Source organism: Mytilus galloprovincialis, chromosome 3 (assembly GCF_965363235.1).
Source record: "Mytilus galloprovincialis chromosome 3, xbMytGall1.hap1.1, whole genome shotgun sequence".
In the NCBI taxonomy this organism is placed as follows: domain Eukaryota; kingdom Metazoa; phylum Mollusca; class Bivalvia; order Mytilida; family Mytilidae; genus Mytilus; species Mytilus galloprovincialis.
This window is the reverse complement of record NC_134840.1, coordinates 30,400,959-30,542,137: the sequence shown is the minus strand read 5'-3', so window position 1 is coordinate 30,542,137 and position 141,179 is coordinate 30,400,959. Positions and strand designations below refer to the sequence as shown.

The 141,179-nt window shown below is 31.8% G+C and overlaps 4 protein-coding genes across 15 annotated transcripts; all 4 read left to right on the top strand.

Moving 5' to 3' along the window:
- The first annotated feature begins 690 nt into the window (after positions 1–690).
- Positions 691–23,766, top strand: LOC143067679 (uncharacterized). 3 transcript variants are annotated; one of them, XM_076241127.1, is made up of 3 exons: positions 691–706; positions 13,423–13,588; positions 20,306–23,766. In XM_076241127.1, the coding sequence occupies exon 3, from the start codon at positions 20,357–20,359 to the stop codon at positions 22,763–22,765; it is 2,409 nt and encodes an 802-aa protein (XP_076097242.1). In that variant the 5' UTR covers positions 691–706; positions 13,423–13,588; positions 20,306–20,356; the 3' UTR covers positions 22,766–23,766. The 3 variants fall into 3 exon arrangements, with proteins under 3 accessions (XP_076097242.1, XP_076097243.1, XP_076097244.1); XM_076241128.1 differs by lacking the exons at positions 691–706; positions 13,423–13,588 and adding an exon at positions 14,488–14,641; XM_076241129.1 differs by lacking the exons at positions 691–706; positions 13,423–13,588 and adding an exon at positions 18,795–18,915.
- A 10,315-nt stretch (positions 23,767–34,081) lies between these two features.
- LOC143067678 (uncharacterized) lies at positions 34,082–49,922 on the top strand. Its single transcript, XM_076241126.1, has 3 exons — positions 34,082–34,213; positions 47,529–47,597; positions 48,885–49,922. The coding sequence occupies exons 2-3, from the start codon at positions 47,534–47,536 to the stop codon at positions 49,772–49,774; spliced, it is 954 nt and encodes a 317-aa protein (XP_076097241.1). The 5' UTR covers positions 34,082–34,213; positions 47,529–47,533; the 3' UTR covers positions 49,775–49,922.
- An 11,235-nt stretch (positions 49,923–61,157) lies between these two features.
- Positions 61,158–85,494, top strand: LOC143067677 (cullin-3-A-like). Its single transcript, XM_076241125.1, has 20 exons — positions 61,158–61,414; positions 62,358–62,555; positions 62,876–62,989; positions 63,564–63,724; positions 64,259–64,373; positions 65,135–65,266; positions 65,458–65,505; positions 66,112–66,160; positions 66,766–66,914; positions 67,524–67,700; positions 69,608–69,778; positions 71,283–71,390; positions 72,640–72,764; positions 74,419–74,632; positions 76,932–77,049; positions 77,269–77,337; positions 81,196–81,271; positions 81,782–81,851; positions 82,062–82,168; positions 82,935–85,494. Exons 1-20 carry the CDS (start codon positions 61,361–61,363, stop codon positions 82,957–82,959), a joined length of 2,280 nt encoding a protein of 759 aa, XP_076097240.1. The 5' UTR covers positions 61,158–61,360; the 3' UTR covers positions 82,960–85,494.
- Positions 85,495–89,068: 3,574 nt separating this feature from the next.
- LOC143067675 (DISP complex protein LRCH3-like) lies at positions 89,069–135,006 on the top strand. 10 transcript variants are annotated; one of them, XM_076241116.1, is made up of 20 exons: positions 89,069–89,263; positions 97,693–97,837; positions 108,203–108,332; positions 109,696–109,801; positions 110,767–110,903; positions 111,641–111,771; positions 112,829–112,955; positions 114,465–115,268; positions 116,555–116,757; positions 118,489–118,638; positions 119,828–119,869; positions 120,757–120,840; positions 122,214–122,351; positions 123,397–123,712; positions 124,648–124,746; positions 125,788–125,854; positions 126,539–126,660; positions 127,080–127,217; positions 127,925–128,002; positions 133,281–135,006. In XM_076241116.1, exons 1-20 carry the CDS (start codon positions 89,095–89,097, stop codon positions 133,395–133,397), a joined length of 3,303 nt encoding a protein of 1,100 aa, XP_076097231.1. In that variant the 5' UTR covers positions 89,069–89,094; the 3' UTR covers positions 133,398–135,006. The 10 variants fall into 10 exon arrangements, with proteins under 10 accessions (XP_076097231.1, XP_076097229.1, XP_076097239.1 ...); XM_076241114.1 differs by lacking the exon at positions 133,281–135,006 and adding an exon at positions 129,201–132,322; XM_076241124.1 differs by lacking the exons at positions 114,465–115,268; positions 133,281–135,006 and adding an exon at positions 129,201–132,322.
- Positions 135,007–141,179: the final 6,173 nt, after the last annotated feature.

Below are 141,179 nucleotides of genomic sequence, written 5' to 3'. Positions count from 1 at the left end.
AGACAGAGTTGTGTTTCTTTACTTACCAAATTGCTATTAGCGTTCAGAACTCTAATACAATGTCAATGTTTATTTTCAACTGTTTCGAGCTCTTAATTTTTAACCACACGAAAAATATACCACTGGAGAATAAATCACATTAGTGGAATAATTACATAATATTCAGTACAAAACTTGAAAAAAAAAAATAATTAAGGATTGAAAAAAAAGTGTCAATATATTTGTATGTAAAGAAAGTATTCTGTACGTCAAGAATATACCAGTTTGCAAAACCAACCAATTGGATTTGTTGTTTATTTGTTCTCGTCCTGAAAATGAATAAAATATTTGAGTAAAGAACAAGTCATTATTCCTTGTTTAACTTGTGTTAAAATTTTGAGAATTTATGAAATGGGTTACAATCGGCGAAAAGCACCATAAAAGTCGGTTAGTGGATGTTTTATGACTATTTTAAATTTTCAACACAAGCAATAAACAAAACTATTTGAATAAATCTTATATAATATAGAAAGGTTATGCTCGGCTAGTTTGATTTGTGTTGCTCTTCAATTTCGACTGGTGCCGCACAGAATAACAGCCGTCAAATTTTCGTCGTGTCGACGTTCGGCAATTTCCAACGTCATAAGCATATCTATGTGACATGCACACGTCACATACATCATTAGATACAGCAACAGCCGGACGGTGGTATACCATTAGTCTTAGGGTAAGATAAACAAATAAATCGAGCAAGGTGCAAACAAAGAAAGAGAGAGAGCAAGTCATTTTTCTCAATACTTTTTTATTTATTTTTTTAACGAATAGTTTATATGTGAATTTAAGAAGAAAGTCAATAAAAAGCTAATTTAAGTACACATGCATGCTTTAGGTTCTTAATTGCGGGGTGTCATTAAAATTTTAAATATCTTTTGTATGTTTATTTACACTTGTCTCTAAGGTGACAACTTATGTTACGGTGCTTTCAAACATTAATATATGTTTATCAAATATTTACTTTTATGATATTTGATCATAAAAGTATGATGTTTAACGTACAAATAAAACTGTTCGTGTATACCGCTTTCAAGTAAAGAATAAGGACACATATAGGTATTATTTCAGAGAATAATAGAACTATTGTTTGTATCAACAATGACATTTTTGTTAATAAATTGGGTTATTCATATATTTTATTTTTATCGACTGACTCATCTTCCTCAATTTAAACAACAGAACAAAATCCTGAACTTGAAAGGATAGTCAGTGAAACTTGCAATGTAATGTATTTAATCCGCAATGCACTTGACCTGATATAGGGATTACTGACTATTTGGATGGGTACCCTGTGTTGTGGACCTAATTTAGGTCCCAATGTATAGTCATATTGCTAAACTGGTCCGCCGTTCTATCTATAGCTTCGCACCGTCAGTGTAGCGATAAGTGAACACAACAGGGGTCCAGTTTATCATATTGCCTCCCTCGCTAAAACTGACCCGCAAAGATTAACTTCTTAAATATATAGAGATATACAGGATAATTTCGAATTGCAAATTTAATTGAAACAATAAAATATTCTTTTATTTCTCAAACATTTATTGAAGTGGTGAAACCAGAGTTTCTCCTCACGAAAATTATTACGATTCTATTATAAAGGGATATACGAGTTTTTGTTGCAGACATTAACTCTTGTCCTGAATACGACATGAAATACTTGCCACTTGTCAATCAATCATTTATTGAAGTCTTCATATTTACATTTAGAAGTTTATAGATCAGTTTTTGTGTTGAATTGCTATTTTATTGACGTATGAACAACATATCCTTTTACTCACATCAAATATTCATATGCATTTAATATATAATTGATTTTTATTTTCAATTATTATTTACCAATTGTTATGTGAAATTTCTAAAGCTAAATGAAAGTTTCCTGTTTTACAATTATATTGATTCCGTCTAGTTTTTACTCAAATTATCAATTAACTAGATTGATCCGTGAACTGCGGAATATAGTGTAATTTCCATAAACTGTAAAACATTTCCTTTTATGCGCTTTGATAACGCGGCTAATTAGTAACACAGGTTTTTGCTTTACGACATTTTTACTGTTAGTTTATGTCTTGAAGAATCAATGAATCCGACTACAGTCAAATAAGGATGTCAATTATTTTGATTATCTCTGATGTCATTTCATGTTGTTAGGTACTGGTATATGAAATTATTTACGATATCCATTTAATTTCAGCTATAAATTGTTTCCGGTATAGCGTCTTATTGGAAACTCCTTTGTGGTGGGTTATATCCAAAACATATAAAACTCCTACCGGGGTAACAAATTGTCCTTAACAATGGAATACGTATGATGTGTAAAGGGATGAGCTTTGCAACAAAATCTGATATACTGTCACTCATCAAAATACACTCAGTCGTGCTCCATTCGGTATTGCATTTGATTGATTGTTGTATCATTAACGTCCAGTGGCAAACATTTCATGCATATCAGGACGAGAACAATTTCAAATTCAATGCAATATGTGGTGTTTGTAAAGTGTGTCAAACAAAATTTGGACTTAAACTTCGACTGCCACTGAACAATAAAGATATGATGGCTCTGGAGAAATTGTTTACCTGGCAAGGCTATCTACAGACTTCAGTGGCGGATCCAGAAATTTTCATAAGTGGGGGCCCACTGACTGACCTAAGAGGGGGCCCGCTCCAGTCACGCTTCAGTGATTCCCTATATAAGCAACCAAAATTTTTTCTAAAAAGGGGGGCCCCCTGGCCCCCCCCCCCTAAATCTGCCTCTGGACTTCCAAAGTGAGGGGTTATTGCAAGGGTCCGTTCTCTTACACGTCTTAAATATGGAAATTGGATAAAATGCCCCTATTCGAACAGGACACGGTTGCGTATTCATACCTCCAGCACAGTCACGTTATTTATTCATTGAATCCTTACAAATGCTTGACATTATTCAGTATTTTTTACAAATCCCGTTGTCTGTCACATGTTTAATAACATGTATGTTTATCAGTTTATATGAATTTGATTACAATATAGATACCTTTATGATATGATCTACAATTATTCGTTTGTTTATATAACCTTTAAGACGGTGGTTTCTTCTTTGGTGTATTTTTTTTTAAATCATCTAAACAGACGTGTTATAACAATAGCTTTTATTAAAACATTCACATCAGGATTGTCAGTTTAGATTAATATCGTGTAGATTTTATTCAGATATTTAAAAATTACATATTCTTTCACAAGTTTTAATTTTATGTCTTAAACCTTTTGAATGGTAAGAGGGCACAGGTTATAGACATTACAATTAATTAAAAACAATTTGTTTTTCTCACGGTTGCCAAATATATTTACGATGGAATACATGTAGATCAGTTTTAGATATTGACATTGGAACTAATTTAAGTCCCTTTTTCTGAATCCATATATAGATTGAACTAACTTCAAAATTATTTTGTCATAGTTCACATGTATAAGGTTAACCAAACATGCATAACTGTCTGGCCTGTATTATTATTACTAGCAAAAAAGTGTTGAAACTCTAAGGTCAAACCACATTTCAAGACAAGTTAACATAAGTAGAAGCAGTTTGTAATTGGGTGTCCAAACATGAGAAATCTCAAATGACACATGAGTGGCGGACACGTCCGCTTTATAATGGACAGATAGACTAAACAAAATTAACAAAGTCAATGTCAAGACCTAACTATTCTATGTAAAAAAAAATATCAACGGAAAACAATTATGTCCGACAACAAGACAACCACTGGATGCTATGATTATTGTGTTAGATCGGCATATAAAAAAAAAACGATTAATTAAGTACCGGTCTTTGTAAAAATCATGCAGAAGGTGATTCATGGCATGTCACAGAAGTAATTTTTTTTGCCCTATATCATAAGAACTTTGGTAGATGGTCAAAATTCTGTCTTTATTTTCCCTGTATTATGCCCGTTGCCATGGTAACCATCAAATCAACATTTTGCCTGAATATGTGAAAAAAGACCCTTTTTGAAAATATAAAATAAGGGAATTTAAAGTCCCATAGAAATAAAGTTAATCAATACAAAGGATATGTATATTTACAGTATTGACAAACAAAACCCCAAACTATATAAAAACGTTAAAATTGTGAATTTACTAAATAGTTTGTTTCCATAGCAACCATTTAAAAATGTGTTAAAATTCGAAAATGAAAAATTTCAAAAACTTTAAAATTTTAAATCTGTTTATCTCCCAAGACCAACAATACCATGACATGTCATTGACAAATTTTGAAAGACCACATTCTATATATTCATAAAATAAAAAGAAAGTCGTGTGTTTTTTTTTCTTTAAAAAAAAAAATTTAGTCAAAAATTGTCAATTTTCACCAAAATTCAGATTAGCAATCAGATGAATAATCAAAAATTTTGAACTTAAAAAGCTAAAACATTCCATTTATATGTGCAATTCTGACACACATTTGTTAATTTTAAAGGAGAATATATGATAAATGAAGATATACTTGTACAAAATGAAAAATCATCACTCTGGGTATGGTGCACCCCCCTTTTTTTTCGATTTTTTTTTTTTTTTTTTTCAAAATTATAAAATTTGTTGAAAGAAATGTGGTATCTCATTGTGTTTACTTGTGAACTAAGTATTTTAAGAATTTAAGCATAACACAACTTCTAAAGTTGAGGGCAGCATATGTACCCCTTCCCTTCAATCTTATATGTAAGATTTCTCAGAAGTTTAAAAAAAAAATGGTAATACGCATAACCCGTTGTCGTGTCTAAGACTGATGCTGTCAGTGAAAAAGAATAAAGTTGAATCCAAAACTTAATTACTAGTAAGTCTATGTTTAAAGATAAGAGGATGTGTTGTAATTGTGAATGAGACAATTAACTCTCAACCAGAGAGAGCAAAGACATAGAAATAAACAACCACAGATCACCGTATATCCTTCAACAATGAGCATAACATGATTATCTATAAAACAAATCTTAATGAACATTTAAAAAAAAATAGCTCAGGATACTTTCTCTTTCAAAATGGCTATAAAGAAGTTACAGTAACAATTTAATGCAACTCATTGTTGGTTTTTGAAACAGATTGATGCTTTAAAAACTTTAACCCTAGACTAAGATCTGCTAAACAAGAAGACTCACCCTGAAATGTCTGGTTGGTTTTATTTATAATTGAATTACTTTTGAAACTCTGTAAGTGTTATGTAAAGATTTTAATACAAGTATCATATTAACTTAACATTATCAATGTTCTAAGAAAATGAGGTCAGGGTAAGATGAACTATGTCAGACAGACGAAAAAAAGAGAACGGAAACGGAAAATTCAGCATTTTTTTCATTTTTAAAGGGGCATAACTTATTGACAGTACCTGTTACACCAATAACATTCTAACTGTTCTGAATTTTATGGAAATAAGAATTGTGTATAAGTTTCAAAACATTTGGTTGTGGCAAACTTAAGTTAGAGAACGGAAACAAAAAAGTCAGCATTTTTTTTCCATTTGTATAAGGGTATAACTCTGGAACGGACGTACTTACAGACAAGGGTACAACTTAATGCCCCCTTTGCTACAGTGGGGGCATACAAATTCTACATGTTCTATCTGAGGAAATATATACCAACGATCTACAATAATTGTGCAAGAATTTGTCAATGTTTCTATTGTATATGGTGGAAAAGGACAGCTTGTCTATTATTTTTTTTAAAACCTAACTGAATTATTATTTGTATACCGCAGAATAATCGCGTTTTTTAGCTCACCTGGCCCGAAGGGCCAAGTGAGCTTTTCCCATCACTTGGCGTCCGTCGTCCGTCGTCCGTCGTCCGTCGTCCGTCGTCCGTCGTCCGTCGTCGTCGTCGTCGTCGTCGTCCGTCGTCGTTAACTTTTACAAAAATCTTCTTCTCTGAAACTACTGGGCCAAATTAATCCAAACTTGGCCACAATCATCATTAGGGTATCTAGTTTAAAAAATGTGTGGCATGACCCGGCCAACCAACCAAGATGGCCGCCATGGCTAAAAATAGAACATAGGGGTAAAATGCAGATTTTGGCTTATAACTCAAAAACCAAAGCATTTAGAGCAAATCTGACTGAGTAAAATTGTTTATCAGGTCAAGATCTTTCTGCCCTCAAATTTTCAGATGAATCCGACAACCCGTTGTTGGGTTGCTGCCCCTGAATTGGTAATTTTAGGGAATTTTTGCTGTTTTTGGTTATTATCTTGAATATTATTATAGATAGAGATAAACTGTAAACAGCAATAATGTTCAGCAAAGTCAGATTTACAAATAAGTCAACATGACCAAAATGGTCAGTTGACCCCTTTAGGAGTTATTGACCTTTATAGTCAATTTTTAACCATTTTTCGTAAATCTTAGAAATCTTTTACAAAAATCTTCTCCTCTGAAACTACTGTTCCAAATTAATCCAAACTTGGCCATAGTCATCTTTGGGGTATTCAGTTTAAAAAATGTGTGGCGTGACCCAGCCAACCAACCAAGATGGCCGCCATGGCTAAAAATAGAACATAGGGGTAAAATGCAGTTTTTGGCTTATAACTCAAAAACCAAAGCATTTAGAGCAAATCTGACGGGTTAAAAGTGTTTATCAGGTCAAGATCTATCTGTCCTGAAATTTTCAGATGAATCGGACAACCTGTTGTTGGGTTGCTGCCCCTGAATTGGTATTTTTAAGGAAATTTTGCTGTTTATGGTTATTATCTTGAATATTATTATAGATAGAGATAAACTGTAAACAGCAATAATGTTCAGCAAAGTAAGATTTACAAATACGTCAATGCAAAGGAAATGATTAGCTGACCCCTTTAGGAGTTATTGCCCTTTATAGTCAAATTTTAACCATTTTTTCGTAAATCTTATTAATCTTTTACAAAAATCTTCTCCTCTGAAACTACTGAGCCAAATTATACCAAACTTGGCCAGAATTGTCATTGGGGTATCTAGTTTAAAAAATGTGTGGCGTGACCCGGCCAACCAACCAAGATGGCCGCCATGGCTAAAAATAGAACATAGGGGTAAAATGCAGTTTTTGGCTTATAACTCAAAAACCAAAGCACTTAGAGCAAATCTGACTGGGTAAAATTGTTTATCAGGTCAACATCTTTCTGCCCTCAAATTTTCAGATGAATCGGACAACCGGTTGTTTGGTTGCTGCCCCTGAATTGGTAATTTTAGGGAATTATTGCTGTTTTTAGTTATTATCTTGAATATTATTATAGATAGAGATAAACTGTAAACAGCAATAATGTTCAGCAAAGTTAGATTTACAAATAAGTCAACATGACCAAAATAGTCAATTGACCCCTTAAGGAGTTATTGCCCTTTATAGTTAATTTTTAGCATTTTTCATAAATTTTTGTAAATTTTTAGAAAATATTTTCCACTGTAAAGTGGGCCAAGTTCATTATAGATGAAGATAATTGTAGCAACAAGAATGTTCACTAAAGTAAGATCTACAAACACATCACCATCACCAAAACACAATTATGTCATGAATTTATCTGTGTCCATTGTTTAATATGCACATAGACCAAGGTGAGCGACACAGGCTCTTGAGAGCCTCTAGTTTATGGTTCTCAAAAATATTATCCTTGTGGCCCTGAGGAAAATTTGCTGGTCCGAACTATTGTATACTGTTTTGATTCTCAAACCTTTATGACAACCATGTGCAATGGCCATTCTTGAATTTTGCCTAATTTAATCAATTGTTATATTTACATATTTTTATGACCCCGCAGTGGCGGAGGGGGCATTAAGGTTAACCCTTGTCCGTCCGTCAGTATGTCCCAACGTTGGTTTCTGTTCTCTATCTTTAGTTTGCCTCAACCAAATGTTATGAAACCTAATCACATTGCTTATTACCATAAAACAAGACTAAGTTTGGTGGTGTCACTTAAACCGTCCATGAGTTATGCCCCTTTACAAATAGAAATATTGCTGAATTTCCGTTTCTGTTCTCTAACTTTAGTTTGTCTTTACCAGATGTTATTAAAATTATACACAATGCTTAAAACCACCAAATGCAGATCAACTTTGAATTTTGGTGGTGTAACTTTCACTGTTCTATGCAATGCCTCTTTATAGAGGGAAAAAGTTGCTGAATTTTTTGTTTTGTATTTCTTTCTTTAGTTTGCCTCAACCAAATGTTACGAAACTTTTACACAATTCTTATCACCATAAAAGTTAGTACACAATTGGTAAGTGTCTTCAGTCATGTCCGTTTATGACTTTTATGATATGGAAGCGGGAGCATCATCTGTGTCCAATGGACACATTCCGCATTTATTTCAAATCTTTTAGATAAGTTAGATTATTATATATTAGAATAAAAAGAAAGGTTCTGTAGTTCTTCTTCAATTTCAATTTTAGCACAGTTAAATCGACATAGTGACAAATAAGTGTTTGCATAAAGGTTTCGATACATATCGATTTACATGGGAGTTAATAGTAACAGCCATTATGTGTACATAATCTGACTCTGTGCAATAGTATACTAGTCCACAAAAGAAACGATGCAAGGCAATGTATTTTCCATAGATAACGAAATTGGAAACACTGTACCAAGATTAAAACTGTCCCATTTGTCTAATCTTTACAGAGTGCTATCTTATCAAAACCACTGATTTAAGACAAAAAAAAAATTTTTATTTTTTTATTTTTGTTATATCAAAAATAGTATTTTTATAAATAAACCAGATGCTCCGCAGGGCGCAGCTTTATACGACCGCAGAGGTATTGCACAATACTTAACATAATAATTTTGGACCCCGATTTGGACCAACTTGAAAACTGGGCCCATAATCAAAAATCTATGACCATGTTTAGATTCAGCATATCAAAGAACCCCAAGAATTCTTTTTTTGTTAAAATCAAGCTAAGTTTAATTTTGGACCCTTTTGATCTTAATGTAGACCAATTTGAAAACAGGACCAAAATTAAGAATCTGAATACACGGTTAGATTTGGCATATCAAAGAACCCCAATAATTAATTTTTTGATGAAATCAAACAAAGTTTAATTTTGGACCCTTTTGGCCCCTAATTCGTTGGGACCAAAACTCCCAAAATCAATCCAAACCTTTCTTTTGTGGTTATAAACCTTGTGTTAAAATTTCAGATTTCTAATAACTTATGCTTAAGTTATTATGCAAAAACCAAGAAAAATGCTTATTTGGGACCTGTTTTTGGCCCCTAATTCCTAAACTGTTGGGACTAAAACTCCCAAAATCAATCCCAACCTTCCTGTTGTGGTCATAGAGACCTTATGTTAAAATTTTATAGATTTCTTTTTACTTATACTAAAGTTATTGTGCGAAAACCAAGAAAAATGCTTATTTGGGCCCTTTTTTGCCCCTAATTCCTAAACTGTTGGGACCAAAACACCAAGAATCAATGTCAACCTTTCTTTTATGGTCATAAACCATGTGTTTAAATTTCATAGATTTCAATTTACTTTTACTAAAGTTAGAGTGCGAAAACCAAATGTCTTCGGACGACGACGACACCAACGTGATACCAATATGCGACCAAAAAATTTTCAATTAATCAAAATCGAAATTAGAACTTAATTTTTTTCGTTTAAACATGGTCTGCTTAAAATTTTGATTGCCATCCGTCCTTGTGTCCATCTGGCTGTCCTTGCAGCGCTCGCACATGTACAAATTATGTCAGATTTTTAAGAAACTAATACTTTAGGTTATTATAAGCAATATCTCGAACAAGTTAGATATTGGTGGTCAATCGACTTTAATAAAAACATTTATAACCCTTGAAAATAATAAATTTATGGAAAATAGCCCCTTTAACGCTCCCACAGGTACAATTCTTGCCAGATTTTTAATAAAACTTATACACTAGATTAATATCAACAATATCTCGGATGAGTTCTATAATCATGGACAATTGACTTTTTTAAAAGAGTTATGACCCTTAAAAATATTAAAATTTATGGAAAGTTGCCTTGTTAGCGCTCTCGATGGTACAAATTTTTTATTTTTTTATTTTCAGTTTATTTCTGATAGAACGGACGTAGTTTTTTTAGGTCACCGTTTCAAAGGAACTGTGAATTTTGCCATCACTTTGCTTCCGTTGTCGTCTGTCCGGTGTAAAATATTTGAAACATTTCCACTGAAACTACTTAACCAATTCCAGTAAAACTTATAAACTGAATGATCCTTAGGATATCTAGAATTAAGTTTGTGTTCTATTTTCTATTTTGTAAAAAAACATGGCCGCCATGGGTAAAATAAGAACATAGGGGTAAAATGCAGTGTGTAGCTCATATCTCAAACACTAAAGCCTTTTAAGAGCAAATTTTCAGATGAATCTAACAACCCATTGTTGGGTTGCTGCCACTTAATTGTTAATTGTACGGAAATTTTGCAGTTTTGGTTATTATCTTGAATATTATTAATGACAAAGATAAACTGTAAACAGCACAACTTTCAGCAAAGTAGGATCTACAAATAAGTTTATATGACCAGAATTGTCAATTGAATCCGTATGGAGTTATAGCCCTTTAAAGAAATTTTTCACAATTTGTTCATCTAGTTTGCTTCCTTTAAAAAAAAAAATCTTCTTTTGATATTGAATATGCTTAATCAATTTCAGCCCAACTTGGGAGTTATAATCTTGTATAAATTTAGTTTTTTATTTCCTTGTACTTCAAGAAACTTAGCCACTATGGCTAAAATGGAACATAGGGGTAAAATTCATTTTTTGCTTTTGAAGAAAAAATGACAGATACAAAGAACATTTAAATGGAATTGTTAAGCCACTCATTGATATATATTGAAGGGACAAATAATCATTGATGCAAGATTTAACCAAAAATTACAGGTGATCGATTCAGGTTATTTAGAGTCAATTTTAAAGACCATGAAATAGAATCTAAAGATTTTAAATTTCTGTTTGGGTTGTTCTCTCTTTGACACATTCCCCATTTCTAAAAAAAAATCTAATATATAAAAATGGTGTAGGGGGTTCTATTATTGCACTCACCCTTTGAAGAAATATCATGTTTTAATGCTCAAAATGTTCACAATTGAATTCCATCTTTTAAATTTATTAATAATTTTTTGAATTTTGAAAAAAAAGGGGGGGGGCACCATGCCCAGAAAGAAAAAATGTCCTTCTCTACAAAAATATCTCTATCAATCATATTTTCTCATTTATAATTACCAAATTTGTGTCAGGAATGCACGCATAAATGGAATGTTTTAGCTTTTTAAGTTCAAAATGTTTCAGTATTCATCTGTTTGGTAATCTGAATTTTGGTGAAAATTGACAATTTTTGACTAAAATTATTTTTTTAAAGAAAAAAAAAACACACGACTTTCTTTTTATTTTCTGAATATATAGAATGTGGTCTTTCAAAATTTGTCAATGACATGTCATGGTATTGTTGGTCTTGGGAGATGAACAGATTTAAAATTTTAAAGTTTTTGAAATTTTTCATTTTCGAATTTTAACACATTTTTAAATGGTTGCTATGGAAACAAACCATTTAGTAAATTCAAAATTTTAACGTTTTTGTATAGTTTGGGGTTGTGTTTGTCAATACTGTAAATATACATATTGTTTGTATTGATTAACTTTATTTCTGTGGTTCTTTAAAATCCATTATATTTCAATTTTCAAAGGCTACTTATGGACGTATTTAGGCAAAATTTTGTAAGGATGGTTTCCATGGCAACCAAAGTTGAAAAGAAAAAATTAATACAGAAAACTTATTTTCATACCATACCTTCATCATAAACAAAATATAAAGACATTTGAAGAGGGGTCATGAATCGCCCATCAACAGGAACCTGCATGATTCTTACAAAGACCGGTACTAATCACAAATTATAGTCTGAACTAAATGATGTATCCAAAATAATACTGCAAAGGCATTAAATGCCACACATGTGCACGTGTGGAAAACGCATGTGATACACATGATTCGCGCATGTAATCATGCGTTTCACATTTTGGTTTCTTGCGTATTAAAACACGCATGTGATGCACTTGTGACACATGTGTGGTATTTTTGCGCTAGTATTATAATTATTTCAAAGTGCACCAATTTAACGTTGAAATCAAATAATTTCAAAACGCTTTTCCTTTTCTCCCATCCAACTTTGAGTTTTTTGTAAGTGGTTGCGGGTGCCTACTAATCATGCCGACAGTAAAATTAAACACCATATACAAATGTTTTAAAATCCTTGAATTAAATTTTAGCCGTGGCAGCATTCGATAAAAAAAATCGCTATCCAAAACGCCTACAGCCGTATATTAAAGGGTTAAGGGAGGGGATAACGTGAGCCGTGAGACAATAAAAGTCTAAAATGTCAGACAAAATCCTGGTCAAAAGTGAAACGGACTACTGGTTGATCCGTCGTTGCTTGCTTTTAAGACAACTAGTATAAAAATTAAAAAAAAGCATGCGCATTTACAATGATAACAGTTTACAGTAAATAAAACAGGTTTTTGTGCTGTATGATTGGTCGTTCCGGATGTAGGAAGAACATTTGACTGGCACTTGAAATAAGGATAGGGACAAAATATTTAGGTTGCAACAGGCTACTTTTAGGATATACTCAGAAAGTTGTATGAATCCATAACGTCCAACAAGCCAAGTACTCTCCTTACGCGTGACATCTTATTTGACGTTTCCTCCCCAATCAGACGTGTCTGCATTTTTACATCTCACAAACGGATGGATGCTCTATACTGTAGCAAGGGTTTTAGTTACGGGGGTAAGTCCAAGAAAGACTATATGTTTGGACTTTTATAGGCGAATATACAGTATGGATTTTTTACATTTTTGAAGGCCTCAGTATAATAGCTTACAACCACTTCATTTAAACTTTGGCAGATAGTTGTATCATTGGCAATCATACCCCATCTCCTAATGTTTATATATTTGTATACTCCAATATACCATTTAAGTAAAAAAAAAAAAGACGAACAGCCAAGCAGCAGTTTATTTATAGTTAAAAGACAATCACATATCAGCACAAAAATAGCAGACTATCGCATGTTTTTGAGTGCTTTACAAAATGTAATAATGAATGTGATGTTTATTTCCTTATCGGCTAATTTCAAACTAACTATGTGACATGCAGCCACAGGTCGGTATAAAAATCATTCAATTACACTTTCATTTTATTTTTTAATTTCAGTCTGATTTATTTAAATATTTTGAGGAAGGATTGATATATGTCGAATAAAATTTAAGGAGATCAAAGCGTTACAAATACAGGTAAATTTGGAGGCGCACTTAAAGGGCAAACAATAATCATATATTGAAATCAATGATAAAATCCTTTTAACCAAGTTAATAAGCCTTTCATTATAGAAACTTTTAACAGTTGTAAATTGTTAGTTCATTTTTTCATTTAATTTACAGGTGTCAGGCGACTTGAACCTGTGAAATACCTGTATTTATATTGATGCATGACGTCACATTAATGTGGCCTTCCTAGAGACAGCCTGTAGCTTCTCTAGTTACCGTATTAATGGCGGTATGGAAAAATAGATGATCAACTTTTATATTAGGATTAACAACTAATAGAGTGAGTATATTTTTACCCAATTTATTTATTTTTTTTATTCTTTTTTTCATTGATATTTTACTTAAACATTGCTTGCAAGTTCAATTAGAGCAACTCTACTGACCCTTTAAATTGTAATGGTCATTGTCGATAATACCTTCAAGATTTTGAAATATAATCATATAAAAATTTGTCTGATAACTTTAACGAGTCGTTAAGATGGTCTCAGTACACAACATTTGAATAGGTTGTGACATGTCTGATTCCTTGATATAGGACAAGATTAAGATCTTAATTGCATTTGTTGACTAATTAAATGATAAAATCAAAGTACTTAGGTGACTATTAAAAGAGATATAAATTTTGACTTTTCAACTGTTTTACTTCGTGGGAATATAAGAAATATTGATGGACATAGAATTAATTGGCTGATAGAGAGGGACAGTCCACTTTATGCCATGTGAAAACTTAAAAAAATATGCACATGTATGCAAATGTCACTTTTGTCGTTAAAAAAACGTGTTCCCTTAAGAAAATCTTGGATCCCGCGTGAGCATTGTAAAAACATTTACTTATAATTTCTCAATTAAATATTTTATTCAGCATCAATAGAAACTGTTGTTTTAGTACTCTTTAATTTACATAATTAACGATATTCCTGACGAAAAGTCTATCTAAAGTTATTATTTAAGTCCCTCACATTCTTTTTCATATTAACAAGAACAGACTGGATTGATTTTGTATATATTTAACACAGAAAGTTTAAAGAACGATGTAATTTATTATCCATTATCAAAACTCTACCATTTAATCCGGTCCATATTATGTCAGAATACAGAAATCAAGTTGTTTTTAAGTTGCGTGAAATTATATCTAAATTATTCATACACACGTAAAGTATTAAATGAACGAGCTTTCGCAGATTATACATAGAAGTAATTGATAAAGTTGTACTAATTGGAAACTTACAACATACTCAAATTAGAAGTGGTCACGAGAGAAGTAGGGTATGGTCCCTGGCGACTTTTTTTACGGATATTTATCAAATAGATTAATTGCTTATTCAATAAAAAGGTAAGAAGACAACCTGGTGAGGGTCTAGAGTTTTTATGGAAAAAGAAAACCATTTTCGAACAATTTTTATATGATTTAAAAAGATGCGAAATCAGATGAGGTGAACACCGGAGGTTTCCCTTCCCTTCTTTCAACACCTTAATTAAGACACATCGACATAGTGGTTGCTCTTTCTGTTCATCAAAGAAGGAGCTGCCCTCGGAGTAGTTCATCAGCCATGACTTATATATCTATACGAAGGTTGTGGGCTGGAATCTTCAGCCATGACATATATATACTAAGGTTGTTGGCTGGAATCCCACTCGACAGCCATGACTTATATATCTATACTAAGGTTGTGGGCTGGAATCCCACTCGACAGCCATGACTTATATATCTATACTAAGGTTGTGAGCTGGAATCCCACTCGATAGCCATGACTTATATATCTATACTATTAAGGTTTTGGGCTGGAATCCCACTCGATCAGGCAAGGTGCGTTCGATTCCGATCTTAATTGACTAGGATTGCCAGTGATTCCTCCGCATTCCGGCTTCCTCCGACCAAGGAGGTTAAATTATATCAAATGTTCCGACAATAAAACTGATATAGTCATGTGTGCTGAAATGGCGTTAAACGCTATCCTAATCATTTAGAAATCAAAGATATGACGGAGATTACAGTTCTTAATTTTTATATATTAACAGTTTGGTCTATTCTCTCAGCATGTTTATATCATTATACAGTCAGTGATCTCTTTCAGTTTCATTTTTTCCATACATTTTCTTGCTAGAAATTGGAAGAGGGAGGGGGAATAAAACATAGCAGCCCGGAATCTTCCCATCCCGGATATATCTTCTAAAAAAAATTGGTTTTAATTTCCCAGAAAATCACCTGAAAATTCAAACTAATGAAAAGTTTGTTATGATTGATTGATTGATTGTTATTTGCCATACTTCCAGCGGCAAATATTTCATGAATTAACGTTAAAATATGTAGATCGACCGGGATAAAATGGCGAGAACAATGACTGCCTATTGAAAATGAGGTAAAAGAAGCTTAGCCTTGCAGCAAACAACATTAGAAATCTTCAAACAGTTATCGCAATGGTTCTAAGCTTGTAAGAGACCTCTCTCTCTCTCTCTCTCTCTCTCTCTCTCTCTCTCTCTCTCTCTCTCTCTCTCTCTCTCTCTGTCTCTCTCTCTCTGTCTCTCTCTCTCTCTCTCTCATCGAAATTAACCTCCCAAATCTGACTGCTCGTGTCTGTGAATTTAGAAAGAAGACAAAAACTATCTAAACGCTGGTTAAATAGTTCTGCTACATAGGCATACAAACATAAAGAACACACAAGCTAGAGAAACTTAAGAAGTAACTTGATGTTTTATGCAGTTAAACTATATACTTGATTATTTATCATGTTTCATTATAGCTTTTCTATAACAAGAGGTACGACAATTGTGACAAATTGTGTCAGTGACATTTACAACATATTTTTAAACCACCCAAAATAGAACTAATCATCATTTTGTATGCATTGTTCATGTATCGCAACGTTTGCAAATTATCTGAACAATTTACTGTGCTTTTATTTCTAACAAAAACGATGCAAACGATGCAAACGCTAACGATGTATTTGTTTCTACGTTTGTAGCGTTTATATCATTATATCATTATACAGTCAGTTAGAAAACAACAACAAACGCCACACAACGTTTACAAAATTTTGGTTAGAAAGAAATGCACTCTAAATATTCGAGACTATTTGTTTGTAAAAAGAAATGAGTACCGTCTCTGAAGCTTTCAAAGAAGTTTTTGCATACAAAAGAGTTTTTTTCTATCTAAATTTTTCATTTATCAAATGTTTAAAAGAATAGATAGCGGTCAAAAACAACTACTTGTATCTAGTGTTAGAGTTGTTTCCTGTACAAGCAAAGTGTGTTATTATTATTAACATCACACATATAATGTGTGTTTGTGTTATTATTATTAACATCACACATATAATGTGTGTTTCCATTGACAACTGGAACAATATTAAACAAGAAAATACAACACAATTGAAATAAGAAAAGCAATATGCAATTGTCAGCGAGAATGAATACAAAACATTCTAATTTCTATTTCAAGTTTTATCACAATAGAATGTTTGCAAAATATTGATTCCAGTTGCCATGGAAACATTAACAGTGACACAATGTTGTATTATCAAAGACAGGAAAGCCATCTGTATATTGAAATTTAAATCCTTTTGAACACTATCTTTTTGATTTATCATCGTAAATTCCAGAAAATCGAAGGAAATAATTGATTTCTTTAATCCACTGTGACAAATTATATCTTTGTTGTTATGGATAAACTGTTGATTTTACAATGCACACGCTCTTTTGTGCAGTTGAATTTTAACCTATTCGTGAATCTGGTTCTAGAATTAAGCGTTTTATCCCTGTATCTTGAAAGGCAGCACATTTTGCAAATACCATTCGTTGAGCTTAAATAAAATGTTTTATTTTGAGAAGAAACCCCAACTGATAATATGGATTAATCACAAATATTTTTCCCATCTGACTTGTCACTATCTGATATTTAAATCTAGAACAATGACAAAATCGAGGACATTTGTATAATGCTCTAGTACAATATCTATGAGATGAAATTTGCATAATGATCTACTACGTTGTCTATATGGGATGACATTTTTATAATGCTCTAGTACGTTGTCTATTATGCCATTTGTATAATGCTCTAGTGCAATATCTACGGAATGGCATTTGTATAATGATCTATTGCAATGTATATGGGACGACATTTGTATAATGCTCTAATGCAATGTCTGTTGGATGGCATTTGTATAATGCTCTAGTATGTTGTCTGTTGGATGGCATTTGCATAATGCTCTAGTGCAATGTAAATTTGATGACATTTGTACAATGCTCAAGTGCAATGTCTATTTGATGATATTTGTATAATGCTCTTGTACAATATCTATGAGATGACATGTGCATAATGCTCTAGAACAATGTCTATGATGTGAAATTTGTATAATTATCTATTGCAATGTCAATGAGATGACATTTGCATAATGATCTAGTACGTTGTCTGTTGAATGGCATTAGTATAATTAGTATAATGCTCTAGTGCAATGTCTATTTGATGAAATTTGTATAATGCTCTAATGCAATGTCTATGAGATGACATTTGTATAATGCTTAAGTGCAATATCTATGAGAGGACATTTGTATAATGATCTATTGCAATGTCTATGAGATAAAATTTGTATAATGATCTAATGCAATGTCTATGAGATGACATTTGTATAATGCTCAAGTGCAATGTTTTTGAGATGACATGTGTATGATGCTCTAGTACAATGTCTAATTGATGACAATTTTATAATTTTCTAGTGCAGTGTCTATGAGATATCATCGGTATAATGCTTCAGTGCAATGTCTTTTAGATGGTAGTTGTATATTTATGTAGTGAAGTTCTCTATGAGATGAAATTTGTAAAATGCAGTAGTACCCATGCATTTTGTTTAAGGGCTTGGATCGTATCTAAATTTATCAAACAAAAACTTGTGTAAAAAGAAACCAAGTAAATGATTTTTCTTTGTCTTTCTGTGCCTCAGGAGGAGACCTTCTTTATAATTGAAAAAGCATCTCAACTAAAAGTAGTTACTGCTTCTGGAATATCATCTTTTCTTCGGTGCAAAAAAAATGAATCTACTTTCTGTTTGGCGAAGGGGTGAAACGAACCTTTTTAAAGTCGAATTTGTCACATAAATATTCCTCTCCACACATATTCATCTACAAACAATGTACATTTGAAAACGATTCATAAGAAAATGGACGCTGTCCTTGGTACTATATAATCGATTGCATGATTGTTGTTTGTTTAATGTCCAGTGGAGAATATGTCATGCATATCCATAATCGGCCGGGATACTAGATAAAGCGCAAGATTGTGACTGAGAAGTTAACATTACATCTGCTGATAAACCTAGATTATTTAAATCTACTTCAGATTTTTAAAGTGCCATATCAAAATAAAATTATGTCATGGTTAAGTTTTTTTGTTACTTTACGACCTTTAAGAAACGTTAACAATGATACTGATTTGTAAAAATCTAAGCTAATTTTAAATTTCATATTTAAATAGTTCGTAGGTATAAATAGTATTATTGGATGCAACATGCATGATTTCATTGAAAGTTTAAACTGATAAATAAAAATGTCATTTAAATGTTTATGGTCCTTCATAGCAACAACACACATACGGATTTAAAAGCTGCTCTCAATGTAAGTGTCCGCTTTTTGACTTTTATAAAGTAAAATTAATACCTACAAATGGGAAATTTAAATATTTATTGATCTGCAAATATTTGATTTTACATAGCAAACATGAAATATGGTTAAAATATACGTATGTAATGAGCTGTTACTTCAAGTAATTAGTTTCATGAAAATTTTTCTTGTTTGCAATTCCCTAATATTTTGAAAAACATATTTATTTAGTCCCGTCTATATGGTATATATGATTATACAATGTTAGTTTTTAATGGATACTTTTGTTGAATCTATATATGTCCTGCACTTTTTTTAATATTTGATCTGGCTAACGGTGTAAAAACATAAATGTATGTGTACATTTGGAGGTTTTGAAACACTTTATTGGATACTTGATTTTCTCCTTACAGATTCAGAATTCTTATTAAACAACTTGGATTTCATAAATATGATACATAACATATATCTGCGTTCAAAGACTTTTCAACCTTCAAACACATCTACTATCAAATAAATCATACGTGAATTTTAAGTGTTTTATTTTGTTTGTTTGTTTGTTTTGTTTATTTTTATGGTTTCCATTCTTATGTCTGGTGAAGGTTTTTAATTTGTAACAAATTATCTGCTCTACCATGACGTTGACACAGACCTGCTTCAGTGCCATATTCAATTATGTTTTTTTTATTCAAATCTGTACAAATCACAGTATTGAAGCGTTTTCGTCAGAAAATAATGAGGATTGTGGCTTTTTCCAAATATCATAGTTGAACAAAATAATTTTCGCTATTTACTTGGAATAAAGTTTTTCATTTGGATCAAATACTCTATCATAACTTGTGTATCTACGTTTTGATCGTGTTGAATATGCACGAAGTACTAATGTTTCCCTTGGAGTCAATACATATATACTCTGTCTAGAAAATAAGTTCATTGAGTCTATATAGATAAATGATCCAACAACAAGAAATCTAAAGTTTGTAAACGCATTGTCTAAGTGTTTGCGCGCTAAACAAGGCATTAACAGGTCGTCCTGATACAGCAGTCTTTCATACATGAATAGGGAACCAATTGGTATACCAAAAGTTCATTTAGTGGAAGGTTCATTAGTCAAAAAATATACTTTACTATGCATCCAAGCTTTATTACGGACTATGAAATATGATAGGAAAAGATATCTGCAAAGTATTAAATAAGATTAGCATAACATTTGAGAATTTTTAATGTTTACCGTTTATAAGCTACCCTTTTAAATTTAAAGAAAGGTTCGTTTAATTCACACACTGAATAGAACAGGCGTAAATTTAATTTGATTCTTTGATATTTGGCAAATTACCAAAGATATACTATATTTAAGGCGATTTTAATTCACAATTATATTAAAAGTCTGATGTGTATTTTTCAGATTTTAACCTGAAACAATGATAAATAGCTGAAAGGAACTTAGACGGTCAAAATGAGTGCAAGAAGAAAGAAAAAGGACGAGAAACCGCCTCCTGCTATAGGACCAGGTAGTAAGATCATTTCCTTACCCGATCCTTTGAAGAAGCATGTGAAAAGAGTAGGAGATACTAAGAAAGTCCATCTTAAATTTGGTAACTGTAACTACAAGTCATTGCCAATAGAAATTTATAACAATGAAGAACTTAGTCAGCTGACCGTACGCTTTACAGCGGAAAATAATCGCATGAAGAGATTACCGAAGGCAGTTTCAGCGCTCGAAAATCTCGAATACATAGACATTGAAAATAATGCGTTGACTGCTTTTCCGGGCTCCGTAGCCAAATTGAAGAAATTACAAATCTTAAAAATTGAAAATAATGATATCAAGAAATTGCCGCCATCGATACATAAAGCAACAGGACTTAATAAACTATTTGCATCAAACAATAGAATCAGAGCTCTACCAAAAAGTATCGGCAAGTCACCGGCTACATACGTGGATGTTTCTGGTAATCTAATTAAATCGTTCAAAAAGGGTGTGTATGAAATGACGGCAGAGATCAATCTTTCGGACAACAGATTGACGGAAATGCCGCCAGCAACCGTAAAGAAGCCGAATATCCAAAAAATGATTCTCTCTAATAATGGAATATCATACATACCAGAGAACATTGACAAACTTCAGAGGCTGACTTGGCTTGATTTGTCAAACAATGCCCTTCAAGAGCTACCAGCACAATTAGGTGGCATCAAATTCCTACATTTTTTGGATTTGAGCAATAATAATATTAAAAATCTACCAGAAGAGATTTGTAACTTAGGATATGCACTAGACACTCTCAATATTGGGAACAACGAGATACCATTACTACCACATGACATGGCTAAACTGAAAAAGTTGCGCGTGTTTCATGCACAAAACAACCAGGTTGAGTACTTACCCGAGGGTATCCGAGAGTTACCGTGTCTTAACATTTTAGACGTTTCACATAACAATTTAAATTCGATGAAATTTGCTGTTTATTTAAAACAGCTTGAATCTTTGAACATTTCTAAGAACCAAGTTGAAGTGATTCCGGTTGAAATCGATCATATGAAATCTTTGGTAGCGCTGGATATCTCTTGGAATAAGATCAGAGAACTTCCAGATTCAGTAGGGAATGTGAAGACAATGAAATCTTTAAATATAGCCGGTAATAAACTTCTGATGTTGCCTGAAACTCTAGGACAAGAACAGGTTCTCACTTTCTTGGATATATCCAACAACAAACTTACAGCCATCCCGCACGATCTGCGCAAACTTAGAAACCTTGAAACGTTTAACCTAAATAACAACGAGGTCGCTGCGATACCAAGATCAATTGACTTTCTATATCAACTACGTTCATTGAATGCTGCAAGCAATGGTATAACAGAGTTGAATGTACCTAAAACTTTGACATCTTTGGACTTGTCAGATAACCCATTGACAATAAATCCATCAGATCTACGTTCAGCTTTAGTTGTCATTGGCGACAAGGATCATTTACGTAATATTACCTCACTTACGTTATGCAAATTAGGCATGGAAGAAATTCCACCAGCGGTATTTAACATGAGGTGCCTGAAACATTTGGACGTATCAGAAAACTCAATCAGGAGTATCACAGATGTATGCAAGCTTAAATCTTTGGAATCGGTAAATGCAAACCAAAATGAGTTAACAGCTGTACCCTCAAAGATTGGAACCATGATCAAGCTGGAAAAACTAACTGTATCAAACAATGGTATTACGGAATTCCCGCCCTCTGTTGTAAAACTCGTGTCGTTGAATCATTTAGACATGTCTTTCAACAAGATGAGCATACTGCCGGATAATTTTGGCGATATGAACAAATTGATTTTGCTTGATTTGTCAAACAATGAGTTGGTGAATTTTCCAAAAGACCAAATTGATGTTTTTGCGTCACTGTTAAGACTCAATGTTTCAAAGAATCACATAGATGTTATGCCTATTGAGTTTCCGTACCTATACCGACTAAAAGCCCTTGAAGTTGGATGTAATGATTTGAAATCATTACCAAATGATTTGGATAAAATGAAAAATCTTGAACTTTTAGACATTTCGGATAACATTATCGAAGTTTTACCAGAGAGAATATGCAAGATGCCAGCTCTTAAGAAACTGGATTGCTCGGACAATAAGATAACTAAAGGATTTCCAAAAGCGTGGGAAAATATGCGTCAGAAAGTCACCATCACATATGATAACCAGTCATCATTCAAATCTCGGGAAGCAAGAGAAAGACCATCGGATAAAGAGACAGAAACACAGGTCAGTCCGAAAGCAAAGAAGAAAGGTTTGGGGAAAAAGAAAGTCAGTCCTGTTGGTACTCCACCTATAAGAGTGAAATCTAAAAGCATGAAGTCAGCACCTCCTTAAAGTCACAAACGTCCATTCAAAGATGTTTGAAGAGTGTAAATATATTGGACCTTTCTTAAACATTGGTCGAATATAGTAATGGGAAGCATGCTGTCTTCAGCAAGAACTGAAGTTCGACTTGCGTGAATATAATGCCCTGACATTAGTGGTTGTCTCGACCGTAGTTTAATAACTACAAAGTGCTAGCCGGACCGTCTAATAGATACATGTATACTCGTTCACTTTTAGTTTGCAATAGTTAACTGCAATATAATTTATATAAGTATACATTTATGCTTGATATTACAGTTAAGTTTTAGATATTTGAAGAATGAGAGGAATTTATACTCTTCTTTTTAGTCGTAAGTAATTATGTTGTGACTTCCATCAAAACATGTTTGTTGGTATGTAGTACTAATACATTGAATTACTGAAGAATATTTTAAAGCCATGATTGGCAACCTTTATAGTCTAGTCGGTGCTTTTTCATGATCATGTTTTAACTGTTCATTTTATTCATTTCAATCCATTTAAAGCTCTAAAGATTCAGAACTTTTTTAAAGGCGAATTTCACAAAATAAAGATAGCAATCACATATGAAATTGGTGAAAAAAGCGTTATGAAAATCCCCCTTCCTTTTTTGCCACGGTAACACTGTTGCCTCATTTTAAATTTTCTAAAATAAGACTCATCAACGTATTGTCTGTGCAGGGCCTTTCTATACTTTACTTAGTATAGAAAGTCCCTGATCTGTGTCATCAAAGACAATGCTACGTCTATTTTCTATTGCATTTGGTCATCTCCTGGGTCTCTAGAGACGTTTTATGATAACTTTGTGTTTAATCAATTTATAAAATTTTATCAAGCATGAACAAAATATGAAATATTGTTAGGCCTAGTTACCCAAAGACGATTGTTATTTAATAGTTTTTTTCTGTGATACAGAAGTCTTGTAGCTGGCTTCTGCTTTATTGCATTTATATTGTTATATTTTTATTACATTAAAATGATTTTTCTTCTGAGGCTTCTATAATTTAACAGCAGTTTATGGATTTAAAAAAGTTTACTCGATACCATGGATAGTTTAAAGAGGGATAACTAGTACTTCTAGAATATTTTTGTTCTATAAAGTCAGATGAGGTTATTTCCCTTGTGATATACTTGTTACAACCATACGAATTCATTGTTTATTATAAAGTTTTAGTTATCGATCTTCTTTATATCATATTTTATCGACGAAGAGACGCAAAAATACATGTACCCTTTTTCATTGCAATCGTACCGTAAAATTAAGAATGGAAATGGCGAACATGTCAAAGAGACAACAACCCGCCCAAAGAGCAGATACCAAAACGAAAGCCACCAATAGGTCACATATATCTGTAAGTGAAATAAGGAAGTCAAGTAGTACATGATGTGTGTTTCTTGCCATTCCGAAATAGTAGTTTAACCTTTCATAAACAACAGGGTTTGGTCAGTTAGGATACATTTTTATTGAAACTAACTACCACTGTCGAATAAGGCTCCTTGATTTAAACAAGTACATGTATATATTGGCGGGTTTAGTTAAGTTTGTGAGCGCTCAATCCACCATAACTTGAAACTGTAGTGTAACATCAAAACTAAAAATAAACTGTAAAAAACAGCTGGAAAGTGCTCGACTCATTTAATCTACACAAAACACAAAAACAACTAGTAAAATTAAAAATTAAAAATGTAAACGACACAAGTTATAGATCTGAGAGTACTCGCAGTTACTGGTCTATCTATTTTAAAGTCAATTACTTCTAATAGTTAAATCAGGTTCATCTCAGACTTAAATATCATATAGTATATATTGAACGATTTAGTTGGGGACAACAACTGTCGGAGCAAAGCATGACCTTGTACAATGTCAAAATATAAGTATGGACATGTAGGACCACAATTGCATATCTACATGTTCATAACTGTTTAAATTTATCAAACACAAAATCATTAGTTGTGTTAGTACCGATAAAGAAGATATGCAACTTCTTACTTATGGATAACTTTTAAACACTGGACACTATTTCATTGCTGAAATGACTGGACACATTTGAGCGCCACAAGGCCGTTCTTGCCTTTGACTATCAAACGAGTGAATGGATAGTTGGGATATGATATACCGAGTATGGGCTGGGCTGTGCTGACAGCCTATATCGGACTAAAACAAATTCTGTCTAGCGTCATTGCTTGAACTAATAAATCTTAATTATCCTTTCCTGAATCTCCAATCAGCTGAGACTCAAACTAAATATAAAGGATTTTTTTCCATGAAATACGGACTTGGTGGTGTTTTTCTTTCAATAAATGCATCCGTTATTCAGAAGGGATTGTATGGGTCACCTGATACAAAATTCTTGATAAGCGTTGAAGATGTGTTTTTTTACGAACATTACCTTGAAAAATTAGTGCTGTAAAACTTCAAACTTTCGTCTAAAAGGAAGTGGCTCCCACACTACAACATAACATTATCAAGCTACAGATTTTAGATAAAATTGGATTCGGTTCCATCGTAGCCACAAATAAAATTGACGAGATTTTCCCGTGACAATGAATGTTGTAAAACTTCAACCTATCGGTAAACAAAGCACGACAGATCAAGAACAATTACTAAAACGAAAAAACTCAACATGAAAAACTTTACAAACGATTCACCTATCGGTAAATTAAGTACGACAGATCTAACAATTACTAAAACGCAAAAACTCAATATGAAAAAGTTAGCAAACGATACAACTATCGGTAAATAAAGTACGACAGATCTAACAATTACTAAAACGCAAAAATTCAAAATGAAAAACTTAGCAAACAAAAGATGAAAATCAATCTCTTTCATAGAAACCAAAAAATTTTTCTTTAAGTTTTTTTTTTCCAAGTTGTTACGGACATAGTGAAGTCAATTCAGCTAAAATCAGGTACATTTGTGAAGTCAGTCCAGCAAAAATCAGGTACATTTGTGAAGTCAGTTCAGCGAAAATCAGGTACATGTGTGAAGTCAGTACAGCGAAAATCAGGTACATGTGTGAAGTCAGTTTAGCGAAAATCAGGTACATGTGTGAAGTCAGTTTAGCGAAAATCAGGTACATTTGTGAAGTCAGTCCAGCGAAAATCAGGTACATTTGTGAAGTCAGTTTAGCGAAAATCAGGTTCATTTGTGAAGTCATGTCAGCGAAAATCAGATACTTTTGTGAAGTCAGTTCAGCGAAAATCTGGTACATTTGTGATGTCAATACAGAGAAAATCATGTGCATTGTAAAGTCAAGTCAGAGAAAATCATGTGCTTTGTAAAGTCAATTAAAAATCATTTCATTTGTGAATTAAATTCAGAGAAAATCGTGTTCATTGGGATGTCATATCACAGAAAAAAAAATCCCACTCTACATTGTGAAGTCAATTCAGAAGGAACGTCCAACTGGACGAGTGGCGAATTGTGTTGCCCTTTTCCGACATCAAGTAAAAGTCTTCAATATTCATGCAGAATGGACTTTTCTTGAAAGAAGCATATTTTAAAGGGGCACTAGCTGTCAAATTCATCTTCACCGATTTCACTCAATTGTTAATATTTGATTTATAACAAATAAAACATTCATCCATATTATAAAAAAGTCTAAAATAAACAATGTACAGGGCATGGGCTCGATAATATGTAGCTACGTTATATAAACATATATGTTATTCATCGTTTTTACCTGTATAAGAATGAGTTCTTGTGGATCGAATCAGTCAATCAAATTAATTACCTTTGTTTTACTTTCAATGTTTACATTCTTTTCCTTTAAACACACTGGTATTAAAGAGATAATAGTAACTGCAATTACGATTATCCCAATATGGCGACGGTAGATATAGGTAAAATCTTTATACTCATTTTTCTTAAATGTAGCATGCTTTTGTCAATAGTTACTCAGCTGCAAGGTTTATCTATACCATTACATCATATTTGAATCGTAACGGTGCACTGGAATCGTCTGAGCGCTTTGAAAATTGCCGTTGAAAAATTCGGTATGATAATCGTAACTCTATGGTATTTTTCTTCTTTGATAATCGTAATTTTCTTTATCGGATAATAGTAACTGAAACATAATAAATGTGTCTTTCAGCATTTCAATGGTATTTTGTGTGTTAAAAATGCAAATGTCAAGTTTAACGATGACATAAACGCATATAAAAATAAATGAAGAAACTTACAGGTTAATATCTAGGACAAATTTACCTATATATATATACAGTCATGGGACTAAAGTGAGTTCCCAGTAAAAAAAAGTCCTATCATTTCAACTTGTATATCTATTTATAACTGACAACAATATGCATAACCTTTTAGTTTAAACATATTTTACTTGCAAAAGTAGCAAAAGGGATTGGACACAAGTTATAACAACATTAGAGACGTCCTCTCCCAATATAAATATAAACACAAAGTACATTAGATAATGGCGAAAAAAAAACACAACATAGTAGTAATGCATGTAATACATACTTCAAACAAAAATTAGAAATAAAAAGAAAAAAGAAAAAAAAACCAATATAATAAGGAATAATAATGAAACAACTAGACTGAAGTGAAAGGTTGTAAAGTAGAAATTTAGAATGTTAATTGACTGCTTTAAATCTTTGTGTTATTCTGATATAAGAGTGTACGGACTCAAAATGTCTTTGTTTTGCTGAAAAGAAAGGTCACCGTCACCAGCTAAAAGAAGCTCAATGGATATAGCATAACTTTCTAATTTTGAAAACAGTATTTCTCTTAATTCGTTGTGAAGAGCGCACTGTAAAAAATAGTGTATACTATCCTCAACAGGGTGGCCACAGCTGCATGCGGGACTGGGTTTAATATTAACACGATGTAAATCTGAATTTAAAGAACTGCACATATTTCTCAAACGTGTATGAATGATATTAATTTTCTATCCCCACAACTAAAATAGGAAGGTGGCTGTATCAATTTGGACTTCATCTTTCGTTTAAAAATATTTATGTTTTGGACGTACGTATGTCGGGGGGAAGGCTATTCCATTCAAAAGTAGTTGATGGGAAAAAGGATTTTCTAGTTATGTCTAGTCTATAACCGGGTACTACATAATTATTACTGTTTCGCAAACCAACAAGCGGGGGCATTAAATCACAGAGATAATCAGGGGCAGTCTCATTATGTATAGAATAGAACATATTGAGCATTCTGGATTTTCTTCTGTTCACAAGCAATTGCCCGCCAGTTTCAAAATATATAGCTTCCCGACTAGCAAACACGGGCAACCCAGTTACTAACCTCCCTGCTTCTAACTGAACATGTTCTAAATTGTCGGCTTCTTGTTGAGTATAACCATCCCATAACTCACATGCATATTCCATAACGGGTCTTATAAAAGTTAAATATATACGAGCAAGATAATTTCTATTCAATACATATTTCAATTTTTTAAGAACATTTAATCTCGTGCTTGCACACTTTAAAATATTTTCTATATGTGTATGGAATTTATCATTGGAATCAAAAGTAATCCCTAAGTGTTTATGACAGGAGACAAATTCTACTAATTGGTTTTGAAATTCTATTTCAATATCATCTGGGGAAGTATGGCAGGAGAATATCATAGCCTTTGTCTTATTAGGGTTAAAGTTAATAAGCCAATCTTTAGACCATACTGAAATTTGATCTAAATCGCTGTTTAAGACATCCTCTATAGTGTAAGGGTTATTGCTGGAATAAGAAAGAGATGTATCATCAGCAAACAATCGAGTTAGACTTATCAAATTATCAGCTATGTCATTTACATAAATAAGAAATAGTAGGGGACCTAATACAGAGCCTTGCGGAACTCCTGCATTAGTATTATCAAAAGGCGAATAGGCATTTGAAACGAAAACGCTTTGTTTTCTATTTGAAATATAACTTTCAAACCATTTATACAGATTTCCATCAATACCATACGCTTTTAGTTTTATTAAGAGGCCACTATGCCATACCCGATCAAAAGCTTTCGAGGTATCACATAATATAAGAGATGTTATACAGCGATCATCAAGTGACATGCATATCCTATAATAAATTTCTATTAGCTGGTGAACCTTTTGATATATACATGTACCTGTTAAAGATACGGAAAATGAAGCAGCTGTCGAGACGGCTATTGTGGTCAGTAGATATTTTGATTTTTTTCAAAGTTTCAATGTTGTGTGCGCGTTTAAGTCCGTTTTTGTTTGTTTTTTAGGGGGGAGGGGGAGGGGGGATTAGCTATATCCCATATCCCAAAAGTGCGATCCTTTCAATTCATTGCTCAAAATGAAAGTCACGTATACCACACTTTCATATGTCATATATATGTTTTGCCTCCAATATCACGTTTATATTAAAATTCTGCGCGAAATGAACAAAAGTTTCCGTCAATAACTTTATAACTGCATTATCGGATTTAACAGTTGATACCTTTATCGGTAGATACGAGTGTTCATATTTCCCTTTTCCTTATAATTCAATAAATATAGCCGTCCATTTTTTCCCCTTTGATTCCCTTTTTTCAATTTTATACTGATATAATATATGATTTTAAAAATTTACTTCAAATGTTTTGATCAAATACCCATGTATTTTAGGACGTTTCTTTAAACAGTGTGTATGGTAAAGGATCTAAAATAGTTACAGTTTATTGTTACTATTGTTTATTGTTACTTTTGTTTATTGTTACTTTTGTTTATAGTTACTTTTTTTTTTTTTTTTAGCCTTACCTATAGTCTTAATACGAAGCACTTGACGGACTGAAAAAAACACACACAAATATGTATATTGATAAATTACATCAGAAGCCATAACATGTACATCATCACAGTCGGAACTTGTTTAATTACAAAGATTTTTATAGATTTTACAACAAATATTTTGTGCTTCAGAAAAATACATGACAATTAGGTTAGGCTAATTTTTGTTTTCATTTAATAGAAAATAACTTGTATGGCAAGTATGCAAATACAAAAATGTTCCTTGTTTAGTACCTTCAATATTTGTCTCTACAATATCTTCCATGCATATGTATGCATCATACTTTTCATATACCGAGTATTTATGAATTTTTGAATTAGTTTGTTTCTAATATTGCGGAATATGCGTTATTTTATTCTCCACTTTGCAGTCATTCTTTGAATAAGTATTCCTTGTAAGACAATTTAAATCCACATCAACTTCAATTCTTTATTTTCGGGCTTTTGGCCAAACTATAAGAGAACACAAATCCATGTTTGTCAAAGAACTCCACGTTACTTAATTTCATAATACACAAAAAATCCAAACCTTTCTCTATTCTTATATAGCATTAACTGTTTAAAGGATGTCATATTGTTATAATTCAAAATTAAATTTGTGTTGTTTATAGTTATTTTCTGAGATATCGAAATTTCAGTGACAGTCATGAAGTAGCTAAAATGCCAAAAAAATATGGTATGATTAACAACGAGACAACTTTCCACAAGAGACCAACATGACTCAGATATTAACAAAAATAGGTCACCGTACGGCCTTCAACAATGAGCAAAGCCCATACGGCATAGACAGCTATAAAAGGCTCCGAAATGACAATGTAAAACACTTTAGACGAGAAAACTAACGGTATTATTTATTAAAAAAACTAAATTTTATGATATACTAGTATGTGGATATAGGAAGATGTGGTGTGAGTGCCAATGAGACATGCAACTCTCTATCCAAATAACAATTTATACAAAGGTAAACCATTATAGGTCAATGTACGGCCTTCAACACGGAGCCTTGGCTCACACCGAACAACAAGCTATAAAGGGCCCCAAAATTACTAGTGTAAAAAAACAATAGCATAACATCACAACATAGAAAAACACACGTTAAAATATCAATTGGCAGACTTAACTTAATCAAAAAACATAAATTAATACACATATGTAGCTGTTTTCCTAAGAACTGTTAATAATATATGCATAAAAAGAAATGTCATAAGATGTTGGAACGTTTCGTAAATAATTCATCGACATAACTTCATTATATGCTATTAGATATATGTTTTAAGTGTCAATATCAATAAAACACTTTCCAGTTACGATTATCTTTCCATTTTTAAATACCATAATTACGATTATCTTTTTTTCCGAGTTACGATTATCATCCCGAATTTTTCGACGGCGATTTTCAAAGCGCTTAGACTAATCCAGTGCACCTTTACGATTCAAATATGATGTACTGGTATAGATAAACCTTGCAGCTGAGTAACTATTGACAAAAGCATGCTACATTTAACAAAAATGAGTGTAAAGATTTTACCTATATCTACCGTCGCCATATTGGGATAATCGTAATTGCAGTTACTATTATCTCTTTAATACCAGTGAAACAACTGAGCACGCACAATGCATGCGTTATCCATCTCTAGCTAAAAGTAATTGGTCGACCATATTTGTAATTATTGTAGAGTGTACAAGTCCGTCTGGCAGGGTTCATCTGACCTTGACTTCTCACATGGTTCGCTAATAATGTAAAATGGTTACCCTTTTGTTGTTCAATCATTTTCATCTGGTATATTTTAATATGACATCAATTCGCTAAATTTAATTTGAAGCAAGAATTCTTTCGTTGTTTATTGTTTTTTTTTTATTCACCATAATGACGTACAGGTTTGTTCGGTGTATTTTATATGACCATATCTTCTCTTATTTAAATTAACATGAAATACAGACACCGATATTAGGGTGAAATACAGACGGAATTCAGGTGACCATTAAGTACGTTTAGATTTCGTACAATTACTACGAGGATTGACTACTGCAATACTGTTTGTAATTATTTTGGTTTTACAAACTATTATATGACTAGAAGAGTCAAGGGTCTTTCTTGGATGGATATTTATTGTTTTATGTACCATTTGTTTATTCCACGAATCGAAATCTCGAGAAATATTTTCATATGGCTGTCCCAAGTCAGATACGTTTTTTTGTTTTTTTGTTTTTTTGTTTTTTTTGTTTTTTGTTTTTTTTGTTTTTACAGCGGATGACCCCGAGGGGTCCTTCCGGTATTATGCTGACTAATAAATTCTACAGACGGCCCTTACGCCACGGATTTTAACACACAGTCACTGCTATAAATCGTCTAAATACGCGGGAATTAACAAATATTATAACCTAACGCAAGTTGTTTATGAAAATATCTTTTAAGAACATAGAGAATTATAAATTGATCGGTAACAAATCACGAATACCGAAAACAAAATTAACGCATGCGGAAGAATATCTCGAGAAAGGATCTGCTATGTATAAATATTAATATGAGATATAACAACAAAACCAGACCATACCGATAACAAATGAGTATATCACTACAATATAATTATTATTACGGTGAGATTGAATTTTCTGTCATTTATTCATCATCCCCACGGGGTCTTGTCTCTGCAATAATTATATCTATGTACTTTAACCTTACTTTCAGGTGTAGCATAGATGTACATCTATGGGTGTAGCGATAAGATTTTTCCTTTGAGACGAGTGCTTTTGACCATCCACCAGAACTTGCGGTTATCCGATGTTTACTACTTTGAACAGTACTTTGATTGTTGATCGTTAGTAGTTTCTGTAAACTTTATTCACATATATGTTCCTAGAATTCAGAGTTCGACCTAGTAATGTGTAGGCAATTTATTGTAGAAGATCATATGATGACCTCTACATTGTTGAAGATCATATGATGACCCCTAGATTGCTGAAGATCATATGATGACCTCTAGATTGTTAAAGATCATATGATAACCTCTAGATTGTTGAAGGTCATATGGTGACCTCTAGATTGTTGAAGTTCAATTGATGACCTCTAGATTGTTGACGTTCATATGATAACCTCTAGATAGTTGACGTTCTTTTGATAACCTCTAGATTGATGAAGATTATATGATGACCTCTAAATTGTTGAAGTTCATATGATAACAAATGTGTGTTTTGGTTTGGATACTTTGTCGTTGACGTAATAAACTATAAACATTTTAAGTGCCCCCAAATGAATTAGGACAATATTCAAAAGAAGCGAATTCAAATATTTTCACCAGTAAATATTGCGAATCGTTTCATATTATGACGCAATACCATGTGCTACTTCTTTTATTTAACTTTGATGTCAGTTTCAGGTATTTCGAGAGCATGGAACGGAAATTTGACAAACAGAAACATGTACATTAAGATATAATTCAACTTTAATAGCCAACGACAGTACTATTCCCGCTTATCTAGATGATCGAGTTATGAACTTTCAATTTTAATAAAAAGACGGAAATTGATTAAAACAATCCATATCTACTGTTCTATAAAAGTTGTCGTAAAATCGAAGCTGAATTATTGTCTGTTTGGTGTTTTTAGAATCTACTTTAAAATGTAAATGACATTAATGGTAATGTTTGCCAATCGATTACTATTCAAGGGAACGTGTTTTATGTATCTATGACAGAATTGATTTTTACCTGTTTTGAAAATTTGAAAGAAGAAAAAAATCAGAGGTTCAACATAGGAACTACAAAAAGGTCATATAAACTGTATAAAAAAATAAGTAAATAAATAGTCATAATTCCAATTCGCTTTAGAAAAAAATAACCGTACTATCGCCGACTTTACAACGTAACTATGGTTTGTAACAAAGGAAACGTGAAGAGTGTCACTACCGGAGAAGGATCTACTGTCCTACGTTTATTTAATCGATAGTATTTTTTCATCAGTGACTTTTGTATCTTTTGACCTTTGCGTTTTCTGTCATCTTTTGACTTTATAATCGTCACCCCTGCCCCCCTTCGTATGTCCCTGCCCTACAATCTCTCCCTTGGTATTTACGAATTTCCTTCGATTTAGCATCACCGTTTCCCCACCTTTCTTCGTATCTTTGTATCTGTATCACTTCAGAGACTCAGACTAGGTGGAGATTCGTACGTTTTGTAGACTGGCAGGTGTAGATCCTTATCATGATCATTCACAAAAACATTTTTTTCTTTCAGTTGGTTAATTCAAGCCTATATCCTCTAAATTGATTCCCGTTTCTTTACTTTAACTGCATAGATTAGCTTGTAGATTAAATAATAAATGATAAAAGAAATTTTATTGATATGCTAAATGACAAAGAAAGTATATCGATGTTTTACTTGAAAAGAAAGCTTCGATATTTTGTAGGGTGTCCACAATACAAAACAAGTCTTTATCGCAGCATCGGTTGTCAGAATATGAGTGGTATTTAAAAGTTTAGTTTCTATTAATGCTAGAATTCTTATACTGTTTGTTATTCAATACAATCCCATCGGGTGCCCAGATAAAATGTCAATAGCACCAAAGACTTGTTGGTTCAGAAGCTATTGATTTTGTCATCTGGTTTTCAGTACCCGTATGTTCTGTCACAGTCATCACATATAGCTAATCAAGAGAATACAAAGTATGTAGTAAACCAGACTTATATACGAGGTAAGTAATTTCACGACTTAAGAATGTGTGTAAAACAAGTACATATCATAATCAACTATTCTCATCTTTCTGTTTCAAGTTTATGAAATAAGTATGGATACATTGTAACGAATTAATTTCTCTGCTGTCAGCCATTTTCGAAATAGAAAATCTGAATAAAACGTCAGAATCAAGTTTCAGATACTTAGTTTAATATTCTCTCTCACACTTTTCATTAGGCATTAACTAATTATATGTATGTATAATTGAGAAAATTACTAAATAATCCAAGTATACTGTCATCGGATTCGTTTTTCATGAAAAAGAAAAAAAACTGTATACAAAAAAAAAGGGTGCAACTAGTTGAACAGGAACTATTACAAATGCTTTAGTAATGCCACAATAGTTATCAAAGGTACCAGGATTATAATTTAATACGCCAGACGCGCGTTTCGTCTACATAAGACTCATCAGTGACGCTCATATCAAAATGTTTATAAAGCCAAACTAGTACAAAGTTGAAGAGCATTGAAGTTCCAAAATTCCAAAATGTTGTGCCAAATACGGCTAAGGTAGTCTATGCCTGGGATAAAAAAAAATCCTAAGTTTTTCGACAAATTCAAAGTTTTGTAAACAGGAAATTTATAAAAAAAATAAATGACCACATAATTGATATTCATGTCAACACCGGAGTGTTGGCTACTGGGCTGGTGATACCCTCGGGGACGAAACGTCCAACATCACTCCCAACCATATCCGAGGTTGGGTTTAAAGAGGTATAGGGGTCGGACTTCAGACTTCTGTGTCATGTTTGGTTAACTGTTGTCTTTTTTCTTTTTCTTTTGCCTAGTGTTTTCTGTTCTTCAACGGGTTATGATATCTAATTACCTTCTTATCATGTATTTTGTATTCACAAAACGTCTTTTCGGGAACAGTTTTGAAACTTGATGCTAAATTTTAAAAGATCCAACATGAAATATTTTTAAGGAGTCGATTCATTCTGGTTATTACAAGTTTCTTTTATTTTGCATCGTTATAACAAAGACGGAAAATCTGTAACAAAACATTGTAGAAGATTATCCATCGAATGTGTTACAAAGTTAATGTTTTGTCGTTCGTTGTTCTACTAAACTTGTCTCTGTCAGAATAGCAGCCTATAGTGTAAGGAATGTAGAATTTGGCGTGAGACGCCGTTTTAAACTAATCCAAGAGTTTGAGAAAAAAGATCAAAGGTACAAAGCTTGGCATCCAGTTCGCCAGAAGATCTGTCTACTTAAGACTCACCAATAGACCTCGATTCAAAACAGATGGAATCAATAACGGGGTTGCACTGATTTTCTACAAAATATGATTTCATAAGTATATTTTTTTCACATTTTAAGGCGTTTTTCTCTAAAATGAACACGGGTACACATACTTTTTTTTCTTTTTTTTTAAATCCAATAATGAAAATTAACTCATATTTAAAAATAAAACGAACAAACAAATCTTATAAAACTTTTTATTAAAGATCTGCTAATGATAAAAAAATTATAGTGCCTGAATTCACTTTTTTTTTTTTTTTAAACAAAATAGTATGTGCATGCGGTCTTTTATAGCTGACTTAAATCAATCCAGGAATATTTAAAAAAAAAATTCTCTACAATATTTAGCACGGTTAAATACTTTTTATATATTTGATTTAAGAATACGCAATGAAATCCAACTAATAAAAATGTTATAAAAATGGCCTTACAAGAACCTTGTTAGACTGCTGAATATAAAGGTCAACAAATTTTACATATTTTGAATACGAAGAGCCATCATGTTTAAATGAAACAAATAAAAGTAGATTAACATTTCATTTTACTTTCAATAAAAAATGACATAGAAATTAACAACTATAGGTCAGCATACGGTCTTCAACAATAAGCAAAGCCCATACCGCATAGTCACCTATAAAAGGCCCCGAAATTACAATGTAAAACAATTCGAACGAGAAAACTAACGGCCAAAATTAAGTACAAAAAATTAACGAAAAACAAATATGTAACACATAAACGTGTTTTATATATCCCAACTCGTTCGTTATTGGTGATTACTGGTAAATTATTAAGCAATGGATTTCGTTACCACAAATTACTTAAGAATTTTATTAAGTTTTTTCAATAAATATACAAACGTTTGGTTTGCAAGTTTGGCTGCACCTTTAGAAAACTTATTTCAACGGAATAGCAAATCATAAATTTTACATGTGATGTTGTTTACTGAGCCTGGAAATTAAATTCGATCATGGTGAACTTACCAATATTTTAGATAAATTTATTTTAAAAGGTTACCAATTCAACACTATGATTAGATCTTTGATTATTGTACTTAATGGTATAAGTCAGTTTTCCTGTGAAAGCCTCTGAAGCCCAAGGACCGAAAAAAAGCTCTTGTTATCTGTTCTGACTGGTATTTCTCCCATATTTCAAATAAATAATCATGTTTCTCAATACTGGGGCGCCTGTTCATCAATATAACAAATCGTAGTGTAATTAACTGACTGTTGTTAAATGATACTCTTCATAAAGAAAAAAAAATATTTGTAGAATGAGTGAGTAGAACTGTTCATTAAAATGGGCATCTACTTTATATTACTTCTCCTTTAAATTACAGGTGGACGATGATAGGTAAAAACCGCAAATGTCTGGTCAATTTAATACAGATGATTCAAAATTTAAAGCGCAAATGTCCATAGTATTTGAAGCGCAAATGTCCTATCGTTTTACAGGTAAAAAAGCGCAAACGTCTTGTGCCCATAAGTATTGATTTTGTTATCAATAAATCAAAAACCTACAGGGTCCGGATTGAAGGCCGAACTTTGATCTATAATGGTTTACTTTTACATATTGTGACTTGGATGGAGAGTTGTCTCATAGGCACTAATACCACATCTTCTTATATCTATAAATATTATTGATATACACTTGTGTACTTTCACAGTACTGTAATATGTCGATACCTGTATTTTGGCATTGCACACATTCATAGTTTTTTTTTCTGAATGTTGACAAAGTCTTTATTCTAAACCCATTGGATGTTGGATGTGTACTGATTCTTAGTATTAGATACGTGATTTTTTTTATTAGTTGTTTTTTACTTTGAACTAGCTGTCAGTAACTGCGAGTAAGCTCAGATCTGATCTTCGTGTCTTGTTTGTAGCGAGGGATGTATAAATACCCTGCCACAACCGGTCTGTGTTTTTGTCAAATAATTTTTCTGCTTTGTAACGATGCGATGAGTTAAACCCTTTTTCAACTGATTTTTATAGTTTGTTCGTATGTTTTACTGTTACACTATACCAGGTAAGGGGAGGGTTGGGGCGTTTAAACTAGTTTAACACCGCCACATTATGATGTGCCTATCTTGAGTCAAGAGCCTGTTATTCAGTGGTTGTCGTTTGTTGCTTTTCCCATCACTTTGCGTCCGGCGTCCGTCGTCTGTCGTCGTCCGTCGTCGTTAACTTTTACAAAAATCTTCTCCTCTGAAACTACTAGGCCAAATTAAACCAAACTTGGCCACAATCATCATTGGCGTATCTAGTTTAAAAAAATGTGTCCGGTGACCCGGCCAACCAACCAAGATGGCCGCCATGGCTAAAAATAGAACATAGGAGTAAAATGCAGTTTTTGGCTTATAACTCAAAAACCAAAGCATTTAGAGCAAATCTGACAGGTTAAAATTGTTTATCAGGTCAAGATCTATCTGCCCTGAAATTTTCAGATGAATCGAACAACCCTTTGTTGGGTTGCTGCCCCTAAATTGGTAATTTTATGGAAATTTTACTGTTTTTGGTTATTATCTTGAATATTATTATAGATAGAGATAAACTGTAAACAGCAATAATGTTCAGCAAAGTAAGATTTACAAATAAGTCAACATGACCGAAATGGTCAGTTGACCCCTTTAGGAGTTATTGCCCTTTATAGTCAATTTTTAACCATTTTTCGTAAATCTTAGTAATCTTTTACAAAAATCTTCTCCTTTGAAACTACTGTGCCAAATTAATCCAAACTTGGCCACAATCATCTTTGGGGTATCTAGTTTAAAAAATGTGTCCGGTGACCCGGCCATCCAACCAAGATGGCCACCATGGTTAAAAATAGAACATAGGGGTAAAATGCAGTTTTTGGCTTATAACTCAAAAACCCAAGCATTTAGAGCAAATCTGACAATAGTAAAATTGTTAATCAGGTCAAGATCTATCTGCCCTGAAATTTTCAGATGAATTGAACAACCCTTTGTTGGGTTGCTGCCCCTAAATTGGTAATTTTAAGGAAATTTTACTGTTTTTGGTTATTATCTTGAACATTATTATAGATAGAGATAAACTGTTTACAGCAATAATGTTCAGCAAAATTAGATTTACAAATAAGTCAACATGACCGAAATGGTCAGTTGATCCCTTTAGGAGTTATTGCCCTTTATAGTCAATTTTTAACCATTTTTCGTAAATCTTAGTAATCTTTTACAAAAATCTTCTCCTTTGAAACTACTGGGTCAAATTAATCCAAACTTGGCCACAATCATCTTTGGGGTATCTAGTTTTAAAATGTGTCCGGTGACCCGGCCATCCAACCAAGATGGCCGCCATGGCTAAAAATAGAACATAGGGGTAAAATGCAATTTTCGGCTTATAACTCAAAATCCAAAGCATTTAGAGCAAATCTGACATTGGGTAAAATTGTTTATCAAGTCAAAATCTATCTGCCCTGAAATTTTCAGATGAATCGGATAACCTGTTGTTGGGTTGCTGCCCCTAAATTGGTAATTTTAAGGAAATTTTACTGTTTTTGGTTATTATCTTGAATATTATTATAGATAGAGATAAACTTTAATCAGCAATAATGTACAGCAAAGTAAGATTTACAAATAAGTCAACATGACTGAAATGGTCAATTGACCCCCTAAGGATTTATTGTCCTTTATAGTCAATTTGTAACAATTTTTATAAAATTTGTAAATTTTTACTAACATTTTCCACTGAAACTACTGGGCCAAGTTCATTATAGATAGAGATAACTAAGCAGCAAGAACGTTCAGTAAGTAAGACGTACAAACACATCATCATCACCAAAACACAATTTTGTCATGAATCAATCTGCTTCCTTTGTTTAATATTCACATAGACCAAGGTGAGCGACACAGGCTCTTTAGAGCCTCTAGTTTTGTTTAGGTCGTTAAGTTTTCACGTTCGATTTGTTTTACATTTGTCATTTCGATGCTTTTTATAGCTGACTATGCGTAAAGTGACCGTTAGTTGTTAATTTCTATGTCATTTGGTCTCTTGTGGAGAATTTTCTTTTTGGCACTCATACCACATCTTCTTATTTTTTTATTAGACCCGACACATTCTGTATGTGCTTGTTCCTAGTGAAGAGCGTGTAGTTCAGTGGTTGTCGTTGGTTCATGTCTTTTATAATTGTTGTTTGTAAATTGTTTTGTTATAACTTAATTTTCTCAATTGAATTGTTTCTATTTTTCATGTCGGGGCGTTTTATAGCCAACTATACGGTATGGATTTTTCTCACCGTTGAAGGCCGTATAGTTGCCTGTTATTGCTTAAATCCACAACATTGAAACTTTGGTGGATAGTTGTCTCATTGGCAAGTATGCCACATATCCTTACAAGATTAGATGTATTTCGATATCATGAATATATATGGAATATGAAACTGCAGAAGGTCATCAACAGGTCTTCAATGTAGCGAGAAATTCCTGCACCCGGAGGCGTCCTTCAACTGGCCCCTAAACAAATATATACTAGTTCAGTGATAATGAACGCCATACTAATTTCCAAATTGTACACAAGAAACTAAAATTAAAATAATACAAGACTAACAAAGGCCAGAGGCTCCTGACTTGGGACAGGCGCAAAAATGCGGCGGGGTTAAACATGTTTGTGAGATCTCAACCCTCCCCCTATACCTCTAGCCAATGTAGAAAAGTAAACGCATAACAATACGCACATTGAAATTCAGTTCTAAACAAAATGACAATAATACATAAATAACAACAGACTACTAGCAGTTAACTGACATGCCAGCTCCAGACTTCTATTAAACTGACTGAAAGATTATGATTTCATCATATGAACATCAGGCACAATCCTTCCCGTTAGGGGTTTAGTATCATACCATCATAACATATATGAGAAGAACATAACCCGTGTCATGCCAACAACTGGTTTTATCCATTTTTCGTAGATCGTAAAATGTTGCTCACTTTTTCATGCACTGTGTGTGCCGATTTATTTAAGTTTTCAAGACAATTGGCGAAAAACACAAAAATAAATCGTCAAAAATCGTCATTAAATGCATGACAATAACTCTGGTAAATATGGGGAGAAGACAGCAGATGGTTTTTGACATACTGACTAGTTTTGTCCCGTCAGATTTTCTCTACTTATATATGTGAAAAAGATGCATTTTACCTTATTTTTTATTGATGACTTTAGAGGCTTTTTGATGTCTGACCTTATAAAAGCCACAGACTTTATAACTAGATATTCCGCGATAAGGATAATTCAACAAGTTTGGTTTAACTTGATTAAAAAAATTTAGAGGATTTGATCTTAAGAAATTACGACGGACAAGACAGTTAGTAAAAATCGTCGTTTAAAGCTATATTTAACAGAGGTCATCCAATTGTTTCGGTTGTAATTGTATTTTTGTAGATTTTGTATTGCTGTTTACACTTTCTACTATTCTATAGAAGATTTTGAGATAATAAACAAAACCAAATTCGTCATATTACGGCAAATACTCTCCTATGGAATCACAAAAGTGGTTTCGGTCATTTGTCATTTTTGTGTAACTTGTATTGTTTATCATTTTTGCATGTAACAAATTCCGATTTGGCATTTAAAAATTCACAAGATCATGTCTTGGTACCATGAATATTAATGTTATCATATCAACATAAAGATAATAGAGTCTGAAGCGAAATACTGGTTCAAATATTTTGAATTTTATATTGTTAAGACAGAACACTCAACACAAACACACCGGAATAATAAAGGTTTTACCCGATTTTCTATTTTCAATGAGATTACTACCAATGTTAAGAAATTTTTCACCAAAAAAAAACTTACCGGGAGTAGAAAGGCAAATGAATGCTTTCAAAAAATCTATCTTGTATCTTTCTGTAGATTTTATTTCGGCGTTATTTGGTTAGTACGCGAAAAAAAAGATCCAAGTGTATTTACACCTACCTCAATCACTTGTTTTCATTTTAAATTAAGATTTCTCAAAAAAATAGTGTTTTGAAGATCAGACTATATTGAGGGGTCATCGTTTTCGTTTGTACGTGTAAATGATTAATCATTTATGTATGAAAACATGATTTTGAACCGTTTTTCACGCTTTAAACCAAAAAAGTAATCCAGTGTATTTGTTTACATTTTAAATGTTTTTTTATCCTCAAACACACAATAATTTAATTTAATATCAAGAAACGTAAGACAGAATGGCATATTTTTCTTTGATGTGAAACTTTCCCGAATGCTTGGAAATGCTTTCAGTCACCTGGAATTGTATAGACTTAAGGAAATATATCATATCTTATTCATAGAAACAAACTTTCAACTTATTTTCTTAATGCTAGTACGCGTATTTTTTAACCACTTAAGCCATTCAAGTATAAGATATTTGCCAATATTTCCCCCGAGACTTCAATTCAAGAAATCATTTTATTAACAACGTTTTTGTGTTGACACATCTTACTTGCTTATTGAAATTGGTCTAATCAATGGAATTTGTTAATTTATTGACGTCATCATTGTAAAACATACATCTACTGTGTTTTCTTTAGATTTTTTTCTTATAACTAGGCACTTTTATGCATCGATTCTTTATAGTACAATATAAGCTAGCACCAGAAAAACCCACTGATATCGATAGAGTAATGTACAAACTTCATACCGGACTCGAACCTCAGTTATTCATCACTTATGCGTTCTACGTTGATTAAATGTATTTCCTCTGAACCCTCTTCACTAATTTAATCACCAAATATGACCACACACATCTCAAGAATAGCTCTCATTTAAAAAAAATATTATTGTCTTTACTTCAAATAGAACATAAGTTACACTAGATAAGGGTTCCTTTCGGTGGCCCTTTAGATTCGAAAATCGAAAAGTTTACTCTAAATCCTTAAACTTTGATGTTCACATGAGATTCATTAGTCGGTTGGATATCACTACCTTCATTTGTGTCGTGATGTGATTTAAAAGTCTACAGTGGCAGACCAAAGAGCGGGGGCGAAGAGTGCTACGAATTACACATTTCCATTTGGCCTAAAAACTTCAAAAATTGAGAAAAAAAGTGACACATAGCCATTGGTAGATCCAAAAACGAACACCACGTTTACCTAAAACGTTATTTTGATACACGATGTCTTATATACAAATATTTCATCCAAATTAGCGTTTACCAACTCAAATGACTAGAATTAATTTCATAACAGTGTGGTCGACGGTAAAACGTTTGTAGGTTGTAACTTGTTTGTCAACTGCTATGATTTTATGCTCACCCAGTCTGTCAGAGGCCTTCCAGTGGGGATTGAAATATTCTCTTGTTACACATTTCGATACATAAAATGAAACTTTCTTTTACAAAGCTTTGAAGGAATTTGTTTTAAATATTTGTTATATCATCACATACAACTGTTTCATTTATAAGAATAATAATGTTCAGAGATGATATCATTTAATAATAATAAAAAAATTGGTTTATCCATTGTAAAAAAACTATTAAGTTGATGGGGTTAATTCACAAAATATCTCATTGATTAAGAGCACAACTACTTCTACGGTGTGATCATTTAAGAATGGCCTACTATTTATTCAATGCATATACATGTGGGTTTTGTTTGTGAAGAGTTCTAGATAATTAAAAAATCATTTAATTTCTTTGTTTAATACCATAAAACGATTCATTCACTGAGATATTTGTCATTTTGCCTTATCTTCAAGTCCAACACAATTTCTCACGTTTCTTACAAAACTCATATTCTTGTGATGTATTCTTTTGTTGAAGAATGAATGTTGTACCTTTTTTTTATTTATTTTTTCGTTTATTTTTATTGTGTCTCGTTGCGTATAAGACAAACTGACTACCTCTTTATTCATATTTAAAAACATACGAGATGGCAGTGGCGGATGCAGGTATTTTCGAAAGGGGGGGTGCTAGCCCAGGGCAAAGGGGGGGGGGTGCAGGGGGGGTGCAAACATATGTCCCGATTCAAATGCATTGATCGGCCAAAATAAAGGGGGGGTGCGGACCCCCGGAACCCCCCCTCTGGATCCGCCACTGGATGGCATCAATACAAATTCATGACACAAAAATAACAAAATAATTTCAAGTTCCCTACATACAATTTGTTATAATACATTTTACCAATACATTAACGTAAATTCAAATTTCACAAGGTTTAATCCAAATAGCTTTTTGACTTTCCAATAACTTGCAAGTACGCAGATAGGGCAGAAGTATATTCTGTCTATATTTTTTATTTGCACAACTTTAGAAGGTGGACTATGCACTCGTTTTTAAATAAAACGAAGATCAGATAAAAGTTTAAAGATGAGTTAATTCGTCAACCGCAGTTGTTAAATCGCTTTGACGTCCGCAAAAAGATGATCACTGTGATCAACACATAGATATAGGAAGATGTGGTATGAGTGCCAATGAGACAACTCTCCTTCCAAGTAATCTATACTATTAAACGAGAAGACCTCATTTTGGGTGTCGCTTCTCTTCTTTCCACAATAAATTAACCAACACGCCTCTGTGTCCTATAGGTAGAGTGCACAGTCGCATTTGTCATCCATTCATATGATTATTCAGATTGAGTTATTTTGGGAGAAAAACGAGAAAAGGGGCATCCGGATATTGTCCCGTCATTGGACAAAATTTTAAGTCAGATTATACTTCCGGTTTGCGTTTTTCTAATAAAGTGTATTTTCAGAATTCTATCTGCTATCATTTTCAAGTTTACTATCCACGGTGGTCACAGAGTTTATTAAATAGAGAGGGTCTGTATACTATATCATAATCAATGATCACCATGGATCGATTAGAAAACTTAGAATTGAAAGTAAATACACGTTTAGAGTTTATTAAATAGAGAGGGTCTGTATACTATATCAATGACCACCATGGATCGATTAGAAAACTTAGAATTGAAAGTAAATACACTTTATTTATATAGTGAATGTTCATAATATACAGATAAGCGCTAAAATTATTCATGTGCACTTTTGATACCTTTTCTGAAATTCTCCAGTCATTAAATCTTTTACAAAATTCATTGATTACAAAAAAAAAGAAGATGTGGTATGATTGCCATGTTGACAACTCTCCACAAGAGACCAAAATGACACAGAAATTAACAACTATAGGTCATCGTACGGCCTTCAACAACGAGCAAAGACCATACCGCATACTCAGCTTTAAAAGGCACCGAAATGACAATGTAAAACAATTCAAACGAGAAAACTAGCGGCCTTATTTATGTACAAAAAATGAACGAAAAACAAATATGTAACATATAAACAAACGACAACCACTCAAGTACAGGCTCCTTACTTAAATGTTCATAACATACTAAATGTATATTCATATTGAAATTGATAGAAAACCACAAATTGGGAATTTTGGAAATAAAGGAGGAGGGATTAAAAAACTGAACATTTTCCTGTCCCCAATAACCTATGATTTATGATACTTTTGCTGAAATTCTCCAGTCATTCAATATTTCACAAAATTCTTCCAACAACACTTTACATACTTTAAACTACGCTCTGAATGCCCGCGATTTCGCGGGTGTGTTCTAGTAATTCATAAAAATAAGCCATTATAGGTCAAGGTACGACCTGCAACACGGAGCCTTGGCTCACACCGAACAGCAAGCTAAAGAGAGCCCCAAAAACTACTTGTCTAAAACCATTCAAACGGGAAAACCAACGAGGAACGAAAAACACATATGAACTACATAAACAGACGACAACATGCATTGTAACTTTTAAAGCCAATTAAGTAAAAAAATAATCTGAAAAAACGTGCGATATCATATTAGGAAAATTGATGGTCAAATCATAACAAAAAATCAAGTAAAGAAGTTTAAGTATTCAACCTTTATTGCTTGCTGTTCAGTGTGAGCCAAGGCTCCGTGTTGAATGCCATTTGTATTTATATTTAAATCACAAAGGTTATTCCTGATTAGTATTTTTAATTATTTTATTTAGGCGTTTAGAACCTTTGGTGACTTCACAGTTTAAATTTCTATAATAAGTACGTCGTGAGCAGTGGGCATTACAGACGAACGTTCACCTAATTTTTCCCAGTCAATGAATGGCCGTAGCTACACTGTTATGAATTTCATTCTAAATCATTGATGTACATTCATCTAACCAAGATAATTAACAGTTTATTTCCTAATTTATATCCCATGACCACACCCCATGACCACACCCATGACCACACACCATATTCTAGTCTGGAATTACGGTGTTATACCCAGAAATATAATACTTAAAATTATCATGTTAAATAAAACCACATATCAATAATTAACATTGACCATTTTGCACAATTCACAGTTTTGAAAATGGCTCCGTGACCCATACTTTCAATATTTCAAAAGGATATAAACTTTTATCATGTTAAATAAAACCACATATGAATAATTCACGTTGACAATTTTGCACAAGCCACAGTTTTGAAAATGGCTCCGTGACCCATACTTTCAATATTTCAAAAGGATATAAACTTTTATTTAGCAAATTCTCGAACATGCATGAAATATTTACTACTGGACGTTAAGCAACCAAAAATCAATCATGTAACCAAACAAAGTAAAAAATATATTTCGTGTTTTTTCTTTATTCTGCAATCAACCAACTATCATATAAATAACAGGTAAAACAATATTGTTTTGCTTTATATCTACTGGTTCTGCTGTTCTTTGCCAGTGAGCGAACGGTAATGTAAAGGAAAAAACTTTTACGCAGCATTCATTTATAATTAGATGTCGATTTCTATAAATTGTTTAAACACATGAACATAAACAATGTTACATAAAGCGTCAAAGTTCAATTGCAGGATAGAAACATCGGCTTTAATTGCATTTATTTTGATAGTGGCTTATTGATATCTCTGCTATAGCATTATTATTTCACAGTTCGTTGGATTTTGCAAAAGTCATCAATAATTGATGTAAGTTTTGATCGATCCAAACATCATGTATATCATTTGATAATACGTCAGATATTTAATAGATATATAGACAAATGGAAATGTCGTAAAAAATACATTATAATTTTATCAGAACATGGAAATAAAATGAAAAGGATTTTAATTTAATACTTCCATGATCAAAATAAGGAGATACGGTATGATGGATCAATGAGACAACTATCCACTAAAGTTCAAATAAAGTGGATGTAAGCGATTGCAGGCAACACTACGGCCTTGAACAATTGAAACATACTGTATATATATATATGAAGAACGGCCATATTTATAACAAAACAATTTACGAAAAACAAATATAACAGACATAAACCAACGACAACTACTGAACAACAGGATACTGACTTGGGATAGGCTCACATAGAATTGGCGGAGATAAACATAATTGCTGGCAACGAACTCTCTCCCTATGACAGTGGTGCAGCAGTACAACATAAGAATTTGTTGAAAAAGACTGAACTTATCAGATCGACACAAAGCAGAAAACAACTATCAAAACACAAACTGAACGTGACAGGAAATGTATACATCCATCACAACAAAAAAGACACAAAGTACAGATCTGAGAGTACTCGCAGTTTCTGATAGCTAGTCCAAAGCTTATAAAACTCATAAAAAATCAAGCATCAAAGAGTAAATTATCAATTTGTACACATCCAACATTCTCTGGATTTAGTGTAAAGACGTCAGTAACAGTAACTCTTATAAGAATAGACCGGCAAAAGAGAGCTTTGATTTGGGATCACACTAACGGAATGAGTAGACAAAAGGAATATCAGAATTATAATAAAACCTGTAAATATGTCTACATATTTGACAACTCTACCATGGTCATTCGGGTCAAGCTCAAAGATGTTATCAAAGAGCCAAACGTGTCTCCAACAAAAAACTCAAAACTAAAACAAGCATCAATCATTATAATCATTTACAATTATATGTTTATTCAAGGCAAACATAAAAAAAGAAACGGACTTTGTTGTCATTTTGACTGAAGTGGTGAATTTCAAATTTAAAGTCTTATCAAATATGTATTGTTTTTCTTTTATTTATTTCAGCGAAAATGAATCCGTTATCTGCTGTGCTTTGGTCTGTATTTGTTCAGCAAAGCATTTCTTATATACTTGGTAAGTAATTATTATTGCCCTTCTAAAACATGAAGCGAACAATTGTAATTAAAAAAAAATTCGTTACTTCGTCGTAAAATTTTTCAAACATAAATCTATACATTTTATAAGTTATTTCCACAATTTGAGAGTGTTTTTTTATACCCCCATCTTAGTGAAACGAATAGAGCTATGTAGTTGTCGGTATGTCCCTTCGTTTCGTATGTACGCGATGTAACAGAAGAAAACAAAACAATCTGTACAAAACCACAGACGAAATTTTAACATGATAAAATGACAACCACCCTAGGTGTCATATTCTTAAACAACTTATATTTTCTGTTTATAAACTAATATTTTTAACTTGCTGTATCACTGACAACCAAATGGTAAATTAGAGCTATAATTCAATTCTGTGAAGTTATCCATGTAGAACTTTAAATCAATAGATGCACTTTCCTACTTTTTATTATAAGTCATTTGTATTAACGGAAACACTAACTACGCCTTCAAATAATTGAATATAATAGTTTCAAGAAACAATCATTAAAAATTATGATTGTATTGAAACAGTGCAAATCAAATGATTGCCGATGTGTAAATTACAATACGAATATCTCTATACCATTGTAATTTGGTTTGTTGAGAAATAAAAAAGATATATATTTAATTCTGTCTGGTTGAATATGGGTTTAAGAAACCGAAAACTTTTCATACAGTAAGCAAACTTTAACAATTAACAAAGGTATTATTGATTATGCATCGAACATAGAAACTACAATTTCTTAAGATTAGGAATGAATTTATTATTAGTGCAAATTTTCTCTGCATCGAGGTGTAATTTATGTGACGTCTTAATTGGTTGATCATGTATATTATTTACAAAATGGAGGTTGTTTATCATAATATATTTTGAGCCTGATTAGAGTCCGTCGACCACATGTATCTAAAAAGGTTCTGTCAACAGAACGGTCATATAAGGTTTTACCATAAATATTCCTATTACAACCAATTAATAGGAGGTAATCTACTTGTCAATTTTGTGTTTCAAAAAATCCCAATCACCTACACAAATAATGAGGAAAAACACTTCTCGTTAAATATTTTTTTAAGTGTGTATACATAGACTAGTTTTGCAAAGAAAGTTACATAGATTGCAGATTTTCAAATTAACATGCAATAATTCGCATTTTTAAACCTCAGACCACGAAAACCTGCAACCAAACGCTAAACAGAGAAAACAATCACTTGGCCTTAAATTGACTAGCAGAAATAATTTCATATGTCTATACAATTTATATTTTGTAGCTGAGCCAATTCACTCAAATTTAGGATGGGCAGGAAGACGACTTCTAAATTCTACGATCGAACCAGAAAAGTCTATTTTTGACAAAATAAAAGAATTCTATGATGACCCGAACAATCTTGCTATGTGGGGTGTTCTACCCCTTATTGTTCTGGTTTATGGGGGATTTTGTGTAATTTACTGCGTCTGTAAGGGATATGATGATTGTAAGAAGAAGAAAAACAAGAAGGCTAAAAAGAAAAGACTACTTGATGATGAAGACGACGAACTCATAACAGCTAACAGCAGTGGCGAACATAACAACAACTTCAATGATACGAAATACGAAAATACTGGAAGAAGTGCAACACGTGCTGCAATGGCAGCTACTTTTGCTGCTAAAAACCAGAGTAACCAAGCTCAAGGCAGAAAACACGCAACTTCTACTTCGGATGTCAAACTTGCAGTAGAAAGAGAAAATAGTACTCCCTTACCGTGGGCGATCCCTGACGAGGATTCTCTGTATCCCACAAAAGACAAGGGACATCCACCTCCACCACCAGCCCCGGCACAGGAACAGAAATTAAACCTAAAGCCACTCTCGATCAATCAACCGACTGACAAGCAGCCGTACAAAGCACCAAACCGGAAACCACATCCTGACATGCACATGCCACCAAGTCCACCACCCCCGTACGATTTTGGACGCAGAGACTCAGTCGAAGAAATTTCTATGAATCCTCGAAAGATCCACGCAGTGTCTAACAGAGCCAATGACCCGAGAAAAGCAATGAATGCTATGGAGCAATATGCTTTGGCACGGCAAGCCGCTCAGTTGTTACGTGTTGACAATGGCCAACCGGGTCAGCCTGGATACAAAAAACCTAAACGTTTAGTTTTTGTTGCTGAATAACTTTTCTTGACTTTATTCTTTAATGCTGCTGTAACAAGATATTGAAACGAATTATCTTATGATCTTTCTTTAAAAAAAAAAAGAAGTCGACAAAAACTTTTCACGATAATTGGCAGTAACTAAGTACAGAGAGTTGAAACTGAGTTTATTTAATATTTAAATTTTGTATAAATGTAAATGTTATTTACCTTATTCTGGATGAAGTTTATAATCTTATTCGTCCATTTGTGATATACTAGTAGAAATTAATACATAAAAAAGATATACATTTATACATTCGAAAGAAAGGATATTTCAACATAGACGACAGCTATGATCTGTTTACTACTACATATACCTCCATGTACTTTTTAGATATTTTTTTCTCTCTTTTATAGATCTAATACCCCGTTCGCATTTTATTTCAATCCCGAAGATGTCACCAATAAATGTTAAATTATTTGAAACGTTAAAGTTGTTCTACCCTAGACCATATATTTCCTTCATCGTATTCGACACAATTTTTTTAATATTTCAATTACAATTCGTTTAAATTTTGTATTTGATTCGAGCTACACTGACGAGTCTTATTTAGATGTGACGTCCGTCTGATGATCCAAAACATAAGCCTGGTATCTTTAATGCGTTTTTATTGGAACATAATTATTTTATCCGAGTTAAACTTAGGCAGTGTCGATCTTTTAAACAGGGGGCGAGCCCGATTTAAATTACCCGTTACTTCATACGATCTCAGTTTGATTTCAGTGTGACAGCAAAGTAGAGTTAATGTGATCGTTGCAATAGGTGACACGTGACACTTCCTGCAGCATATCTAAATTAGAGAACGAAGCATCCTTAAGTGTAGTAGGCAACAACAAAAAAGAAATGTTGATATTGAAACAAGCTATTATCATGCAAAGAATGCAAAGAATGCATTCAAACCCATTCAACCAGCAGAAATTTTGAAGAACATAACATGTTTGTGGTTTTTATTTTGGTTGATGAGGAAACCTAAAAAAGTGGTAATATGAACCAATGATAACTGTCTCGGGTTTAAAAAGGGCAGATTGTATATTGTGAACATTGTAGATACATTGAAGTGAATGTTTTGTAGAGACTGCTTTTATAAATGCTATGTTGTTTGGTCTTCGTATCAAAAGTGCTATTTTGCTAAAGACATATTTTTTTTTATGATTTGTTTAATATTATAGACAGAAGGTTATGTATTTGGCTTTCCATCACAAAGCAATTCAATCAAGTAAAAAATCATAAACATATTTGTAAGAGGTAATTGATTTATTTTCCATTTTACCACTACTGATTTCAATTTTGCGCAACTTGACCCGATGACTCTGGAATCATTTTTCATTTGTAACACCAAATATTTCCTGTTGTGACTGAAATAATTGTGGAAAAACTTAAAATTCACGTTATATTTTTCAACGAATTTCTTTAAATCTGATGCTTACTAATCTTAATCACTGATTTGCGCTCAATCATTTAAAAAGTTGTTAATAATAATTGTGTTTTTATAGTTAATTGTATTTTTAATATTATTCATTGCATATTGTTATATTGATAGGTTAGTTTTTTATATTCATTCCGTCCTGTTACATTGTTATCATATTGTTATTTCTCAGACTTTTTTCTTAACGTTCCTGTGTAGTTAGTGTGCCAGTCATGTAGTGTACACTCGGTACGAAACGAAATACATATGCTCGGTAAGCCTTGTAATTCCTACCAGTTTCTGATCCTCGATCAAACCATTGTTATATTCCAAGACCGTGTAATGCCATTCTTCTTTTATATGGCAACCAGGTTTTTTTGCGCAGTAAAATTGTATTGACTGGTATATAAATAATTTGTGGGCGTGCTCTGGTTTTAACGTGAACAATGTTTCATCAGAATATTATTTTAGGAAGTGAAGAAGCAATAATACGCCGGATTTTACATTGTCATCTTCAGATCCAAAGTTCACAATTTTCAAACACAATATTTACTGTTGAGCGTGACCATACAAAGTATCGCATATATAATAGATGGTTATAATATTCCGTATAAATCGAGTGTACAAACAATCAACAACAACAAAAAGAAAAAAATGACAACCATAATTCAAGTCCATTATTTTTTTTCTGTCTTTCAAAGTTGACAGCCATGAACAATTGTACAAGTGAAGAAAAAAAACCAGTTAACTTTAATTCAAATTCAAAAGAAATCTTACACTTCTTTTAATGTCATTTTCTGCAATGACTGACAAGTTCATTTATCTGAATAACTAGTAGTTACAAGTAATTATTTTTGTAAACCATTACTTCTTATCATAGATTGTTATTTTTATAATACATGTATATATGTGCTCTCTTACATTCTTACCTAATAAATAACTGTGATACTTTTAATCAAGTTTATTGTTGTTCTTGCGATGAATAGAATTATGTAAGTTTCGAATAAGAAAAGAATCTGTATGTCACTGGGGATGTTAAAAGCGTTTTATTTTTCTATGAAAAGAAAGCATGGCTATTTTATATAGATATACGTCAATGGGACAATAACCCAACAACAGAAAAAAAAAATACAAAAGACATCAAGACAACAAAGTCCCGAATTCAGACAGATACATCAACATATCCCTTTTAAATCTCAGACTCCACCTTTTGACATATAGCTCTTTAACGGTTTCGGTACTTATACATGATCTTAGGATTTCAAATGTTTGGCTTTGAGCGTTCCTGATGAAGGTAAATCCAGAAAAGCGCTTCGGACGCAAGAAATTGATAAAGTGATGTTTTCAAATGTTTTTATTCCAATTGTTAGAAAGAATGGTGTCGTATGTTAGCGGTCAAATCAGACAACCTACCCCAAATTAAAAATAACAAGAAGTTTTACGGAATACAACATACATCAATACAGAAATTGCACTTCACCTAAATGTCTTATAAAAGATAACAACAATTAACACAAGTACAACTGCAACTTCAACAATAAAAAAGAAATCTGACGGATTGTAATGTTCAGAAGAGGTAATAAACACATACCTTATATCAGATACATCACGATGACACTTATCAGTTCAAAACGGGCAATCAACAAGCCGTTTTTTGGCACATTAAACTAAACTGTAGGAACCGTAAAAAGAGACAATATGGGAATCCGACAAACCTGGTCAAGTTAATAGTTATCAAAGGTATATTAAGTGTGGAGTTGAACGCACCTGCCAAAGACATGCTAGTGATACAGAAGATGAACTGCTTATATATATATATATACAAATATGTAGATGTGGTAAGATTGTCAATAAGACAAATATCCATCAAAGTAAAAATGAAGTGGCTGTAAGTTAAAATATTCTGTAGGCTGATAAAAAGTGCCAAGACCACTTGACCACTGAGGTCACTAAATTAATTTTAGTAGAAGACCATAAGCATAGATGAACCAAAACGAACTAAAGTTAAGAAGAAACAAATACGTTACAACGATGGCAAAGACAAACTCCAGCAAACACGGGAGGAATAGCAAATGCCGCAAATGAATATGTCGTTATAGTTAAATTCTAAAAAAGGCATAGTTCACAGAAGGAATCAATCTGCAGTCAATATCACGGTACATAAGATTGACGCTTAGACAGTGTTTGCAATTGTTAGATATTTCTAGAATTGATAAATATATATCTTATAAATATTTTATTTCTAACAAATAATTCTACAGCTTAAACATTATCAAAGTCGTTTAAAGTCAAAAACAAACATAACGTATTAATTTGGGAATATTTTGTCAGTATACATATCAATATAAAATCTTCCGTTAATAAATAAAAAATATTACGTTTATATTGGTTTGATTAAATTGGAAGTTTGTGTAAGTTATCGTAATAATCTGTTTTCATCGCAAATCATGCGGTTATACTAGTATGAGTTTAAGAGTACATCTCTTGAACAGCCATAGAACACATACATTGCATCTTCTTGTCTTGTATTTAGTAGCATGCGATTTTTTTTTTTCACTACATGGACTCTTTATGAAAGTCATTTAAAAGCGCCGAAATGAAAAACATGAAAGTAATCAATTGGAAGAAATACAATGATCTAATTGATAACAATACAATATGCGAAAAATGAATATGACAGACGTGAACCAACGACAACCACTAAACTATAGGCACCTGCCTTGGGACATGCACATACAGAATGTGGCGGGGTTAAACGAGTTTGCTGGCACCAATCCCTCCCCTTAAACTGTGATAGTGATGTAACAGTACAGCATGATAAGAGCAAACTATAAAAATCAGTTGAAAATGGCTTAACTCATCGGATCGATACAAAGCAGAAAACGTTTTACGAAAACACAAGAGTTTGGCAATAAACTTTGATTCATAACCATATAGGAACAAGGCTTTTGTTAATGCAGCGACATTGTTGTGCATAGGAATACTTACAACCTGTCGCTAAACTTAGATGTCGAAACGTACATAAATATTGTCTTCTATTTCTCACAAAACCTATATTTAATGTTTTGATAATGGTTATGCTTACAGGCAATTCCCGTTTATAAGTATATATATATATATATATATATATATATATAAAAAGTGCTGATATCATATATAGTTTAACTATCAACCGAATTTGAAAACAAAATCATTCCATTGACGAACATATGCAAAAACAATGACACAGATAACGTATCTTGTAATTCATAAGGTGAATTGTCATTGCATGTGAATTTCGATATAAACAATCATGGTATGACGTTACGCACGGTATTGGTGCCACTCATGCAGCGTTACACGACGTTCCTAATAAAACGACGATTTTGACGTTGTTCCACGGAAAGTTTCAAACGTTGACCTTATATTCTACTCATGTGAAAAGGCCGCTTAAAGTAAAGAGATGTTCAAAGTTGCTTCTTTGTATGGTTTTATTTTTTCAAGCCAGTGCAAATTCAAAATTCCATTGAATTAAAACAAAATTTTAGATACATGAACATTTTTTAATTTTTGCGAAGAATTGTCTGCAACAATAGCACAAAATGACAATTTGATGTCTTGTAAAATATATAAAAAGAAGATGTGGTATGATTGCCAATGAGACAACTCTCCACAAGAGAACAAAATGACACAGAAATTAACAACTATAGGTCACTGTACGGCCTTCAACAATCAGTTTCTTCTATTTCTTAAAATTAAGCAATGCTCTCTCTGCCAGAAGACGTCTCCTATCTTTGCTAGTGAAATTGTAAATATTTCGTTTCTTGTTTCTGTCTCTTTTCCCCAATTACACGTTTATATATGTTTGTTGTTATTTGGTAATTTCGCTCCCTCAATTAATATTCAAATGCTTCTTAATTTGTCTTTGATTATGTGAAAGATGTAGGTAGTATATCGCAAGCTATTTTTCTTTTCATAATCTTATTTTATCAACACTTTAATCCTCGGACTATTATACTGTATACTAACGTTAATATAAAAGTCCAAGAATTTGGTTTTATTTAATTTTTCTTAAACAGTGACTTATAATTACATTATAATTCATATTATTTATTTTAACGTATACGTAAGTCCACAATCTTAACATCAATCCCCATTTTATGGAAAATGTTAACTATATCATTATTTAAAAAATCTCTAACAAAAAACTTTATAAAGTGTGCATCATGTTTGAAAAAGAAATACGTGCTCTTATGCATGCTGCCGTTGCCAACTTTCAATAATTTAAAGTTTGTCGGAGTCTAAATTTTTTTTTTTTTAAATGATTAAATTTTTAAATCAGGATTGTTTTACCAGGCAAATAATTAAGAAAATTCATGTTATGTAGGAATTTACACATTTTGCACATAAATCAGGCCGTTCGTTTGAGTTGTTTTACATTTGTTATTTCGGGACTTTTCATAGCTGACAATAAGGTAAGGGTTTTGCTCATTGTTGTTTGCATATAGAAATTATTAATTGGTCTTATACGGCCGCATCTTCTACTTTATTGTGAAAATGAGAACGTGATTCTGTATTGTTTTGTTTTTGCTTTCGGAAACATATTTTGCAAGCTATCCTTTCATCTGATATTTTGTCACAAACTCAAGCTTCAAAAAAGGGTCGGCAATCAATACTTTTTTTTTTTAAATATTTGAAATTATAGAATTTGGCAAAGTATGGAAAACTTTTACACAGACCAATACCTACATCACAGATTACCAGCAGGTCGAAATCCGAATTTGAATAATACAACTTTTTTTTTTTACTAGATGTGATTTTTTTAAGTAACTGTTATATGTGCATGTTTACATAGTTCAGTGTTTTCTCAAGCGAACAACTATGGACCGTCAGGAATGCATTTCATGCATTTTTTATACTATACAATATTTTTGGTTCCGCGCTTCCATTTTCAACATATAACTGAGTATCGGTTTACACAAAATCTTCTTTGACATCCATCTGATTATTTTTTATGTTTTCGGTTTCAATCTTTTTGGTTTCGTTTTTACATTGTTTTAAAAGTATAATCAAAGTACTGAAGTACTGAACCTCGGATGACCGCAAGTTCTTGTGGATGGTCACAAGCACTTGTCTCAGAAAAAAAATCACATTTCTATACCGGAAAACTGAGGTTTATGTACAGAGATATATTTTTTCTGAGACAAGTTCGTGCGTGGATGATGAATAAATAACGAGGAATTCAACTTCACTGCTTTAATATCTTTAATATTGTGGTGATACAAATACGTATACTCTGGTTTGTTGTTATATATTATATTTATAATTGTATATAGCAGTTACATGTATGTATAATTTTCATCCAATTGTATATCATTCTATTCTACGATTCTAATAACAGTGCAGTACAAGTGCATGGTGGACACTCTTCTATAACAATTCGATTTTTCCAATAGATTGGATTTGAGGAGACATTCATATTTTCCCAAAAAAACTTTCTTGTAATATTCTTCCACATGCGTTAACACAATTTTTCTGTACGTGTGCATTTTTTAATGCATATAAATATTTGTAACGACATAATATTTTCGTATTATAAATTTCTGTTCTTATGAGTATTTATTGGAGAAGTGAATTTATAACAAGCGATAAGAAATGTTATTTTGCACTTGATGATATCCGCGTATTTATACGATCGGTTACCAGTCAAAAACGAAAGTCAAATCTCTATGGCAACAATACATCGGAATGCCCTCACGGTCATCGCGATGTAAAAATTAAAATTCAAGCTATGTTTTGTGGCGTTCTGCGAAGATAAAAAAAAAAAGATCTACTTTACACCGCAGATTGATTGGTTGATTTTTTTTCTAGAATGAGTTGGGAGTATCTGTAAATTAATACCTTGGAGCTAGCTGCTACATGTTTTGTGTGCCATCCATCATATATGTCGGACAACTACTCTCTCACTCTCTCTCTTTCGTTCTTTCTCAAATTATGGTAAAAGAAAAGTTTAAATTTCAAAATACTAGTTTCATCACATGCCTAGTATGTACCAGGCAGTTCTGTTGGAGATTCGAGAAAATAATCTTCATTCTGCCACACTACTTCTAAATGTAATAACCTTATTTTTCAAACACATATTGCTAGGTAGATGACTAGGAATTGTTCTACTCACAGTAGATAAAAATGATCGTTAGCTATACTGAAATGTTTATGACATACAAGTATTTCTCTGATAAAGCGTTTTGTTAAATGAGTCGATGCGACAAAAAAAAAAATGATTGCACGTTTTACTGAAATGTTCACGACTAAGGTGTACTTTTTCTAATAAATTTTTTGTGAGACTTTTCATTCATGTGTATAGCTTCGAGTCTTTTAATAGCAACGCTAGGAATTACAGATACTATCTGGCTTAGGAGGATAATTAAGAAGATCTCACTTTTGATCGCATTTTCTTTTTCAATGTATCTTGCTTTTATAAAGTGGGAGTGTGGTTATTAGTAAGTTATCTCTTTGTTATACCTCCGGGGCCTTGTCTTTATGAAATATCCGAGTTAAATATTTCGACATCTTATATGCATGAATTAATGCAGATCTGTATTTTAATGCATATTAATGCAGATCTGTATTTTAATGCATATTAAACGAGAATTTTATTTTCAGACCATATCATGAAATTATGTTATGCCAAATATGCAAGAAACATCTTAGATCGTTTCGGATTTTCTAACTGCAACTCAAACAAAAATACATATCATATCATTTTAAAGGAAATTAAATGTATTTTCCATTCAAATCAGTTAACAGGTGTTAAAAAATTGAGATATAGTAGAATTTCGTTTGATAAAAAGCCTCTGAATTATTCTTTGTGTTATTTTGTCCATCGGGACATTTTATTGGACACGGGAAAAATGACGATGTTTTAAAAATAAGACCGCAGTTACTTAATGATGACTTCAGATAGCTTCTTCGGGACATGTATAATTTTTCTGATATTATTAAAATCCATTTTCGTCCGTTATATCTTATGAAAGAGAAGACTGAAAAAAAATTTACGGGTTGAGCAGCTAATTGGGACATTTTTTTCTCTTTTTTATTTAAACTCTTTTGACGATCTTCCTTCTCTTAAAGTTAAAAACGTTGTTGCTTCATTTTAAGTTAAATGTATACAAAACAATTGCAAAATTTTTAACCATTCTACTTACTAATGAATCCGCACTGGTATTTTAAAGACTCACATAAAACAAAATTGTAACAGCGGGACACCCTTGAAATGACGTTATAGGCATCGAAATGAGCAAAGTTTTTCATTAAAAAATAGACAAAGCACAAAATCATCTATGTTATTGATTTCTGTGGTTTATTTCCTTTCGAATGATATGCATAACATGGATATTTATTGTATAGGATAAGAGCTTGAATTTAAATAACCCGCCTTCTAACCCATATTTCCAAAGTGACACCAATATCGTGCGCAACGTCTATATACATGCATGAGATACACTTGAAATGGTAAAGGAGACTTGAGTATTTCCCCCCAGCTTAAGACCGATTGATTTTAGTTATGTAACCAATTTGCCTCAATCTGTACAATTTCATCAATAAATTGTGTCTTGATATGGCATCAAATGAATCAATGAAGTAAATAAACATTGTCTTTTAGATAGCTCTTTATATAGTAAATCGTATTGATACAATGCTCAACTCGATAGAAATATAAACTGCGCATCATTGATATTATCATTACTATTATATCAATAGCCATGTGTATTTTAATTCGACGTAAAGATACTGTCGCGAAATTGCTTACAAAACTGATTCCACGATAGTTGAAGGGATCGGATGAGGGACCTGGAACAGTACTGCAATTGTTTAAGATTGTGGAAATGTCCAGACCTGCATGTTGAACATTTCCTCCATCCACAGTTGCAGAATATCATTCCATTCAAGAATAGTTCGTTAAATGGTCCGTTTCTACTATGACTTTTAAGAAGTTTTGTTAATAAAAAAACCCTCTTCGGAATGACATTAATCATTAGAAATAAATCGATCAAGTTGGTCATACGGTGTAAAGGAAAACGTTTCTGAACTATTTCTTAAATGTGTCAGAATTTTTGGGTCGCTTAGAACTACTGTAACAGCTTATAGAATGTTTTATTTTGTTGTTTCTGTGCAATGCTCTATCATATATATCACTTAACTCTTGGCGCTTATACCTCCGTTTTAAGTTATTTTCATTCCATTGACACTTTTAAAAAAAATAATGAATTGTAACTTTTTCATCAAAGGAGGTATATTTTTTTACTCCTATTAAACAATTAATCAAGATCAAATTATTGAACTTCCTATCCATGAAGAACCGTATGCATTTCCTCTAAACACGGTAGCAAAATATCATAGCATTCAATGAATATGTCATTAAATGTTAAAAATGTTCTGTTTGCACTATCATCGGACTGTTAAGAATGTTGGTCGAAAATAAAATAAACCCAAAAACTTGTATGTGTTAAATACTAAGCATATTCCACAGATATTTTACCCGATTTTTATTACAGTACTAAAAGTTGTCAAAGGAGTAGGTTCAGTAAGACCCCTTTTTGGCCCCCAAATTAAGCAGTTTTGCAAAATTGTGAAAATGTAATCTTTTAGCTATTTTTTGGAAAGTAGAATGCTTCTGCTACCTAAATATGTGCTGTTTTTGACAATACAATGCACATATATCGTGTACTAGCATCATAAAGTCATGCTAAATTACTGAAATCTTCACAATTATAGCATTTTAGTTAAATTTTAGACAGTTTCCATCTTAAATGAAAGTGGCCGCATTCGTGTTCATTCATAATATTGAAATGTAAGTTGTATTTGATGATAATACATAACATATATAAAGGTTGAGGATGAACACGGATGCGGCCACTTTCATTTTTGACGAAAACCATAGGCTGAAAAGTGACGTTTTTTGGCATATTTGATAGATTTTTCATATTTAAGCTTCAATCGGAGCGTTTTTAATGACTGAATCAGTTAAAATCTTTTACATAAACTAATCGTATCAATTGAAATAGACCCTTAAGTGTTTAAAAAGTGTCCTAAATATCTCGTTAGATGAAACTGAAATTTGGGGCCAAAATCGGCCCTTACCGGACCTACTCCTTTTGTTAAAAAACTTAAGTCGTGAACAAATAAAAAGAGCACATAGGACCATGATATGCAATTCAAAACCACAAACCACAAAAAAAAACAAAACTTGAAGACATTACCATTACCGAAAAAAAAACAATGAAAATTTGATAACGCTACAAAACTTAAATTGTGCAACATTAACCTCACCAAAATCTTGTAAAATCGGTATCATGATTTCGTAAGGATAAGCATTTTCCTGTTCCAATAGCTGCACCTGTCGTGCTTCTCATAACAAGTACAAACGGTGATAAGTTGAATTTGGTAAAAAGACATTTACTTCAACTTTATTTTTTATTGAGTTAATATTTGAAAATATTTGGAAAAAACATATATGAAATTCTCAAGAAATAAAAAAAATAATATTAAATATAATTTTTCAATCATGATTGACAGAGGTATTCTCAAAATCAGTACATTAGCTTGAACTAGTTTTAAAGTTTTTCATGTTCCAAAAAACTACATTTCTACTCATACCATGTTAGAATTTTGAGATTGAATTGGATTGTAAAGTAGACTAGAAAACTTGCTGCTCGCAATTTCAGATGAATAGGGAAACCAGTCTGGTTAGATGATACAATAGCAGTGAGCAGGCAACCAGTCTTAATACTTTATTGACGATGACCCACTTAACCCCAAATCAATGTGCATATTTTTAAATCGTTGCTACATTGAACTACAAACCGTATTTTTCAAGAAACCAATTTATTTCTAAATGTTGAAATATTAAATAAAGTCTTTGATGTCGACCAACACTCACGAATCATAATAATTGTTTAGATCTATTTTTGTTTGCGGATAAATGACTAAATGAAGATCTGTTGTTTGGCTTTCATCGAGAATGGTTTAAAAGTCAACGGCGAAAATGCCTGAGGAACACATTCAGAGACTCAAAACCCTTTTGACTTAGTCTTCTAAGAATTTCACAAATCAGCTTTTATCATTTCAGTTTATTTGGTTACCTATTCCATTCTTTATTTTATAGTTAATATATTTGGAAAATGAGTCGACAGCAGCCTCGCAAAGACACAAAAATGCGAATCAGAGCATTTCCAGTAAGTATAAGACCACATAGAAAGTCCCACTCATATATCATTAAACCAAAATTACGTATTTTGTTTATTGCAAATCCTTGTAGACACTTATTTTCGAGAAAAAAATAATATTTGGATCATGAAATAAAATGGCGGACGGAAGTGGCATAATGAATGTAAATAAAGACGTCTGCTGCATGGGAAACTCTATGAGGACTTCTAGTAGGCCTATAGTTAGAATGTTCAATCGACAATTAAATACAACCAATTAAGATATATTAAACTGTCATTAACTGTAATTGTACACATTTTACGAGTAAGACAGTTGTGTGCCAAGCTGTCCCACAGTCCTGTCATATTCTAGACTTTCTCTTTGCTAGTGAATTTTGAGGGGAACTTTGAGACCCATTTTTATTATGACATATCAATTAGATCTTGTAAACATTTTTAACTTTTAATGAAAATTTCATACCAAAATTGGATTAGTTTAAAAATTAAGCACAATACTGTTATTGAACTTATCGATAGTACATCATTTCTACAATCATGTCTTTCACTGGTAAAAAAGATGGTCAATTTCATACGCCTTTATGTATCATAACCAGATTGATAGCGTGTCTGTATCCTGATCTATTAAAATTTTTCAGCACTTTCAGAATCATCATTCTGTAGGGTAGTATAATGGAAATAATTTATGTTCTGTAAGTACGTAATTTTAATGTCCCTGCCACTGAGGGAGGGTGACCATCTCACAAGTTTTTAATTTTCAAAATATTTTGTGCATTATAAAACTTTTTCACACGTTGGCTCAACATGTGTTGGAAATTACTGTACCTACATTTTGGTCATGTGGTGATGGAAGTCCCATGACAGATTCAACTAACTACTGCATCCCTGAACTGACATATTTTTTATGTAATCAATATTCAATTTTAAGTTTAAACATTTCCATTATTCTTTCTAGATGACAATGGATGAAAAATATGTTAACAATATTTGGACATTGCTGAAAAATGCCATTCAGGAAATCCAGAAAAAAAATAACAGTGGACTTAGTTTTGAGGAGTTGTATAGAAATGCCTATACCATGGTATTGCATAAACATGGAGAAAAATTATACACTGGTTTGCGTGATGTTGTCACAGATCATTTAGTTGACAAGGCAAGTAATACTAATATTTGGTTAGGAGAAATATATGTCTTATTCAAGCTGGAATACTGGACCATTATTTCTTCTCATAAAGCCCTTTGTGCATCTAGCAAGTTTTCATAACAGTGTGTTCATAAAAGATATCTTTCCCAAAATTAAAAGATAACATTTTGTGAAATGAGTGCTAGTATAAAACTTAAAATCCAATTCCCCCTGGCTTATAATTTTCATGAAAATTTGGAAATTGATGAAGTTAGATGGTGTTTTTATTAAATTTATCATTGATAGTAAGTAAACAAAGTTATTAAATTATAATCTGTCTATATTAACAGATAAGAGAAGATGTTCTTTCAGCATTGATCAATAACTTTCTACAAACGTTAAACAGTGCATGGAATGACCACCAAACATCAATGGTTATGATAAGAGACATACTGATGTATATGGTAGGTATATATAATTATTATATCCCAATCACTGTCAGAGTGTATTAATGAAAGACTGCAAACAACTTGTTTTCCATTTCTCTATCGTTAATAACTCCACTTGTGTATTAAGCATGGATTAGCTGTTTGTTCATGCTTCATAGTTTTGAAGTTGACTGTAACCTTATTTCAGATCTGCAACACAGTCACTTCCTGTTTGACAATATGCTAAATTTTTATCATACACACTGGTCATGGAATATCTTGTTACATTTTACTCAGACTCTTTATTCTCAATTTTATCTAAAAGATAATGTGTTATTTCGATTGGAATTTCAAAATGATGTCAGTGAGTTCATCAGTGTAAGCTATTTTAAGATAAGCAGGGCAGTCATGTCTTGTTTGATGATTATTTGAATTATCATTCTACCAGCTCAGCATGGATTTTTCTTTATGATAAATAACCAGTGGGTGTATACTTTTAAGACATTGCAAATAACTTTTTATATGAATAAAAAAATCATGGCAGATATTGTCATGACATCATCGAAAGTTTTATAATTTTCCTATAAATATCAATTTATTTTGGGTTTAGGACAGAGTGTATGTTCAACAAAATAATGTAGACAATGTGTACAATCTTGGACTCATGATATTTAGAGAGAAGGTTGTAAGACATCCAATGATAAGGGACCATCTCCGCAGTACATTGTTAGAAATGGTAGCAAAAGAAAGAAGAGGAGAGGTGGTCGACAGGTAAATTAGTGAAAATATAGTCACCAGCAAAGATGATGACACAAATCCATTAGTTAAAAACTCTTTATATACAATTAAAGACATCATACTCCCTCCTTAAAGGGAAGGCAGATGCATTTGAATTGAAGTTTGTAATGTTCTTAGTTCTCAAAATGACATATCTTTAAAAATAGTAACTATCAACCATTTTTTAATCATGAAAAATATAGTCATTTGTTCTTGAACTTTGTTGATGTGGACTCAGTTGTCTGTTCCAGAATTGTTTAATTTATGGTTTTACTGAAAGTTAGCCACGTGTAATCTGTCCATGGACAAAGTTATAATTATCAATCTGATTTTGTTCAACTATGTTGCATGTTACATGTATTTGAGAAGTTACAAGGACTGTTATGTTTTTAGAATAGTTTTTTTATGAAGAAATCCTCAAAGAATAGGGTCTCACTCGAAAAATTGGGATGTTAAGTCCCTATTGGATATTATTATTTTATTTTGCCAAAATATATTTTATGTTGATTGTTTTAATGTTTTTTTTAGGGGAGCTGTTAAAAATGCTTGTCAGATGCTGATGGTTCTTGGCATAGACTCCAGAGCTGTATATGAAGAAGATTTCGAAAGACCATTTCTGGAGCAAAGTGCAGAATTTTACAGGGTATATGCATGTCTTTGATTTAAGGAGGGGACACTAAGTTTTACCCTTGTTGGTCCATATGTCCTGAAACTGGTTTCCTTTCTCTAACTTTACTTTGTCTCAACCAAGTGTTATGAATCTTTAGACTTATACACAATGCTTATTACAACAAAACAAATATCAAATTTGAATATTCTAGACTTGCACCTCTTTACAAATGAGAAAAATGCTGAATTTTTCATTTCTGTTCTCTACTAAAGTTTCTATTAACCAAATGTTATGAATCTTATACACAGTGCATATTACCACAAAATATGGATCAATTTAGAATTTTGGTGGCGTCACTTTTAGCATTCTAGAGTTATGCCCCTTTAAAAATGGAGAAATTGCTAAATTTTTCGTTAGCATTTTATTTACTGAAGTTTGCCTTAACCAAATGTAATGAAACTTCTACACAATGCTTATTACAACAAACCTCAGATTGAGTACAAATTTTGGTAGCATCACTTTTACCGTTGAGTTATTTCCCTTTATAATGTTACATGCAAACATATTATGCTTCCTATATAGTAGAAAAAGAAAAGTCGTATACATCAAAATTTTCAACAAATATATCATCATTTTCAGCGGACTTCAAATAGAAGTTTTTGCCTTTAAAAGTTTTTTTACCCAATTTATTTCAATATGAAGAAAAACTGAAAACAGCATTAGTCTATTGAATATGTATTGATGAACACTTTTACTCAAAGATACATGCTCTATCAGATATTTTATTTTTTCAGTCTGAGAGTCAAAAGTTCCTTGCAGAAAACAGTGCTTCTGTGTATATAAAGAAAGTGGAAGCAAGAATTAATGAAGAAGCTGAAAGAGCTACTCATTATTTAGACACTTCAACTGAAGATCCTATTGTTAGAGTAAGTATAACTTGAAATTCTGTAGACGTAAGATTTTCGATATGCTAAAAAACATGTTCTCATTTAGACAGTGATTTATTTTCTTTTCATATGTTTAAAAAAAAAGATGAAGTTTACAAATGAATTATTTTATCAACCACATCATGGCACAAGTCATAGAATTTTCTAAGTTTTCAGAGTGATTATTTCAGGTATTGGAGGAGGAATTAATCAGTAAACATATGAAGACAATTGTAGAGGTAGGTTTATGTTTTGTTCTGTATTCACATTTTGTATAGATGGAGATAGTCCTGTTTGTTAGTCAAACTATTCATATAAACAGTGTAAATATTATTCAGTCCTGCATGAATTATAATGTTTCTTTAAAGAGAACTTTGTTATAAATATTCATGGGAGAAAATGGTAAATGGAAAGACAGTTTATTACCAAGAAAAGAAAAACATACACTGATTATTTATTGATTCTTTCCTGCAATGAAATTGTTTATTAAGAATTATTCTGATTAATCTAATGTGATTAAATGAAGTTATTAACCAATCTATATTTCCATACAGGAAATTAGATGTAAAAGAAGGTGCAAACAAATTTTTGACTTGAATTTAAACAAGGCAAAACATAACTGGAATGCAACCAAACAATAAACAAATGAACGGTTCTAAAAATCAGAACAATTGAGCAGGAACTTGTGCCATATAAAAAGACTGATTTAACTGAAAAGAAACTGTTTTGTATTGAAAATGTTACTTTTAAAGTACAATTGATATCTGTATCGTATAATGTATATTTCAAAACTGTTTAGATAAAGCTATTAAAACCTTATAAATGTATCTGTATTTGATTTGTAGATGGAGAACTCTGGAGTTGTTCATATGCTGAAAAATAATAAAACAGATGGTAAGATTTTTGATAGATTCATATTCATCAGATTATAATTTTATGTGAAGATAAAAGTTTCTCAAAAAACATATTTAATTCGAAAATTCAAACTGTATACGCAAAAACTGCTGCAAAGAATTTTAACCTTTGAAATTGTTGTCAATCACTAAAACCCCTATGGTGATTTTGAAAAGTTGGCAGGTATGTATAAGATTATAAAAATTAACATTGAAGTAGCAAACTCCTAAAAGACATTCTGTGAATCAATAAAACAGCAACTTGTGGTACTCAACAATAGATAATGATCTGCATATCTCATCAATTCTGAACTACTAAATCCAATTTAAATTTTGAATTAAATAAATCAAAACTACCAAGTATTTGCCATTGATATATTTTTTATCACCAAAAACGTACATAGCAAGCACAAACTTGGTAGATCTGAAACAGAATGTAAGGGTTTACTGAGATTAAAGAGGATTGGTAATATTTAAGAATAGAAAGTCCTGTGGTCTGTCTGAATTAAAAGTGAGCTTAATCCTGGTCAGCTGTATGGGCAATGAAAAAAACTACCTCAATTAAGGCTTACTTTTATATTTTTATATTGAAATGTTATTTTTCAGATTTAGCTTGTATGTACAAGTTGTTTATACGTGTATTAAATGGTTTGAAGACAATGTGTGACTGTATCAGTGTGTACTTAAGGGAACAAGGCAAAGCTATTGTATCCGAAGAAGGAGAAGATGGTAAAAATGCCATCACATATGTACAGGTACTAAAATAAGGGAGATTAGATATAGATGTCAGATTAATAAATACAAATGAACAACACAATTAAGCCTTCAACATTGGGCCAATTACAGGTATTAAAATAAGGGAGATAAAAAATAGATGCGAGATAAATATTGACAAGCAAAAACACAGTAAAGCCTTCATTTAAATCAATGTTAAAATTCTCCTAACAAGTACGAGACAAATGTTTTTAATGACATTTGGAGACATACAGAAATAAGAACAAAAATGAACGTCTTATAAAAAATAGGACATACATGTATGATTCTAAACACATTGTTTTAATTTTTACCAGTTAAAAATTGTGAATAAAGAATTATCTTAAATCATTGCACATTATTAATGCCAATCTGAAAAAATCTGTAAAAATAGATTTAGATTAATCTTGCCATCTAAACAGGTATTGAAGTTACAAGATTTTGATTCAAGTAGAAATACATGTACATGAAATTATTCATCAAGTAATAATTAGATGATATAAAAGATATGCATAGTTTAATTCATATTGCATCAAGTTGATTAATTATAATTTTATAATAAAATCAGATTTAAGCATATACATTGAAATATTTTTGCCTTATAATTTCAGAGTTTGTTGGATTTGAAGGATAGATTTGACCATTTTCTGCATGAGTCTTTCGGTGATGATAAGCAGTTTAAACAAATGATCTCTAAAGACTTTGAATATTTTATTAATTTGAATCTTAAGTCCCCAGAGTATTTATCACTGTTCATTGATGAAAAATTGAAAAAAGGAGTCAAAGGAGTAAGTATTAATTCGGTTCTTGATGTCAATAGTTGTAAATATGTTTCTCACTTTTAAAAATATCGAATTTTTTAGCATTTGTGGACATGAAATCCAAGCAAGTAGGAAAGATACTTTCAAAACAGTATAAAAATGCATTAATGCAACTCCGGAACGTTGTGAATAAAATGTTTATTGTTCATATAAAAGATTAAATCATGGCAACATTTTAAAAAAGGATTACTAATTGACAGAATAGATGTTTGCTTATTATTGATATTCTAAATAATTATATGCAGTATTTCTTGGTAGACTTTTTAAATTGATACATAAGCCATGAAGTTCGTTTTACCTGTATGATCATGTGAGCTACTGTCATATGTCACATCCATGTAAATCAACATCAACTTTCATAAATATCTCATCACAAACCATGGATCAAAATATATCCTTTATTGCATTTCCAAGTTTTAGCCAAAAACAGTAAGCAGTTTAGTAGCAAAATCTAGTACATGTCACACTTACGCTAATAAAAAATGGTTTTAAAAAAAATGTTTTAACTGCTGCAATAAATCCTTATTTTTCTTTGACCTGCCATCTGATAACCCATTTCAAACCAAACAAAATAATACACTGGTATCTTGTTTGCTAGTAGATGTTAATTTGCAATTAATTCTACAACACTATATTACTATATTTCCTTTAAGTACATAAGCATTGATTCAAATACAGTTGTTTGCTTCACAACATTATTAGTTTTTTGTCGAGCCTGCAACTTTTGTTGCAGAAAGCTCGACATAGGGATAGTGATCCGGCGGCGGCGGCGGTGTTAGCTAACTTCTTAAAAGCTTTATATTTTAGAAGGTGGAAGACCTCGATGCTTCATACTTTGTATATAGATGCCTCATGTTACGAAGTTTCCGTCAGTCACATGTCCAATGTCCTTGACCTCATTTTCATGGTTCAGTGACCACTTGAAAAAAAAGTTCAGATTTTTTGTAATGTTGAATTCTCTCTTATTATAAGTAATAGGATAACTATATTTGATATGTGCGTACCTTGAAAGGTCCTCATGTCTGTCAGACAGTTTTCACTTGACCTCGACCTCATTTCATGGATCAGTGAACAAGGTTAAGTTTTGGTGGTCAAGTCCATATCTCAGATACTACAAGCAATAGGGCTAGTATATTCGGTGTATGGAAGGACTGTAAGGTGTACATGTCCAACTGGCAGGTGTCATCTGACCTTGACCTCATTTTCATGGTTCAGTGGTTATAGTTAAATTTTTGTGTTTTGGTCTGTTTTTCTCATACTATATGCAATAGGTCTACTATATTTGTTGTATGGAATGATTGTAAGGTGTACCTATCTAGCGGGCAGATGTCATGTGACCTTGACCTCATTTTCATGGTTTAGTGGTCGAAGTTAAGTTTTTGAGTTTTGGTCTTTTTATCTAATACTATATGCCATAGGTCATCTATATTTGGTGTATGGAAATATTTTATGATCTTTATGTCAGTCGCGCAGGTTTTATTTGACCGTGACCTCATTTTCACGGTTCATTGCACAGTGTTAAGTTTTTGTGTTTTGGTCTATTTTTCTTAAACTATAAGTAATAGGTCAACTATATATTTTGTATAGAAGCATTGTTAGCTGTACATGTCTGCCTGGCATGGTTCATCTGACCTTGACCTCATTTTCAAGGTTCATTGGTCTTTGTTTAGTTATCTTGGACTTGGTTAATGTTAAGTTTATGTGACAGTTGTATTAAAGCTTAGCTTTATACTTAGGACTATCAACATAATATCAATGATTAGTATAGAAGGCGAGACATTTCAGGGTGTGCACTCTTGTTTCTTAAATTATTGACTATTGACGTCCTGTAAGTGTAGAAACAGTCTCAACTTGTCTTTGTTTTTTCTTTGTAGATGACAGAACAGGAAATAGAAACAGTGTTAGATAAGAGTATGGTGTTATTCAGGTTCTTACAAGAAAAGGATGTATTTGAACGGTATTATAAACAGCATCTTGCTCGTAGGTTATTGCTCAACAAAAGTGGCTCAGATGATTCAGAAAAGAATATGATTTCAAAATTGAAGGTAAAAATTATTTCAATACATTTTTGACTTTTAAAAATACCTTATAGATATTTGAGATGAAAGATATCTTAACTATTGGTGTTTTGGTGTCATTTAAGTTCCTTATCATCTTTCTTTATATGTTAAGCATTATCTTTTTGTTCTCACAACTAATTAAACATATGTTTGTTTAGATAAATAAGGAGATATGGTATGATTGCTAAAGCCCTGGTCACAACAAACCTACTACACATCTATACAGCGCCACAACATGAAATTTGGTCAAATTGCGGGTCATCTGTGGTCATCTTAAGACAATGGCATGACAGTCTCACAATATTTTGAGCATCATAGCGCTGTCGTGTGATGAAAATTGGACATGCACCTTTTTTGCACTGATTTTTTATTGTGTCACTGTCTTGTGAAGGTGTCTTACAATCGTCGTGCGACTGTCATGCGATAAACAGATTGTCGTGGGTATCAATAAAATGCATTTTAATCAAACAATCGATTACAAAAGAATGTTTGGAAAATCATACCGTCTACCATTTAAACAAGATGACGATTATGCTTGGCCCTGCTGAATAAGCGCCTTGGTGGACTACAAGAAGAGAAAAATATGGTCCTGTTAGAGTTGATTTTGAACCTGTGAACAGTATAGGAACCAGCAAAACACCCGACGTTGGTGAGTTAGGCAATGGATTGAACATGCCTGATGTTTGGGCAGTATAGTACACTGATGGACGAGTTGGAGAGGGAATCTGCTGGTGATTTCGTTGAATTTATGCATATATAGCCTTGCATGTTTCAAGAGCTTTTGTTGAGAGTTGCATCACAGTCGCCCGACAGTCTTACGACAGTGGCCTGATAGTGATACGACAGTAACATGCGCATCCCATGACATGAAAACCTGAAAATTAGCCCAAAACAACTCACAATTGTCGTACATTTATCACACGACTGTCACATGACCGACTTGCGATACACACACGACAGTACAATTACATTTTTTTTGTTCTGTCTTGTACCCATCGTGGAACCATCTTGGACATGTCGTAGCTGATGTGACCATTCAAAATATTTTTTTTGTCATTTTGCACGACAGTGCCCCGACAACTATTTTATATATCTTCCACAACAAAAAAATCGTACAATCTGTTGTGACCGGGTCTTAATGAGACAATTATCCAGTCATGTTTATATACTCAAATAAAGGTTTAACATATGGCTTTTTACAATGAGAAAAACACAATACATATTTGAATATATTAATTACAGGGTCTTGACTTGGTACAGGCACATAAAGGTTGTCATGTGATTTATCATGTTTGTACACATACTCCCTTTGTACATTTAGTTTGTATAGTTGCAAGAAAAAAGAAATGAAATATAATTAGGCAAATGTCCATAAGTGCTTTTACTTTTAAAGTGAAAAAATGTTAAAAATGCTATTGAGGATTTATAACTGAAATGATTGAAATAATTGTATTATTTTAATAGCCTTGTTATCCTTATACGTTTGTAGACTGAGTGTGGATGTCAGTTTACATCCAAGTTAGAAGGAATGTTTAAAGATATGACAGTATCTAACACAATTATGGATGAATTTAAAGGTTTCTTAAGTACAGCGCAGGTAAAGTGTGTTTCTTGTCTGAATAAAGATTATGGTTTAATGAATTATAAAAATATGATTATATAATTACATATTTGTATTAAAGCTATAATTTTGGAATGTGTAAAAACAAAACGAAGTGGTTGATGATGAAAACCAATATTCCCATTGTTTACCATGTTTACTGAAAGAGCTACAATTTTAGTTTCTAGCCAATGATGACTTCAAAACTTGTTCCCATTATAAATCAGACAACTTAGTGCTTGAAGTGTACATGTACATGTGTTTTGTTTGGGTGTATAATTTTTCCCATATTTTTCTTCTAAATCAGATGATTCCTATCTTTATATATGGTTCTGTTGTTAAATTGACATTGTATTTATTTTTATCTATAGAATGAAGAAGAGGTATGGCCACAATTAGTCAATTTCTAAATTATAATTATAAAAGAAAACATTTCTCAGAAATTAAATGAGAAACTACAAATTGATTTATTGTGACCTGATTTATTTTTAGATAAAACTTGTTTACTCGTTGTTAAACAGTATATTTATGTTGTCTGCAAAAGTACATTGATTCAAGACTGATAATTCAAGAATGATGGCACTAAAAAAAAGTGGAATAGGAATAGCTTTATGAGAACTTAACCTGATTAGAATAATACTACTTTTCTGATCATTCTGGTGTGACAATTGTGAATTAATCATTTATTTTCAAAAATGGGGAAGATATGGAATTTGTGAATTGAATGAATGTAACAGTCCGTCAATCATACTGTACACATCATTGTTTTTGTTTGATTGTAGGAACTAAGTTATTGCTTGAGGATCAAGCACATTTCAGATTTCATTGATTAAGTGGGATATGGGGAAAAATTCTAGAAATGACACACATTGAGCCAATGTACTTTCGACATTATTATTTTATTGTTATATGTGAAGATACAGAACATGCTACAATTCAGTTTCATAAAGAAATCAAAATTTATTACTGCAAATTTAACATCTCTAGAGCTAAGAGATACAGTATTAAAGAATTAACACACAAATAATTTTGTAAATGCTATATTGATATATATTTTTGATAGAACGTTTTTAAAATGATATGAAATAGCTAATTTTTAATAATAAAAAATAAAAATGTAGTTGATCTACCACTAGCAGTTAATTGATTGATTGATTGTTGGTTGCTTACTAGCAGTTAATTATTGTGATATTCTTTTAAACAGTATCCTTTTGTCTTACAGTAAGTCATGTAATATTTATTGCAGGTTAATCTCAGTGGGGTGGATCTTACTGTGCGTGTATTAACGACAGGGTTCTGGCCTACACAGTCAGCAACACCCAGATGTAATATACCTAGTGCAGCACGTACAGCCTTTGAAAATTTTAGAAGGTATGAATAACCACTATTAAAAATCCTTATTTAGATGAGGAGTTCTTAATTTGATCTGTAGATGGCAAGGGGCATTTTAGGTTGGTGAGTATTGGAAGGGGTAGGGTAAACCATTTTCATCAGTTCTGTCTGTCCATCTGTTGTTGACACTTAATATAAAAACTCAAATTTGCTTCAGAGTACTAATGTAATTTAAACACAACATTAGGGTTGAAGGAAGAGCACCCTTTAGATTTTCATTTAGAATTTTTTACAAATCAACTAAATTATCTGAATTAGTACACAATCTAAGGTTAAAGTGTAAAGATGTTATAAACAATCTTAAACAAAAACTTGACCTAGTACAAAGGTAAAATACATGTATTAACAGAATGTAGGACCAAAAGTGATCATAACTGAATACTAATTCATATTTAGAAATGTTTTTAACCCTTTCACCGATTGCTGCCCAGACAGAAGCTACTCTGAGACGATGGCTTCCCTGGCTACTATTACTCAAGTGGGAGATCTTCATAATAAATGTCAATAAAAACTTGTTTGTAGTTATTTGTGTATTTATTTCATTCACTAACATCATGTTCACAGTTTTGTTCATGGTTTGATAATTTATTCTTCATAAAATATTTAAATTTTCAAATTTTCGGCATTATCTAGGTGAAATTCTCAAAATTCTGCTCTAAGACCCCAAATCGTAATTTTTTAACCCAAAACGGCATAATTTTGAAAAATTTAAATTATTTATTATGAGGCTGTACAAATTCCTCGCACTGAACGATGTCCATTCCACGTGTTTTGTACATAAAACGACATTTTATGTCAAAAAAGTATACTAGTTTGGCTTCAATTCTTCCATATTCTTTCAAAAAAAATGTTCCCTCATTTCAAATTCTTGTAAATTCCGTAAATTTCGTCTGATTTTGACACGGTTTTCAACAAACGGAAGCGCCAATGTTTACACTTTCATCCGGGTATTCATCAAAGAAAGATAACTCATGTTTGCACTGTTTTGAGCGGGAAATATAAAAGAGGTATTCCGATCCCGGTAAAACGGGACTGATCGTCAGCTGTCTGAAGTGTGAATCCCGGTAAACCGGGACTCATCGGCGAAAGGGTTAATTTTACTACAATGTTAAATTTTAACTTTTGAGAATAAGTGTTTGACGGTACATGATGTCCAGTTGACATATGTTCTAGTTTAATTATATCTCTAAAGATTGGATGATGAATTAGCAAGTGCATTTACAAAAAAAAATTACATGATTACATAATAATGGTTTCTATGTTTTGTCTTTATGCCCAAAAATATTAAAATCTGTTGACTTAAAAGAAAAAAACAAGTAATTTCAGAATGTGACCACAAAGATTATCAGTTGAATGCTCAGTTTAACAGAGTCCAACCTAAGAAGAACTTGATAAATGAGACTCCTCTCTTGTTTTAACTTTCAAATGTGAATACTTTAGTAGCCCCATTATCCTGTCATTTGAAGTTACCCCTCTCTTTTATTTAAATACAATTATGTAATGCTTGGCTTTCACACTTTTTTAAGCAACTACAAAAAATAGGATGTTTGTCTGATATGTTTGTCTATGATTAAATAAAAATGGGAAAGGGAGTTAAACACAGCAATTGATTGTTCACTTTTTTCCAATACAGATTCTATTTAGCAAAACATAGTGGTAGACAGCTTACATTACAACCACAGTTAGGAAATGCTGATTTAAATGCTACTTTCTTTGGTGCCAAGAGAGATGATGATTCAAGTGGTGCTAGCAGCTCTAAAGGTCCCAGAAAACACATTATACAAGTATCAACATACCAGATGTGTGTACTTATGCTCTTCAACAATAGGGATAAGTGGACATATGAAGTAAGTTCATTTTAGTGGTAAAGTTTGTATTCTTGCAAAACATGCAATCAAAACCCTGATAGTTATAATTTTTTTCCTGATGTATATTTTGAGATAAAAATTAGTAGAGTGCATTGAGCACAACATTCTATTCATCATATTTTTGATATTTCAGAACACTTTATATCAAATAACTATATACTCAAATATTCAAGTTATAATGTGTATTTGTATAACCATGCAATCATGCATGGTGCATAAATCTTTATCCCCGGCTTAGTATACATCTAGGATTTTGATTGGTTAACGCACATCGTTACAAAACCCATAGCCCCTGAGTGTTGCTAACCCATATCCCCGGACGTTGCTAACCATTATCCCGGGGAACTTCACGCAAGGTTTCCTTAGTTCCATGATTGCTCCTTGTAAAATATTGAATTCTGTAGATTATCCATGATGTTTGTAATTAAATATTTAATTCATTAACGATTTTGTCCTATTATGCCGATCATTTACACTCATTTCATTAAATGCATCACTTGACTGCCACATTTTCAAGGAATGGGACTACTGACCTAGCTATGCAAATGACCCACATTGACGTCACACCATCTATGACGTAACTCTCACAACATTGAGCGCCAAATTTGACTCAATCCAGTTTCTCTGTCTCCGTATTAAAAGCGTCTTATATTTGACTACCTGTAGGGTTCTACCAAAGGTAGTACCCTACACCCCGTAAAAAATATGTAAAATTTCCAAATTTCAATAAAAAAAATTTAGATAATGAAAAAAACGTTGTTTTCACTTTACACTTTGCACCCGAATTTCCATAAAACTTGCCCGATTCGGACTAAGACCGGGGATAAATTCGTTATCTACGTTCATATCCGTAGATATGGATATTTTAACACCCTTCAGTACCCTGTACACCCTTCGGCTACGCCTCATGGTGTACTGGGGTACTTCCAGGGTTGGCAAAGTATTACCCACCCGGGAATTCCCGGGCGGGAAAACCCGGGTTTTCCCGGGCTGGGCAATACTCCCAGAAATGGGTATAGTGGGCATTACTGGGCAATATGATTTTTTAAGCTTATTTTAACACAAAATAGTAAAGACTTGTTATAGTTTCATAGTATAACAGCTAAATGTATTCTTTTTATACAGATAACCATTGAAAGTCATTTCTAGAAAATTCAATTTCATTCTCTTCTCTATTAATTTTATATGTAGGCAGAAGATTTGCGCATTTAAAGATACCTTTTAATTACCAAGTATTGTTTCAATAATCCATACTTTGAAAAATGCATTTTATTGCAGTGTTTAAGTGAATTGTTAATTTTAATTGTCATACATTCATATTGCTAAATAAACACCCTACAGGGTCATGCCATTAACACTTATAAAATTGAAAGGACTGATTATTGTAACATAAACAAATCTGTGTTCTAATCTGAATAATTTTTAATTAGTGACAGTACATATACATTTTTTAAATGTGATGTTTCTTTAATACATGTTATTGTTAATTCTTAATAGGAGCTCTATTCATTTGAGAAAGAAAAAAGATTAATTTGCTTTTTATTTACAGTTTGCCAATCTAGACAAATGCTAAACAAACAAAATAGGGTATAAATATCTTATTAAATGTATTGCATTTGTGTTTTTCACTGAATCCTCTTTAAAATTCAGACAAATATTTTATATTACCCAGTATTGCCCAGTATTACCCACTAAAACCCAGTAAAACCCGGGTTTTCCCAGTATTTCCCACTGGGCTGGGCAATACTCATAAAACCCGGGTTTTTGCCAACCCTGGGTACTTCAGGGTGTTAAAATATCCATATCTACGGATATGAACGTAGATAACTTATAATAGCTAGTATCTTCTAAAAAATACCAATATCATCGTTTAGTATTGAAATTGGAGTTATCCTCCTTTGTATATAATTGTTGTTAAACCAACTTTAATAGTTTCTCCCCGTCTAATGCTTAAAACAATGTAATCTTTAGTTCCAACTTCAAAATGAATACAATCTTGTAGTGCTTGTTAGCACTTCAATGATATTATTGAAGCTTGACCCCTGTTTTATAGTTCAATGCCCTCAAAAATTCAAACAATGCAGCAGCAGAAGGCAAATATTTAAAAATGTGAATACTTGTTTTTAAAGTTTTTAAAGTTTCTTCGTTTGTAATTTAACTATAACGAAGAGAAAAGTTGATGACAGGTGTTTGAATGAAGCATTTTACTTTAATTCTATGGCCTAGTGCATCCAAAACATTAAACTTAAATATGCTAAAATTTGAAAAACTCTTTCAGGAGATAAAAAATGAAACTGATATACCAGAGAAAGATTTAATAAGAGCTGTACAGTCTTTAGCAATTGGTAAAATTACTCAACGAGTTCTACAAAAAGAACCAAAAACAAAAGAAATAGGTAAGTCAAAGCCTTATCCTGAATATGTTTACTTATTTAATCTGTGCTTTCAATATTATATTAGTTAAACACATTCAGTTACAATTGTTTTTTATGTGTTTTATCTATCAGGCTTTTTTTGTGATTTAATAAGATTGTTTTAATGTAAAAAAAATCCCATTTTCTCTTTAAAAATAGTGCAATTGATGATGAAATTTTATGATATTGTTTACTTTTCAGAACCTAGTCATGTTTTAAGTGTAAATGATCAGTTCACATCCAAATTGTTTAGAGTCAAGATTCAGACGGGTAAGCCAGTAAAAATACTAAATAATTTAGCACTGACTCCACTTTGAATAATGAAATAATTAAGAACTTTCATACATAAATCTTATAAATGAGAAAGATGGTTAACATGCATGAAGCAATTTTTCAAGTGGAATTAACCCTTTCAACGCTATACACAGCATATGCCGCGTTGACGTACGCCGTTCGCCACTGCTATTCGCGGCATATGCCGCGATGAAAAAGGATTTTTCATAAGGACTCTTAAACCATTCGGTTTTCATTCGGGTTCTCTCTAATTTTTCCTCGTTTGAATCTAGGATATGCAAGGTCTCATTTGCGCTTGAAATCCTGACAATTTTTATAGTAAAATCATGCAGTAGAAGGAAAATAGAAGGAAAATAAAAACAAATATTTTGACAAATGCAAATGGCGGAAATCGGAAACGAAGCTGTAAATATGGAAAAATTTCAGCATTTCCTTGGCGAAACTTACAACGAGGATTAGTTAAAAGGTTTCTTGTTATCTCAATGTGTTTATTACATAAAATTCGTGTGGGAAATATGATTTGATCGATCATTACGAGACGTAGAAAAAGGGGGGAAAACGGAGGTTGACTGAAATTTTTTAGGACGGAGCTATTTATTTGTGCCACGATTACATAAAACGTTATGTATGGTACAATACGCTACGGAATCGGGCAACTGGTGTCTTCTTTACAATATGGCAGATAAAACAACAAAATAAATGAAGACTAAAAGTAGTTTTTATTCAAAATTCAACACAAATGTAATAAATTACACCTTTTACCTGTTAATTACCTGAAAACGCAGGTAACCTGATAAAAATTTCAGTAAAATAATTGCCTAACATTACAGTTCATGCTCTCCTGAGCATTTTTCATGCAATAACTTTCTCTGTATCTCATATAATAAAAAAGATACAGCAGTCTGAAAAGGAAAATACTGTTCTAATGAATGTACTAAAAAAAAATGCAGCAGCAGCAGCCATTTTTTTTATTTTTAGCTCACCTGGCCTAAAAGGCCATGTGAGCTTTTCTCATCACTTGGCGTCCGTCGTCGTCGTCGACGTCGTCGTCGTCATTAACAATTTTTCAAACATCTTCTCCTCTGAAACTACTGAATGGATTTGAATGAAACTTAACATGAATGTTCCTTAGTATATCCTGCACAAAATGTGCGCTTCGATTTTTGATCCGTCAAAAAACATGGCCGCCGTTACTTAAAATAGAACATAGGGGTCAAATGCAGATTTTGGCTTATATCTCAAAAACAAAAGCATTTAGAGCAAATCTGACAAGGGGTAAATATGTTCATTAGGTCAAGAACTATCAGCCCTGAAATTTTCAGATGAATCAAACAAACCATTGTTGGGTTGCTGCCACTTAATTGGTAATTTTAAGGAAATTTTGCAGTTTTTGGTCATTATCTTGAATATTATTATAGATAAAGATAAACTGTAAACAGCAAAAAAGATCAGCAAAGTAAGATCTACAAATAAGTTAATATGACCAAAATTGTCAATTGACCCCTTAAGGGGTTATTGTCCTTTAATGACAATTTTTCACAATTTGTTCATCATATTTGCTAACTTTAAAAAATCTTCTTCTCTGAAACTACTGAATGGATTTGGTTAAAACTTAGCATGATTGTTCCTTAGATTATCCTGCACAATGTGTGTGCTTTGATTTTTGATCCGTCAAAAAACATGGCCGCCGTTACTTAAAATAGAACATAGGGGTCAAATGCAGTTTTTATACGCCCGTCGTCTTTTAGACGGGACGTATTATGGTATACCGTTGTCCGTCCGTCCGTCTGTCCGTCCGTCCGTCCGTCCGTCTGTCCGTCCGTCCGTCCGTCGTCCACACTTCGGACAATAACTCAAAAACACTTTCACCAATTTCCATGAAACTTAAGTGAATTGTTTATATCTATTGACGTAAGCTCCCTTTCGTTTTTTTTTAATTTCAGATTTTAAGTTTTGGATTTATGGGGCTTTATTCATAAAAAAAGGGGGGATTTTCAACACTTCGGACAATAACTCAAAAAGGCTTTCACCAATGTCCATGAAACTTAAGTAAATTGTTTATATCTATTGACGTAAGCTCCCTTTCGTTTTTTTTTAATTTCAGTTTTTAAGTTTTGGATTTATGGGGCTTTATTCATAAAAAAAGGGGGATTTTCAACACTTCGGACAATAACTCAAAAAGGCTTTCATCAATGTCCATGAAACTTTGGTGAATTGTTTATATCTACTGATGTAAGCTCCCTTTCAATTTTTATAAATTTCAGATTTTAAGTTTTGGATTTATGGGGCTTTATTCATAAAAAAAAGGGGGATTTTCAACACTTCGGACAATAACTCAAAAAGGCTTTCACCAATGTCCATGAAACTTTGTTGAATTGTTTATATCTATTGATGTAAGCTCCCTTTCAATTTTTATAAATTTCAGATTTTAAGTTTTGGATTTATGGGGCTTTATTCAAAAAAAAAAGGGGGATTTTCAACACTTCGGACAATAACTTAAAAAGGCTTTCACCAATGTCCATGAAACTTTGGTGAATTGTTTATATCTATTGATGTAAGCTCCCTTTCAATTTTTATAAATTTCAGATTTTACATTTCCGTGTTATGAATTTTTATGCTTAAAAAATGGGGGATTTTCCAATTTTTGGGACAATAACTAACACTTTTACAAAATTTTATGCAACTTTGATAAATTGTTTATATCTATTGACATAAGCTCCCTTTCCATTTTTATAAATTTTAGATTTTAGGTTTTCTTAAATAAAGAATTTTTATACTTAAAAAAGGGGGATTTTATGAAACTTTGGTGAATATATTAATGTAACATCCCTTTTGATTTGTATATATATTTCTAGTTGATCATATAAATTCATTTAAAGCATAAAAGACAAGTTAAAAGAGCAACGGGCGTATCATGCGCTAAAGCGCAGCCCTTTATTGGCTTATATCTCAAAAACGAAAGCAGTAAGAGCAAATCTGACATGGAGTAAAAATGTTCATTAGGTCAATATCTATCAGCCCTGAAATTTTCAGATGAATCAAACATCCAATTGTTGGGTTGCTGCCACTTAATTGGTAATTTTTTAGGAAATTTTGCAGTTTTTGGTCATTATCTTGAATATTATTATAGATAAAGATAAACTGTAAACAGCAAAAATGATCAGCAAAGTAAGATCTACAAATAAGTCAATTTGACCAAATTGTCAATTGACCTCTTTAGGAGTTATTGCCCTTTAAAGACTTTTTTCACAATTTGTTCATCATGTTGACTTACTTTAAAAAATCTTCTCTTTTGAAACTGCTGTATCAATTTCAGCCAAACTTAGGCTAAATGAGTTTTAGAGTTTCAGAGTATCTAGTATAAATTTTATATTTCATTTCCTTGTATGTCAAGAAACATAGCTCCTATGGCTAAAATAGAACATAGGAGAAATTTTTTTTTTTTGCTTTTGAAGAAAATAGGACGATTTAAAGAACATTTAAATAAATTGAAAAGCCAAAATAATCATTGATGAGAGATTAAACCAAAAAATTCAGGTGAGCGATTCAGGCTCTTGAGAGCCTCTTGTTTTGTGTAGCGTTGAAAGGGTTAATAAATAGTGTATTGAAATAGAACATTAATTACAAAAGAACAAAATTGGAATAGAATAGGAGGAATACTTAACAGTTTATGGAGTATGGATTTTTTTATCAACTAGACAGCTCAACTTATAATTTAGATACAGTTTTTCAGAAATAGTTTTTTGGAGTATAACTTCACCAACAAAAATAAATTTCTACAGATACTTTGTTTGAATAAGGAAAATATTATAAAAACTATTTTGATTGTTTCAGTGGCGGCAAACAAAGGTGAAGCAGAACCAGAAAGAAAAGAAACAAGAACTAAAGTAGATGAAGACAGAAAACATGAATATCCTTTAGTATTAATCATTAAAGCATTGGTGCTTTACACCAAGTGGCTGACATTACACAGAAGAAACTTCCAGCATCTCCTCACACAAACAACATACTTTCTTTGATTAAGTTTGCATACATGAAATAGATATACAGCCTTAAAAACCTACTGTTTATTTACATAGCTCACCTTCATACTATCCAAGATTTATTTTAAAGATGGAGCCTTAATACTTTAATTCTTATGTATTTAGTTTGAAGCTATTTTTAAGGATTTGGACATGCAAGCTATAACATCACTAACAAAGATAGCATATTTACTTTGTCAACAAATCAGAATTTTTTAAACTTTGTTTTTTCATAGTTCCAGGTGAAAAGAAAACCTGAAAATTTTATTAAGCTTTAAAAAAATAAATCTTAACATGAAAAAATGTGTAGACTTTGAATTATAATACAGTATGAATTGAATTTTATAATAGAAATATATAATCTGAATATATTTAATGATTCCTTGACTGCAATGTAAGATTGAAGCTGCATTAGTCAGAATTATGAAAGCAAGGAAGAAATTACAGCATAATGTCTTAGTAACAGAGGTAATTATAAATGTCTTTTTTAATAGCTATTCAATACAGTTTAATTTATTTGCTGTCTTTTTTTGAGAAGTTGATTATCTCAACAAGATTGTAACGACAAGGATCACAAATTTTATATAATATCTTCAGTCTAGAAGTGTTAGTTAGTAAAGTAAATTACATTACAAAACCTTCAGATTATGAGTAATACACAAGTACATTTAATTTTAGTGTACAGAACAGCTTAAAGCCAGATTCCTGCCTAGTCCAGTAGTTATTAAAAAAAGAATTGAAGGTTTAATAGAGCGTGAATATTTAGCAAGAACACCAGAAGATAGGTATGTATTCAAATTTAATGGATTTAGTAAATATTTAATTTTGTCATTGTAATGGTATTTCAGCATTCTCACACATGGGAGGCGTCACTTTTTCAGTTCTTGAGTTGTGCCCCTTTATAAATGGAAAATTGCTTAATCAGTTGTTTTAATTCTCTAACTTAAGTTTGCCTCCCTTAAAAATGTTATAAAACTTACACACACAATGCTAATTACCATAAAACACAGATCAAGTTCAAAATTGGGTGGCCTCACTTTACCTTTCTAGAGTTATGCCTCTTTACAAATGGAAAAATTGTGGAATTTTTCATTTCGATTCTTGAACTTCAGTTTTCCTCAAACAAATGTTATGAACCTTATATACAATGCTTATTACCACAAAACACAGATCAAGTTTGAATTTTGGTGGCTTCCCTTATCCATTCTTTTACTTCAGTTTGCCTCAACCAAATGATATGAAACTACTACACAATGCTCATTACCACAAAAAACAGATCAAGTTTGAGATTTGGTAGTGTCACTATTACTGTTCGAGAGTTATGCCCCTTTACAAATGGAAAAATTGCTGAATTTTTCGTTTCTGTTTTCTAACTTGAGTTTACCTCAACCAAATGTTATAAAACTTATACACAATGCTTTGACCACAAAACAAAGATCAAGTTTTAATTTGGGTAACTTCACTTTTACAGTTGTTGAGTTATGTCCCTTTATCAATTAATATGCAAGTATGTCTTTATCGTTCTATGAATTGTTTGTTTTTATTTTCCAGAAAAGTATATACTTACGTAGCTTAAGAAGAATATTTATTTAAACAACAATTTGTGAAAGTCAGTGAACATTAGTATACTATACTAATGTTTTTACATGGAATTATGCTTGCACCAAGAGGGGGAATTAAATCCATGAAGAGTTGTCTACGAAACCTGCATATTAAAGAGAGTCTCAGATCAGAAAGCCTTTGTCAGCCTAAATATTGCAAAGACTTTTATGTAGTTCATACTAAATACTATTTATTTTAAGAAGAGATTGTCCAGATATGTATCTATGCAGTCTGTGCAAAGTTTTCAATTTTCTTAATGTGTTAATATTTTATCTGTTTGAATCAGAATAAATGGCTTTTTATGAATGTGGGAAATCACTGGTGGCACTGATCATTCGTGTAGGTTATCGATTGTCATATTGACTGTCATGTAGTCATATTTTCCTAATCAGACAAATGTTTAGAAGTTCCCCTCACTCTCAGGTGACAAATTTTATATTTCTATTTAAGAAAACATTTCTGTTGTTTTATTAATTTGAAATTATTTTATTATTATTTTTTGACACAAAAAGTTGTGAACAGATTCTACTTTCTTCATTACCTGCTATATTTAAATGTTTTAGATTTAACTGTTTTGTTTTGTCTCTGAATATTTGAATAACATTACCAGCCATTGAATGGTTAATAAATATTTCTTGTGACAAAATGGTCAGAATTTTATCACAGCATAACTTACAAATGTCATTTACTTTTCTTTTGTGTTTAATGGACTAAAGAATATGTGTAAATAATCAGTAGGTTATTTGTTCGCTTGAACAATCATATGATATGTATAACTGTGTGAAGCTTGATTTGGAAGATGAATGTATGTATGTATGTTTGTATGGCAGTTCATTGGAATATATGAAGGGAAAGTAGAATGATTTGTATGATTGCAATGTGTTACACTGTTTATATTTAAATTCTTCTGTTAATTTTAGGGGTATTAGATATTAACGTAACATAGACTTTGACAGGACTGCATCCCATCTTTGAAAGTTATCATTCAAATGTCTAGAATGGTTTATTTTCATTAGATTTGTCTTCTATAAAATGACATATAAATCATCAAATATTCAGTTATCTTCAAGTCAGTTGAAAAATAATGGTTTAAACTTTCATAATTTACTGTCATTAAAACCCTTTCCTCTCAATAAAACAAATCATCAGGTTAAAAGTATAAATGCATTGCGAAAAAACAAATGTTTCATCAATGAAATTCCAGTCAGATATTCTCATGAATATCCTTTTTATATTAGATACAATTTTTTTCAAGTCTGATAAAGTTTTGTCGTAGGCAATATATTTGAACTGAGGCACTACACAGGCGTTGAAAGGCGTCATTATGGAGGAAAGATTTAAAAAACAAGGCATTTTTCTAACATTTTAAATTTGCATTGTAATTCCTGATCACAGGAAATAGCTGATCAATTTTTTAAAACAATACAATATTTTGCCAGTTATTTTTATTTTCTTAATCTGTGGAATAAAACATGACTATTTTGCAATTTTCTCAACATGTTTTAGTTCAAGACTGAATACACTTTCAATAAAAAAAAATAAAGGCCCTTAAAACACACTTTTGGTATGAAATAAAGACTTAAACATAGTCATTATACATGCATGAAGATTAAAGAACAGTTTTTTTTGTCAACTATGTATAAATAAACAGTTCGTAGAATATTTCAGAGTTAAATAATATAATGGAAATGCTGTTAATATATACCTTGTATAAAATAAAGCTTACACATCAACATACAAAATTAACATCGAGTGAAAGGTTAACAAAATATATATCATCTAAGAAATGTGATGAAAAAAAAAATAATGTACAAAATTTAAATCATGTTATAAATGTACAAATTTCATGAATTTGAAACTAGTCATTTTACAGCTTAATATTATACAGAGTTATTTTGTCCCCTAGATCCAAGAGATATATGTTTGACAAATTTCTTGGTTTCTTTTTACTGCATCTGATCTTATTATAAAGAGCAGCATGAAAAAGAATATGGTTTGTCATAGAAATTTACACATGGCATATTTTTTACATTAGTGACCATAAAACTGAACGAATAGAAACAAAAGTGATGCTGTCAATCATTGGAGTTTAAACTATATCTATGTAGATTCAAAGAAGAATTTTTGTTTTAAAAGCAGATTGCCTATAGTAGCAAAATTATCACAGAAAAAAACTTATACATTGTTTATATTGATAAACATTTACAAACATTATTGAACTAAGGTCATGCTTCATATGCTTTTTAAAAAAAAATCATAATTTTACGAAATATCAGCGAAATGTTGCTACTTTTTTGTTCTGGTTTGAAATAAAAGTATGTTGAAGTAATAGTTGGGCCAAGAAAATGTTTTGATAATTTTTTTGGGATTGTATTATTTTAAGTGAACTGTTATGGCGTATTTGATCCATACTTCAATTAGTATGGTGTCGGCAATCATTATGTTGAAATTTTAAAATGGGGAAACATTTTCTCCACAAAAACTCATAAAATAAATGTGATAACTTAAATTTTGTGTTTTTTTCAGTCATATTATTACTAGATAATAGATTGTCCTGTAATTATTAGAAATAAATTTGTCATATTCATAGATATAAGAAGATGAGGTATGAGTGCCAATGAGACAACTCTTTATCCAAGTCACAATTTATTAAAGTAAACCATTATATGTTAAAGTACTGTCTCAACACGAAGCTTTGGCTCACACCAAACAGCAAGTTATAAAGGGCCCCAAAAAATAATTAGTGTAAAACCATTCAGACGGGAAAACCAGCAATCTATATAAAAAACAAGAAACAAGAAACACTTGTGAACCACATCAACAAACGACAACTACTGAACCTTGGAATCCTGACTTACGACAGGTGCAATCAATTGCAGCAGGTTTAAATGTTTGAATGGTACCAAACCTAAACTTGGCTCACACCGAACAGCATTAAGCTATATAAATTATCAAAGGTACCAGGATTATAATTTAATACGCAAGACGCATACATGAGACTCATCAGTGACGCTCAGATCAAAATAGTTAAAAGCCAAACAGTTACAAAGTTGAAAAGCATTGAGGACCCAAAATTCAAAAAAGTTGTGCCAAATACGGCTAAGGTAATCTATTCATGGAATTAGAAAATCCTTTGTTTTTTCGAAAAATTCAAAGTTTTGTAACAGGAAATTTATAAATATGGCCATATATATCTTGTCAACACCGAAGTGCTGACTACTGGGCTTGTGATACCCTCTGGGACAAAACGTCCACCAGCAGTGGCATCGACCCAGTGGTGTAAATAGTCATCAAAGGTACCAGGATTATAATTTTATACGCCAGACGCGTCTTGTCTACATACGACTCATCAGTGACGCTAGTATATATAAGCCAAAGTACGTCCTTCAACACAGAGCCTTGGCTCTCACTGAACAGCATTAAGCTATATAAGCCAAAGTACGTCCTTCAACACGAGGCCTTGGCTCACACCGAACAGCAAGCTATAAAGGGCCCCAAAATAACTTGTGTAAACCTATTCAAACAGGAAAACCAACAGTCTAATCTATATTTTAAAAAAACCGAGAAGCGTGTATGAACCTCACCAACAAATGACAACCATTGAACATTATTGGTAATGTTGTTCCACAGAGTAATTGCTATTTGACAGTTTGATTATTTGGGGTCTGGTACTTACCTTGATGCCATCATCATGGTATTGAGTGTCTTCTGAATAGTGTGGTAATTGTCCAGTTTTTATACCAAATGATGATTTTGATTGAAAAAAAGTGTCTTTGAATTTTATAAAAATAATGTTCAGATATATCAGCTTGGATAATTTGCTTCAGCTTAGCAAGCTCTGATTTCGAGAAGCTTGGGGTTTCTGCAATTACTTTTTGAATCAGCTGATAGAATAAGAATAACAATGTAAAAAAAACTTAAATTAGCTTAATCGATCCTTTGATGGTATGTTCTGTAATGCAAAATATGCATTTTTTATAGATTTTTAATGATAACTTGGAGTGCATTTTTTTCTAACACAAACCATGCAAACGGCTAAGCGTGCACGTGTTTTGATCATTTCTTTCAAACATATGTTTGTAAAGTTTGCATAAACTTTGACAAACTAGGCAAACGATAAAAATGTGTCTGCAGTTTGTTGTTTGTTAGTACAAACACTACATTTGTTTCTTACTTCAACCTGATTAAACGAAGTATTTGTTTCTATGCGTTTGTAGAAAGTCTGTTTACCAACATGTGCATGCCTTATTGAAAGTTCAAACAGGGTCAGTAAAGACTTTTTAAACGATGTAATTGTTTCTACTTTTGTAGCGTTTAGAAAAAACAACAAACGCGACACAACATTTACAAAAAGAAATGCGGCCTTCATATTGAAATTTTATTGATCTTGAAAACTTTATTTGAATTCGGCATGATATCAAACAATGAAACCGATTTGACTGAATACGTAAACATATAAAAAAAATGTTTCAAAACATGATGTACATATAACACATAAAGCGATGAATTATCTAAAAAGTAAGGTTTCTGTGAAAGTTTACAAGGAACTGCTGTCTCTCACTGAATCCTAAACATGAGATTTCTAACAAGACTAGACAGAAGGATGTCTGGTATTATTATGTCCCCTGTAATGCAACACACTGGGACAATAAAATTATAAGAAATTTACTAATAGAAAAGCTGATAATGAAACTAAACAATTTAAATTGCAAGCTTGTTATGATACAAATAGAAAAAAATATTCCAAATAAAAAGTAGATACTGTATAATCTATACTATTAAACGAGAAGACCTCATTTTGGGTGTCGCTTCTCTTCTTTCCACAATAAATTAATCAACACGCCTCTGTGTCCTATAGGTACAGTGCATAGTCGCATTTGTCATCCATTCATATGATTATTCAGATTGAGTTATTTTGGGAGAAAAACGAGAAAAAAGGCATCCGGATATTGTCCCGTCATTGGACGAAATTTTAAGTCAGATTAGACTTCCGGTTTGCGTTTTTCTGTATACTTTGAACATACATATACAAAGAATAAAGTGTATTTTCAGAATTCTATCTGCTATCATTTTCAAGTTTACTATCTACGGCGGTCACAGAGTTTATTAAATAGAGATGAGTCTGTATACCATATCAATGACCACCATGGATCGATTAGTAAACTTAGAATTTACTATCTACGGCGGTCACAGAGTTTATCAAATAGAGAGAGTCTGTATAGGCTACTCACGTGTGTATACTATACCAATGACCACCATGAATCGGTTAGTAAACTTAGAATTGAAAGTAAATACACTATATTTATATAGTTACTGTAATGAATGTTCATAATATACAGATAAGCGCTAAAAATATTCATGTGAACTTTTGATACCTTTTCTAAAATTCTCCAGACATTAAATCTTTTACAAAATTCTTTGATTACAAAAAAAAAGAAGATGTGGTATGATTGCCATGTTGAGACAACTCTAGATAAGCGCTAAAAATATTCATGGGAACTTTTGATACCTTTTCTAAAATTCTCCAGTCATTAAATCTTTTACAAAATTCATTGATTACATTCATTGGTCACCGTACGACCTTCAACAACGAGCAAAGCCCATACCCCATACTCAGCTTTAAAAGGCCCCGAACTGACAATGTAAAACAATTCAAACCAGAAAACTAGCGGCCTTATTTATGCACAAAAAATGAACGAAAAACGAATATATAACACATAAACAAACGACAACCACTGAATTACAGGCTCCTTACTTAAATGTTCATAACATACTAAATGTATGTTCATATTGAAATTGATAGAAAACCAAAAATTGGGAATTTTGGAAATAATGACCTATGACTTATGATACTTTTGCTGAAATTCTCCAGTCATTCAATATTTTACAAAATTATTCCAATAACACTTTACATACTTTAAACTACGCTCTGAATGACCGCGATTTCGCGGGTGTGTTCTAGTTAAATTATAATAAAAGTATAACTTTTAGTAAGTTGTGCTTTTTGTGAAAGCTTTTACTTTTTTCTATACAGGGAACCAGTGTAAAATTTATGTTAAAGTCGTGCGCTTGCGCATATAGTAATCTGAATCCAACATGAAAGTACAAAATGGCGACAACATTCAGCACCGGAACACAGAGCCCAACATCACATAAACCCCTAGAAAAGATTTTCGAAGAAGCTCAGTCAACCGGGGCAGTGTGTTTATGTGGCAGAAAATTAAGAGAATATCCAAAGATCTCGTCTAGATATGATTTAGTTGATACAATCTCTGCTGGTGAGTGCCCCTTCGACTTCCCCAGTCAACCAGTGTTTACAAAATTATGTTGGTTTATTGTAGTAAAAAGTTGTCAACCAGCGTATTTTGTATATTGCTAAGAAAATATCATCTTCGTCCCCTCTCGTGTCCATGAATTAATATGTTATGGTTATACACACTAAATCCAAATTTCCTTGACAGTCTGGACGTTCCATGATACTGATAGTTGATATCATAATATAATTTTTGCAGTATTTCAAATTGTCATATCCTGTAGTAGTCTAAAATCGTTCATCTTGTCAGTTCGTTAGGTATTTGTGTTTGAACTTAACACACGGGGAAACTCCGCATTGACGTCACTACGCTACTTCCGGCGTAGAAAAACAATGTAGAATACGTTTTTTCTGCACTTTTGAATAAAAAAACATTTCTGAAGGTAAGTTTTCATTGTTGTTCTCAATTATTGCTAAAAAATGCCAAATTTCTAATGCCCGTTTCAATCCCGACTTCCGAATGTCTAAAAACATTCTAGAACTTCACAAAATCCCCATTCCGGCCTCCATTGCTTTGTGTACATTCCATTCAGCGTCATCAATCTTGTGGCAGGCAATACAGGTCAAGCAAATCGTATTTTTAGGAATTTTAAAATGACATGCTCCTTACGTCTTTCGCGATTTTTCCGCGAAAAAAGCCCAACCAAAATGAAAGGAAAACTAATTGAAAAAACGATGCCCATGCCATAATTTTGTACAGGAATATAGAGTAGGTTAATGAAAAATAATTTACATTTATTTTTCATAGAATTTTCTTTTTATTCATTATAAAAAGATCGATATTCTGACCATCATGACTGTAGATAAATATTCATACAGAATTCCATTGATGTCAAAAGGGATGGCAAAAAAAGAGTTTTCCTGTTGAATAAAACCCAAAATTATTGCAAACTATTTTGAAGCAATATCCCACAAAGAAATAACGTAATTGCCGTAGACTGGAAAATCCCCTAATTGACAGTAGAGCAATTTGATTGGGTAGAACGAATTGACATCACGTGATTTTGACGCCATTGAAATTTAAATGTAAACAAACAAGGTCAGAAGGTTCAGTATGGGACAGCATCGTACATTTAGTTACTGACAAATAATTATGAGTTACCAAGCTTGACAATGCATGGTAATAAAAAATGAAAGCTAAGTGTACAGAAAAAATAAGAAAAAAATAGCATTAGGATAACGACTTATCATTACACCTGGATACTGCAAAATTATTTTATTATTATTTAACTTATATTCATACATGTGAATTTTTGCTGTAGCCTGTTTTATCAGTTAAAAGAAAAACTAGCCACACTGAAACAGGTTTCCCATAAAAGGCTCAATAGTGGCCATCAATAAGGCTTTGGAGCACAGCTAAGGTTGAGCCTTGAGAGAGTGGTTTCTCAAGTAAAGCGTATCAAATATAATCATAGATATAGGCTCAAGCAACCAACAACTGACATTATCAAGATGCTTTATTTCTTGATTGACAACATATTTGTGACATTTGGAGAAATTGTTTTTCAACAAACTATCAGGGCCTTTTATAGCTGACTATGCGGTATGGGCTTTGCACAATGTTGAATGCTGTACAGTGACCTATAGTTATTAATTTCTGTGTCATTTTGGTCTCTCATGGGGAGTTTTCTCATTGGCAATCATACCACATCTTCTTTTTTTATATCTGCATTCAGATGGGAACTAACTGTGCCCCTCTTCTTGTCGACTTGTTCCAGTACAGGAATTTCTAAAGAAGTTAGAATTATCCTTTAACTTTACTTTCTGATGGAAAGATGATGTGGAAGCAGGAAAAATTGCTGCTTTTTCACCAACTCGTCCCACTTTAAAAAAAATTCGGAACACTTGTGAAAAGGGTTCCATGTACATCCGGTAAATTTTTCTCCTGCCAACTTGCCCCACTTAATGGGGCACTAGCTAGGAGATATATAACAAATCTTATACATTATTATTTTTGCACAATCATTAGTGAAATGCTAATAGTGAAATAAGATTTCACTTTTAGCACCCAGTATGTACATGTATAGTTCAATTTTGTCAAAATAAGCGACAAAAACATTAATTATGAATTATCCACTTGCAAGTGAATAATTCAACCTCATTAAATCGGTTTTAATGTGAGCTTCAACTAAACCCCTTAGCTTGAGATGGATAACATGTGAATTGTATGTGTAAAGTTATTTAAAGGAAAAGAATGTCAACATTGAAAGTGAAACAAAGGTAAATCATTTGATTGACTGATTAGATTCACAAAAAAGTCATTCTTATACAGGTAAAAACAATGATAAACATTTATTTTATCATATGAAATTAAATAGACCTAGAAAAATCCAGCAACATGAGTTTGCTAATTTATTTATATCTATAATATATATGTTTACATCGCTTATATGGTCATCAGATGACTTTAGAGGTCAACTCGATAGTTAAGATGGTACCTAACACTACAGGGAGATAACTCTGTAAAATCAGCAAAACTTTTTGATTACATTGTGTGGTTAATGTAATATTAAGCTTCTCAATGATCAAAATAAGTTTTTGACAAACTGCTATACAACCAGTGTATTTTTTCTGATTAAACGGTTGGTTCAAATTTTTATACCTTTGTCAAAGGGTCAAAGTAAACACTTTGTTAGAATTTAAATAAAATTAAACGAGCCAAATTTTTTTAGTTCAGGTGTTGGGTACCACCTTAATTAGATTTCTTCTAGACTAAAATACACACGAAATGAAGCTACGTAGTTTTCATGACCGTGCCCTGTTAATTGTTTATTTTAGACTTTTAATAGTTTGGATAAAAGTTTTACATTCAATCATGATTGTTACAATGTATAAACCAAATATGAGAATTTGATTAAAATCGGTGAACATGAATTTGACAACTAGTGACCCTTTAATGAAAAAATGTAAAATCTAGATGAATATATAGTTTTCAGGTCTGCCGAAAAATTTATTAAATTATTTTTATTGACTGAGGTGGCATGACTCAATTCATCAGGACTTTTCAATTTTTCATAAGTAAGGCGAGTTGGCAAGACTCAATTCATAAGGATTTCTCTATTTTTCACAAGTGGGGCTAGTTGGCTATGGTTGGCATTCACGTCACAGAAATACTGATAATCACTTCTTTCTGCTTTATTTCAACAAAAGAAAAGAACACCAAAATAGTTGAAGATTAGAAGATGTGGCAATGAGACAATCCTCCATTCAAGTCACAATTTGTAAAAGAAAAACCATAATAGGTCAAAATACTGTCTTCAACAAAAAGCCTTGTCTCACACTGAACAGTAAGCTATAAAGAGCCCACAATTTTTAGTGTAAAAACATTTAAACGGGAAAAGCAGGTTTATTCAAGTTTTTCACAGGTAATGAGGTATTGATTTTATTTATGAGTGGGACAGGAACATAGATATACAATGGGGTTGCATCTTTTGCATGAAGTGGGACGAGTTGGCATTACTAAAATCATCAGGATTTATCTATTTTTCACAAGTGGGGCAATTTGGCAGACCTTTATATTTCAGAGGGATTTTTACTCTTTTCATAAATGGAGCAAGTTATCCAACCTATTTTCAATGGGATCTTACCCTTTTTTCATAAGTGGGGCAAGTGGGTAAACAAAAGTGGGGTGATTAGGTGTGGGGCAATTTGTCATGGATTTGATGATGTTCTCTCACTAGCATCCTGACTAGCATCCTGCCCTTTTCAAATCCTGGCTAGTTTTGTAAACTATTTTTGTTCTTTTCTTTTACTTCATTTTTTTTTTCTTTCATTCTTTATTTTGAATTTGTATTTTTTGTTTTATCTTATAAAATTACTCTTTTTCATGTGCCATTCGGATGGTTGATTATTGGTCAAGATTGACAGTTTCATGTACAATCTTTCATAGTTCCGTCTGTCTTAAGTCCATTGTCCTTGACCTCATTTTTCATGGTTCAGCAACCTTTTCATTTGAATTTATCATTTATTATGAGTGATAGGATATTTATATGGTATGTAGTCTCAGGCATCGGACTAGTGGCTATTGGTGCAGACTGGACCAGATGTATTTGTACCCTACCAATTTAAAATGTAGACAATTTGAAAGGGAACCAGGCAATAGCTCGAGTTGTAATTTTACAAAGATTGGATGAACAATACCACTGATTACCTAAACATCAGCTGTTTGTTTGTTTACAAATCCTTGAATAGCCTAAAACAATTTGTACAGTTATGAGCCAATGGCGCTTCGATTGGTATAAACCTGTGATACCCTAACTATATTTGGCTCTCATTCTATGCTCTTGGTCATGCAAAGTTCACATTCATTACACATCCCGATACAATCAGCCTCATTGATCCAGAATTAAAGTCTAAAACTCGAATTATTGAGTGGAAAGAGCCATTTGCACTTTCAAGATTCTATATATTATAACTGGCCGGGGATTCATTATTTTTGGTTGGATACTTATTTTCATGGATGTTATGGGTACAGGGAAACCAGGAATTTAAATGTGCAACGCATTACAAATTTTCTGTATGATTAGGCTAACTAAAATTGATTAGTAAATTTCATCCAAATTTTTGAAAAATGGGTTGTAGTCCCCATAAAATTAAGCAAATTGGTACAAATGTATGCAACACAAGTATTATGAGTACAAAATTAAATGAAAACTCAAACAATGTTGAAAGTAAATAGGGTTGGTGCTAAAGCAAGATGCAACTATAATTATGATGTAAAACATGAACTTAACCAAAAACTTTATATAGTATATGTATGCGATCCATGCTAGGTCTACATTGTAAATGTCAGTCAGACAGGTTCACCTGACCTTGGCCTCATTTCATGGATCAGTGATCAAAGGGTTCAGTTTTATTGGTCAAGAATGTTTAAACTATTAAGTCTCTAGGTCAACTAAATTTAGTGAAAGGAATGATTGTAAAGTGTACATGTCTGTCTGGCAGGGTCATCTGATCATGACCTTTTTTCATAGTGCATTAGACAATGTTCAGATTTTGTTGTTTGGTCTACCATTAGTTATTCGGCCACTACAGTCTATATTTGTTGTATTGAATGACTATAAGATGAATCTGTCTGTCTGGTCAGTTTTATGTGACCTTGACCTCATTTTCATGGTTGATTGGTCAATGTAAATTTTTCATGGTTTCTTCTGTTCACCAGATACTATAAGTATTAGGTTATGTGTATTTGGTGGAGTAATTGTTAGGTGTGTATGAAATTATTTCATGTTGTTCATGTTGGCTGGCAATGTACTTCTGATCTTGACTCAACTTTCGTTCCTTTTTTTCAAAAATTTTCAAATTTCAAATTTTGAAAGGTTTCAAGAAGAAATCTTCAATTGCACAGTCTTGTGCAATAGATTTGTTAGATTTGTTAGATCTTTGACCACATTAATATTATGTCCAAAATTTGATCACAATCCAAATTCAGACAGAATCAAGTTTGATTATTGTGACCAAATTTGCCCCAACTGTTCAGGGTTCAACCACTGGCACTGGGGTCGTATAAAGCTGCGCCCTGTGGAGCACTTGGTTCAGATACTATATAAGATTAAGCTACCTACATGTATATGTGGTGTATGATATGATTATAAACTGTTCATGTCTGTCTGACAGGGTTCATCTTACCTTGAAATTAAGGGGGGAAGAACAGGAACCCCAGGAAAAATTGATGGTGCCTTAGTCAAATATAGAACTCTGGGAAATGATTCTAAAAGACCACAATCAGCTATTGATGGAACTACTGAACTGTTGACATGAAGTACATCATAGTGTTTTGAGTTGTATTTTAAAAATCTGTATTGTTACTTTTATGACCTACATTTGTAAATACTGTGGATAACCTTTATAATGAGTAATTATTTCTTTAATTTTTGAGAAACAATGCATAATTTCCAATGATAAGTATAAACGAAGAAAAAGCATAAAAAATGAATTCTGTCATATGATTATCACATTGTCAAAATACATTCAGAAATTAAACCTGAATTATTTTGCTGCAAATCATACTAATAAAGTTTCTTATCCTAAAATTCATTGATATTAGTGTAAAGTTGCACCACCTTAAATACTTGGCACATAGATTTGAATGTTTGGAAAAACTTTATTACATCTTTAGGATCTATGCCAATTTGAATCAATAATAATGTATACAAATATTGTAATAAAAAATAATAGATACTGTCAAGAGAGCAAAGGGACATTACATCTGTTGACAAGGCAGATTTCAATAATCTAAGCACATTCATTAAAAATAAATATTTCTAAATTTTTAATGTGATAAAAAAACCTCCTACCAACATATATACTGTAGTGTATGTACTTTGTAAAATTATACATTGCCAACATTTCTCTTCTGCATTTAAAAAGATAAAACTGCCAGACACATACATTTATTTATTAAGTTAAGAACAAAGCTTACTTTAGACATAAAAGGAAGGTATGTTTATAGTATTAGATATACTCATATGGGCGTCACCCTGATGTGTACCTGTATTTTTCATCCATATTTTATGGTTTATGCAAAAGAATAGATTTCAATAATTTCAGTAGGAGTCGTTCAGAAATGTGAACTTATTCTTGGGTGAACCATGATAAATGATCATAAATGCAGGATATCAAATTATATTTAATGAAGTCTAGGTATGAATGTTTATAGGGGAATAAGTCGATGAAATTGATAGTTTAACTTGTTATGCCAACAAATTACAAATTAAAGAACATATCTACAAATGTCTTTTAGTGTAAGAAAGTTTTGCTTGAATAACAATGCAAATTGTATATCCACTCAACTCCAATTTTAGGGTGTCAGTTGTTTATGAATTGTCAGTGTGACCTTATTTTAAGGTAAAGCATGATAAATGTAGAATATCCAATTACATGAACTGTGGTGTAAATGAATAAGGACATAAAACACAATGCAATGTCACGACCAATATATATCACATATATGTATAATGAAACTAGATCAGGGTTGAAAAAAAGAAATCAGCACAACTTAACTGAAAACTGATGCAATTAAACATAAATAAACAATTCAGCTTTAAAGAGACAGTAATATTTATAAGTAAAGGTAAATTATAGAAAATGAAAAAAATTGTGAAATTCTTGATGGAAAAAACTTCAAAATTTACAATGTAGCAATGTAACAAAGTAGATATACATGTTTACTATCCTGTTTAGCCTAAACCAATACCACAAGACAAGTAATTATGTGTCCTTCAGGTGAAGACAAGAATGATTTCAGTGCAAAAACATTATCAACACCATTTTTCCTTTATACAGTTTTGTGATTAATTAAAAATAATATTATAAAAACACATTAGGTATTTATCGATTTCTATAGTATGAACTGTTCGTGTAAACATTTGGAATTTTATTGAATAATTAACAAAATCTTATACGAAACCTTTATAATTATCAACATATTTTATCGATTTATTGAAGCATCAAACAAATTAACATTCCAGAGAAATGATTACAATAAAACAGACAGAAAAGTCATGATGTAATCTTGCTATGCTTGAAGGATAAGTGTGGAAATTAAAGCCTTTTGATGACAATTAATGTAAAATATCAGTAGACAGATGTAAATCTTTATGTTTATATATATATATGTATATTTATATCAGATGTTTAAGGCTTAATATTGCTTCTAAATTACCATTCTTATCAATTTTCATCCTCTAACTGCCATCCATACTAAATTTTTGTATTTCATTGATATTTATATATTAAGCATTTGATCACTGATGGCTGCATCATTTAAAATCCCTAAAGATGTATATACATGTATTCACCCATTCATGACATTATGTCTTTGACACAGCTCTAGAGGCTAAATTTGAATGTTACACATTTTACCTGTGTTGCTAAAGGGGGAAGCAGGTCTAGTAATTGATGTAGATATCATTTAATTCTTGGTCCACAGCTTGATAATGTTGAGTTGTAGTGTGTGATCAGCTATTTTGATATCTGCGGAGTAGCCACTTCCTGTTTTGTCGATAGTTTAAAATTTTACAACACTCATTATACAAGGCAAATTTTATCAACTTTTCTTGGCTCCTTTTGAAGTGAATGATTTAATACATGTATTTGAATGTTCAGTATCTAGCAACACAGGTCCAGGTCAGGTTTTGGTCTTGTTTTTAAAGTGAATTTACAGTGATAACTTCATAAACTAGACTCAGTGTTTTTTTGAGGCACCAAGTCGTTCAACAGAGGCTAACTGAGTTTGCTCCATTTATATACTGGTGGTGTTAGCAGGACATCCTGTCCACTCTAGAATTATCCTTGATCTGTTTTGGATATGCTTTCATGTTTACCTAACATTGCTGCGAAAAAAACACTTTAATAGCCATAACAAATTTTCACAATATTTTTCTTTGTTTGTAGATTTGTCAAAGAATAGATTTTCAGAGGTGCCGAAAGAAGTCTGTGATCATGCCATGTTAGAGGAATTAAATTGTTACCATAATGTTATCAAAGCTATACCAGAATCCATAGGGCGATTACAAAATCTAACATTCATTAATTTAAGGTAAGAATAATTGTTAAGAAATTGAGAATATATACATTATCATATGTATGTTTTTCTCATTACTAGGACCAATTATAATTGGCCTGGGGAAACTTGTTTTGGAAATAAAATATCAATTGATTAGTTCCATTTTGACCTGAGATGTAGGGCAGTTGTATGGTAAATTCCGTTCCTAACGCTCTGTACATTGAAAAAAAGATGCACATAGACATACTTAGAATTTTTGAACTATTAAAATGCGATGTACATTTATCATTGTGGTTTACACTTTTTAAATGAAAATGATGCTTGCAAAAATAAAAGACAAAAGAGGAACAGTTCATATTCTAGTGCACTACTAGTCTACTGCTATGTTGATTTCTTTTCTTTGAGAGGATGTCTTGAATTTTTTTTTCTTAGTTGAAAAATGTCTTGTTCTTGGTTTTCTTTGACTGGCAAATAACAGGTTAGTCTGCCAGACATGTTGACCAGTAGTCAATATTGCATATGCAAACATAGATATTCAAGCCTACCATTAACCATTTTCTACGTCTCATTTGATTCATTGAATTATATCCAGCAATGCATCTATGTTGATATGGTCATAAACAGTCATCAACATAGGAATAGAAATCATTTGGAATAAGGACCTGTTAGTGATTCTTTAATACTGTTGTAGTGTTATTGTATTTTTTTCTGCTTCAGTCAGGATATTGATGATAAATAAAATAATAAAGTAATATCTCTATCAATACACAGAGTCGTGAACGCAGTTTATGTACTGTATCAGCACGGGCACAGGACGTTTGCGCTTTTTTACCTGTAAAACGATAGGACATTTGCGCTTCAAATACTATGGACATTTGCGCTTTTAATTTTGATTCACCTGTAATAAATTCACCAGACATTTGCGCTTTTTACCTATAGTCGACTACCTGTAATCTTAATGAGAAGTAAATCATTACGTAAATAAATTTAACTTATATTTGTCATTAGTTAGTTCACATTTACACAGTGAACATGGATTTTAAAGTTATAGTTACTAGTAAAGAAAAAAAATGAATATGTCTTGATGGATTTTTATATCGTTTCGACCAAACCCTAAAAATTGGAGACCTTTCAAGGAGATGTACCGTTGAAAAGGAGAAACTCGATCATTTATTTGAAATGTGGGCTAAGTACCAATCAGGACAGTTAACAAGAGCAAAATTTGTTCACTCATTGGGCTTCAAATATCAAGCTAAAACTGACCTGTAATTGTGATGACAGTACTTGATTTTATTTCTGTACATACACTTTAAACATATATCAACAATGTGCTATGACATATGAAGGTGCTATGAATTTTAAACTTTTAACCATAAAGAATGACTTTAACTCTGCCAGGTCAAACCTACCGGTCCCAAGCCCGGATAAAAGAGGAGGCTGGGAAGTTATAGATATATATATAAAAAAAAGCGCAAATGTCCTATGTAAAAAGCGCAAATGTCCATTTTTAAAAAGCGCAAATGTCCTATGTTTTGAAGCGCAAGTGTCCACAAAAAAAAGCGCAAATGTCCTATGAAAAAGCGCAAACGTCCCGTGCCGATCAGCACATCTGCAATTTAGAAAGAATTTTAATTAAGATAATTACATCCACAGTACATAGAAAGTTATTATATTCAGTGTTGATTCTATAGATTATCCATTGTTTTATAATTAGTGGACTTTTGATGACAAGAACAATCAAATTATTGTGATGATATTATTACTGTGATGGTTAATGTGTTCTATTTATGGCAGATATTGCAGACTGTTTTGTCTGAGAATTTAAACAGTTCATAAATATTTAACTGAGGCTCTACAATTCTAAACATTTAAGATATTTCTAGTTTGAAAACTACATTTATAGTTTTAATAAAGAATTTTGTCATTGCCACCTAACCAAGGTAGACATGCCAATCCTGCACACTGGAATATTACCCCAGTTTGAAACCAAAACTTTTCAATTTTCTCCAGAAATCGTATTTGCTAGACTAATGATGAATGGAAAGAAGTTGCATTTCTAATAAGATTCATTTATATGTATATCTGCAATAAGTTACTCCTTCAGACCATAAAAAAGAACTTGTTTGTTTGCCCTAACTCTACCTACCCAAAAAATGCTGCCTACTCAAAATCTATTATTGTCCTTGTGTGTAAAAGTTATTTTTTAATCAGATAGGCATGAAGACTAAAAAACACTACATTTCTCATTACTGAAAAAAAAGTGCCTACCCTCTGTCCCTACCTTTAGGTAGGGATGGGCAAACCAAAATATTTACAATGTTGCTTTATAGTATAAAACAGAATCAAATATATTCTGCTCAGATTCCTCTATAAGCATGAACATCGGCACCTGCTATTTTGATTTTTAATAAGAATTATTTTCGGGTGTTACATGTATCATACCAAAACATGGACTGTGCTAACTGCATATAACAGTTGACATACTTATTCCTTGTTGAACTGTGTTACTTCTATGTGTAAATGTTGGGGGTGGTTGCTAATACTGTAACGTACAATGTACATGTAATTTCAATTATACCCAATTAAATGTAACAAAATAAGAGAGGAAGTGTCGTTTAGAGAAGTTGAAGTATTCTTAATAAGCTATCAAGGAAAAAAATAAGAGACATTACGTCAAATAAGAAGACAACAGGGTTGGCAGTTTCTGACTGCACTTGATATATTTATGCTAAGTTACATAAAAGGAAGGGAACTTTACCACTTATTGGTTAAATCTACTTGTTTATTTTTGAATATTTATTTACTGGTTCAGAAATGAATGGGAACACCACTCCTGTAAAATCTATAAGGAAATATGACTTAAAATATACAAAATATACAATTCTTGATGAAAAGTATCATTATTCTTGGAGAACAATAATTCAACATATCAGTATATACTGAGTAAACAAAGTTCAGCAACACATATTTTGATTTAAAAACTTACAATTATACACTCAACAATGACACTAAGGTTCCTCCCTGTGTTATTAATTGCCAATGAAACCAGGGGATTTGATTAGCAAAATATATCTTATATTTATATTGTGTGTTAGTTGCATTTACAACAATAATCATTGTATTTTAAAATATGTTCAGAAGTGTGGTCTTGATTAAATCAATGATATTTTTAACTTAACTTTTTTGTACTCAGTATAGATATTTTTTTAAATATTATGTTGAAGATGGTTTGGTATATATTATAAATTCAGTTAAGGGTCTTCATTTTGTTTACCTTGACAGTTACAATTTATTATCTTTACACTTCTGCATAATCTACATTTATAAAGAAGTGTTATCATTACATAAGTATCTTCTAGTCCATGATCAACACTATCCTTGTAAATGGGTGGTCTGTTCTATTGCATTGTTGATATCATTTTAATTGTGTTTATTGTTATATCTGGACCTTTTCTTTACTTATATGGTGCTTTGTGCTAACAAATCAGGAGGATTTGAGTGCTCACAATAAGAAATAAAACTGTACCTGTACCAAACAAGTAGCCTCTTAATTATTCATCAGCCCCAAGGGTGTCTGGGGAAAAGAGATATGGTCACTTCAACTCACTTGGTCTTCTCCCGACCGGCAGTAAAACGCTTGCTGAAGTGGAGCGTCCGTTTGGCTGTGCGGGATGTATCAAGTTCGCAGACACGTCCAGTCAGAATGGGGACGTTAAATCCGATGTCTCGTGTAGAGAGAGTGTCACGCTCTTTGCACATTAAAAACCCTGGCAACAACTCTTTCAGGGGTCCGTAGGTGGCCTGTTGCAAGGCAAAATTTCTGTCCCTATCCAATATACCCTTATTTTCCAGTGGCATTCCAAATTTCCCCGACCATCATCCCAGATGGCCTCTATTGTGAAAAGACCTACCTATTGTATTTATTGTGAACTTGTTCTCTTCCTGAATATGCATGAAATATTTGCCACTGGATGTTAAGCAACCAACAATCAATCAATCAATCAATTATTCATCATGCTACATTTGCAAAAGTGGAGAGGGGTAGGACCCCCCCCCCCTTTTTTTTTTTTGGACAATCAATGCATTTCAATGGTGACATATAGTTGGAACCACTCCTTTATCCTGGGTTGGGAACCCCCTTTTAAAAATGTCTGGATCTGCCCGTGATTTGTTTGGTACCAATTGAGGTCTACCAAAAACTGATCTTAATTTGTTATACTGATAATTGTTCTATCATTATTTCAGCAGTCATTCTGATCAGTAATGGAGTTAGAAGGGTGCCTGCACCTTTAGGTCCTTAGAATAGGGGAAACAAATATTTAGTCAATTTTGTGTAAAAATAAGGTCCTCTAATTCCTATAGGATAGGATTCCTAGCCCTGTTGGTGTCAGCCTAATTATAATAGTATGCAATGATAGTTATCCCATTTCCCTCTGAAAAATCCTTCAGCACTTGTGTATTCATACAATCTCAAGAGACCATTGTCTCTCAAATATTTTTTATACAACTAAGAGTGTAAACTATCAGAAATCAAGATAATTCAATATGTGCATCTCAAGAAATGATCTGAATGATGATATGAGTCAGACAGCTAATTTTTGTATAAATCAATAGTAAAAACTACATCTACAGAACAGAAATGATGGGTTGAACTTTTGTTCAGAATCTGTTAAATTATAGGGGGAATACAAGGGTAAACCACATGAAGTCAGATCATACATTGTTATGTCATTTTTTGCTGAAAGCTATGGTAATAATATAACCATTGCTTGTTTATCTAGACTTAAAATCTTATAGATTAATGCAAAGCAATATCATTGCATAGTTAAATATATCTACTCCAAAGTCTTAAAATTTATTGAAATATATTTTGACTTGTACAATGCTTTATTAGATAAAGAAGAAGATGAGGTTTGAATGTCTCATTAGCATTTTTACTTCATATGTACATTCTGTAGTTAAGATAAAAAAAACAAGTGATCATGAACAGTCATCAAGTTCCCATAACCAGACAATTGAAAATGATGAGTCAGCTAAAAATAACAGCTGAATCGAACTTAATTAGTCAAATGTATTTGGCATATAACAAAAACTAATATTGCAATGTTATGAATTAAGTTAATAGCATTTCAGCAAAAGAGTACAAAATGTATTACATTTGGGAAGTTGCAGTTGATAAAGTGTTTTTTTTCCCATATATTTAGTAAAAACTCATGTAGCTTATTATACCAAACAAGTAGAATGAAGTTGGGGAGTATATTGCTTCTGACTCATTTTCTGTGAAATATTTTCAGACAATAATACATAAATAGGTTAAGGTCATACATACTAAAATTAATAATTTTGCAAAATATTGATTTTTATATTACTAGATACATGTATATGGAGCCAGGTCTTATCAAAACAGTATTTGTGTGAATTTTGATTTTGGAGGCTTTGATTAATTTTTAATTTCATAAAGACATCTTCTAAGGAGGTCAACTTCGCTGTAGTAATGAAAGATTTGGAAAAAATTAAGGTGGAATATCTCATGCAATAAACTCTACTTCTCTCTCTGTCATTTGGCTGTTCATCCCTGTGGCGAAAAGTTAAAAGTTCTGAAACTTGAAGGAAGAACTGCCATTCCTCAATATTAGATTGTAATTCATATCGTATAGAGGAATGATACCTATTCCACAAAATAATTTTTTTACAATGGCGAGTAATTAGGGTAGATTGAGACTGTTGTCCCATAACACTGAAGCAAGTTAGTGGAGTTTAAGGGGTTTTGTTTGAAAAGTATGGGTCTATAGGAATATGAAAAAAAATGTTTTCTTTGAGTCCAGCCTCCAACATGAGTCTACTTGGCAGAATGATAGGTCTTCCTGTAGAGTTTTACCTTCTGAAAAAGATGGATCGGTGTATCAATCTAGTACATTGAATGGTCATGTACATGGTGACAGTTGCCATTTATAAATGATAACATTCCCTCTACAATGTATTAAATTTGAATTATATTTTGAAAGCTTTTAAATACGTATATACATTTTTAATTTCCAAATTTGAATATCTTTACTAAACACTTGTGTGAAAAATATAATTTCAACAGATTAGAAAACCATTACTTTTTCCACTAGGGGGTAATAAAATAAAAAGTGCAACTATTTCAACAAGGATAGTTCCCTACCTTCTCTACACAAATATTTGATCAAAGAGTGATTACCTACATGAAATATGCCAAGTATGTTTTTAAAACAATCATAGGAAGTAAAACAGGACATCCTTTGTTGGTTAAACACAGGTGTTTTATTTACTATACAGATATTTCGTGGTATCATTACATTTTATAAAGACATTTTAGTCTAGAAAATAAGATATAAATAACACGTCACAAGTGAAGGGCTGAATTTAATATGATATATTTCTTTTGAAATTATTAAAAAGTAGCAACAAATTAAGTTGACATTGAGAAAATGTTTTATGCATGCATATATATGTTTTATGGGATGAGAAATAGGGACAACATAAAACAGGAAAGGATCTTTGGACTTGATTGAATAAAGTAGACAAACTGATCTCTGTCTCAGATCTAGAACATCCTGCAGTTAGTAAATTTATTCCGCAACTCAAATAGCCATAATATTTGTTCATGATTCCATTGAATTCTCTAAGTAAACAACATAATCAATCCTAAAAAATATTTGTTGACATATGTACAGTTCATAAATATGGAAATAGTTTGAATTCTTGATGATCTTTTTTAACAATTTTGAAAGAGGTACGATCTTACATCCAGCTTGGTTGGACAAAGTACAATGTATATACTGGGGATAGGGATGGGGGTATTATAAATCATTTAAAGGTCAAGCTAACATTTATAATTTATTAGTATAACAAAACATAAACTTTGTATCCAGTCTTTATTTATTCTTTCATGCAATGAATGTGTAAGTCTTAATTTATGCTGCCAACTGTTTTATATTACACTCTGGAAAGAAATATAAACATCCAGTCTTGTATCACAATTTGTCCACAACTTTGCCATATTGAATGCTTCAACTATACATCCAATTTTATAGTCAGATTCAAAAGGTCAAGAGAACTACATGTCTAAAGAGATTATGATTGCAGTCATTGTTGATCTCTGATCTGAGGGATAGTGTAACATGACTGGTTATCTGTTTGTCATTAATATAAGAATAAGGGTTGTGGTATGATTGCTAAAGAAGTAACAATCCACCAAAGGTTAAGTGACAAATATGTGAACAAAATTGATACAGGTTACTGAGTTCCTAAACCCAGCAAGAAAATCCTGCCCTGAATGGTGTGCTTCAGATTGTCCATAAACAATAATGTATACAATGAAATGTAATAATTAAGTATAATGATATATAAAGACAAGGATTAATTGTACATGTTGTACACATGGTTAAAATCATCCTAGAATAATTAAATATAATGATATATAAAGACAAGTATTACATGTACCTGATGGTTATATACAATTCTTATTAAGTGTTTTACATAATACATTGTATCTATTTTGACCTAAAGGTGTTGTTTATACACAAGGTTAATCAGTGAAGGTGATGGTTGATAAAGTGCTAATGGAAAGGTTGATAATTTATAGATGATTGTTTTTCTGTGTTACATTCTAAGTGTGAAGGATGTTTTCATGTCAGTCGAAAGGTGTTAATTAAACCTAATGTTTATATACGCCTACATGTCACATATAAATATTGTTCCTGATATAGTGTATTTTATCAATATTTATTGGAGAGACATTATAAGAAATGGTATTGCTCTTCAAAGTAAATTTAAATATCAACCTACTAAGAGGAAATGATCATTCAGGATATTTTTTATAGCCTGGCAACAAAATAGTAGCCATATTAGTTTAATCTTTAGTTTAAACATATTCATTTATAGCGGATTGGGAAACAAGTTTTTTTCAACTTATATGAATTCCTTTCCACTTTGCGGGTGCGAGTGCTGCCTTGTTCCCTTGTTTCCTCAAGTCCCTGAAATTTTCATCCTGAACAGGAATCGAACCAGGAACCTTTGTGTTAGTAGTCCGATGCACTAACCACTACACCACGGCTCTCAGTTTTATCTTTATCTGTCATTCCCTTATTCCATCATTACCTCATTTCGTCATTCTGTCATTCTGCCATTCTGCAACTAACTGTTATACAGGTTTTTCAGAACGTCTTTACATATTGAGCAGATTTTTAGTATGTCAGTCTACTATGATCAGTTACAGAAAGAGATTATGTTTGTTTGACATACATAGATTTTTGCTGAAATTACAGATTTTAAAAATTTTATTAAAAAACAGTTGTACAGACCTTCATTTTAAAATTACCACTCCTAAAAGGTGCAAACGGATTTGTGTCCTTCTGACACATCTAGTTTTTATACAACTGCAAAAAAAAATTTGCGTCATATAATGCTCTCATGTTGTTGTCGTCGTCCGAAGACTTATCTAGTTTCCGGACAATGACTTTAGTTTTAGTGAATGGATCTCTATCAATTTTTACCAGAAGGTTCAATACCACTAATGGAAGGTTTGGATTGATTTTGGGGGTTATAGTCCCAATAGGTAAGTAATTAGGGGCCAAAAAGGGGGCCCAAAATGAGCGTTTTTTCAGTTTTCAAACAATAACTTGTGTTTTAGTGTAATTATTCCACAAGTTTCCAGACCATGAAGGGATGGTTAGTACTGACTCCAGGGGGTTATGGCTCAAAATGTTTTGGAGTTAGGGACAAAAAAGGGGGGAAAACTAGGTTTTTCTGGTCAATGGACAATTAAGACAATTTAACACAGTGTAAGGGAGGTAATTCAAAAACATTTAACATACAAAGTTAGGTACGTTCAGATATACCTCCCTTACACTACTTGTAAATTATGTATAAAGGAATGTCAGGTTTTGGACTAATTGCAAAAAGAGGGGGTTTGTAGTAGTTTTCAAATTTTTTTCTCAAATTTCTCAAATTCCAAATTTTTTAAAAGTTTGAAGAAGAAATCTTTAATTGCACAATACTGAGTTATAGATTTGTAAGATCTTGACATTTATTTTGTGTCAGAAACTCATATTATGTCAAAAAATTGATCACAATCCAAATTCAGAGCTGTATCCATACAGCTGTCCATACTTGCCCCAATTGTTCAGGGTTCAACATCTGGGGCTGTATAAAGCTGCGCCCTGTGGAGCACCTGGTTAAAATTAAAAAAAATAGTATCTATGAAATTTTTTGATGGATAAATGAAACTGTTGGAAGTTAAGAAATTGTTAATTAATCAGCCAAAAACTGGATCTTGCTCAACTTTTTTCCTATCTCTTTTGAGTCATTTTTGTCTGGAATAAATTTATTGGTAATTTAAAATGCTGGTGCAAAAATTAGCTACAGCAAAGTTAATCTGTTCTATGTGTATATGATTTTGTTATTTTCTTATAAACTATTATCTTTGAGATATCAGAATGAAATTGACAGATGAAGTTTCCATTGATTTCTTAACCTCAGTCTCATGCTACATTTAGAATCCAGATTCTGTCTTGGAGGATTTGTTACTGTCATATACGGAATAAAACATTGTTAATTGTTAATTCAATTTTGTGCATCTGCTATGTACTTAGCTGGTCTTCTACTTCTTTCAAAATTAACTTGTGATATCAATGGTATGTGGCAAAGACAAGTTTTCTAATAGATTGTTTTTGACTGCAAGATATGTGGTCACTTTTGAACTGTTTAGGTTCTGAATGATAAAGGAATTGCAGCTTATTCCAATTATGGTGACTACCTCTGTGGAGGACTGGCACTACATCATTACCAGGATGTTATGGATCTATTCCCTGACTATCTGAACAAATGATCTTAATACTGATATCTTTGGTATCTATACTATATATAAAGAAGTTAAATATAAGTGTGTTGACAGATGGTCCCCAGCACTATATGTAAACCATTCAGACCCAATAAAATAAATACTAAACTAAGTATTTCACTTTAAACAGATAGAGTTCTTGTTGGTATCATTATGTGTTGAATAGTATTACGGTACATTGTGTGGATTGAGACATCCAATGTATTAGGCCACCTGTTTGAGACATGTGTTGTCAAGGTAAATGTGGAAGATCTGGTTTCCACTGTCAAATCTCGGAAGTGAATGTTGATATATTGTACTAAATTTCTTTTGAAAAGATCATATGACTTTCTATAGATTAAATAAATTTTATTATTTACTTATATATATATAAATAACGTATTTTGAGAAATCAAAATCTCCTTTGCTGTACTTGTACTTACTCCTAATCAATTACCTTATACATATATAAACAAAAAAAAGCATAATCAACAATTTCTTTGCAGTTTTGTTTGTTTGTTGGTTTACTCATTTGCAATATATTTCTATTTCAGTCGAAACCAGTTAGTAGTTATACCTCCATTTATTTGCGAGCTTGTGTCTTTAGAAGTGTTGATAGCTAGTCATAATAAATTAATATCATTACCTGAAGAAATGGGAGTTTTAGACAAATTAATGGAAATAGTAAGTACTCATATTGTAATTTGTAATAAAAAATTTAAAGAAATGTAATTGAAGTTGTACCTAAAACAGGTATGTTGGGGGAAAAAATTAGGACTTTTATAATTCTTCAATTTTTTACTTGTCCTATGTCTTAAGCCAATAGAATCTAACAAAAAAATCAGATAGTTGTAGGAGTAAATGATTAACAGAGACTGATTTTGATGATAGAAGTAAATTAGAATATTATCATTATTATAGTACATGTATAAGGATGTTGGGTAGGCCTGGACAAGTGGGTACCAAGTAATATTGTATTTAACTAGTCATACAGTTTTCAACCCAGATACCAGAATCTTCACAGAAAAATTGCACACCTTCTATTATGGAATTGTTTGCGGAATATGTCCAGACTTAGGAATTATTGATTTTGGGGTCCATAGGTCAAAGGTCAATGTTATTATTACTGATTTCTTTTTTTTATGATAAAAAAACTCAGGTTTGAACTCATGGAAAGTATTATTTTTTCCCCTAGCATATTTGAATTGATTTTCATTACATGCTATACTGCTATAAAAAGGTAATCAGTTTCTAAAATAATGAAATTGATTTTCTGTTTCACAAGGTTGTCCAGTGCTAGATTAAATACTGTATCACTTTAGCCACTTAATGGTCCTAATCCCAATGACAAGTATTTATTAGAATCAAAGGTAATGGAACAACAAATTTAATTAAAATTTCATGTTTCTTTGACATTCCTGTTTGTATAAGTAAGCTACAGGTACAATCTGTATTTGAATGAAGTATTATTGATATTGACAAAAGAGTGGATTTTTTTCTTAACATCAATGTAGATATTAAAATATGCATGATATAATGTAAGTACTGCGGTATACATGATAAATTGTTAGTTCTGTGGACCCCTGGTATACATGATATTATTATCAATCTTACCAATAATGTTACTGAAGGCAAGCTATTGGTATGATTATCTAAAAGCAGCAATGATGGAAACAATTTAAAAGTATGAAAAATAAGGATATGTTATTGATCAGGGTCAATTTTAGCCTTGCAAAATTCCACTATTGACCCTTTGAAGAGTTACTGCAGGGTTATTAAAGCGAAAGTGCCTGGCACTGTGTACACCAGGCATTGGATTTGTCCACTTTCTGGTCAGACATTGCTGCACATTTATACATCCAGAACAGCCAAACAATTTCCCCATTTTAGCAGATTATTATCATTTATAAGTTTTGATTATCATGATTAAATGATCACTTTTAAGTTTCACTATCGGTTACATTTTCACTTTGTTGACGTATCTTAAGTTTTATGCTCATCGTTCAGATGCTAAGTTATTTATAATCAAAATGTTTTCTTTTAACAGGATGTTAGTTGCAATGAAATATCCCAACTCCCCCCTCAGATTGGTGATCTCAAATCATTAAAGTCATTAAATGTTCGGAGAAATATGTTAATAGAATTACCCATAGGTAAGATATAGATTATAAATGTTCACATTTCATGTAAAATAATATGTATCAACATCACTTTTGATAGCATGTTTAAAGGTTAAGAAAAAAGGAATAATGGAATAAACAAACAAATAACAGATGCACATGAAATAACATAAAACCACATACAGTATCAAAAATTTTATGAAAAAGTAACTACATAATTTTGTCATTGGAGAAAAAAGATATCTAACTCATAGATCAAAGCAAGAGATATCTAGTACATGGATCAGGACAAAAGATATCTAATATATAGATCAGAACAAGAGATATCTAATACATGGTTCAGAATAAAAGATATCTAATACACATAGATCAGAACAAGCGGTATCTAATACATATAGATCAGAAAACAAGCGATATCTAATACACATAGATCAGAACAAGAGATATCTAATACACATAGATCAGAACAAGCGGTATCTAATACATATAGATCATAACAAGCAATATCTAATACATATAGATCAGAACAGGAGATATCTAATACATATAGATCATAACAAGAGATATCTAATACACATAGATCAGAACAAGCGGTATCTAATACACATAGATCAGAACAAGCAGTATCTAATACATTGATTAGGACAAAAGATATCTAATATATAGAACTGACAGCACAAAAGGTATATAGCACATAGATCAGGACAAGAAATATCTAATACAAGGATCAGGACAAAAGATATCTTGTACAAGGATCAGGACAAAAGATACATTATACCTAAATCTACACAAAAATACATATGAAGTCGAAAACTAAATTTACCTATTCTGATATCTCAATTTGTACTACACAATACAATGTAGGTAATTTCATGAATAAAAAACATATTGATAAACAACCTTTAAAAAATACTTATACAGATATTTAATGTTATTTTGAATTCCTGATATCATGTATTAGAGTCATATAATGAATATATATTTTGATATTGTTGCAGAACTCAGCAAATTAAGTTTACGAAAATTAGATTTTTCAAATAATAGAATATCAGTAATACCAACAGCATTTAGGAAAATTGAAACATTAGAGGAAATTCTGTTGGATAGTAACCCATTAACTATGCCACCAGCACATGTAAGTATATCAAACTTAGTGAACAAAAAATGTTCGCAATAGTTTTATTTTATGCATCAATTATTACCTTCTGTTTATCTAAATCGGGTACATAGTAAAATGATGTGTGTTATAGATTATAATTCAACTTACAAAATTACTGTATAAAACATCCATTCAACTTTCTAAAAATGTGTCCTCCCAGAAAATGAGTAATTTTCCAAATTCCTAATAAAGTTTTCCCTCTTCTTTTGAATGATATATTGGGGAAAAAGAGGGACGAAAGATACCAAAGGGACAGTCAAACTCATAAATCTAAAACAAACTGACAACGCCATGGCTAAAAATGAAAAAGACAAACAAACAATAGCACACACGACACAACATAGAAAACTAAAGAATAAACAACACGAACCCCACCAAAAAACTAGGGGTGATCTCAGGTGCTCCAGAAGGGTAAGCAGATCCTGCTCCACATGCGGCACCCGTCGTGTTGCTTATGTGATAACAACAGGTGCTATTCTACATTTTAGATTGGAAAATCATAGATGTCACACTGTTGTGAAAAAAAATAAAATAAATATATCTATAACATATTCAGAAAAAGGAATTATGATAAAAGGCTAGAATATGAGAGTCTAGTTCTTTACCATGCTCTACCTGACAATGATTAAAAATGTACAGCTAGATCTTGGTTTCACAGAACTTGTGGATTGTGATCTCATATTATATCAAAATATATCAATTTTAAATTACAGTTATGTACAAAAGGAAAAAAACACATTATGAAATACTTACAAATAGAAGCAATAAAAGAAGACCGTAGAAGAGGTGTTCTAAATGAAGCAGAAATGAAACGTCTCGTCAGAAAGTCTCTTCCAGTATCACAGTAAGTTTCTCAGAAAGATTAAGAAATCTAAACATTTCACTCAGACATTTCTTTTACTTAATATATATTGCCTTGAAGTTATATAGATAATACAAAATTAAAATGGCAGAAAAATATAAAATGTTGATTTTTAAATTCATATAAAAATAATAAGACGTGATATGATTGCCAATGAGACAACTCTCCTAATGACACAGAAATTAACAATTATAGATCACAGTACAGCATTCAACATGAATGTCAATTTTTATAAAATCCTTTTTATAGTCTCACTATTATCAAGAAGTTAACTTTTCTTTGAACCTTTATACAGATGTTTTAAAACAATGACCATGATTTTTTTCAAATATAATTTTTTGTATCATTGAATTACACTGGGCAAAGAAAGCCACAACATGTACTTTATTAATTGAATGATTTGACCATGCTGGGTAAACTAATGACCTTTATTACCAATATAGCACATACCTAGGTGTTTAAATCAATCATTTAAGTAGATACGGTTTTGCATTGATTTATTTACTGGAAATGTTTGTTTTCACTGCATTTATAAAGCTCTGATCAATCAATATTCTAGGAAATAAAATGTTGGTTCAATGTCACTGGGTGTAATTGCAATTGTATATATAAATAAAAGGAGATGTGGGGAAAACATCAATGTTATTGATAAATCAAACCAACATTGCAAACTTAAAAAATTATCTCAAGGTATACAAATGGTCTTTAATGATAGACAGAGGTGTCTTCGTAAAATGCCAAGCCCATCTTTTTACTAGATAAATTATTAATGAATTGAAAACAGAATTCCAAATTTCTAAATTAACAAAAAGAAAAACACACAAAGCTACAACCATCTAATGATACTGCTTATTATAGAGAGGGACATTATTGTGACGTTATGCCAACTATTTCCACCTTCCATTCTTTATATCAACCATTTACATTAGAATTTGAATATTGAGTTGTAACTATATATGTATATATAAAACCATGTTACAAGTTACTAACTACAGGTGTTTGTATTTTTATACTATAAATGTTTGTTTTAATATTACAGAACATCAGATGAATTCCGAAACATCTTGGAATCTCCTGAGAAATGGAAACGTCACACAGTTCTGAGTAGTGATTCTGGCTACAGTACAACAGATAGTATAGAGAAATGTGGATGGTCAGCCTCAGATGTACGTACAAAATGGAAACAAAAGAAAATATTATATATACATTCACCTGCCAAAATAACTGTAATTTACAAAACTGCTACTACTACTCTCTAACAAATTAAAAAAGAGTTGCTTCACATCCTGTATAAAAATCAGTGAAAATGATGTGCATGGTCACATAGACAGCTTCTTGTCATCACAAGCAATGCTGCAGCAAAACTATAATTATCAACTACTTTCATCTTAAAAGGAATATGAGATAGTAGTAAATACAAATTCAAAATGATCTCTCAGTTTGCATGACTATTAGTTCTTTTCAAGCATGTTATTGTGTTATTGTTCTTTGTTGAATGTTACTTCAAAAGTATAATTTAAACTTATAATAAAAATAGATATCTTTATATATAAAGCCGCATAAAATAAATAAACAAATTCACTAATTTAACATCAAATTCAAAAATAATTTCCATTAGAAAAGCATGGTAAGATTCACTTTGCCTTGAGTATGCACATCTGTAATACACCTTTCTAAAAAAAAATTAATGGAAAAACAACCCATGTTTTGAAGTATACTTGTAAGAAATCATTTAAAATGAAATTAGTTAAAAGCTATCATTAATGGTATCTTCTCTTGGTAAGGTATAGTGTGTTACTGTTTGAAAAGTAATACACAGTTATTTACAAACCAAAGTTCCTGAAAATATTTTTTGAAAGGTTTTCAATATATCAACCTCAAAGCTAATGATTTTAAGAAATAATGTCTAGTAAAGATTTAAGACTTTAGACTTATGGTGCCAGGCTATACATCATGATAGCATCTTAAATTTGAGAAATGACATTTAGTTGGTAGTTGTTAAGCACCTCTGTATATATATTACCATTGTAAATATACTAAAGGTTCAGTAATCTTAAGCAAGATATAACTAAAAAGAAAAAAAATTCTGGGGGTTAAAAGCTTAATAACATATCAATATCTATACTTGGATAGTAATACAATGCTATGTGGTGGATAATGTCGATGCAAATATTTTTTTTTAAAAACTACCTGTAAATGGTGTCTTCAATATTGTAAACAAATATACATATAAATTTGTTATAAATGCCGTGCAGTTAGCTTTTCATTGTTGTGACTGGAAAGGTATTCATTTATGAAAAGTTTGTAAATTAAAAATTTTGAAGATAATAAGTAAGTTAAAGACTGAAGTATGAATATTAAAAAAAACTAAAAGTGGGGAGCTGTAGGCAATCTTAATTTTGGTTTAGGACTCAATGTATGGTAAGGATAGAGTTCCAATAGAAAATACTCCTCACTTAAAGTGCTTTTCAACCTAGCATATGTATTTTCTTTTCTGAAACTTATTCTTGCATAATATAATTTCCTGAAAGATGAATAGAAATTTCATAAGCGTATTCAACTTTAAGTAGAGAGTTAAACTTTGCCATGAATGAATACCTTTTCAGTGTTGTATTTGATGTAGCTTTTCATTCTGTGTATGCATGCTTCTTTATTTCTACTTGTTCCTCTAACAGGCTAACAGTGATTTGGAAAGAGCCAATATGCTTGCCTTACGTTCAGCTGAAATGCTTAAGGATCACAGAGTTCCAATTAATGGTCACATGCAGTCGCCTCCACAGGTGTATCCTAGAAAATCAGAAAATAGCCCATTGTCAAACCCAGAACAAGTGAAAACAAGTGTTCCTCAAAATACCTATGGGCAATACAGCAATAATTATAAAGACAGTTCTGGTCATTATAACAATACAGATTATCAAAGCAATAACATGAATGGATCAGTGATGTACCGATCCAATTCAAATTCATCAAATGAAAATCAAAATTATAGCCAGAATACCTATAATAACTCTCCAGTTTATTCACAGTCTAGTGCTATTTATTCACAGAATAATGAAGTTACAAGTCCAACTTCGACTAGGCAGCAACCTCAATACTCTTCCGAATCACCCAATAACCAACAGCAGTATGGACAATATACGCCTAACAATGGCCAGCGCTCAGAATCAAAATATACACCACTGTCTCCTACACAAAGTAGATATACCAACTCACCAAACACCTTTCAGTACACATCACAATTAAATTTGGGACAGAATGTTAACTATAGGGTGAAACCGTCTCCTGTTGTCACTAATCAACAGTATAGTCCAGAAGCCAGTCCTACTTCTCCAAGGACACCAAAAACTCCAACGCCAGGATATTATCAATCTGGACAAGTGTATTCTCCAACCTATGGAGGTTACTCAACTGGATCCAATTCACCGAATGCACCAATAACACCAGGGACCCCTAAAGACATGGAGAATGAAATATCAAGGGTCAGTGTGCCTTTTTTGTATAAATTCATGCTGATCGAGGAAACACATTTGAATAAATACTCAAGTTTGCTTTATGCTTCACTACTCATATTATGATTTACACTTGATGTAATTATCAAATTTTACTGGAATGTTTAAAATCATAATATAAGGAATTTTGAAAATACTAAAACTATGAATAGTGGTAAAATCTGCTTTGTTGGCTTGTATTCATTTCTTAAATGTTGACTTAAAATTTGATATTGGAAATGTCAAATAGCCAAAAAATAAAGAATTAGATAAATGGATAAATTGGTTGAAGAATTATTTATCGATGATCTCTCCATATATCAATATGGTCACTAGATCTAGTAACAAAATTGTCAGTTCATATTTTTGGGGTATTTCCATATATTTTTATAGTTCATGTCCGACATTGAAACAAACAAGAGCTGGTTTACAAGAGAACTGCTTAAAGTTATACACATAATTATTGTTTGCAAGTATGAGTTTGTTTGCATGGATGGTATCTTTAATATCAAATTTTGCATCAGTATTATTCTTTTAAGTTCTTTTTCTTTACATTTTCCTACTTTTAAGTTGTTTGCTAATGTTGAATTTGTTGACTATATATTTCTCTTGGTCAAAGATAAGGTGGTGAGTATAGTTACAACACATTAGATATAAGTTTTGAAGTCACTAAATGTGTCATATATGGAAATATGATATTACTGCTCCTTTGTATGTTTCTGATATTCTAAATAAACACAATGACTTGTTTGTAAGCACTTGTTTAAGATTCATTGTGTGTTTAAACTGGTCACAGCAGAGCTTTTTAAAACCATGCATGGATAAAACAAAAAAATAATAAATGCAAAATCTGAAAATTGCAAAATTTGTATTCAATATAAACAGTAATATTATATCTGTCAAGTTTTAAAAAAGCAGTATTACAACATTGAATGGATTTTCTTTCTGTAACTGAAATATGAAACATGGGTGTTTCACTTACATATTAAGAGAATGAGATGTACATCTTGTTCACATATCTCAATAACATTTTGACTATTTGATTGAGTTTTTCTTTGAAATTTGACTTGTAAATTCTATTACACTTTGAATGTATGTAAAAAGATAAACCTAATTGAAAAGATTTAATGATTTTTTACCATTGAAAGCTTTACCCAATTCTCTGAAAAATTATTTTAAGTTACCCAACTGAAAAGTTCTACTATATCCAACCTGTAAGTTTCAGACTATAGATAGACTCCCAACAGACCCTATACCTATATTTAATTTCTCACTAGGAATTACAAAGACAACAGGCTGACTATAACAGGAAGAAACAACAAGCAGAACAAATAAGAATGCAACACGAAGAAGAATGTAGAAGACAAGAAGAGGAAGAAGACAAAGAAAAAAGAAGACGTGCAGCCCACAGAGTACAGGAAGAACAAAGAATGTTATTAGAAAGACAAATGGAAGAAGAGAGACAGAGGGAGGAATCAAGGTTTGTAGAGAAAAGACAACAAATTGTTCAAACATTTTTGATGTGAAAATTCTATTTTTGATGTCTTTTAAAAAGAGATGTAAAAATTAAACCTGTAAATATAAAGGTTAACATCATCCTTATTGCAGATGAATTTTGAATAATAAGTGTTCTTCAAATATTTTCAGAGAATTTATTTGCCCTGGAAATGTAGATGATGTTGAAAATCATCTCTTGCATGTACAATTCTCATCAGAGTCTAATGAACTTTGTTTGAATGGTTTTACATTAGTCATTTTGGGGCCCAAAAAAAAAAACAAAGCTCTGTGTTGAAAGCAGTTCTTTGACCTATAATTATTTAATTTTTATGCCCCACCTCCGATAGTAGAGGGGCATTATGTTTTCTGGTCTGTGGGTCCGTTCGTTTGTCCCGCTTCAGGTTAAAGTTTTTGGTCAAGGTAGTTTTTGATGTCCAATCAACTTGAAACTTAGTACACATGTTTCCTATGATATGATCTTTCTTATTTTAATGCCAAACTAGTTTTTACCTCAATTTCACGGTCCACTGAACGCAGAAAATGACAGTACGAGTGGGGCATCTGTGTACTTGGGACACATTCTTGTTACACATTGTAACTTGGAGGGAGAGTTGTCTCTATGGCACTCATACCACATCTTTTTATTCTGTTTGTGTAAAAGGTTTACATTTGCAGTTGCAGATGAGTTTATATATTATTGTCAATGGACATTGGCTTCATGAAGCATTCTTATTATGCCCCACCTACGATAGTAGAGGGGCATTATGTTTTCTGGTCTGTGCGTCCGTCCGTCTGTTCGTTCGTCTGTCTGACCTGCTTCAGGTTAAAGTTTTTGGTCAAGGTAGTTTTTGATGAAGTTGAAGTCCAATCAACTTGAAACTTAGTACACATGTTCCTTATGATATGATCTTTCTAATTTTAAAGCCAAATTAAACTTTTGACCCCAATTTCACGGTCCACTGAACATAGAAAATGAAAGTGCATGTTTCAGGTTCAAGTTTTTGGTCAAGGTAGTTTTTGATGAAGTTGAAGTCCAATCAACTTGAAACTTAGTACACATGTTCCTTATGATATGATCTTTCTAATTTTAAAGCCAAATTAAACTTTTGACCCCAATTTCACGGTCCACTGAACATAGAAAATGAAAGTGCATGTTTCAGGTTCAAGTTTTTGGTCAAGGTAGTTTTTGATGAAGTTGAAGTCCAATCAACTTGAAACTTAGTACACATGTTCCTTATGATATGATCTTTCTAATTTTAAAGCCAAATTAAACTTTTGACCCCAATTTCACGGTCCACTGAACATAGAAAATGAAAGTGCATGTTTCGGGTTATAGTTTTTGGTCAAGGTAGTTTTTGATGAAGTTGAAGTCCAATCAACTTGAAACTTAGTACACATGTTCCCTATGATATAATCTTTCTAATTTTAATGCCTAATTATATTTTTTATCCAATTTCGCGGTCCATTGAACATGGAAAATGATAGTGCGAGTGGGGCATCCGTGTACTTTGGACACATTCTTGTTTTCAATAATATTTGAATAATTGAACATAGTGGACTACAATAATTCAATTAAATAATTCATACTTGGTAAATAGCCCTATTTACAATAGATTTCATTGCAAGCAGCACCCATTGAAAAATAAGTATAACACAATTTGATTTGAATATTTCTATAATGTATACCGCTTTAAATAAGATTTATCTTTCTCAGATTACAAGAAGAAAGAAGACAGCAGGAAGAAGCTCACCGAAAAGAGGAACACAGGAAAAGAGAAGAAATTAGATCATTGGAAGACCAAAAGAGAAAAGAAGAAGAACATAAACAAAAACAAGAGGCCCAACAGTACAAAGTGGAAAATAAGTATGTTCGAATCTCAACTTCATTTTGTTTTCATTTTATATCATGTTATCACAAACACAACATTTTAAATTTATGAATGTAAGGGAACTAAAATTTAAATAGACATATTTGTGATCGTAATTTCATTTTGCAGAAATTTGAAAGAATGCATTCTTTTCTATCTGCAATGGCCTGCCTCTTGTGCCTTTGTAAAGCTTTTGAATACTAATCCGCTGATTAACTGAAACAGTTTGTCTGTATAACAGATGAAAAATGACATGAAACACCTTAAACACAAATTTCATTGTTGTATTCCTGTTATATAAATGTAATGTCATAACTTCATTGAAAAATATAATGATTTGATAATTTTGCGAGAATGTGTATTTATTATATGACTTTTGTCTGTCAGTCATGTCAGTAACACATTGCATGTCATGTTTTCTTTTTCCTAAATTCATAGAAACATGAGATTGAAGTATGAATTCATTATTACTAATTTACATCATCCTAGTGCAAGTTTCAGCAATGCTTGCATGAAATTAAATGAAGAAAAAAATGTTGGCTTAAATAAATTGCTTTTGTATCTAGGTATAACTCGCTATACATCATGGACAGCTTTAATGCATGGCTTAGGTAAACACAAAAGTGTGAATTTGCATTGAAAAAAATCATGTGTTTGCACAAAAGATACTACTGAAAAGATAGAAAACAACCTATATATTTTCACTCCTTTTATTTTCTCTTCAAAGGATTATTAGCAAAAATTGAACTACCTTAAATTCTGGTGTGAAATCACACAGATTAATTGTAAGACTTTGGGTTGTCCTGAATTAATTTTGTTCAGAAAATGACCATTTCAAAGTTTCATATTTCTTGTTTGGAAAAAAATACATTTGCTATGACATGATTGATATGGTCCTTGCCTCGAGAAGACTGACAGTTAATGCAGGTTAATTCATACTCCACATGTTGTTAGGTCTAATTGATGAAAAGTTTACAGGAATTGTGTGTTTAAAATTGACATGAAGTCTTAAAAGCACTTCTAAACATCCTGTCAGTGGTTATTTATTGGACTTTATTGTCCATCACTTTTGAGGGAATCTGTCCTTTGAGCAGACAGTAGGGTATTTAAAGCTTTGAATGCTGTTTTGATTTTGTGTGCTGAAATGCAATCTGCTTCAATCATTTTGTTTTTCACATCTGCAAGGAAATTGAAACCACGCTCAAGAACACTAGACAATGTTACAAGGTATGATTTGTAGATGGAATGGCTTAACACACGAGTTGGGTTTAGATAACAGCTTTGTTTCTGCATGTGTTTCCTTCACGTTGGTTAATTGGTAACATTGTAGTATCATTTCCATTGGTCATTCATATTTCATTCTCATTGTTTGCAGATAGACTTAATTTATATCACGTGCATAACATTTTTGTCTGAGTATCTAAAAGTTAGATTTTTTCTGTCTTTCAAATGAAGCACAAGTATGTGAACTTGCTTTTGAAAAAAAGAGTGAAAATATGGTAATTTCATTAAAAAAATCTCTTTTCAGATGGACCTTAATGAACTTCTTCAAGAAGGCTAATGAAAATTAAACTTATATCTTCTCTCCTTGTACAGATAATTCTCCTATTTAATATATATTTTATGTGCAAAAGTGCATTGTGGTTATAACTTCAAAGATTGTAAATACTTGTATATAAGGAATCATTAATATATCATTGTGGCTGTCCAGTTCTTGCTTTAGACTTTCCCTTAAATAACTGGCTGTCCAGTTCTTGCTTTAGACTATCCCTTAAATAACCTATGTCAAGTTCTCTTGATCCTGGTATATTTTGATAAGTAAGGTGAGTTATCAATATAAGTCAGTTTCCATGTAAACCATTAATACTTATACATACTGTTGATTTTTTCATCACTGCCAATCATACCTTGTGTGAAGTGTGCTAATTCTCTGAAATTTACAAAGACCATCGAACCTTCTCAAAATTCAGGAAATAATAAATGATTTAATCTCATTTTGATTTTTTCGGACCATAGTATTTTAATGAGAATTGGCACCAACCTATTTGACAGGAGCCATCAGCTTGCTAGTATCTATTGTTGCATGAGGACTGTAGCATGCTGTTTATTTACAGTTATGGGCATAACCAAGGTTGGCATGACAGACCAGGGATCAGATATAATGGACATACTGCAGAATCCTTTGGCATGCAATATAGGTACTGTGTCTGAGGAGGGTTTCAATTAATTGCAAAAATACTTATGAATAGATCTATAGGTTTTGTCTACAGATACTGTATTGCTGAATCAAACAAATACTTATTTTTCCCTGAATAGTATTGAAAAGTTTCAAGGCTTTGATACATATTAATATATTTCTTAGATTTCACAAATTTTCATAGTAAACTGAATGCATCAGTGCAGCGTCTGTACATGATTAAGATGTCCTTGTGCCTGCTAGAATATATATATTAACTGTCCACTCAGTGACTAATTTGTGTGTGCGTGTGATCAACTCATAATTTATTATAACCTTGTTATAAAAACTAGATTGGTTTTAATTTTGATGAAGATATGATTACAAAGACACCATATTGTTTCTTGCATTTGTGCATTTACACGTAACTAACAGAGAATGTTTATAAATGAAATAACATCTGAGTAAGGTAATTACTTAGAATATTAACTTCCCTCTAGATTAAATGTTTGACTTGTTATGTCAGAATGCAGCAAGTTGTAATAATACTACTTAATACAACTCATTCTTTATTAACATTTTCATGTTGTACGACTAAAAGATATAAGTTTGCTGTGTTTCTATTGATGTTGTTATCTTGATTATATGTGTATTTAAGTTTTCTCTTTTTGGTTGTTTTCACTCTTATACTAATTATTTTTCAGTTCTTACTATTTAGTTCTTGCCTCCTTCACTGAGTGATTTGACTTGCTTCTTTATGCTATGTAAACCACCCTGGATGCCTGCCCACTTAATACAGCTGTTGCTTTGCTTAAGCTTCAATTCAGAATACAAATTTCTGCATTATATTTAGCAGTTTCACTCAGAAAAGATTGATAAAGAGGATCTTTATGTTATAAATTTAGTGGAATTTTTGGATATTTATTGTACTTTTAAAAATTAGTATAGTAGATGCATTTGTTTCCAAAATGTTCATTGAAAATAATTATGCCAAATATATTGAGATTATAAAAATAAGATAGCTATACATGCTATATAACAAACCATGAAGTTTCAGTTGATAAGAAATTATCTGTTCATGTAAAATCATATTATTTAGTTTTTATTCAGCAAGTCAATAAACCACAATCACAAACTTTTTTTTTTGAGACACCTAAGTAGAAGTGGAATAAGATAAGCCTATCTGTGGTACAAGTTTTGAAATATTACCACTTTTGAAAGTATTAAGCACATGGTTATATATAATTGGATGATAAATTTTCTGATGAATTAAGCATTTAATTTTAACATTTTGTGGTGTTTGAGAATTTAACACAATTTTGCATGCTATGTTTTTGGTAATGGATAACCAAGACCGTATTTGGATGGTCCATGATTGTTGGTTGTATCTTGCAGAAAACCAGGTATCAAAACGTCAAGTCTCAACAAGGAGGACAAGAAACCTTCAAATTCTACTCAGTACCGGAGAACTGTCTCGGACACAGCCAAAAAACTTCAACAGCCTGCTATTAAAAAATCAAACGTTGTAAAAAAGTAAATACCAACATTCAGTTCATTGATTGAAACTTGCTGTAATGGTGTAATCACTTGGTGGAATACCTGAATTAGATTTCTTATATTTCAAAAAGATCCATACTGAAAAGGGTGTTCCGGATGCTCTCAAGAAAGTGGTTGCGATCAAGGAAACATAAATTTAACATACATTAACTAGGGTCATTTTTGAGTAAGAGTTGTTAAAAAAAGAAATGTGTGAATCAAAATTAAAAATTTGAAGTCATTATTTTAATCCAACAAAAATCTATGTTTTAGGCATTCATTAAAGTACTTGTATGGCACTGTATAAAAATAACTGCAACGGCAAATAAAAAAGTAGTGAGTTCAGATGATTTCAACAGTTATAATATTAAAAATAATTGGTTACCATATTTTTCTAACAATCGGTTAATGAGTAAGAAAGAAAAATTGAAGCTGGTTTGCCAAAAGGTTTTTGAACAGCATTGTAGTTTGGTTTTTTAGTTTCACTCAAGATATCAGCAGCAAGTTTCAAGTAAAAGTATATGTATCATCCAATATTAACAAAGAAGTTCCAGGGTGGTCAAATGTGTGATTTTCACTTGCTTCCTTTAACAGCTAGGAGTGCATTCTAATACATTGGTTTGATTTAACTAGATAGACTACATATATAGTTCAGTCTGATAGAATACACAACAAAATTAGTAGTAGTTAAGCCAGATATATCACAAAATTATAGTCAAAACATTTATGGCAAATGAAAGATAATGGAATGGATACCTAATAAGTTAAAGAATTTGAAAATGGAATGGTATTTTTAGTATAGGTTTTATAATCTTAACTACATTTTATACCTTTCAGTTATTATTTTGGGAAGTTTTACTATTTTTTGCTTGTTGTAATTTTTAATTATCCAAATTTTTATTCTTTTTCACTCCCTAATATTATTTCCTCTTTTAGTTTCTTCAGTTCTTTTAACACTGTTGTCTTTGGTTTACATATTTTATGTTCTTTAATAGTACACATTTTGTTGTAAAAATAGCTATTTGACATATTTCATTTGCAGTGGACCACTTAGCCCTTCTTCATCGAGTCCTTCTACACCATTGATATCACCAAGTCCAAGCCCAAGGTCATCAGTTAGTTCTGCAGGACCAAGTCCAGCCTCTTCAATAACTTCTTTGAATAAGGACCCTAAGAGTGCTGGTGGTTCTATACCAAGAAGGCCTAGAACAATTGATAAAAATCCTGCTCCATCCACACGGCCATCACATGGAAATGTGTCTCGACCGTCTACAACGTCAACATTGCAATCTAGTCGTACAACATCCCGGACAACAGGAGTGACAAATAGTGCTGTGAAAAAGAATCATGTGACACCTGTTAGTAATATTACTTTCAGTACCAATATTTACAATCTGTTGAAAATAAAAAAAAGTATGTTTAGAATGCATGACAGAAAAATATTTGACTAACAGTTAGTTTCTCCTGTGTTTGTATAGGCATGTCCCTTGAAATTTGCCTCAAGGCATATTTTACTTTCTGTTTTGGTATCTTCTTACTTTTGTGTAAAATCAAAATTGATTATAAAGTACAAACATGTGGTGCAAATGTTTTACTGCATACAAATTTCTTTGAAATGATAATTGGGAATCCTTCTATAAGAGTTGTCTTTGGTTCTGATAAGTTGATTTAAAGCTGATGAATTAAGAGTGTAAATTGGCATTTCATTCATAGAAGCAGGTTTTGAACTTTTTAATTATTTATTATTGTTTATTAGTAGCTGTGTAATCTAGTATACTGATATTGTTATTATTATAGTCACTGATTTGTCCTTTAGGGAGTTTGGTGTTTATTGCACATCTTTCATAGACTCAGTTTAATTTATTTATAATTTTTGTGGACCTACTGCAAGTAAGAACTTAATGTTTTGTGGTTATGTCTATTGATTTATTATGTTTGTCTAACATCTTTTAAATTTGATTGATTGATTTGTGTTAAACACCACTTTCAGCACTTGTGTGCTATTTCTTCATGGTCAGTTTGTTCTGTTGGAGATGGCCGGAGTGCCAGGAGAACGGTAGAACTTTGTTAGGCAAACTTAAAATTCTAGTCAACAAGATTTGAGTCGAGCATACCTGCCATGTGCAGGATTCAAACTCAAAACCTCAGTTGAACTACATTTGAACTTTTGTGGATAGATGTTTCATTTGCAATCAATCCATATCTCCTAATTTTTATAGACAATACAAGTAGAAAGGGTTTTGATGATCGATCAATATGGAACCTAAAAATTCATCATATATTACTATTGCAGGAAGAAGAGTTCCGACAGAAACACCAACAAATGAAAACACAAACACAAGTGGAATCCCAGAAAGCCAAAAGTCAATTAGAATCGTCAACATCTAGACCGGTAAGGTATAATTGTTTTAGGAAAGTTGGCACTGAAAATATTTGAAAGATAAATATTTAGGACACATCAGTATAGCAGTATAGTATGAAAATCAAAACATACTGTATACATCAATTGTCAAAACAGAACTTATACAAAGGTCTAAAGATCAAATTAAAAGTCAGTTAAAAAAAGAAATATAAAACTGTTGACTCTAACACATTAATATTTCAGCTATGAAAGAGTTGTTTTGCAGAACTAATTTTTGTAAAGTATAAGATGAAAAAATAAAACATTCATTTTATTCTTTGGTTTTCAATAATATTAATGCTACCAATTACATCTTTAAAGTGCTGTTAAGATGTGTGTTCATATGTATGATATTTAGAGTGAGGGACCCATATTTGCTGCATAATTCATTCATTTCCACTTACATCCGACCTACATTCGAAAATTTGGAACTTTTTATGTAGGTTTCAGAAATTTAACTATATGAAAAAAATGTTTGATAAAGGAATTATCTTCAAAACATTGGTTAATTGTTCCAAAAACGAACACAAACACCAGAGGAAATCAAGTTGTTCGTGTACCATGGGGGACTCATTTTCGCCGCAATGTATGATATGACCAACCTCATTACCCTGCTATATTATAAAAACAAATGTTTGCAATTACATGAATAAGCTTGAGAGATCATTCCTGTACGATTTTTTCTCACAAATATTTTACTTTAAGACTGCGCATGATTGCCATATAAATCTTGCATAATTGCCAAAATCGTTGAAAAACAACTGCGTATTTCTTTATATGTGCAAATAGCCTTGAAAATGGGGTAAAGAGGAATATCAACAGCTTGAACATTACAAGCAGCCTTTACCATCTATTTAGGCAAGTATTGGGTAAAGGCACACAAATTTTACAGAAAAAAATAGCAAAACGGCGAAAATGTGTCCAAGGCGAATATGCGCCACCCACTCTACACAAGCCTTTTTTTTTAACAGAAGAAAAAAATACAAAAGAATAAAACATGTATAAATAATTGTATTTTATTCTTATTTCCAGAGAACTTCAATGTCAACTACAGTGCCAAGGTCTACAAACTCGACTCTCAGTAAAAGAGGTGGAACAGGTATATACATTGTATTAATGAGATATGTCTTTTCGGGTATGAGTGAGAATGCTGTTGTATAATACTATGTCTTTTCATTGTGATTATCTATAGAGATAAGGAATTATGGAGTTACGGGTAATAAATGAGAATGTGGTTATGATTAGATGGTAAACATGATAATATTATATCATTTTGATTATTGTCCTTGATATCAGCTTTTAATATATATTACTGCAGACAATATTGAAAAAAAGAACTTTTATTCATATCATATGATAAATAATAACATAGATATAAAAAGATGCGGTTTGAGTGATGAGACAACTCTTGATCCAAATCACAATTTTTAAAAAGTTAACAATTATAGGTCAAAGTACCACCAGCAAATGAAGCCTTGGCTCACACCAAACAGCAAGCTATAAAGGGCCCACAAAATGACTTATGTAAAACAATTCAAACAGGAAAACCAACGGTCTAATATTTATAAAAAACAAGAAATGAGAAACACATATGAACCACATCAACAAACAACAACCACTGAACAACAGGTTCCTGACTTCGGATAGGTGCAAACAAATACAGCGAGTTTTAACGTTGAATGAATGAATGTTTTACAATATTAAGACAGTTTCATTTTATTTTACCATTCAATTAACAACAGATTTGAAATAAACATGATGTTTTTATATTTTTGCTTTACAGTTTTAACAAACAGTGCAATAAAGCAAATGGAGAGTTATAAAGATTCTGACCCTAATTATACAATACGACGTCAGATGGAACATGAACATGGAGAAGCTAAACAAATTGATTGTCTGCGGCGGGTATATATTATTTCATTTCTTATATTTTGTTTCAATCAAACCCTTTTAAATACTTAAATAGTTTTGAACACTGTATAAACAAGTGTAATTTTAATGTCAAAAGGTTGCACATAATTTCCATTGAAAACTGACAGGAAATAGATTTTGTTTGTTTCTCTGAAACTGCTTCGCCAATCTAAATTAATCTTGGCAGGGAAAAAAACATGTGCCTTGTTTTCTGTATGACTATGAGTCTGCCCAAAGAATATCAAAGCTATTCAAATCAAAATTTTAATTTAAATTAAATTGTCTTCTTTGTTCAGTGGTTGGTAAATAAATAACCTTTAATGTCAATATGTATTGCTGTTAGCAACAATTATGTCTGCTCTCTTTTAAACCTTTTTCTCAATGACTTCTGACATGATCCTTTATATTTTTAGACCATAGAAAGCAGATTAAAAGTGACACTGCCTGATAACTTGCCAGAAACCTTACGTGATGGAGTACTTTTATGTCAGTTAGCCAATAGTATACGACCGAGATCTGTCACCAGTATACATGTTCCCTCACCTGCTGTGGTATGTACAGATAAACCAACAGTTAAAAAGAAATTATAATGTTTTAAATCTAGAGGACTGTACAAGAGGGAGGCAACTCGAAAAACAAAAGCCTAGCCTACAATTATAGTAGAAACAAATGAACATACACACAATTGGGTTATGAAACTAATCAAGAGAATTTATTGACATCAAATTACAAAAGCTTGCACTTGTTATTACGATATGCTGCTCTTCACAGGAAAAGGGGTATACTGGTTTATTTCTGTTAGTCAAGCTGCCAGTCTGTGTGTCTGTCTGGTAGAAACACATTTCTGTCAAAATTCTCTTAGCAGCTTTAACTCAATTACCTCCTGATATTGTATGGCACCATGTTTTATCTGTATGCCATACCATAGTACATGCTTTCAGTTCCTTTGATGTTCTATTTCCTATTGAGAGGTAGAAAAATCATGTAGATATATATAATTTTGTTCACATTTTTCTTATCAACTACGAGTCATTCCTTTTTAACATAAGAGGGGTTAATATTATGGAGCAATAACTAGCATTTCGTTTGGTTTGGTTTAAACCAAATATTTTTATATAATATCAAATTTGAAAAAATAGTGATTTTAGACAAAATGTTGTAGGACATTAATACAAACTTCTGCTTATAATGTTTTTATGTTAGAAAACAAAAATTATTGAAATTCATCACCAACATAATGAATGTTAATTTTTTTCAGCCAAAACTGACACTGGCTAAATGTCGGAAAAATGTTGAGAATTTCTTAGAAGCGTGTCGGAAACTAGGAGTACATAGGGTAAGTGAGAGGACCATCACCACACACTTATAATTATATTTCTATAAAGTCAAATTATGAAAAAACACATAGCCTATTTATTTTATACTGTATTTTAGTTATACAACACAATAATACAAAGTGCATGTTGGACTGAATATGCACTATTTTTGTATAGAACAGTGGCAGCTTGATTTTATCATAATATTTCATTAATTTATAGAATATTTGTTTGTTTTCTTATTCTTTTATGGTTTTAGTTTTTGTTGCAGAATTTATCTTATCGACAGCAGGAAAGATAGAAACAATCGTGAACATGGCTAATTGTCGCACAGTGTTAGGTTATCCAAAGCATGAATGTTTAGTATTTTATTTAATAAAATCAATTATTTACAGCATGAATCATAATCAACCTTTGAAAATCATTAAACTAACTTCTAAATCAATTTTGTTTTAATTATCTTAATTTGGGATTCTGCAACATTTGACCTATTTTAAACATCCTACAACCTTTCTCTTGTGTCATCAACATATTATGGGAATGGTCTATGATATCCTTTATAAACAGGGACAATTATAAAAAGGTGAATTATATTCGTGTAATTATTTTGGAATTTTCAAAGGTTGAAATTTATAAGCATGCAGAAATTGAAATGTCAAACCTTTCTTTAAAATGTGAAAATAGAAATAAAATTTAATCAGAATTTAATTGGGTTCAGGTTAACTACTAATTAAAAGGTTTGACTGTTTATTGCTTCAGCATGCTTGTGGTAACAAGGGAACATTTATATAGCTTAAATAATCCTAGCTAAAACATCACAAAATGTATGGGGCTGTACACTATATAGAGCACATCACATATACTAAACTGAATGATACAATATAATTCATAGTGGCTAATATAATATATTCTAAATTCTAAATTTAAATAGATCATTCTACATGAATTTGGTGAAATAATTCATTTTTATTTGTTTCAGTTTAATACTCATTCTTTTATTATTCAAGCAAATTAATAAATAAGAAATAACGTTGTGATTTTTTTTCTTTATATGTGCTATGTTTTAATGCAGATGACAATTTAAACAATTAAAAAAAAAAGGCATTTACAAAATCTTTCATTTAAAATAACTGATAAGATATGTGTTGAGTAACCTCTTCCCCACACTTGTAGAGCTTGATATGCACGGTTTACTAACACAATATCCCTCTATTGCAGGACAACCTCTGTGCATGTGAGGATATTGTGGAGAATTTACGACCAGCTCGGGTCGCCTTAACTGTGCAACAATTAGCCATGTGTCGCAGAATAACAACAACAGATTATTATGTCACTTATTTCTGTATCTTTATATTCTGTACTGCCTTTGCCCTTTTATGTCTTTATAGAATTTAAAAACTGAACAAATTGTGATGCGTATCCATTTTAATTTTGAAACATAATTCAAGAAATACGCTTTACTGTGAAACATGTTTTTTTTTATGAGGGATGAGTTTAAATTCATTTATCAGAACTAATATTTAATCTTTTGCTAATTGGAATAGGATAACTTGAAATTCTTGTAGGTATAATAATCAATGTCAAGCATTTGTGAAAAAAGATCTGCAGAGAGTATTAACATGTTTTGAAATATTTTGATCTAATTATTGGCATTGTCTGAAGCTAGACAAATTGTAATGATTTTTTGGATACATTTTGCTTTTATAACTTTTCCTATGAAAGAACAATTTTCATTTTGGTTTCATTAACCTTGTCCCCAAAAATAAGAATCAACAGCATATTGATAATTCAAAAATGCCTTTCTCTCTTAATGTCTGTTTTGGTGATGGTTCTCTTAATTATATGAGTGCAGCAGAGAAGATGTTGTAATATTCAAACATCACACTTTGAGTTTTGTGAATATGACTCATGATATAATACATAACATATTAATAGCAGAGTTTTATTGAAGAACACATATTCAACGTTTAATTCTGCAAATTAAAAAAAGTCAAAATCAAATAGGCCAGATTCAATCTACAAAATAAACCACATCCCCTATCCGCATGCCAGTTAGAAAAAAATGGGCCAGGAAGATTTTCCAAATAAGGGGTCTCACTAGCCACGTAAGTTTGAAGAAATTTTATGAAATTGCAAGTCAACAAGTATTTTAATGTTTTTTGTACTTCATTTATCCTCCCTCTAATAAGCTCCTTTCCTCTGCATTTTTTTTTAACAAAAATATGCCCTTTCTTGGTAAAATCTCCAGTAGAAGCTCCTAAATTAACTCTTAAACCTAAACTAGTACATTTGAAGGTATTCCGATTAATATAACTCCAGGACTAATTAGTATTTGAACCAATCTTGGATATATGGTAGCATAAATGGTTGGGTAGATTTCTTTTGATTTTAAGGTCAATATGTCCAAGGAAATGATGTCAGTAACTAGAAATGGAGTGAAATTTTTGAACCATAGGGACATTACCATACAGTGGCAGAAGATATCTATCTTATATAACATTGAATTAAAAACAATTAACATACAAACAATGACATTACAGGAATGGATAATACCTTTATTATATGGTATTAGTTTTCTGTTTTGCTTTTTCCAATCATATTGTGTTGTAAAATGACGCCCTTTATGGGTTCTTGATTAGATTAATAAAATTCTTATCTTATCTTATTTACCCTCTTTTGAGGAGAAAAACATTTTTATTAAACCAATAAGCTATTGCTTGCAAGAAAAAAAGTTTGTAGAGGGCTTTTGCAAGCTTGCTCACTTAAGGTTCATTAATTATTATTGCAATTTGTTGTATTGCAGTTTTGAATATAGCTTTAAATACTAATACATTTGGATTTTTAGAGATGCTGTTGTGCAAAATTTATTTTAAATGGATACAAATGGTGTATTAATATATTAGTAATCAATCTGAACAAAATTGACTGGTTATAAATGATCATTTATTATATCAATGTTTATAGTGAATGATGGACTTGTAATTCCAAGAACATTGAATGAATATTGAATATTCCCCAAAGATTATATGTTATTATTGGCTAGATAAAGAACTGTGTGGACAATATACAGAATCTACTGTGATGAAAGCTTGTTAGCAATATAAACTAAAGATAATAAACATTAGATGGCTTCAGTTGTTTACAGGCTGATACCTTTTCTTTATTTATTTATTGACATTATTATGCAAGGCAATTTTATATTTGTTATAATTTAGTATAGGAGTTTAGATCTGTTTTATACATCATTCTGCTGATATTACATCTATATATGTTTCATCCTATAAAGCATAGATTAAATTTTGAGGTTGTTACTGACAACTGTTAAAACATATGTTAAATTTAAACGTAACATTTTTTTATTTATCAATATAGAGTACATGTATTGGGAGATGTTTTCGTACATTAAATGATTTTTTTGTGTTTGAATATAGTTTGAGATGCATTCTAGTCCAATCTTTAAAAAGTTTTTTGATAGTTTTATATAATTTGTTTTTGTTAGTACAATGTATCCATCAGATATTTGTTAGATCCTCACAGTTTAAAGAGGGCTCTATGAAGGAACCGGATTAAAATATAAATGTTTTTTTCCTAGAACATGTGATCTAAGACTACTATGTGTAAGTGTCAGCCATGATGCTTATTTCATATATACACCAGTTCTCCATTTACTCCTTGTAAAGATCAGTCATATTAATGAGAGGTTAGATTTCCCACTTCACAAAAGAATTATTTTCAACACTGATATTAATGTCTGGTTTATTTAATTTATTAAAGCTACTATTAAACACTGAATGAGGTAGATTCCCTGAAAAGAAGAGTTGGAAACCTTTTTAGTTTTCAGGAGATAACTAGGAAGAAAGTTACAGTAGATAATTCATTTTCATTTCCTTCTTTTCAAGTATATGTAGGGCTAGTATAAATCTGAGCTAACTCTTTAAGGCTTTTTGGCTTTGAGAATTGGAAAGTAGACACTTTGCTTCTCAGGATTAAAAAAAATCCAGTGCATTCGGCTAATGAACTTGTAGTATTTTATTTAGGTAGGAATGGAATGCATCTTAACGCTGTTGCTTGTAAAGTGCTCCATGAAGAAGTGTTGTAGAATTGACAATTGTACCACCTCATTAATGATGCTTTAATGTAAAAGTCTTTCATTTGATATTTTTTATTATTTAATTTTCCTGTGATAATTGTGTTCATGAGATATTTAGTAGGGGTTATTTCCCATAGATTGGTATATTTATTGTATATTATAAGCTGAGTGTAATAACTGTGATATATTGCTGATATATGTTGTTATCTTGTTGATGTTGTTAAAAATTAAAAAAAATTTGTTCATTAAAGTTAATTTATATCTCATATAAAAATAGTAGCAAAAATATAAATATATATTTTGGAAGAGCTCTCATTGAGTGAGCAGTCTCAATAACAAATAATTTAGCAGCTCTGACTCAACTGGTATCAACATTTTTACTATAACAAAAAGGTTCAGTAGAATTTAGAAAGAATTTTATTGCAAAGGCCCTTTCATGTAATAACAGATCATTGACTGTTTCTGTTTAAGTAATTAACAACTTTATGATGCATTTGTATGATCACCTGTCTAATATTGACTATATTTTGACCTATAGCTATGTTCTGATTCTTATTGTGTAATTTGGTTGCCCTCTCTTTGACATACCTCACATCTTTTTTACATTCATAGGGTAGATTTATATGTAATGGAATCAAATTATGGCATTAAGCAAGTAGCAAGCCATTGTGCTGAACCCACCCAGTTTATTTTACCCTTATTTTATTAGTGAAGACTTTGTGGCACACACTAGAGTTTCATTTCTTGTAACCTATTATCATCAGTAAACTTTCAATTTAAATAAATTGCCAAGCACTGTGTTTAAATTCCTTTTACTGTAATTTTGTGGTATTTCATTTCTGCATATAACTTTGGTAATCTGTATATATATGGGGGAAGGGGGGTGGGGTGGATTTCAGAAAAATTGTGTTTCATGGAAAACAGAGGACTTAAGGCATGAAAGCTTCTTTATGTGCCAATGAAGAGGTCATATTTAAATATAGAAGACAAACAAACAACAAATTTACTAGACAAAGATTAAATGAAGGTTGAGGAGAAAAGGGTGAGTTACTGCTTTTGGTACTTAGACAATAGATATATTGTTGTATATTTGTTTTAGTGAAGAAAAAAAAAATAACCAATATTTCTGACAGTTGAGGGGATCTCTTGACTAGAGAGTTGAATAATGCTCTGAATGTTGATAATGAGGTGTTATATGTGTATTTCAGGAACAAATATGTGGTGCTCAAGATATCTTAGAAGAAAAGGGTGTAACAAGGCTTGCTGTGACTACATCTGCTCTAATTGCTGTCTCATCAACTAATCCAAGATCTTCAGCTGTATGAAACTACTAAAACATGATGTTACCAAAGACTTGAAAGCTGATAGCGTGTAACTACAGATCCTGTTGTTTGACAAAGGACAATTGTCTGGATCATGCCACTTACAGACCAACTAATGCTTCTTTAACTTCAGTAACTATAACAGGGTGATACCTATGGTCCTAGACTATAAATGAAGGGTTCAGAAAATACATCTGTTGTAGAATATGTAAATGATTGTTCTCCTTGTAACTGAATTATTAGTATCATTGTAACTAGAAAAACTGTTAACTACTTGTCATTAAAAAGGAGTAATGTTATAATGAATAAAAAATTAAAATTAAAATTAAAATATAAAAAGAAAAGGAAACAATGTAATAATGTATCATCATATCTTCTATAGAAACTGTGATCATTAGTAATCATCAGTAACGAGGCTTGAAAATGAGGGACAAAATGCAATTATTCATAAAATGATTAGTTTTCATTGTTCTTAAAACATAAGTGATATCTTTGAAATATGAAATATGTGTTTTCAAATTGAGACCATGAAAATATTGTATGTTTGGTAATATTTTTGAAATTTTTGAAAAATGGTCTATTTTGTATTATTTTTAAGATGCTAGAACAATTAGTATGTCCATTATGCAAAATTATGTATGCTTTGGATTGTCATAATTTCTATCAAGTTCCTGAAAATTTTCAAGCCTTGTATTAATTCAGCTGTTAATAATAAATCATTGTTAAACCATATCACTTGTATATCTTGTACAATATATATAATATCAAATATACTAGAATAGGCTAAGGCTAATTAAGGAAATAGTGCAAGGATTTATAAAGCACTTTTGTCATGAAATGAATTATATCCTAGTAAGTGAGAATATTCACTTGATTATATTCTTATTGGTCTGCTATAAGCTTAACTGCTAATCAGAATTTATATTCTCATCATTCTCTATGTTAACTGAACAGGAATTGTTATAATCATATGTCGCATTTAATATGTGTTAAACTGTTCATGACAAAAATATCATTTGTTGCTAAGCTATATGAAAGTTTTTTTCTTCAAATCTTCAGTAAGTACTTTTGATATCATGTTATGTAAATAAATTGGCTTAAGATGGGAGCCTTCTTTGATGAGAAAAATTATTCCCTAAAACTTTTTCATGTCTGTGTATTGCTGTCTCATTAACAATTCCTTTTTTTGCATATATAATTAAGAGAACTAGTAAATATATATACAATCATTCACCAGTCATTATATAAATAAATTTAGTGGATAGAATGAACAGTATCATCATCATTGATGCAAATTATACATGTAATTTATTTTGATTGATTTATACCGTGATTTAATGCTCAGATGTCTTTATCATGTTGGTTAAAGTTTCTTTCTTTCCAGATAATATAGATGGCGATGTATTATCAACTACGGTTTTGTTTGGAATCAGATGTAGACAATTTTCTATTTGTTTTCCTTTATTAAAAGTCTAAAATGACTGGTCATTTATATTACAGACATTTTAAAAATAAACCTGTATTTAGCTTTACCTGCTTGCAACAAAACTGCTTGGATATTAATTTTTTTTTTCTTCTTTTTCTTCATTTGATGAATTAAATTAAATTCAAACAATCTTTGAAAATCTGTAAATATAGAATCTGTACTTTGGCAACTTCCCTAAATGATTTAATGGTGTCAATTTGTCAAATAGCATGAAGTTAAATTGTTATGTTACTTAAAACGCCAAGTCTGAAGAAGTTATTTTGTATTGTTTGCATAATGATGTAATTTAAAAGTGTTTAAACTAAACTGCAATTGACAGGCCTGATTACTCAACAGAGTTCAAGTTGAATGTTACTTGCAGTAGCACACCACAAAATCTACTCATGAATGTTATTCCAATGCAGTAGTTAAAAAACTGAGGGTTTTTTTTTTGTGTTAAGTTGTCTTTCAACAAGTATAATTAGGTAAAGGAATTATGTTATTATATGTTAACGCCTTAATTTGAATGATAAACTACATTTCCACTCAAATATTTCTTTGCCACAGGGGTATGATTATTTTTCTCTCTCCATATATTTAGTTAACCTCTTGTGGTTGCCCTGTACACATATACAAGTCTAAACTATTTAAAGACAGAACTCCTTGTCATTTCTGTTAAAGGTACGAGACAAAGAATGACAAGCCTCATCAGAAACCTTTTCTTACTATCTTTCCTGCATTAGATTCTCAATCCCTGTTTTAACACAGGGATCATAAATGATAACTTAATAACTTACATAAATTACTTGAAAAATCAAGGCAAATACCACAATCTCAGCAATTCTAGAATTGTATATATGAATCTTTTCCTACACCAGACGGTCCTGGTTAAATAATCAAAACTTGAACAGAATAATTTCGGAACAAAATTTTCGTGGTAAGAAAAGGTTAATGCAGATACATTTAAGATAGAGGTGGAATGAAATTGATAAGTTGCCCAAAATAAGAGATGAATTAAATGATTGTTAATTACCTACTGGGAAAAAAAAATATGTTTTTTTTTTGGGATGCTATTTTTTTGCAAGAAATCATATTTGCAGTGGATTTGATCCAATGCAATTATTCATTCTCACCTTCCACCCATCAATCCTGTTCATGATGGTACTTCTTTTAAGTGGCATAGACATCAATATATGTTTTTCAAAAGGATACTTTTTTCAAATGCTTATAGATTTTGATAATGTGTACCTTAAATTACATTGTCAGATTACATCCCTCCTTTTCCATCATATTGAGTACAATTCATATAATATGTAGAAAAACTACAATATATTATTATGCACTTATTAGAGAGTATTTGGATTTGATTTTTTTATTTTATCACATAATTGTTTCACCTGTTACAATAGTCACAGAATGCAAGACATAGGACTGCTTATCCAATGCTGACTAACTATTTGTATTCAGCTTTATATGTAAGAGGGTAGTAGAGTTGAATTATTAACAACTTATACAGATGCCTTATTGTTTGTAATACTCTTGTCTTGTACCTCATTTTACAATTCAGTGAGTGCTTAAACTACTTTTCTATCACTTGATTTTTATACGACCGCAAAATTTGAAAAATTTTTCGTCGTATATTGATTGCTATCACGTTGGCGTCGTCGTCGTCGTCGTCGTCCGAATACTTTTAGTTTTCGCACTCTAACTTTAGTAAAAGTGAATAGAAATCTATGAAATTTTAACACAAGGTTTATGACCACAAAAGGAAGGTTGGGATTGATTTTGGGAGTTTTGGTCCCAACATTTTAGGAATTAGGGGCCAAAAAGGGCCCAAATAAGCATTTTCTTGGTTTTCGCACTATAACTTTAGTTGAAGTTAATAGAAATCTATGAAATTTTGACACAGGGTTTATGACCACAAAAGAAAGGTTGGGATTGATTTTGGGAGTTTTGGTTCCAACAGTTTAGGAATTAGGGGCCAAAAAAGGGCCCAAATAAGCATTATTCTTGGTTTTTGCACAATAACTTGGAGATTTTACCAAAAAAGGGCATATTTTTGTAAAAAAAAAATGCAGAGGAAAGGAGCTTATTAGAGGGAGGATAAATGAAGTACAAAAAACATTAAAATACTTGTTGACTTGCAAGCCTGAAAATCAGTATTTCATAAAATTTCTTCAAACTTACATGGCTAGTGCCCTTATTTGGAAAATCTTCCTGGCCCATTTTTTTCTAACTGGCATGCAGATAGGGGATGTGGTTTATTTTGTAGGTTGGTATTGATTTTGGGAGTTTTGGTCCCAACAGTTTAGGAATAAAGGGCCCAAAGAGTCCAAAATTAAACTTTGTTTGATTTCATCAAAAATTGAATAATTGGGGTTCTTTGATATGCCGAATCTAATTGTGTATGTAGATTCTTAATTTTTGGTCCCGTTTTCAAATTGGTCTACATTAAGGTCCAAAGGGTCCAAAATTAAACTTAGTTTGATTTTAACAAAAATTGAATCCTTGGGGTTCTTTGATATGCTGAATCTAAAAATGTACTTAGATTTTTTATTATTGGCCCAGTTTTCAAGTTGGTTTAAATCGGGGTCCAAAATTAAACTTTGTTTGATTTCATAAAAAATTGAATAATTGGGGTTCTTTGATATGCCAAATCTAACTGTGTATGTAGATTCTTAATTTTTGGTCCCGTTTTAAAATTGGTCTACATTAAAGTCCAAAGGGTCCAAAATTAAACTAATTTTGATTTTAACAAAAATTGAATTCTTGGGCCTCTTTGATATGCTGAATCTAAACGTGTACTTAGATTTTTGATTATGGGCCCAGTTTTCAAGTTGGTCCAAATCAGGATCCAAATTAGTTATATTAAGTATTGTGCAATAGCAAGAAATTTTCAATTGCACAGTATTCAGCAATAGCAAGAAATCTTCAATTGCACAGTATTGTGCAATAGCAAGAAATCTTCAATTGCACAGTATTGTGCAATAGCAAATATTTTCAATTGCACAGTATTGCACAATAGCAAGAAATATCTAATTGCACAATATTGTTCAATAGCAAGAAATTCCGATTGGATTTCAATTGGAGTTATCTTTCTTTGTCCAGAATAGTAGTTGAATCAACTTAAATCATTGTTTTATACAATATACAATGTATATTCACTTTTACTACCAACTGATAGATTAAAACAATCTTTACCATTCAGGAATAACAAGCACTTTTTTTACATTTTAATATTTTATGATGTATTTAAATGAGTAGTTATTGTTGCAAACTACATTAGAAATATGAATTGAGATCAGTTTTGAAATAAGGGAAAGGGGGATGTGAAAAAAAAATTGGGGGGTCAATTTTTTTCATTTCAGATTTCATAAATAAAAAGAAAATTTCTTCAAACATTTTTTTGAGAGGATTAATATTCAACAGCATAGTGAATTGTTCAAAGGCAAACATTTTTTTTTTAAGTTCATTAGACCACATTCATTCTGTGTCAGAAACCTATGCTGTGTCAACTATTTAATCACAATCTAAATTTAAAGCTGAATCCAGCTTGAATGTTGTGTCCATACTTGCCCCAACCGTTCAGGGTTCAACCTCTGCAGTCGTTTAAAGCTGCGCCCTGCGGAGCATCTGGTTATCATTTGTTTTAAGTAAAAGGACACATTTATTTGGTATATAAAATCAATGCAAGGTCTGCATGTCCATCATATAGAGTTCAACCGACCTCTACTTCAATGATCATGGTTCCCTGATCAATGTTTATTGTTTGTGATCAGGTCTGTTAACAGATACTATTAGGAAATAAGTTAGATAAATTCCACATATTTAATGATTACAGGGTTTACTTGTGTCTTTGACGGGGTTCATTTGACATCGACCTTATTTTTATTGATCCAGTTTTCACGCTGAGTGGCAGCCCAGGCAGCCCAGGCAGCCCAGGCTTGTAAAATTGCTCTCGGGCCTGTAAAAATCATATACAGGCCAACAGAATCTAACTAAAAAATTGAGCTCCGGGCCTGTAGATTTAACAGTTCATCGTGAAGACTGTTGATCATTAATAATGTGCAAATGATTAAAAATCTCTAGTACGACCTCTATCTAAAGATTTCCTACATCAATTCAATAATAATTAGAAGGCAGGCGGGGCATTTTAGTGTCTGCAGACTTTTGTTTTTGTTGGGAGGGTTGATATAAATGTATTGTTATTTTTTCCCTATTTTACTAGCAATGTCTCCTGCTGTGCACTTTTATTTTTATTATTTCTTTTAATATATTATGTCTGCTTCTTTGTTGATCTTCCTTAATTAACTGTGATATATAATTCAGACAAAACCATTCAGTGTCATAAAGCTTTTTATTCATGTAGACTCGTATGTATTAAGACATATAAAAGTGTACATATATGTATAAATTATTTGTTTTTAAGTATGCTTTATTTAGAAAAAATATAAAACATATAAATGCCTTTTGCACATAAAAACTTGTGTCATTTCTGAACTTTCCATGCTGATATTCATTTTAATCCATGCAGGGATTAATTTAGAGAACCCATGATTGCCTATACCTTTTATCAAGTAGAATTTTGATCTAGGATTTTTTTGAAAGAAGTCGACCCAGTTGGTTCTAAAGGATGTTAAAGGGTCTAAATGAAATGTTCACACATTGTGTAAATACTATTGTTCTAAAGCTGTATTCAGTATGTAAAATTGTTTTGAGGAGAAGATGAAGACACTGCCTTAGCCACAGCTTTGACAAAAGTAATCCTTTTAAGTTAAGTCGGGAAGTGCACAGAAGAAATACATTTCAAAATTTGAATTGATAAAGCCCCATGAGTTGAAAAGAATGTATAGGTCACATTAGCAATTGGTAGACTAAAACTGAATCAAAATCTGGCAACCCAGATGATATGTTACTTCTACAAAAAAAGTGTAAAATCACAAAAATACCATACTCTGAGGAAAATTAAAAACGAAAAGTTCCTAAGCAAATGGCAAAAACAAAAGCTCAAACTCATATAACGAATGAATAACAACTGTCATATTCCTGACTTGGCACAGGCATTTTCTCATAAAGAAAAATATATTGTAAATACTATTTTTAATTTAAGATAGTGTTTTGGGGTCAGATTATGAACCGGACTATCATAAAACTAGTGAACAGTAAAATAGATCTCACTTTACACCAATAACCTGCTGCATTGGACAAAAACTTACTTAGAAACAATGAAAAACATGTCTAGATAGAATGGCCTTGTACAGGCACAAAATGTGGAATGCGTTTTACCATTAAAATAATCACTATAATAAATGCTGTCCAGCTACCAACAGGATCCTCACAAAGATAGCACATAAATTCGAAGGCAAACCACATTTACTTTAAGTACAAAACTGCACTACAAACACTTATACTTCGGGGGAAAAATACCAAATTCCTAACATCTTATGATTTATTTCAAATATCTATTAATCTCTACTTGCATGTTATGGATAACGACACAGACAATTAGGTCATGTACAGCCCTGCTTGTAATTTAGGTATTTTTTTAGTGAACTATCTGTTTTCACTTATTTTCCACTACTTCGTGGTTTTGTTTTTATCCATACAATTTTACAATAACTGTAGTCCATGTGTGAAGCCTTAAACTCTTTTACAAAGTGTTGGTGAATTAATTCACAGCAATTAGGGGATGATGAACGTTCTCTCCGATTTTGAGTGGGAAGTATTAAATAAATGTCTTTCAATGTTTTATGTGTTCTTCGAATCTTTTTTGCTCTCATGCATACCATCTTGCAGGCACTCCAGTCCACTAGTTCAAATATTAATGAATTGTGCTAGAATTTTGTTTCCTTGTATCATTTGAACCAAACGTTACACCGTCACAAGACGACTTGCAAATGCCCCTTGGAAAGAACATGACCACTTTCGTTTTGTGTATCAGTAGTGCGAAGATCAATGTCACTGTCCTTTCATAAAGACGATTTTTTTCTTGGAAAAGATTCGTTTCCTGGCAGTATCATGCGAGTCACTAAGCAGCTCTTTACTATTTGTTGGTGTGTATTATGTTTTGGTCACTTTATCAGCAGCAATTAATAGGAATGCTCATTTTTTTGGTTCTGATACTTCATTTGATAAAAACATTATACAAACCACAACAAAGAAAACTAGACTCCACCAAACTTTCAGGGAGATCTCAGATGCTCCATAAGGTTAATCATATCCTGCTTCACATGTGGCACTCGTCAAGTTGCTCATGTAAGTCAGATGATAAGTCTCATTCGGTAGGTTATAAACGGAGAAAAGGAGGACGGGATTGGAAC

Excerpts from the sequence above, each read along its gene's own strand:
- LOC143067677 (XM_076241125.1), top strand. The coding sequence starts at position 61,361 with ATGAGTCGACAGCAGCCTCGCAAAGACACAAAAATGCGAATCAGAGCA. Across the intron at positions 71,391-72,639 it reads GTTTCTTAAGTACAGCGCAG|GTTAATCTCAGTGGGGTGGA; the intron begins GTAAAGTGTGTT and ends TATTTATTGCAG. Across the intron at positions 72,765-74,418 it reads GCCTTTGAAAATTTTAGAAG|ATTCTATTTAGCAAAACATA; the intron begins GTATGAATAACC and ends TTTCCAATACAG.
- LOC143067679 (XM_076241127.1), top strand. The coding sequence starts at position 20,357 with ATGAGTGCAAGAAGAAAGAAAAAGGACGAGAAACCGCCTCCTGCTATA.
- LOC143067678 (XM_076241126.1), top strand. The coding sequence starts at position 47,534 with ATGAATCCGTTATCTGCTGTGCTTTGGTCTGTATTTGTTCAGCAAAGC. Across the intron at positions 47,598-48,884 it reads AAGCATTTCTTATATACTTG|CTGAGCCAATTCACTCAAAT; the intron begins GTAAGTAATTAT and ends TATATTTTGTAG.
- LOC143067675 (XM_076241114.1), top strand. The coding sequence starts at position 89,095 with ATGGCGACAACATTCAGCACCGGAACACAGAGCCCAACATCACATAAA. Across the intron at positions 108,333-109,695 it reads TAGACAAATTAATGGAAATA|GATGTTAGTTGCAATGAAAT; the intron begins GTAAGTACTCAT and ends TTCTTTTAACAG. Across the intron at positions 124,747-125,787 it reads AATCGTCAACATCTAGACCG|AGAACTTCAATGTCAACTAC; the intron begins GTAAGGTATAAT and ends TCTTATTTCCAG.